We start from the raw sequence: 144,179 nt of genomic DNA, 5'->3' as shown, positions 1-144,179 counted from the left end.
AATATAAAAGCATGGAACCTTAAATCAATCTTTCTAAACCACCAATTTAATCTCATCCAAAGGATTGACTCCGATTCTGGTCAGTGTCCTTTCAGAATGATATGAAGGCTTTAGAGGGGGTGCAGAAAAGGTTTCTAGGGATGAGAGATGTCAGTTATGTATATAGATTGGTGAAGCTGAGGTTGTCTGGTCTATAATTCCTTGGACATGTTTGTCATTTTCTCTTGATACGTCGACGATGGATCACAATTCGGTCGTCTTACGAAGAACATTAGACTTGGATTTAAACAAAAACTATTTACTGCTAACTACCACTACTAAAGGGTTATTACAATGTTTTAGATAGAAACAGTGGGAACTAACAGTCTAACACTAACACTAATTAACACTAAGAAACTACAGAGCTATTCTCATATGCGACTCCATACACTTCACACGTGCACCTTCTGCCTGACCACATAGTGCGTCCAGGTCTCGTGCCTGCACATTCGCACCATCTGCTGGTCGGATGCTAAAACTACAACAGTAAAACATATAACTTGTAATATACATACAGATGATGAAGATCTATTCATATTACATACAGATGAATCATATATACAGATGATAGTCGACCTATCATCACAATGTTCTGTCCCCTTAGTTATAGGAATTACATTATCCACCAGTCCTTTGCCACTCCACCCTTTTTCTACTGAATATAGTAAGGCCATTACGATTTCTTCCCTAGATTATTTTAAAATACTGAGTTCAATCCATCCAGACCAGGGAACGTATCTTCATTTTGTTTATTTAATTCCTGCCTGAAGGATTTGACATAATTGTTTCTTTCATATGTGCTCAATGCTCTCAATTACAATTTGACATCAATAGTTCTAATTTGGAATTAATTTGATATCAAATTTTGTAGCATGCTGACCGTTATCCCCACACGCACAAAGCTATTAAATACACTGAGCAAACTAGGAAAAGGACAAGGAAATTACTTGAATAATATCTGATTTATTCAGTTGTTCACTTAGTCCAAAAAATGTATTCTGTTAATACAATACATGCTTCAGAGCACTATCTGGTCCTCATAAGTCCTTAGTTAACTTTAGTCTCAGGGTCGATACTTTGCACCCACCCACTGCCCAAGATTCCAGGTTATGATGAATGTAGGACACTGTTATATATTATATAGTTCATATTTGCAGGAGTAATATTAGTACAAGCCCTGGCTATGATTACAGTATTTCTGCTAAAGCTCTGATTGAGGGGTCATAAAAGTGAGGTAATCATTGATTTTAGCCTTTTACTTGTTTACAGATAGATGGCTAATGGGATATTGTTTTGATTTTGGAGGTTTCCTGTGGTGCGGATAATTTATAAGGGATGGTGTTTAGACCTGGATAAACAGGTCACGGGACATCTTAGTGGGAGGCGACCAAAGAATACCTTTTGATGTAATTAATGGACGGAACCACATTGAACTGTGGTTTTGCAGTTTGCCACAGGATTTTACTCTGACAGAGTAAAGCTGTTACCTTGTTGCTAATGTGATTGGTTCTCTGTTTAAATTAAAGCTTGTTTTAACATAACACTAACCAATAGATATCTTTTATCACTCATGGGCAACGTATTCTTTCCTCTTAGTTCTACAAATTGTTGGGTTTCTCATCCGGGATTCTAACAGATTCTATGCATGCACCCTCTCTCCAGCCTCCACACACTCCTTGTTCACTCCCTCCAGCCTTTACATTCACCACCTTGCTCCCTCCAGTCTCAACACAAACATCCCTTGCTCCCTCTAGTCTCCACAGAATCACGCTCATTTCTCCAGCCTCCACATCCTCTCCCTTGCATTCCTCAGTCTCCACATTCTCCCGTCTCATTCTGACCATTCTCCAAACACTCCCCTCTCTCCCCTCCAATGTCCGTGCTCTTGCCTCTCCAAACCTTCCATCCTCCTCCTTCCAAACTCCCCACCCCCTCCCTCCTTCCAAATATCCCTTCCCCCTCCCTCCTTCCAAACACCAAATACTCCACCCCCTCCTCTTTAAATGTCTACCCTCTCCCTCTAAACACTCCCCCACCTCTTTCCACTCTCCAAACACCCCTATCCCTCCAGCCTCTCACTCCCTCTAAACACTCCACCCTCCCGCCAGGCCCTGGGTCCACACCAATCTCACCTTGCTCCCGGGCTAGACCGCAGCCTCGCTGACTTAAAATCTTGACAGGGCTCCCCTGGAACATGTCACTTTCAGTTTTCAGCCAGCTCTGTGAATGGAGACCTTCAGTTGGTGGGGGTAGGGTGGGGAGATGGAGAAGGGGGGCAGGGAGGGTGGGGAAGGGAGTGGAATGGTGAAAAAGGTGAAGAGTGCAAGAGGGATTTGGAGAGTGGAATAAGCGGTGTGGTGGAAGGGAGGGGAGTGGGAGTTTGGATGGCGGTGGTGGGGAGTTGTGATCCAATTCACTATATATAATCAGCTGGCACATGGGAAAGTTTTGCATAGTCACATTATGTCACTACAGGACAGCAGGATAGCCATTGATGACACTGATGTCAGTTGATAACGAGCATTTCACATTGCAAGTATGGTTCTGAGTGAAAATAATAGTTAAATGGTCAGTTCTTCACAAAAATGAAATGGAGGACGCGATTCTCCAGAAACATTTCTAAATTAATTTGTGGCGGGTTTTTCAGGGAGTTTCATGCTGGCTGTGCTGACGAGTTCCCCATCGATATCCAATGATATTTAGTCACTTTTTTGGGCCCTAAGGAGTTTCTCACCGGTTTAGCCCACACTCAGAATTTCTTTTAGCATTGGGGAGCTGAACTCTGAGATCGGACCGCCATTTTGAAAAGGTGCCCCAATCTCTAAGTGAGCTTGTGGGTCCCCCACACCCCCACCCATGGGAAAAGTCACCCTCCACACACATGGGCACTACCTCACACCGCCCAAGTGAGGACACCCTGCTAAGGAATCCCTAGAGGTACTCCCTCTTCAGGCTCCCCCAAGCTCCCTTACAGCACTCCCTCCTTTCCAGGACCTAATCTGTCACCCCCACCCAGTCTCTCTATTTACCTGCCCTGCACTCCCCCACCCTTCAAACACTCCCTCCACGCTTATTTCATGGCCATGGCCCCCTCGGCCCCTGACCCTTGGCAGTGTCACCCTGGCACCCAGGCACCCTTGCACTTCCACCCATCCACCCTTGCACTTCCACCCAGGCAATGCTCTTACTGGCTTGGTACGGCCATCTGGGCACCTTGGCAGTGCCAGGATGCCTGGGTACCAGCTTGGCAGTGCCAAAGTGCCTGCATTCCAGGGGGAGGGCCAGGGAGCCATCCTGCACTTACCCTGGCCACCCAGGGTATCTTCGATGGCCTGGGAATCCCCCCGGGTGCCGTTCCTTCTGGTCCACATTTGTGTGGACCAGCACTAAATGGCGCCCGGCTGCAGCCTCCCTGGGGAGGCCGGTGGATCCCAGCAGGGTCCACGAGCATCATTTGTTTCTGCCCTATTGGGCGGAGTTCTGACTCTGACATTGTGGGACTTAGGTGAATCCCACGAGAAGCGTAGGCTGTCGGGGTCTGCTGGAGGGCTTTCCCTGGATTCTTCGGCCATGTTCTGCTCTCGCTTGAGCGCAATATGGCAAGAGAATTGTGCCCGGAGTGGTAGCCAGATGATTGCTTGTGAATGCAAGTGATAGAAAATTATTTTAAAATGATAGCACTTGAGAACAATTTACATGAAATGATGGCAAAGCAATTGAAATTGAGTGCAGTTGATGAAAGCTGTTGAAAGCAAATTATCTCAATTGATATGGAAGAATTTGAGAAGGGATATATTCCCTCTATTTATTTTCAATGCAGTTATTCCATGCTCCTCTTATCATTGAATGTCATGTCTACCAGTTCTACCTCCCTGGTAAGTACCAAAGCAAAGTCACTATTTGATATTTCCGTTATCACTCTTTATCGTTTCCTGTGCTACTATTTTGTCTGACTGTTAATGGTCCTATTGCCAATGCAGTTTTTCTACCATTTAAAAAAATTAATGTGCCGTAACATGTTTTATTATTTGGTGTTCCTTGAAGATTTGATTTTGATGTTCCTCTGCCTTCCGATTTTTTGACTTTTTGATTCTTCTGCTGTCTGCGTACTTAATGTTTGCTTTGCTAATCCTTAATCATCCCCTTATGTCTTTATTCATCCATGATGTTTCGCTAATGCTTAGCTTGTTATTTCCTTTCACCGGAATATATCGTACAGTACAGCAGGAATTTTCAAATTCAGGGTCGCACACGCGTGGGTGTCGGGAGGATCGCTGAATGATCGGTCATGGCGTTCCTGATATTGGGAATAAGTGCCCAACAGCAGGGGGGCCATGCGGTGCAGTGGTTAGCACTGGGACTGCGGCGCTGAGGACCCAGGTCCAAATTCCAGCCCTGGGGTCACTGTCCGAGTGGAGTTTGCACGTTCTCCCCATGTCTGTGTGGGTTTCACCCCACAACCCAAAGCTGGTTAGGTGGATTGGCCAAGCTAAATTTCCCTTAATTGGAAAAGAAAAATAATTGGCTACCCTAAACTTAGTTTAAAAAATGTGCCCAGCAACTGCGACTGGTGGGTCGGCGCGAGGCTGGGCTGTGTGCCTGTCACCGCACATGGGCCGTGAAGGTCGACCAGCATGGGTCCCGAAGGTAGGTGATTAGTAAAAGTAGGTGCAGGGGAAATATTTTGAAAAACACTGCAGTACAGGTGTGCGTGTGAATTATTGTTGCTAATGGACATATCATGTCCTCAGCCAACCAGTGTTTGAATTGATGGAAAATTCCAAAAATTGGAGTGGCAGCCTTAACTGTTCTCTATGAGCTCTAAAGTTTAATAATATGGAATTCTTGTAATTTGATCAATTTGGGTGAAGCCGTTGCTTAAAAAAGTGAAAGTCAAGACTTGATTTTATTTTAAACACTCTCATCTCATCTATTAACCATTCATGTTCCTCTGTAAATTAAGGTTTCTCAGCAAAACGATCATCTTTCTCTGCCAAGAAAAATAAAGACTAATATATTGATTATTAATAATATGTGACTGATCATTGAAATTTTATTTTTAATAAAGACCTTGGGTATTATGATGCTTCTCTGTAATTTATTGTGGTTTTCAGTGTCCCTGACCTGCAGTAAAACATGACATTGAAACCTTTCACTCCTGCAGCATTATGAAGCTGCTCAACTCTCTTCCATTGCAATTGACATTGCGACTAAAGTAAATCTGCTCTCTCTCTTTATCATGGGAATGGGTGACCACCAAACAGAGCAAGAGAGCTAGGCAGGTAGTGCAGGAATCTCCTGTGGCCATTCCCCTACAGAACAGATATACCGTTTTGGATACTGTTGAGGGGGATGGCCCCTCAGGGGAAAAGAGCAACAGCCAAACCCGTGGCACCACGGTTGGTTCTGCTGCAGAGGGGAGGAGCAATAAGTGTAACAATGCAATAGTTATAGGGGATTCAATTGTAAGGGGAATAGACAGGCGTTTCTGTGGCCGCAAACGAGACTCCAGGATGGTATGTTGCCTCCCTGGTGCGAGGGTCAAGGATGTCTCGGAGTGGGTACAGGACATTCTGGAGGGGGAGGGTGAACAGCCAGTGGTCGTGGTACACATCGGTACAAACGACATAGGTAAAAAAAGGGATGAGGTCTTAAAAGCAGAAAATAGGGAGTTAGGAAGGAAGTGAAGAAATCAGACATCAAAGGTAATGATCTCAGGATTACTACCGGTGCCACGTGCTAGTCAGAGTAGAAATGTCAGGATATATAGGATGAATAGGGGGCTGAAGAGATGGTGTCGGGGGGGGGGGTTCAGATTACTGGGGCATTGGGACCGGTTCTGGGGGAGGTGAGACCTGTACAAACTGGACAGATTACACCTGGGCAGGCCTAGAGCAGTTGGGGAGGGTTTAAACTAAAATGCCAGGGGGATGTGAACCTACGCAAGGAGTCAGAGAAAGAGGGAGCAAAGACAAAAGCAAAAGGTAGAAAAGTGAATAAGAAAAGTGATAGGTGGAGAAAGCAAGGACAAAATTCAAACAGGGCAGTAGAGAAAAATATTGGGAGCAAGCCAAGCATTGTGAAAAAGACAAACTTAAAGGTTCTGTGTCTTAATGCACGGAGCATTTGCAATAAAGTGGACGAACTAATCGCGCAGATAGATATAAATGGGTATGATATAATTGGGATTACGGAGACATGGCTGCAGAGTGAACAGGGTTCTCAGTATTTAGGAAGGACAGACATAAAAGAAAAGGTGGTGGCGTAGCACTGCTGGTTAAAGAGGAAATTAACACAATAGTGAGAAAGGATATTAGCTCTGACAATGTGGTAGAGTTGAGAAATACAATGGGACAAAAAACATTAGTGGGTATCATATATAGACCCCCAAACTGCACTGGTGAGGTGGGAATGGCATTAAACAAGAAATTAGGGATGTAATAAGGGAATATCGGTGATCATGGATGATTTTAATCTTCACATAAATTGGGCAAATCAAATTAGCCACAATGTCGTAGAGGAGGAATTCCTGGAGTGTATACAGGATGGTTTTCTTGACCAATATGTGGAGGAACCAACTAGAGAGCAGGCCATCTCAGACTGGGTACTGTGTAACGAGAAGGGAATTATTGCCAATCTGGCTGTACGAGACCCCTTGGGGATGAGCGACCATAACATGATAGAATTTTTTATCAAGATGGAGAGTGAAGTAGTTGATTCGGAGACTAGGGTGCTGAATCTTAACAAAAGGAACAATGAGGATATGAGCCGTGAGTTGGCCTTGATGGATTGGGGAGAGTTACTTCAAGGGATGACAGTGGATAGACAATGGCAAACATTCAAGGAACGCATGGAGGAACTACAGCAACTGTTCATTCCTGTCTGGCACAAAAGCAAAGGGGATAAGAGGGCCGATCCATGGCTTACAAAGGAAATTAGAAATAGTATCCGATCCAAGGAAGAAGCATACAGATTGACCAAGTAAAATAATAGGTCTGAGGATTGGGAGCAGTTTAGAATTCAGCAAAGAAGGACAAGGGATTGATTAAGAAGGAAAAAGTACAGTACGAAAGGAAGCTTGCAGGGAACATAAAGACTGACACTAAGAGTTTCTACAGATATGTGAAGCGGAAGAGATTTGTAAAGAGAAATGTAGGCCCACTGCAGACAAACAGGGGAATGCATAATAAGGGACAAAGAAATGGCTGAGCAATTCAATACATACTTTGGTTCTGTCTTCACAAATGAGGACACAAATCAGATCCCAGAAATGTTGGAGAATGAAAGGTTTAGTGAGAGGGAAGAACTGAGGGATATCAACATTAGTAGAGAAATGGTGCTGGGAAAACTGATGGGATTGAAGGCGGATAAATCCCCAGGCCTGAGAATCTGCATCCCAGTGTGTTTAAGGAGGTAGCTCTGGAAATAGTGGATGCATTGGTGGTCATCTTCCGGGAATCTATAGTCTCTGGAACTGTCCCTGCAGATTGGAGGGTAGCTCACGTCACTCCGATATTCAAAAAGGGAGGTAGAGACAAAGCAGGGAACTGGCAGTTATTCAGCAGGATCAGTAAGCCTAACATCGGTAGTCGGAAATTGCTTGAATCCATTCTCAAGGACTTTATAGCGGAACATTTAGAAAGCAGTGGCAGGATCAGTCAGAGTCAGTATGGATTTATGAAGGGAAAATCATGCTTGAAAAATCTGTTGGAATTCTTTGAAGAGGTAACCAGTACAGTCGACAAGGCGGAGCCAGTCGATGTGGTATATTTGGACTTTCAGAAGGCATTTGACAAAGTCCCACATAAGAGATTGTTGTGCAAAATGAAAGTGCATGGGTATTTGGGGGAAATGTATTGAGGTGGATAGAAAACTGGTTGGCAGAGAGGAAACAAAGAGTAGGGATTAATGGGTCCTTTTCAAATTAGCAGGCAGTAACCAGTGGGACACCACAGGGATCGATGCTGGGACCCCAGCTATTCACAATATACATTAATGATTTGGATGAGGGAACAAAATGTAATGTCTCAAAGTCTGCAGATGATACCAAATTAGGTGGGAGGGTGAATTGTGATGAGGATGCAGGGATCCTACAGCAAGATCTGGACAGGTTGGGCGAGTGGGCAAACCAATGGGAGATGCAGTATAATTTGGATAAGTGTGAAGTTATTCATTTTGGAAGCGAAGACAGGAAGGCAGATTACTACCTGAATGGTTGTAAATTGGGAGAGGGGAGTGTGCAGCGGGACCTGGGTGTCCTTGTGCACCAGTCGCTGAAGGTAAGCATGCAGGTGCAGCAGGCTGTAAAGAAGGCTAATGGTATGTTGGCCTTCACTGCAAGAGGTTTTGAATATAGAAGCAGGGATGTGTTGCTGCAATTGTACAGTGCCTAGGTGAGGTCACACTTGGAGTATTGTGTGCAGTTTTGGTCTCCTACTCTGAGGAAGGATGTTCTTGCTCTCGAGGGAGTGTAGCGAAGGTTTACCAGACTGACTGCAGGGGTGGCGGGACTGTCATATGAGGAGAGATTGACTAGGTTGGGATTGTTCTCGCTGGAGTTCAGAAGAATGAGGGGGGATCTCATTGAGACTTATAAAATTCTAACAGGACTAGACAGGGTAGATGCAGGGATGATGTTACCAGTGATAGGTGTGTCCAGAACCAGGGGTCACAGCCTGTGGATTCAGGGTAAACCATTTCGGACAGAGATAAGGAGACACTTCTTCACACAAAGAGTGGTGAGCCTGTGGAATTCATTACCACAGGAAGCAGTTGATGCTAAAACTTTGAATATATTCAAGAGGCGGCTGGATATAGCACTTGGGGAGAATGGGATCAAAGACTCTGGGGAGAAAGCAGGATTAGGCTATTGAGTTGGATGATCAGCCATGATCGTGATGAATGGCAGAGCAGGCTCGAAGGGCCAAAAGGCCTCCTCCTGCTCCTATCTTCTATGTATCTATGTATCAGCAACTACTCTGACAAGGATAGTAATGAATAGAGCCGGTGCCAGATGCCAATGTAAATTTGTACCCACCACAGATCAACAAATACTTTTAACAATTATATATCTGAAGTTATAGTCGTCAAATATCAATGTTTGATACATTAACATTCTTTAGTGTTCTTCTATCCACATTCTGTGGGTTACCATTGACCAGAAATTGAAATGGACAAGTCGGAGACTCGGACTTTTGCAGCAAGTAACTCACCTGCTGACTTCCCAAAGTCTGTCCACCATCTACAAGGTACAAGTCAGTTTTGTGGCGGAATGGTGTCTCCTTGCCTGGGTGAGTGAGGCTCCAACATTTAAAGTCGACACCATCCAAGCAAAGCAGCCCGCTTGATTGGCACCCCATCTATCATCTTTAACATTCCCTCCCTCCACCATTGATGCAGTGACAACACTGTGTACTATGTAAAATATGCACTGCAGCAACTCACCAAGACTCCTTTGACAGCATCTTCCAAGCCCACAATCTGTATCACCTCGAAGGATGAGGGCAGCAGATGCATGCACCACCACCTGGAAGTTCCCCTCCCAGTCACACACCATTCTGACTTTGAATTCCACTGGGTCAATATCTTGGAACTCCCTCAACAAGCTAGTAACTACTCCATGTGCAGTGTAACTGTTCAAGAATGGATTTCACAATCACCTTCTCAAGGGCAATTAGGGACAAGCAATAAATGCTGGCCTAGCCAGTGATGTCCACATCCAGTGAAAGAATCAAAACAATCAATTAATTGAAGATTGACAATTTATATTAATCAAAATGCTGATCAAATACTCGTCCTTCATATGACATACTGATCTGGAGTTCCACTCCAATGTATTTTAACCCTAGTACCGTATTACCTGCTATTGTGACGATTATACCGGCAGGTATAGCCATGGAAGGGTTATCATTGAGTCTTGGCCTGTTGATCAATCTGTGAATCATTCTATTATTTCGATATTTCACATTATTCTCCAAGGCAACGTGTGAAGATACAGAAAACAAAAATACAAGAGTTCTTGAACTGATAGCTTTGGCTCCATCTAGTGGAATTCAAGGTGATGTTTTCTAGAAATTCCGCAAGAATAAAAGTTTGAAAAATCACAATTTTAACCACTCCACCGTTTGTCTGACTATTGGGTTCATCCTTGCGGGATCCTAACAGCAACCTGCGACCTCACAAATGTTTACTCCCGTTTGCTGATGAGGCAATGATTCTCGGTGAGTTTGGGTGGGAGTTGGTGCCTGCATAAGGAAATGTGGATTGGGAATTAAATTCCATCCAGACATTGATAATCAAGGTTGCTGTTTGTCTAGGTGTTTTTCACAGGATGATTCAACAGTAAATATTCTGGGACAATGAGTATGTGTAAGGTATTGCAATCTTTATGTTGCATTGCATTTAAACGATGTTCATACAAGATATAACTGACAATATCAATTTTGAACTTCCAGGCTGATAGCCATTGTCAAATTTACCTAACTGTAATCTTGTCACGGAATCATAAACTTTTAAGCCTAGTAGGAAGCCATCAGATCATCATCCAGTGCTCAAACTAGCTATTCTCCTCAGAAGATCATAAGAAATAGGGGCCATTAAAGAAGAACATATTGCAGCACTCCACTAGTTACAGCTTGCCAACCCAAAACCGATCCATTTATCCAACTGGCCAAATGGCCTGGATTTTCAATCCTCGAGGTGGGTAGGGGGAGGTGGAAAATGTAAGGTTCAGCCCACACACCTCGAGAGAAAATGCCTGCAAAGGCATTGCTCGAGGCAGGATGCGAGCTGGAGTCGAGTCAGCCATTCTGGGAAGAAGTGCAGAGGCAGCCACGATACTGCGAGGTGCAGAGATGGGCTATTTAAAATGTTGCCTCACTGGCATGTGAAACAGTCCTTGTGAAAGAAAAACAAAGACCCTCACCCCTCACACCCTTTTTACCGTTCAATTTTTCCTGTGCCCCATCCACCTCGAGACACCACATCATCCCTATGTCCATCATGTCCCCCTGGGATGACACAATGGTTAGAACTGCTGCCTCACAGGGACCCAGGTTTGATTTTGACCTTGGGTGACTGTGTAGTTTGCACGTTCTCCCCGTGTCTGCTTGGGTTTCCTTTGGATGCACTGATTTCCTTCTACAGTCAAAAAATGTGTAGGTTCGGTTGGTCGGCCATGCTAAATTGCCCCTTAGTGTTCAAAGATGTGTAAGTTAGATTATGGGTTTGTAGGGTTGGGATGGGGGAGTAAGCCTAGGTAGAGTGCTATTTTGGAAAGTTGGTGCAGTCTCGATTGACCGAATGGCCTCCTGCACTGTCGGGATTCTATGATTCTCTACCAAACTCTGCCCTTCCATCCCCCATGTCCCCTCATGTCTCCTATGCCAAGCTTTGGCACTTCCATGCTGATTGGTTTCATTGGTGTATAATAAGATCACAGTGTATAGTAGGATGTGTAGAAAGAAAAGCTTTGAAAACATGTAATCCGTTCATCGCTTTATCCAATGCTTGAAACAAAATCTGAACCAAGCAAATAAAAGTGCCAATCATCCATGCCCTCTCAGAAACCCCAAACCCTTGAAACTACTTCACTTGTGTCAACTAGCATTATGAAATTGACTGCGGAAATCAGCAAGCCTGAGTTGTCAATCAAATACCAGCTGGTGTACTTGTATTTAAATAGATGTCTGACCTCTCAACCAATGTTTTCCAAGAACCCAGACAGCTATTATAACACCTAAAAATAAAAGAATAAAATCAGCCACAATCATTGCAATCTGCCTAATCTAATCTGTTTTGCTGTTAATTCCCTACACCTTGTACATAACATAAGAAATCGGAGCAAGGCTAAAAAGACCAGCCCTTTGAGCCTGCTCCATCATCCAATGAGATCATGACTGAACTTTTGCACAGGTCCACTTTCTCGCCCTGTCTCTATCTCCCTTAATTTCCTTCATGTCCAAAGATTCACAACCTTTTGAACTTAGGAATTTCTTCTCATTTCCGTCCTAAATGACCAAACTATTGTCCTGAGGCTATGACTCCTGGTTCTAAACTCTCCAGTTTGGGGATGCAGCCTCTCAGCATTTACCCTGTCAAGCTTTCTAAGAACGTTGTATTGCAGAGGGAATATTTCTCATTCTTCTAAGGTCCAGGGAATATAGATGATGTTCAATCTCTTCTCATAGGACAGTCCTCTCATCCCGAAACATTCTTCTTGTCCAACAGCTTTGGCTGAGTTGTTACCACTCTTATCGTTGAGGCAGAAGGATGTAGTGCACATAATCTGTTGGAACGCTTCAGAAATGTCTTACAAATACACCATTAAATCAGGGTGTCATCTGTATGCTGAAACACAGAAGGGATTTCTCCGAATGTCCTGATTAATGTTCTTCTTTCAGCCAATTTTCTGATGGGATTCTCCTGTAACTTCATCCCAACTGTTTCAAATAATAGGTATGCTAAAATAAATTTGTTTCCTTGAATTCAAATAAGGTTTGTGAAATTCATTGTATCTGTGTTTCCATATCGTAACAAAAGAACCTGAAGTGGTTTTATCGTGATACTCCTGGGGGAAGAAAACCATAGAGCCAAACAGCATTGGGCACCAAACTATTGGATGTGTTGCCCTGAAGAGCCAGTATCTGGTTATTATTGAACCCATCTCTTCATTCACCTGAGGAAGGAGCTACGCTCCGAAAGCTAGTGATTCGAAACAAACCTGTTGGGCTTTAACCCGGTTGTAAGACTTCTTACTGTGCCCACCCCAGTCCAACGGCGGTATCTTCACATCCTGGTTATTATTGACTTTGATAATTGTGGTTAGTGTTCCTAAAGTTAAAGAGAGACTCTCTTCCAGGTTTCTGTGGCTCTCTCATTTATGTTACATTCAAGAGTAGAAGTATCTCCAGAGGAACCCATCTGTAATAATTTGTTTAGCAAGTGATGGCTAAAAAAATGTAATAAACAGAAAAAGCTATAAATACTCATGCTGCTACGGAACTCAGTTCTCTGTTTTATTTCAGAATTCCAGCATCCAGTATTTGCTTAACAAAACCGGTAATTCTGTTTTAGTTCATTTACGTATATGCGAGCCTGTAATTTATTGAAATGGCGCAATTGGCAGTTTATGCCAAAATCTACACCAATCTTAAAAAAAGCAAAATGTGATGTATTAAAATTTATGATTTGAAAAAAATATATACACTTTCATGGGATGTGGGTGTCACTGGCTTGGCCAACATTTATTGCCCGTCTCTAATTGCCTTTGAGAAGGTGATAGTGAACCGCCGCATTAAACAGCTGCAGTCCATGTGGTGTAGGTACACCCACAGTGCATGAATATATTTAGAATCCGTAGAATCACTACAGTACCGAAGGAAGCGATTTAGCCCATTGAGTCTGCATCAACCCTCTGAAAGAACACCTTACCTAGGCTCACTCCCCTGACCAATCCCTGTAACCCCACCTAACCATCCTATCTGACACCAAGAGGCAATTTAGCATGGCCAATTCACCAAACTGCATATCTTTGGAATAAACTACAAATTCAGTAATTAACTTTATACATTTCAGCTTTTTTTTCTCAGTGTAAACATCAAACAAATCAACAATATTCTTTAAACCATTTATAATGGATTTTAGTCATTTGATTCTTAAAGGTACTTGTGCTGTATAAATGCAAGTGTTTTTAATAGCTAATGCCAAAAAACTTTGTATCAAACAGAGTAACATTTATATATTTAACCTTTCTATTATTTCATCACAAACCTCGTTTGTACTTTGCTACAACAACCTTTGATGCTTTTCCTTTTAATAGTCAATGTTTCCATTCAAATTTCATAATTAATTGTTCAATTACAAAACTAAGGCAATGGCCACAGGTCTATCAGCAACTAAAGAGAAAAACATTTTCAGATGATATTAAGCTTTGGGAGGGTGACAGTCAAGCTCGATGAAGCAATGAAAAATCAATAAAATGAGCTCGATATAATCTTTATGTGGTTCGAAAATGGCACATGAAATTTAATATCGGTAAGTATATGTTACTGCACATTGGAAGAGTTGTTATTAGGCTTGGCACTTAACATGCCCAGTCATTGTGAAGCAGTATTAAGTAAGATAAATAGAATGCTGAACTGTTCTGCTACATTAGCAGGGTTCAAGTCAAAAGATATCAGGTTGGCTCGTGGATTTTCGTTTTGGTCCTTTCATTAGGTATTTAAATTTGAACAAATGGTTATAATGTTATCCATTAATCTCATACAAAGGGGAAATCATTATATCTTAACAGCAGGGGTGAACACAAATAAATCTGTTTGATAGGCCTTATTTCATGCTGAAATGAATATAATGCAGTAACTTTGTAGCATTTTGCTGCCCACACGAATATTCACCTGCCTGGAACTTGAAGCCACAAAATTGATCATTTAGAGGCTCAAAAACAAGATAAATGCCTGATTATGGAATTTGAATTTTGGTTCTCCTGCAGGATAATGGTGGAATGCCTGGAGAAATGGTACAAATGGCTAAAAATCATTGAGTGCCATTTCACCAGGCAATCTGCAACACTTCCAGCAAGCGATCAGAAGAACTTTGAGGAAATTTAGCATGTCATCCCACCCTGAGTTAGACTTATTGTGTGAACTTTTGAGGACGGGAACTGAGGCAGGTAGCAGTTAATTTCCTGACATCATCTGTCATGCGAGTTTTCCAATACCATTCCCATGATCAGCGATTTTGCGGAGGTGACGGGAAGGTGGGAACCAGCAAATCGTCTAATTCTAAGGAATGCTGAATTAAGCCTGTTAATGAGCTTGTCCACTTGTCTGCATTTTTGTCAGAAGGCATGGGATCCACAACGGATCTGAAACAAATCAAGTAGAAGGCATCATGAGAGTCAGTCTTGGCTTTGCCATTCAATGATATGGTATCATAAATGGTGTATATTTGAGAGGGGCACTCATCCATTAGTAAAATGTTGCCATTGTGTAAGCAGAATTGGTGAAGCAAGTGGTCTGTGTGCTCAGTCTGTTGAGATCATCGTCCTTCAGGAATCATGAGGCCATAAGAGTAAGGAACAGTTAGCATTGTGAGTGCACATGATCACAAGCAAGGCAACAGCTGGGCATGGATTAAGGTACATGGAGATGGGAGACAAATAATAATGGGGTTCAGTATCAGATGCAGAGCACAGGATTTAAAAGGACAGAGGATAGCAAAAGGAGTAGGAAAGAAACAAAGCATCGAGTGTACCACTAAAGAAGGAGCTATGACACTCGAGAGGGGCTTGGAACGAGCATGGGAAAAAAGCTAGTCATCTGTTAGTGTACCAGCTGAGGTGGTAGGCTGTTTCCTGGGAGATAGTGCAGGTGAAAGATTCGAGTGGCAGGTTGGTCTCCACCCTAGATAAGATCAGTGAGGTTGTTGAGGCTTTTATAAGTCAGAGCCCACTGCGGATGGGTTGTCTATGTCGGAATTTTTGGATAGCTTGTCTATCCCAGTTGTATAACAAGAGAGAAGGGAGGGGCTTCCGGTGGCGGCCATTGAGGAGTAGGTCGCACATTCGATAGCTCCCACCTGTAACGGACTTTCGGACCTTTTTCCCCCGACTTTTCTCGGATTTTATGGGATAAATCGGTGAACTGTGCTACAGTAAGGAGGATTCCCTCTCTGGTGTATGGAGAATTGGACCAGAAGTGGCCGTGTGAAACGACTCAGTCCTGGTAGTGAGAAGCAAGCGGAGCTGGTACCGCGGGCCAGCATGGCGGAGGGCAAGGGCCGAGGAGAGATGGCACAGTGGTCGACGGAGCAGCTGGTGAAGTTGTTTGAGGATTGTTTCGCCAAACTAAAAAAGGATACGCTGGATCCGATCAAGGCCCCTTGAATCAGGAGACCCAGGGGAAAGCGATACAGGAGATCGAACAAAAGTTATCCGACCAGAATGACTATGTAGTCGTGCTGAAGAACAAGGACGTGTTGGATGACCGCCAGAAAAGGATGCAGGAGAAGCTGGAGGACCTGGAGAATAGGTCCAGGAGGCAGAACCTCAGAATTGTTGGCCTCCCTGAAGGCAATGAGGGATCGGATGCGAGGGCATATGTGACGGACATGCTGGAGAAGTTGATGGGGGCTGGGGCATCCCCTCAGCCCTTGGAGGTGGATAGAGCGCACAGAGCCCAGGCGAGGAAGCCCAGGGCGAATGACCCGCCGAGGGTCATGGTGGTATGTTTTCACCGTTTTACGGATAAGGAACACGTCTTGCGGTGGGCCAAGAAAGAACAGAGCAGCAAGTGGGCAAACTGTGAGTTGGGTATTTATCAGGACCTGGGAGCGGAGTTGGCCAAGAGACGGGCTGGGTTCAACCGGGGACAGGCGACCCTCTTCAAGAAGGGGGTGAAGTTCGGGATGCTGTACCCAGCGCGGCTGTGGGTTACGCACGAGGATCGGGACTTTTATTTTGAGACGCCGGATGATGTATGGACATTCATTCAAGAAAAGGAGCTGGAGATGATTTAAAGGACACTTAAGCTGCGGAGAAGTTTTGCAGCAGTGGTTCGTAATACTGTACTGGTTCTTTAAAAGAAGAGACTTTATGTCATTCTGGGTGAAATTATGGGCTGCGGTGATGGTTGTAGGGTGCTTTGTCTTGCAGGGAATTGATGTGGGGGGGAGGGGGTCTAGAAGTTAGAGCTATTCTTCGGGAGACTGGGTTTTGTTTTAAGTGACTGTCTCTTCACTGGTTTATGTTAATTTTGTCTTTTTTTTGCTGCTGTTTACTTACTGGGGAATGTGATGCTGTTAAAAGGTTTATTTTTTTGGGGGGAGAGGTTCGAACAATAGGGAGACAGACTTTTTGGCGCCAGGGGTGGGGGTTATCCGGGTCAGCATGGTTCAGCTGACTCTCGGAAGCGCAGTGGGGGGTGAGCAAGTGTTAAACTGGTACTTCACCTGGGGGTGATGTTTCTGGTGCTGTTGCGGGGGGGGGGGGGGGGGAGGGTGGTGAGGCTGCTTTGTTGATGGGAGGAACTATTGTCAGGGAATAAATGGGAGGTTGGGAACGGCTGCTGCTCATGGGGGCACTCGGGGAAGTGGGGGGCGCGGGCCCTGGGCTGGCCTAAAAAGGGTGATGGCTAGTCGGCAAGGGGGGGTGGGGGGAGCCCCCCCGTCCAGGATGATTACGTGGAACGTGAGAGGACTGAATGGGCCGATCAAGAGGGCTCGCATGTTCGCGCATCTAAGGGAACTGAAGGCAGACGTGGCAATGCTACAAGAGACACATCTTAAGGTCACAGACCAGACGAGATTGAGGAAGGGATGGGTTAGCCAGGTGTTCCACTCAGGGCTGGACTCAAAGACCCAGGGGGGTAGCAATTATGATTAGTAAGCGAGTGGCATTTGAGGCTGGGAGAATCATGTCAAATCAGGGGGGTAGGTACATAATGGTGAGGAGAAGGTTGGACGGTGTACGAGTGGTGCTCTTGAACATATATGCTCCGAACTGGGACGACGTGGAATTTATGAGGCGTGTGCTAGGTAAGATCCCAGATTTAGAGTCACATAACCTGATCATGGGGGGGGGGGACTTTAACACGGTCATTGATCCTGAATTGGACCGGTCAATATCCAGGTCAGGGAGGAGGCCGGCTGTGGCAAAAATAGGGGGTATAGACCCATGGAGGTTTACACGGCCGCGGGCGAAGGAGTTTTATTTTTTTCCTCACGTCCATAAGGTTTACTCTCGTATTGACTTCACGCTAATACCAAAGGTGATGGGGATAGAATACTTGGCAATTGCAGTGTCGGATCATGCCCCGCATTGGGTGGATTTGCGGGTTAGCGTGGAGAGAGGGCAACGTCCGTTATGGAGACTGGATGTGGGGTTGCTAGCAGATGAAGCGGTCTGCGGGCAGATGAATAGGTCCATCCAGAACTACTTGGAAACAAATGACACGGGAGAGGTATCTGCAGCGACGGTGTGGGAAGCTCTGAAGGTGGTTGTTAGAGGGGAGCTAAATTTGATTCAGTCCCATAAGGAAAAGGGGTAACGGGCGGAGAGGGAGAGATTAGTGGAGGAGATACTCCAGGTGAACAGGAGATACGCTGAGGCCCCAGACGCGGGGCTCCTGAGGGAGCGGTGGAAGTTGCAGGTGGAGTTGTTGACCATAGGGAAAGCAGTGGAACAGTTGAGGAAGGTAAAGGGGGCAATTTATGAGTACGGGGAAAAGGCGAGTAGGATGTTGGGGCAACAGCTTAGGAAGAGAGAGGCGGCCAGGGAGATTGGTAGAGTGAAGAATAGGGATGGTTACATGGTCTTGGACCCGGGGGGGTTAATGAAGTTTATAAAGAATTTTACAGGAAATTATATGAGTTGGAACCCCCGGCTGGAGTGGAGGGAATGAGGCAATTTCTGGATCAGTTAGAGTTTCCGAGGGTGGAGGAAGACCTGGTGGAGGGGCTGGGAGCCCCAATTGAGATTGAGGACATTTTCAAGGGGCTGGAGGGCATGCATTCGGGCAAAGCTCCGGGGCCGGACGGCAACCCGGTGGAATTTTATAAGAAGTTCTCAGAGATATTGAGCCCACTGCTGGTGAGGACATTTAACAAGGCTAGAGAGAAGGGAATCCTCCCCCCGACAATGTCACAGGTCTCGATTTCACTTATTCTTAAACGGAAGAAGGATCCTGAGCAGTGTGGGTCATATAGGCCGATCTCGCTTTTGAATGTGAATGCCAAGTTGTTGGCTAAGATATTGGCCACAAGGATAGAAGACTGCATTCCGGGGGTGATAGGGGAAGACCAGATGGGATTCGTTAGGGGCAGGCAACTCAAGGCCAATGTTCAGAGGCTTTTAAGTGTTATTATGGTGCCCTCTGAAAGAGGAGAGGCGGAGGTGGTGGTAGCGATGAATGCGGAGAAGGCTTTTGATCGGGTGGAGTGGGGATACATGTGGGAGGCGCTGGGAAGATTTGTGTTTGGTGAGGGCTTTATTGGCTGGGTGCGGTTGCTCTACCAGGCGCCTGTAGAGAGAATGCGCACGAACTGGCTGGGGTCGGGTATTTTAAAGTACATCGAGGGATGAGGCAAGGGTGCCCCCTATCCCCGTTATTGTTTGCTCTAGCTATAGAGCCACTGGCCATGGCGCTAAGAGCTTCGAGGAACTGGCAGGGGCTGGTTCGGGATGGGTGGAGCACCGGTTCTCGCTCTACGCGGACAATTTGCTTTTGTACATTTCGGACCTGTTGGAGGGTATGGGGGAGGTTATGCGGATATTGGGGGAATTTGGCAGTTTTTCAGGGTATAAATTGAATATGGGGAAGAGCGAGATGTTCGTGATTCAGGCTAGAGGGCAGGTGGAGAGACTGGGAGAGCTGCCGCTTAGAATGATAGGGAAGAGCTTTCACTATCTGGGAATCCAGGTGGCTCAGAAATGGGAGGCACTGCGTAAGCTTAATCTATCCCGGTTGGAAGAGCAAATGGAAGGGGACTTTAAGAGATGGGACATGCTCCCGTTGTCACTGGCGGGGAGGGTACAGACCGTGAAAATGATGGTCCTCCCCGGATTTCTGTTTGTCTTTCAGTGCCTCCCCATCTTCATCCCTAAGGCCTTTTTCAAGCAGGTGAACAAGATCATCTCAGGCTTTGTATGGGCGAATAAAACCCCGCGGGTGAAGAAAATGTGGTTGGAACGTAGTCGGGGGGAGGGTGGGTTGGCGCTGCCGAACTTCTGCAACTACTACTGGGCGGCTAACATTGCCATGATTAGGAAGTGGGTAATGGGGGAGGGGTCGGCATGGGTGCAGTTGGAGGCGGTGTCATGTAAAGGCACCAGTCTGGGAGCATTGGTAACAGCACTCTGCCGTTCTCGCCGGCCCGATACTCCACAAGTCCGGTAGTAGTGGCGGCACTGAGGATCTGGGGGCAATAATTAGAAGGTGGAGGGTGCATCGGTCTGGACCCCGATTTTTAACAACCACAGGTTTGCACCAGGCAGGCTAGGTGGCGGGTTCCAGAGCTGGCAGAGGGCAGGAATTAGAAGGATCTATTCATAGACTGGAGCTTTCCCAGCTTGAAGGCGCTGGAAGATAAATTTAAACTGCCACCAGGGAATGGTTTTAGGTATTTGCAAGTGCAAGACTTCCTGAGAAAGCAGGTACCAGCCTTTTCTGCTGCTGCCGCCACGGGGATACAGGATAGAGTAGTGTCCGGTACCTGGGTGGGTGAGGGGAAAGTCTTGGATATCTACCAGGATCTGTTGGAGGCGGAGGAAACCCCGGTGGAGGAGCTTAAGGGCAAGTGGTACGATGAGCTAGGTGGAGAGTTAAAGGCAGGTCTATGGGTGGATGCCCTAAGCAGGGTCAATTCCTCCTCTTCAGGTGCCAGGCTTAGCCTAATATAATTTAAGGTGGTCCACCGGGCACACATGATGGCGGTGAGGATGAGCAAGTTTTTCGGGGTAGGGGATAGATGTGTGAGATGCGCGGGAACCCCAGCAAACCATGTCCACATGTTCTGGGCATGCCTGAAGCTCAGAGGGTTTTGGCAGGGGTTGCGAAGGCAATGTCCACGGTGCTAGGTACGCGGGTGGTGTCGAGTCCAGAGGTAGCGATCTTTGGCGTGTCAGACAATCAGGGAGTTCAGGGAGTGAAAGAGGCTGACGTCCTGGCCTTAGCCTTCTTAGTAGCCCAGAGACGCATCCTTTTAATGGATGAGGGACTCGAAGCCCCCGAGTGTAGAGACCTTGGTTAGTGACGTGGCTGGGTTTCTCAGTCTTGAGAAAATAAAGCTTGCCTTAAGAGGGTCAATGTTGGGGTTCTCTCGGAGGTGGCAGCCGTTCGTCGACTTTCTCTGGTAAAATTAAAATGTCGGCAGGAGCAGCACTCTAAAGGGGGAGCGGATAGGTGTTAGATGATTGAGGCTTGTGAAGATTGGGTCGGGTGGGGAAATTTTTATTTTACCATGTCAATGTTATTGTTTTTGTTATTATAACATTTTTACAAATACCTTAATAAAATATTTCTTTTTAAAAGAGAGAAGGGAGGAATTGGAGTCGCTGTTGAACCCATGGATGCATGGACCCATGTTGAATGCATGGATTTGATGCAGTCGGGTAAGGCTCCAGGCCCAGACCCATTCCAGATCAAATTTTATAAGAAATCTGCGGGTCAGATGGTCCCATTGTTGTTAGAAATGTTTATCGATTCCATATCCTGGGGATAACGTCCCTCGGGTGAGTATCAGGGATTCCACTGAAGCTGAAAGAAACGGACTTGATTGGCTGGTAGGGAAACTGCACTAAATTTGAAAAAAAGATGGAAAAACTAATTAAAACTAATTAATTAACTAAGTAGATGGGTAACTAAACCGGAGGATGGAGATTAGTGGCTACATTGGTGCAGGCATCAATTTCCTTGATTTTAAAGAAGGATAAGGATCCGACAGAGTATGGGTCGTACCGTCCTACTTCGTTATTGTTGGCAAAGGTTTTGGCAATGTACTTGGGAGTCCTGCCTTCCAGCGGTCAGATCGGAGAAACAGACTGGGTTTTTTAAGGGCAGGCAGCTGTCGGCCAACATACAGCAATTGGCTAATGTTATTCTGTCCCTCTCTCTAGTCGCTGAGTCAGAGGTAATTATTTGAATGAATGCTGAAAAGGCATATGATTGGGTCAAGTGGAGTATCTGATCAAGATCCTTGGAAGGTTTGGTTTTGGGCCTAGATTTGTATCTTGGATTCAGCTTATATACAAATCCCCCACTGCAAGCAAATAAGAGTTCATTAGAAGCGGGACTTCAGTAAAGAGTGTGGAGAAGTCTCCAGGGAGCAGTCTCAGAGGGCGGAGCAGTGAGTATAAAATAACTTCCCTCGGGTTGAGTATCGGGGATTCCACTGAAGCGGAAAGAAACGGAAAAAATTAATCACAGTAAAACTGTGACCTGATTGGCTGGTGTGGAAACTGTACTAAATTTGAAAAAAAGATGGAAAAACTAATTAAAACTAATTAATTAACTAAGTAGATGGGTAACTAAACCGGAGGGTGGAGATTAGTGTATTTATCATTTAATATTTATAGTAGAAATCTAGCGATAGAGCCCATATAGTAATTGTAACTTAATTTAATAAGTATTTATTTTTAATTAATTAGTGCTATAAATGTCAATCGGCAGGGTAAAGTGCCACACTTTGTGATGTGGGAGATCTGGGACACTTTCAGGATGCCGGACAACTACATCTGCAGGAAGCGTGCACAATTGCAGCTCCTCACAGAGCGCATGGATCGGTTGGAGCAGCAATTGGATGCACACAGGATCATGCAGGTGATTGAAAATGCCCGAGACAGGAGTGTTAGAGACGTGATCACACCCAAAGTGCAGGCAGGTAGATTGGTGACCGCTAGAAGGGGCAGGCAGTCAGTGTAGCAATTCCCTGTTGCTGTCCCCATCTCTAACAGATATACTGTTTTGGATACTGCTGGGGGAGATGGCCTCTCAGGGGAAAGCAACAACAGCAGTCAGAGCAGTGGCACCACTGGCTCTGTGGTTCAGCAGGGAGGGGCAAAGTGCAGTAGAGCAATAGTTATAAGGGACTCTATAGTCAGGGGCATAAAAAAAGGCTCCAGGATGGTATATTGACTTCCTGGTGCCAGAGTCAAGGATGTCTCTGAATGGGCACATGGCATTCTGAAGGGGAGGTTGATGAGGCAGAAGTGTTGGTACATGTTGGTACCAATGACATAGGTAGAAAGAGGGATGAAGTCTTGCATCAGGGAGTTAGGTAGTAGATGAAGAAACAGGACTCTGGTTGTAATTTCTGGATTACTCCCAGTGGCACGTGCTGGCAAGTACAGAAATAGGAGAATATCGCAGATGAATGTGTGGCTTAAGAGTTGGCGCAGGAGGGAGGCTTTTAGATTCCTGGACCACTGGGACCGTTTCTGGGAAGATGGGACCTGTACAAGCAGGGCGGTCTACATCTGAACCAGAGCAACTTGCTGGCTGGTTTTCTAGTGCTGTTGGGAGGATGATGTGGAGATGCCGGCGTTGGACTGGGTTGAGCAAGTAAGAAGTCTTACAACACCAGGTTAAAGTCCAACAGGTTTATTTCAAACACTAACTTTGAGAGCATTGCCCCTTCCCCAGGTGAATTACCTGAGGAAGGAGCAGTGCTCCGAAAGCTAGTGTTTGAAACAAACCTGTTGGACTTTAACCTGATGTTGTAAGACTTCTTACTGTTGGGAGGAGTTTAACCGAATTCAGCAGGGCAAGGGGATGCAGAGTGTTAGCTGAATAGGAACATAGCACAACACGACAAAGCAATCAAGTAAGAGGGAATAGAGCGGTCGTACGTTCCAAGGGAGTAAGAGAAGTTTGGATGGCCTCTACCTAATAACGGGAGTATTACAGGTAAAACGGATGAGTTAAGGGCAAGGATTGACACGTGGAAGTGTGATATAGTAGCCATCAAGGAGACATGGTTGAGAGAAGGACAGGATTGGCAGCTCAAAATCCCATGATATAGATTCTTCAGGCGAGACAGAGGATTGGGTAACAGAGGAGGAGGTAGCATTAGGGGAACAAAAATGGGAAATAAGAAAGCTCTGACTGATAAAGGGAAAACCACAAGATAGCCTATAACTATATCAATGGGAAAAGGATAACCCGGGTGTGGTAGTATGTATTAGGGGTCATGTGGGACTGGAAGCCCTAATGTCATTGGCTGACAGATCCCGGGTCCTGGTTGGCCGTTGACCTCTAGCTCCGCCCTGAAGGCGGAGTATAAGAAGCCGGAGTCCTCCCCCGCAGGCCAGTCTACTATCGAGCTGCGGGGGAACAGACACGCTTAATAAAGCCTCATCGACTTCACTCTATTCGTCTCTCGGAGTCTTTGTGCGCTACAATTTATTAAGCGTGCCTAAAAAGGACTATGGAGCTCAGGATCATCCCGGAATGCCTGAGGATCAGCCCCCACGCAGTGAACGCGGCAGCAGCATTCAAGCACTGGCAGACTTGTTTCGAGGCCTACCTCAGAACGGCCACCGGCCGGGTCACAGAAGACCAAAAACTACAGGTCCTGCACTCGAGGTTAAGCACGGAGATTTTCTCCCTCATCGAAGACGCGGAGGATTTCCAGACGGCGTCCGCAGCACTGAAAAGTCTCTATGTCCGCCCAGTTAACCAAATCTACGCTCACTACCAGCTCGTGACGAGACGGCAAAGTCCCGGAGAATCGATTGACGAATTCTACGCCGCGCTGCTGATTTTGGGACGAGCCTGCAGCTGCCCTTCGGTGAACGCAAATGAACACACGGACATGTTAATGCGCGATGCATTTGTGGCAGGTATGAATTCCTCCCAAATCCACCAAAGACTTCTAGAACAAGAGTCGCTAGGACTCTCAGAGGCACGGGCCCTAGCAGCCTCCCTAGACGTGGCCGCGCGGAATACCCGCGCCTACGGCCCCGACCGCGCGGCAGCCCATTGGGCTCAGTACGTACCCGTCGCGACAAACACCCCCCCCCCCCCAGACACCCCACAGGCTTGCGCGGTCCAAACGCCAAGTCGCACCGGGGGCGCCCTCTGCTATTTCTGCGGCCAGGCGAAACACCCCCGGCAGCGCTGCCCGGCCTGCGCAGCAATCTGCAAGAGCTGCGGGAAAAAGGGCCATTTCGCGGTGGTGTGCCGGTCCCGCGAGGTCGCCGCTGTCCCGGGAGAACAGGGAGCCCTGCACGCCGCTTACACTCCCCAACCCCCCCAGCGCCCCATGTACGACCCGCAGGCACAGCCACTCTGGGTCCCGACCACCGCGGTCCCGGGAGAACAGGGAGACCTGCACGCCGCTTACGCTCCCCAACCCCCCCCCCCCCCCCCCCCGTCCCCACGTATGACCCACCGGCGCTACCAATTTGGGTCTCGACCACCGCTGTCCCCAGAGATGAGGGAGCCCCGCGCGGTCCTAACGCTCCCCAACCCCCCCCAATGCCCCATGTGCGACCCGCAGACGCCGCCATTTTGGGTCCCGGCCACCAGGAGAGGAGGAAGGGCGCCGCCATCTTGGACCACCCCAGACCTGTACAACGCATGGGGGCGGCCATTTTGTCCACCCCCGCCGCCATCTTGTGACCCCCCAGCCATGTGCGATGTATGGGGGCAGCCATTTTGTTCATCCCCGACGCCATCTTGGACGGCAACAACGGACCCCAGTGTCGACGGCTCCACGGGGTTCGAGGAAGACGCTCCACTACTACAACCACGTCTCGCTTCAATAACGCTCGATCAAGCTCGGCCCCGGACACTCCAGACGAAGACGACAACGGTGCTAATAAACGGGCACGAGACACCATGCCTAGTCGACTCCGGGAGCATGGAGAGCTTTATCCACCCCGACACGGTAAGACGCTGTTCCTTGACCACCTATCCCAGCGCACAAAAGATTTCCCTAGCTGCAGAATCCCACTCCGTACAGATCAAAGGTTTCTGCATAGTTACCCTAACGGTGCAGGGGAGGGAGTTCAAAAACTACAAACTACACGTCCTTCCCCAACTCAACGCCCCCACATTACTGGGATTAGATTTCCAGTGCAATCTACAGAGCCTTAAGTTCAAATTCGGCGGCCCAATACCCCCACTCACTATCTGCGGCCTCGCAACCCTCAAGGTGCAACCCCCGTCCTTGTTTGCGAACCTCACCCCGGATTGCAAACCCGTCGCCACTAGGAGCAGACGGTACAGCGCCCAGGACCGGACCTTCATTCGGTCCGAAGTCCAGCGGCTACTAAAGCTCAGAGGCTTTTCCCCAGGGTAGAGGGGTCAATTACTAGGGGGCATAGGTTTAAGGTGAGAGGGGCAAGGTTTAGAGTAGATGTACGAGGCAAGTTTTTTACGCAGAGGGTAGTGGGTGCCTGGAACTCGCTACCGGAGGAGGTAGTGGAAGCAGGGACGATAGGGACATTTAAGGGGCATCTTGACAAATATATGAATAGGATGGGAATAGAAGGATACGGACCCAGGAAGTGTAGAAGATTGTAGTTTAGTCGGGCAGTATGGTCGGCGCGGGCTTGGAGGGCCGAAGGGCCTGTTCCTGTGCTGTACATTTCTTTGTTCTTTGTTCTTTGTTGTAAAGGAAGGCATAATCCAGGCCAGCAATAGTCCCTGGAGAGCACAGGTGGTAGTAGTGATGACAGGGGAGAAACAAAGGATGGTCATAGACTATAGCCAGACCATCAACAGGTACACACAACTAGACGCGTACCCTCTCCCCCACATATTGGACATGGTCAATCGGATTGCCCAATATAAAGTCTTCTCCACCGTGGACCTTAAGTTCGCCTTCCATCAGCTCCCCATCCGCCCAAGTGACCGCAAGTACACAGCCTTCGAGGCAGACGGGCGATTATACCATTTCCTACGGGTCCCTTTTGGCGTCACAAACGGGGTCTCGGTCTTCCAACGGGAGATGGACCGAATGGTTGATCAACATGGGTTGCGGGCCACGTTCCCGTATCTCGACAATGTAACCATCTGCGGCCACGACCAGCAGGACCACGACGCCAACCTCCAAAAATTCCTCCAGACCGCCAAAGCCTTGAACCTCACGTACAACGAGGACAAGTGCGTTTTTAGCACCAACCGGCTAGCCATCCTGGGCTACGTAGTGCGCAATGGGATAATAGGCCCCGACCCCGAACGTATGCGCGCCCTCATGGAATTTCCCCTCCCGCACTGCTCAAAAGCCCTGAAACGCTGCCTGGGGTTTTTTTCATACTACGCCCAGTGGGTCCCCCAGTACGCAGACAAGGCCGGCCCCCTAATACAGACCACGACCTTCCCTCTGTCGACAGAGGCTTGCCAGGCCTTCAGCCGCATCAAAGCGGATATCGCAAAGGCCACGATGCGCGCCATCGACGAGTCCCTCCCCTTCCAGGTCGAGAGCGATGCCTCCGACGTAGCTCTAGCAGCCACCCTTAACCAAGCGGGCAGACCCGTGGCCTTTTTCTCCCGAACCCTCCACGCTTCAGAAATCCGCCACTCCTCAGTGGAAAAGGAAGCCCAAGCCATAGTGGAAGCTGTGAGACATTGGAGGCATTACCTGGCCGGCAGGAGATTCACTCTCCTCACGGACCAACGGTCGGTAGCCTTCATGTTCGATAATGCACTGCGGGGCAAAATCAAAAACGACAAGATCTTAAGGTGGAGGATCGAGCTCTCCACCTTCAACTACGAGATCTTGTATCATCCCGGAAAGCTGAACGAGCCGTCCGATGCCCTATCCCGCGGCACATGTGCCAACGCACAAATTAACCGCCTCCAAACCCTCCACGAGGACCTCTGCCACCCGGGGGTCACTCGGTTTTTCCACTTTATCAAGTCCCGCAACCTCCCATACTCTTTAGAGGAGGTCCGTACAGTCACAAGGAACTGCCACATCTGCGCAGAATGCAAACCGCATTTTTTCAGGCCGGATGGTGCGCACCTGATTAAGGCTTCCCGCCCCTTTGAATGCCTTAGTCTGGATTTCAAAGGGCCCCTCCCCTCCACTGACCGCAACACATACTTCCTTAATGTGGTGGACGAGTACTCCCGTTTCCCCTTCGCGATCCCCTGCTCTGACATGACCGCGGCCACAGTCATTAAAGATCTGAACACCATCTTCATACTGTTCGGTTGCCCTGCATACGTCCACAGCGACAGGGGGTCCTCTTTCATGAGTGACGAGCTGCGCCAGTTCCTGCTCAGCAAGTGCATAGCCTCAAGCAGGACGACCAGCTACAACCGCTGGGGGAACGGGCAAGTAGAGAGGGAGAACGGCACGGTCTGGAAGACCGTCCTACTGGCCCTACGGTCCAGGGACCTCCCAGTTTCATGGTGGCAGGAGGTCCTCCCGGACGCTCTCCACTCCATCCGGTCGCTATTGTGTACGAGCACTAATCAAACGCCTCATGAGCGTCTCCTTGTCTTCCCTAGGAAGTCCTCCTGTGGAACGTCGCTGCCGACCTGGCTGGCGGCCCCAGGACCCATCTTGCTCCGAAAGCATGTGCGGGCACACAAGGCGGACCCGTTGGTCGAAAGGGTTCACCTCCTCCACGCGAACCCGCAGTACGCTTACGTGGAGTACCCGACGGCCGACAAGACACGGTCTCCCTGCGAGATCTGGCGCCCGCCGGCAACACACACACCCCCCCGACACCATTCACCCAACCCCCCCTTCCTGCCACCGCCGCACCCCGCGACCGCCCCCTTCCCAGGAGGATCAGTCCTCCTCCCAGGCCCGACCAGGAATAAAGCCCAAGCTGAAACCGTAAGGCTCCCGGAGACGACAACACCGGAACAAGCACCACCACCACCACCGGGGCAGAGGCGATCGACACGGACGACCAGACCGCCCGACCGACTCGTGGCATCGATCTAAATCAATACATGGACTTTTCACAAGAACATTTTGCTTTTCTCCCGATACCTTCTGTAAATAGTTGAAACAGGACAAAATTGTACATACTGTATTGCCATATGAATGTTTTCCTCCCAGGACCAGCCCTGTAAACCCTTACCACCATGCGAAGCATCACCCCGCCGGGTTCATTTTTGACAAGGGGTGAATGTGGTAGTATGTATTAGGGGTCATGTGGGACTGGAAGCCCTAATGTCATTGGCTGACAGATCCCGGGTCCTGGTTGGCCGTTGACCTCTAGCTCCGCCCTGAAGGCGGAGTATAAGAAGCCGGAGTCCTCCCCCGCAGGCCAGTCTACTATCGAGCTGCGGGGGAACAGACACGCTTAATAAAGCCTCATCGACTTCACTCTATTCGTCTCTCAGAGTCTTTGTGCGCTACACCGGGCAAGAGTTGGGCCCATTCGGGAGCAACAGGGAAATATGTGGGTGAAGCCAGATATTCAAGATAATGCTTTAATTTTGATCCACGAGTGTTTCAGTTGCCTGATAGCTGGACACAGAAGGCTATCTACTTTTAAGAAAGTCAAGCCCTCAACAACGGAAGAAAGATTGAAGTATTCAAAATACATTTCAAGCCTCCTACGTACTTCTGATTTCTTAGAGAAAAACCTTATGTTTATTTACCCTTAAAAACTGGATAGTTGCATCTTTAGCAGCTATGTGTGCTGCCTCTTTGGTTAAACCTCACTCTTTTTGATCAGTCCTTATAATTCATTTATTATTTAATTGTTAAACATATTGTTATTTATCCATGCTGTGAGTCGCTCGTCGGTCAATGTTGGTGAATAATGTGTTCTAATATTCTTGATTTCTTGTAATTGCCTTTATATTTTCATAAAGTGACTTTGAACCTTGAAAAGAGAAAGATTTTTTAAAATAAGTTCCTTTCTTCTCCAACTTGGATAAAGTTGCATTCCCGAAAGGGACAGGATTCTCCGGTCGTGCTGCAGCGAATGGGAGATTTGGCTGTGGGCCAAAATCTCGGTCCTCGCTAGCAGTGGCAGTGGGGCAGACTCGCAACAGAGAATCCTGTCCTAAGAGACTAATTCTGATTTGCTGAGCTAAGCTCTAGGGATGCCTTCTTAATAGATAATGGCTATAGTAACAAGTTGTGCCATCATTTATCTTTCCTAAATTTTCTTTGCCAGTGAACAACACAATTAAGCTAATCTTTCGTTCCAAAAAATGAAAGAGGCCCAGAGACACCTGATGTGTGCGACAAATGAGGTAATGTGCAGTTCTAAGGCTAGTGTTGCCCATTCCTTGTATGAAGGTTCTGGGTAAAAATAGCTGGTGGCCTCTATCAATTACAAAGTACAATATCTGAAATATATATGAATTCTATCTTTTTGGGTATTTCTGTCACAGAATTAGCCTGCTCACGTGTGCCTGCCTGCAGCCGAGGTGTCTATAGTGGTTATCCTCCTCATTGTGGTGTCAATGGCAGCACCTCCAGAGGCTGTTGCACTGGTATCAATGCAGAGGCAGCCTCCTTCACAGGGCCCTGTTGCATAATTGGTCCCTTAGTCAGAGGGGCAAGGAGGCTGATGTGGTACTTTGTGAGGGGGCAGCACATTTATACTCATTGGTGACTGCCTTAGCTCTTTGGTGCACTGGATTACAAGAGGGACCAGCAGTTTTGACGCCACTAGCATCCACTGCGTGCATCTTTACACCACCAGCATCAATGACTGATCAATGCTAGACAGCATAGCATGCATTCTACACATGTCAGTGCGTTGTTCCTGCATCTACTGAGTGTTGTCATATGTGGCTGTCCATGAGGTTATCCACTTGCTCAGTGAAGGAGCTCATACACTGTCATGTGATGCACGATCAATTACACTCAAGACAAAGTGATTTCATAACTGAAGGCTTTAATCTACTAGAACTTGTTCCCCAGCAGCTTTGGTACAGAAAGTGAAGGCTGCTGGGACGGCACCGTTTCTTATACTCCGCCTGTCAGGGCGGAGCTACGTATCAACAGCCAATGGTAAACTCCTGGGTTTAACCAATGGTCATCAGCCTCTTAGGTACCGCAATACCTGGTACTAGCACATTCACACCCTGTTAAAAAAGAGTCTGGCGAGGTTGGTGGCCAGTGGTAACAGTCGCCTGTAACGTGGTATGATCAGGTATGGAGGTACCGTGCTGTCGAGAATATTTACAAAGTGTTCGTTCACGGTTAAAGTCACAGCGAAGCAATCAGTCGATCGGGTGGCCTGGTCGTCCTTCTGGAGCGTCTGGGCTTCGGTGGTGATTCTGGTGGGGGTCCAGGTGGTTGCGACTCTGGTAGCATGGTTTCGGCCTCCCTGGCAGCTTCGTCAACACTAGGCGGCGCTGTTGGGGCAAACGGTTGACATGGGGTGGGGGGGGGGGCGCCTGTAGGGGGCGTCGGTGGGTGGCCTAGGCAGGAGCGGCGAGAGTACTGACCCTCCAGTGAGGTGCTGTGGGGGGGTGGGGATGGTGGTAATGGTTCGGGTGCGCGTGGGGTTCCGGCGGGCGCCAGGTCCCGAAGGGAGACTGTATCTTGCCGGCCATCAGGGAACGCCATGTAGGCGTACTGGGAGTTAGTGTGCAGCAGGTGGACCCTCTCGACCAACGGGTCCGACATGTGCGCCCGCACGTGCTTCCGAAGCAGGATGGGTCCGGGTGTCGCTAGCCAGGTTGGAAGTGAGGTCCCGGAGGAGGACTTCCTAGGGAAAACAAGGAGACGTTCATGAGGTGTCTGATTTGTGGTTGTACAGAGCAGCGACTGGATGGCGTGTAGGGCCACCGGGAGGACTTCTTGCCAGCGGGACACTGGGAGATTCCTGGACCGTAGGGCCAATAGAAATCTTTCAGACCGTTCCGTTCTACCTCTCCACCTGTCCGTTTCCCCGGGGATTGTAACTGGTCATCCTGCTCGAGGCGATGCCCTTGCTGAGCAGGAATTGACGCAGTTCATCGCTCATAAAGGAGGACCCCTTATCACTGTGTATGTACGCGGGGAAACCGAACAGTGTAAAGATACCCTGGAGGGCCTTGATGACGGTGGTTGTGGTCATGTCTGGGCAGGGGATGGCGAATGGGAACCGGGAGTACTCGTCGATCACGTTCAGGAAATACGTGTTGCGGTCGGTGGAGGGGAGGGCGCCTTTGAAATCCATGCTGAGGCGTTCAAAGGGTCGGGAAGCCTTTATCAGGTGCACTCTCTCTGGCCGGTAGAAGTGCGGTTTGCACTCTGCGCAGATTTGGCAGTCCCTAGTGACTGTCCTGACCTCCTCGATGGAGTAGGGCAGGTTGCGGGTCTTGATGAAGTGGAAGAAACGAGTGACCCCTGGGTGGCAGAGGTCCTCGTGGAGGGCTCGGACGCGGTCCACTTGTGCAGTGGCACAAGTGCTGCGGGACAGGGCATCAGGAGGCTCGTTTAGCTTCCCCGGACGATACAAGATCTCGTAGTTGAAGGTGGAGAGTTCTATCCTCCACCGCAAGATCTTGTCGTTTTTAATCTTGCCCCGCTGTGCATTACCGAACATGAAGGCAACCGACCGTTGGTCCGTGAGGAGAGTGAATCTCCTGCCGGCCAGGTAATGCCTCCAATGTCTCACAGCTTCTACTATGGCTTGTGCCTCTTTTTCGACCGCGGAATGGCGAATTTCGGAAGCATGGAGGGTATGGAAGAAGAAGGCCACGGGCCTGCCCGCTTGGTTGGGAGTGGCCGCCAGAGCTAAGTCGGACGCATTACTCTCGACCTGGAAGGGGAGGGACTTGTCGATGGTGCGAATCGTGGCCTTTGCAATGTCTGCTTTGTTGCGGCTAAAGGCCTGGCAGGCCTCCTTCGACAGGGGAAAGGTTGTGGACTGGATATGGGGTCGGGCTTTGTCTGCATAGTTGGGGACCCACTGTGCGAAATAGCTGAAAAACCCGAGGCAGCGCTTCAGGGCCTTGGGGCCGGGAGGGAGGGGGAACTCTATAAGGGGGCGCATGCGCTCAGGGTTGGGGCCGAAAACTCCATTTCGCACTACGTAGCCTAGAATGGCTAGACGGTCGGTGCTAAATACGCATTTATCCTTATTGTATGTCAGGTTAAGGATTTCCGCGGTCTGTAGAAATTTGCGGAGGTTGGTGTCGTGGTCCTGCTGGTCATGGCCGCAGATGGTGACGTTATCCAGATACGGGAACGTTGCGCGTAAGCCGTACCGGTCAACCATTCGGTCCATCTCTCGCTGGAAGACCGAGACCCCATTAGTGACACCAAAGGGAACTCTTAAAAATTGATAGAGCCGCCCATCTGCTTCGAAGGCAGTGTACTTGCGGTCACTATTACGGAAGGGTAGTTGGTGGTAGGCGGACTTGAGATCTACCATGGAGAAGACCTTTTATTGTGCGGTCCTGTTTACCAGGTCGGCTATACGGGGGAGAGGGTACACGTCCAGTTGCGTAAACCTGTTGATGGTCTGGCTGTAGTCAATGACCATCCTATGTTTCTCCCCGGTCTTTACCACCACTACTTGAGCTCTCCAGGGACTGTTGCTCGCTTCGATGACCCCTTCCCCCAGCAGCCTTTGGACCTCTGACCTGATGAAGGTCCGGTCCTGGGCACTGTACCGCCTGCTCCTGGTGGCGACAGGTTTGCAATCCGGGGTGAGGTTCGCAAACAGGAAAGGCGGGTCGACCTTAAGGGTCGCGAGGCCGCAGATAGTAAGGGGAGGTATAGGGCCGCTGAATTTAAAGGTCAGGCTTTGCAAATTGCATTGAAAGTCCAGCCCCAGGAGGGTAGCCGCGCAGATTGCGGCAGGACATACAGGCGGAAATTGTCAAATTTCCTGCCTTGGACAGTGAGGTTCGCTAGGCAGAACCCCTTTATCTCCACCGAGTGTGACCCGGAGGCCAGGGAGATCCTTTGGTTTACAGGGTGGGTAACAAGTGAACAGCGCCTTACCGTGTCGGGGTGAACAAAGCTTTCCGTACTCCCAGAGTCAATCAGGCAAGACGTCTCGTGGCCGTTGATGAAGACCATCTTTGTTGCTGTTGCGAGTGTCCGGTGTCGACTTTGGTCCAGTGTCACCGAGGCCAGATGAAGCAGTTGCGAGTTCTGATCGGGCAGCGTGTAGTCGGCCGTGCTGGGGGCCTGGGGCCCCATCCAAGATGGCGTCACCCATGGGTCACACATGGTGTCCGGGGATGTACAAGATGGCGGTGGGGATGGACAAAATGGCGGCGCCCACCCGTCCAGCGTAGTGTTCGGGGGGCAAAATGGCCACGCCCGTGGGTCGCACATGGCCCTAGGATAGGGGGGTGGCGGTGAGGGCTGGCCGGTCGGGGCCTGAAGGGGGATTGACGCAGCGGTCCGGAGTCGCTGGAGACCGCGGCCATGGCACGGGCCTGGCAGACACCCACAAAGTGGCCCTTCTTGCCGCACCCTTTGTAGGCGGCGGTGCGGGCCGGGCAGCACGGGCAGGGATGATTCGCCTGCCCGCAGAAGTAACAGCGGGCCCCGGCGGCGTTAACGGGCCGTTTCGTAGCGCAGGCCTGCGGGGTCAGGGGGAATCTGTGGGGCTGCCGCTGCGGGGTGCCATGAAGTCCAGGGGGCCGCCATGCGGTCGGGCACATAGGACTGCGCGTTTTGGTAGGCTACGTCCATCGACCCTGCCAGGGCCCGTGCCTCTCTGAGTCCCAGGGTGTCCTTTTCTAGGAATCTTCGGCGGATATCTGAGGAGCTCATACCTGCTACGATAGCATCCCTGATTAAAAGTTCGGTGTGCTCGCTCCCCGAAACTTGCGGGCAGCCACAGTTTCGGCCCAGCACCAGTAGCGCTCGGTAGAAATCCTCCAACGATTCCCCGGGGCTTTGCCGTCTAGTTGCAAGCAGGTGACGTGCATAGACCTGATTTACAGGGCGGATATAATGTCCTTTTAACAGTTCGATCGCGGCATCATAGTCCTCCACCTCCTCGATAACGGTGTAGATCCCAGGGCTGACCCGCGAGCGCAGGAGGTGCATTTTCTGTCCTTCTGAGAGGATGCCTCCAGCCGTCTCGAGGTAGCCCTTAAAGCATGCCAGCCAGTGTTTAAATATTGCAGCCGAGTTCTCCGCGTGGGGGCTGAGTTGAAGGCACTCCGGTTTGATTCGGAGATCCATCCTTCCAGCTTAAGTCTGGTAGATTAAATTGATGCACGATCAATTATACTCAAGACAAAGTGATTTCATAACTGAAGGCTTTAATCTACTAGAACTTGTTCCCCAGCAGCTTCGGTACAGAAAGTGAAGGCAGCTGGGATGGCACCGTTTCTTATACTCCGCCTGTCAGGGTGGAGCTACGTATCAACAGCCAATGGTAAATTCCTGGGTTTAACCAATGGTCATCAGCCTCTTGGGTACCACAATACCTGGTACTACCACACCATACTGGCATACTTGAACTGTGTGGACCCCTCCATTCGCAGCCCATAATTCTCTGGGAACCCTGTCAATGGGCACATATCCCACAACGCTAGTCAAAGTAGAACTGCAATGCTCGTGCCTCATGAGGCTGTGTATTAGCACCAGCTAGCATGACTTTGTGTCCTTCAAGTGGAATTGCTTACAACTGCCTCTACCTCTCTCACCTCCTCCTACTCACTCGTGTCATGCTCTTCAACCAGTGTCACTCTTTCTAACTGCAGACGAGGAGAGTGTATTTGAATTATGTGGGAATGAGGACTCAGTGATATTGCTGTGTCATTAGAACCACCTACCTTCACCCCCCAGTACCCCTCCCCACAGCTGGAGATATGAATGGAACATGAAAAATAGCTTCGCAGAGGCATCTGCTGTCAGATGCAATGCTTCCCAATGCAGCTGAAGTTTTGGTCTGCTGTTGCAAGGAGAGGATTGCAGTCCAACACCTGCATTTATAGAATTCAGTATATTTTCACTCTCTCTGACAGGTATTTTCATCTCTCCTTTGCCCACTTTCATTAGCCAAGCGATGTTCAGTGCTGCCTTCTCCACTGTAGTCAGGTTGATGAGTTGGGGCATTTCTTCTTCGGCACATGCCCCCCTGTCCCAAACAACCCTAATATTGCTCACCCTCTTGCAAGAACAGAAGAGAAAAGGTCTTGCTCACCAGTTCCAGCAGTTCATTTAAATGAGATGTTACATTTATCAGAGCTTCTAGCTCCTCAATAGTGCTAGGCTTTGAGCTTTGTTCACAGGTCAATGATCACCCTGGGCACAAATTTCCCAACATGCTGATCAGGAGCAGCATGTACCCTCAGGCTGCTCAGCTGCTGTGCTTGCTGGTGGCTGGAGGCCTGTAATCTAGGTGTTGCATGCATCTTGCCAAAATGAAGGACACCTCTTGCGTACCTGTACCCAGGTCCACCTCACAACGCTGCATCTATACTCACTTGCTCTGCCACCTCCAGCAAGTCAGATTATTTTGGCTGGATAGCCTTCTCCTGCTACTCTGAGAAGAACTCCCAACATTCTTGCATTACCTCTAACTTGAACTTGAGGACAGCATCACTAAACCTTGGCGCAGTCCTGCCATGGGTGCCTAGCCTCTTGTCACTTCTGCCTGCCACTACATTTCAAGACAGCTGCAACAATAATGGCTGAATCATCCCTTTTAAATAGTGCCAACACTTTTAGCTTCTCGCCTTCTCCTACTGAAACAGATCTTATCAACGGATAAGATGACATTCTATATGACTGTGACAAAAGTAAATTTTCCCTCCTCATCCTTCTCAATCTTTCTGCAGGTTTTGACACAGTTGACCACGTCATCCTTCTCCAATACCTGTCCAATGTCATTCAGTTGACTGGATTGTTCTCACTTAATTCTATTCTTATCTATCTAATTTTAATGATGTGGAGATGCCGGCGTTGGATGGGTGAGCACAGTAAGAAGTTTTACAACACCAGGTTAAAGTCCAACAGGTTTGTTTCGATGTCACTAGCTTTCGGAGCGCTGCTCCTTCCTCAGGTGAATGAAGAGGTCTGTTCCAGAAACATATATATAGACAGATTCAAAGATGCCAGACAATGCTTGGAATGTGAGCATTGGCAGGTGATTAAACCTTTACAGATCCAGAGATGGGGTAACCCCAGGTTAAAGAGATGTGAATGGTGTCAAGCCAGGACAGTTGGTAGGATTTCGCAGGCCAGATAGTGGGGGATGAATGTAATGCGACATGAATCCCAGGTCCCGGTTGAGGCCGCACTCATGTGTGCGGAACTTGGCTATAAGCTTCTGCTCGGCGATGCTGCGTTGTCGCGCGTGTATCTAATTGTAGACTGTGAATTGCTTCTTTCTCCTGCACCTCTGGTGTCCCCAAGGATCTCTCCTTGGTTTCCTCCTATTACTCATCTGCATGCTGTCACTTGGCAGCATTATCTGAAAGCAACAGCAGTAGTCTTCACATTAATGCTGACAACACCATCTGGACTTTTCCATTCTTTCTAAATTATCGGATTGATTATCCAACACCCAGTACTGAATAAACAAAGATTTAATCCAATTTAATATTGGAAATACTGAAGCTATTGTTATCAGTCCTCCAAAATTCAATCCTTGGCAACAGTCTGAGGTTAAGCCAGTCTGTTCACAATCTTAGTGTCATATTTGAGCCCAAGATGAGCTTCTGTCCACATTTTCAAGCCATCACCAAGACCACCAATTTCCAACTATGTAACATGACTGAACTTTAGCCCTATCTCAGCATATTTTCTGCAATAACCTCATTCACACCTCTGTGTCTTCTCAACATCACTATTTTACCACATTCATTGCTGGTCCTCCACATTTCTACTCTCTCAACTTGAAGTCATCCAAAACTCATTTGTCCATGCCCTTGTTCGCCCCAATTTTCCTATCACACCAGCTCTCCAACCTAGGGTGGCACGGTAGCACAGTGGTTAGCATTGTTGCTTCATAGCATCAGAGGCCCAGGTTCGATTCCCAGCTTGGGTCACTGTCTGTGCCTGCACGTTCTCCCCGTGTCTGCGTGGGTTTCCTCCGGATGCTCCAGTTTCCTCCCACAAGTCCCGAAAGAGTGATTTGGACATTCTGAATTCTCCCTCAGTGTACCTGAACAGGCACCGTAGTATGGCGACTAGGGATTTTCACAGTAATTTCATTGCAATGTTAATGTATGATGTGTAGATGCCGGTGTTGGACTGGGGTGAGCACAGTAAGAAGTCTTGCAACACCAGTTTGAAGTCCAACAGGTTTGTTTCGAATCACTAGCTTTCAGAGCACTGAGCCAGATGATGCAGGGGAAGTCGGGGCTCGAACGAGCTGTCCCTCCATCCCGAGATGAACCCCTTGGCCCTGTTGGCACTGACCGGGAGGAGGGGGCGCTGGTTGCCAACCTGAACCCGTCCCATGTGGTAGGGATGGTGGCCACCAGCTTCCCCGAGTTCCACCTGTCTGATGAGGCTGCATCTCGAGGTGCCACGTGCGGTTGCCCACCCCTCTGGAGGGTGCCCCCATTCCCCCCCAGCCCCCCCCCCCCCACCCCCCCCCCACTCTTCACCAAGCACTGGGTCAGCAAACCCAGCACCCCCGGCTCTTTGCCTGTGAGAAAAGATGGCTAATCGGCTCCCCGCTGAAGCCCTTCCGCCAGTTTCACGTTTTTCAAAAGGAGTACTAATCGGTGCCAGTGTCAGCTGGGGAAGCCAATGAATCATGGGAGGCTGTTGGATATGGGGTTGCTCCCGTTAATTGTATGGAAATAGGGCTTAATGACGATAATTGGTTTCACACCGTGCTTCGGCGAGATCCCGATTTTGCCTACAGGAGCAGGCTGGTTGCATCGCAAAATGTTTGCCACCTGGTGTTCTCGTTTTCGGCCTCTCTCGCTATTCACTGGCCTTATTTCGCTCGAGAATCGCGCCCTGGGCGTTTTGTTTTGTTCTTTTTTTGTAACTTTGAACTTTATCTGCTGGTTAACTTAGATTTGTATTTTTTTTTTAATATAAATTTAGAGTACCCAATTTATTTTTTCCAATTAAGGGCAAGTTAGCATGGTCAATCCGCCTACCCTGCACCTCTTTGAATTGTGGGGATGAAACCAACGCAAACTTCACACGGACAGTGACCCAGGGCCGGGATCGAACCTGGGACCTCAGCGCCGTGAGGGAGCAATGCTAACCACTGCCAAACCGTGCTGCCTTAGATTTGTATTCTTGATCCCTTCCTGTTTCAGTCTGTTTATCATTTCCCATGTTGCAATCTTTTTCTGCTTGCCTTGTATCTACTCTTTGATTTACCACATCCTCCCAAGTCTGATCCCTTGCCCCAGTTAGTTTAAAATCCTCTCTACTTCCCTAGTTATGCGCTCTCTAGAACACTGCTCTCAGCATAATTCAGGTGGAGACCATTTCGACGGTACAGCCTCCACTTTCCCCAGGACTGGCGGCAGAGCCTCTCAAGCTAGAGCCGACTTCTCCCACACGTACCAAAACGGAAAGAACCAAAGGAATGTTCCGTGATTGGGTGGAAGGTAGAGGAACTTAACTGACATAAAAGATGCAAGGCAAAAGAAGGTGATAATAGGACATGTAAAGAGCAAAACATAGTTCTAGAAGACACATAAATGGAAGTAACAAGGAGTCACTCAATCTACATTTGGTTTTTTCTGTGTTAACGAGACTGCATCTTCGGCAAGTGAGGGGGAAAAAAAATATGTTAAGACCATTATCTGTGACTCGCTCTCCCTTATGAGAGAGAAGGTTCAAGTTCCAATACAGGTCTTGAGCACAAAAATCAAGGCGTGCCATCCTTTGCAGTACTTAAAGTACTGCACTTTGGAGTTGCCTGTCAGATCATTTTTTATTTTATTTTTTTAAATTTCGTGTACCCAATTCATTTTTTTTCCAATTAAGGGACAATTTAGGGTGTTCAATCCACCTGTCTTGCACATCTTTGGGTTGTGGGGGTGAAATCCACGCAAACACGGGGGGAATGTGCAAACTCCACACGGACAGTGACCCAGAGCCGAGATCGAACCTGGGACCTCGGCACCGTGAGGCAACACTGCTAACCACTGCGCCACCGTGCTGCCTCATTTTGTATATTTATACATATATACTCAGGGTGCATATAAGATCCTGTGGTACTATTCTGAAAAAGGGCAGGGTTGTTATCCATAATGTTTGTGACCATATTTATCCCCCCGTCAACATCACAAAACAGATGAACTGGTCATTATCACATTGCTGTATGTGGAATTTAAATTTGCTGCTGCGTCTGCCACCAAGTTTCTGCCCCAGTATTCCACTAGGAAGCTCTGGGCAGCTAAACACCCCCCCCCCCCCTCCTTCCCTTCCCATTCCCACCTCCATTCCTGGCTTCAATGGGTCGCAACATCTGATTAGATGCTGATTTCAGGGAGCAAGGTTCCTCTCAAATCCGTATTTCCAGTTTCAGGCTATGACCCATTCAAAACATCATAAAGATTACCCAGTTAACGATGCACGGATGAATTAAGCAAGTCAGTGATGCCTTGTTCATTGGAGCAAGGAATTGCAACCATTTTAACAGCTGGCATCAATGAGAACAGGACAATGTAATTTCATGGAATGGCAGTATCCCCAAACCTCTAAACAGCTATAAGAATTAAAAGTTAGTATGACTTGAGCCTGTTTCCAGGTTTTAAAAACAAACCATTTCAATTTTTCCATGTGTGCAGGCATTAATCCAATTGCCAAATTCATTTTTTAACCACTGCAGACTGGCAGGGGCTGGTGGATATGCCAGTTGAAGGAAACATGTACAGACTCTAATAAGGGGATGTAGATTTAAGACTGAGTTTAGGAGGAACTTCTTCACCCAAAGGGTTGTGAATCTATGGAATTCCTTGCCCAGTGAAGTAGTTGAGGCTCCTTCATTAAATGTTTTTAAGATTATGATAGTTTTTTGAAGAATAAAGGGATTAAGGGTTATGGTGTTCGGGCCGGAATGTGGAGCTGAGTCTACAAAAGATCAGCCATGATCTCACTGAATGGCGGAGCAGGCTCGAGGGGCCAGATGGCCTACTCCTGCTTCTAGTTCTTATGTTCTTATGTTGTTCTTATGATTCACCATAAATTTACATTTGGGCATTGGTGCATTTGTCTCTGTCACTCATTCCAGGCGAGGGAAATTAGTTGAGTTAGGCTTAGGCTCCCCTGAGCTGTGATTTTTTTCTTTCCTTAAAAAAAATAGTAATTAGTCAGCAGGGCAGGTGTCATTCAATACTCTTCAACAGGCCCTTGCAGCTGCTGATAAAGGAAGGTGCTCAATTAAGCGCAAGTCGTTAAATGGAACATGGAGGAGTGGGTGGGAATACTCCATTCCCCAGTACTACAGTCCTGACCACAACCTTTCCCTTTCTCCCCTTCAACCTTACCCTCCTAGAATTTACCTTAGGGCCCAAAATTGGTTTTTTTCATTACAGTAGGTGAAGCTGGAGGATTAATTATAAGTTGGCATTGGGCCTCATGGCCTGGATGAGTCAACAGCTTAGCTGGCAAGTGTTGTCTTGAAACCATTTGAGAAAACATTATGGAAATTGTTAGGGCACCCTGGAACTTATCAGATACAGCTCTTTGATGAAGGTTCACTCAGGCCCTAACCCATCCTCAATCCCTAACTAGAAGCAGGAGTAGGCTGTATGGTCCCTCAAGCTTGCTGCGCCATTCAGCGATTAGAGTTGATCTCACCTTGATCTAAACTCCACTTTTCTGCTTGTTCCCCATAACTCTTGATTCCCTTATGGATCAAAAATCTGTTTCTCAACCTTGAATATATTCAGTAAGTTAGTCGCCATAGCTTTCTGAAGTAGAAAATTCCAAAGCTTCACAAACCTCAGAGAAGAAATTCTTCCTCATCTCCATCATAAACAGATGACCATTTATTCTAAAACTGTGCCCCAGTTCTGGATTCCCCATAAGAGGTGCATTCTCTCAGCATTTACCCTGTCAAGACTCCTTAGAACCTTAAATATTTCAATAAGATTATCTTTCAGTCTTGTAAACTCCAATAAGTACAGGCACAACCTTTCCTCATAAGACACCCCTTTTTTCCTGGGAATCAACTTCGTGGTTGCCTCCTCAGAACTGCACTGCAATTATATTCCTCCTTAAATAAGGAGAGTAAAACTGTACACAGTACTCTCGGTGTGGCCTCACCAATGCTCTATACAGGGTGACAAGAATTCGCTATACTCCATCCCCTTGCAATCAAGCCCAACTTGGCATTTGTCTTCTGAATTACCATGAGCTATTATTTTGTGCAGTAACCTTTTAGTGTGGCATCGTATAGAATGTTTTTTGGAAAGCTAAATACACTCCATCCACTTGTTCCCCTTTATCCTGCATGTTACATTGTCAAAGAACTCCATAAATGTGTCAAATTCAAATTTTCCTTTCATAAATCTACGACCTTGTTTGATTGCATTACACATCTCGTATTATGAATTTCTAAAAGTAATGCTATTATGTCTTAACTAGATTTTCCAGAGACAGATGTTAGCCTAACTGGTCTATATAGTTTCCTGCTATCTGTCTCCTTCCTTTCTTGAATAAGGATGTTCCATTTGCATTTTTCCAATCTGTTGGGGACTTTCATGGGCGAAATTCTCCGGTATCGGTGCGATGTCCGCCGACTGGCGCCCAAAACGGCCCAAATCAGTCGGGCATCGCGCCGCCCCAAAGGTGCGGAATGCTCCGCATCTTGGGGGGCCGAGCCCCAACCTTAAGGGGCTAGGCCCGCGCCGGACGAATTTCCGCCCCGCCAGCTGGTGGAAAAGGCCTTTGGTGCCCCGCCAGTGGCGCGGAAATGACATCTCCGGGCGGCGCATGTGCGGGAGCGTTAGCGGTCGCTGACGGCATTCCCGCGCATGCGCAGTGGAGGGAGTCTCTTCCGCCTCTGCCATGGTGGAGACCATGGCGAAGGTGGAAGGGAAAGAGTGCCCCCATGGCACAGGCCCACCCGCGGATCGGTGGGCCCCGATCGCGGGCCAGGCCACCGTGGGGGCACCCCCCGGGGCCAGATGGCCCCGCGCCCCCCCCCCCCCAGGACCCCGGAGCCCGCCCGCGCCGCCTTGTCCCGCCGGTAAGGTAGGTGGTTTAATCTACGCCGGCGGGACAGGCATTTTAGCGGCGGGACTTCGGCCCATCCGGGCTGGAGAATCGCGGGGGGGCCCGCCAACCGGCGCGGCGCGATTCACGCCCCCGCCGAATATCCGGTGCCGGAGAATTCGGCAACCGGTGGGGGCGGGATTCACGCCAGCCCCCGGCGATTCTCCGACCCGGCGGGGGGTCGGAGAATCTCGCCCCAGAATCTGGGAAAGTTTAGTAGATTACAACTAATAAATCCACTATCGCTGCATCCACTTTTTTAAAACCGAAAGTTGAGGCAATCCAGTCCAGGGGTCTTAACAGCCTTTAGTAGAATAGTTTTTGCTGATTACTTATTTCTCCTCTGATTGTTTAAGTTCCTACCTCCATTTTGCCTCTTGATTATCCACTATTATTTCCCTTCCGCCTTCGCCACGGTCTCCACTTCTGTGAAGGCCAATACAAAATAAAAGTGCAATTTCCTTGCTTCCCCTTATTGTTTCCCTCTGGTAAAGTGATGTGGGGGTGAGGTGGGTAGTGGTGGGCAGAGCTTCACGCAGGCTTTGAGGCCCATTCTCCTTGCTCCAATTGTAACCATAGCTGGCCACCCTATGGAGGCATTTTCCCTCCACCATTGTCGCTCAACTACCGAAGCCATTCTTAATTTGGTAGTTTTAAAATGCAAAGAGAGTTTCTCAAAATGGAAGTGCCCTTCTCTTTATTTTTTTCACCTCAACTATAGGCTATGAATTACCCACTAATTGTCTTATGCAAGAAAATCACTTCCAGGTGACTGTCTCGCACACAATGGGCTGATTTATACTGGGCGCTCTATTCCCTCCATCTTGCAGTTTAGGCAGGCAAGCAGGAAGGGCTGCAAAGCGTACTTGGACAGTTCCATGGCCGCCCCCCCCCCCTTACTTGTGAGTTTGCCCCATGCAGTTGGATTAGCCCCCAGTGGGGTGGGTGTATATGTGGAGGTGGTGGGTTTGGAGGGATGAAACAGGGCATAAACTGAGTGAAAAATGTCAGTCATGGCAATAGACCTGAATTGGCCTTTTTAATTTCCTTAATCGGGCTCAGGGAAAATGGCCAGGACTGTAGCATGTGTTTTTGAGACTCCCCACCAGAAGGAATAACAGCTGCCCTGAAACTTTCACTTTATTAAGCTTGAAGTGGGATTTCTGCCCCTTAGGAACAGGAGGTCCTGCCTCAGAGAACTGATTCAACAAAGGTTGAATCGGGATGTGGGTAAGTATAGGGGTCTCGCTGAGATTCAAGCTGGCAGCGGGGGTGTTTGGGCTGGCGTTTGGGAGTTCATGGAGTGAGAGAAATCTGGAGGGACATACAACCCTGGAAGTGCCATTCCAATGGCCCCAGGCAATCTTTTAAGGAGAGATTCCACCCACCCACCACTTCCCGCAGGGAAACCTGATGGGCTGGGCATTTGGCATGGACCACTAATGCTGCTGATTCAATCCTGATGGTGGTGGGATTCGGCCCTTGAGTGGGAATTAATTGCACACTTAAGGGGCTCAATTTAGCCCACTGGCGGGTTACTGATGCCAGCCCCACCGCTGGTATGACTGTGGGGCAGAGGCAGGTGGGTAGTCCACTGGGTTTATTGAGCCCCGTTCCCGCCTTCACACCCACCAGCGGGGAAGCTTAAAGTCCAGCCCAGCATAGGGCCTCCAAGTCCGTTTGACCTTGAGTTCTGGGTTCTGACGCAAAGGCAAAATCCTGCCCTCAGTAATGCTCAGCAAAGTATGCTTGCAGAGCCACTGAGTGGCTAGGTAGGGAAGTACAGCCTGGAGACTTAATTTGAAAATTTTACTGAGATATGGCAGCGAAGGCATCAGAAGATATGGACACAATTAACATTGGAAATCTTATAAGCTTCGTTGTGATAGGACTTTTCAATGGACAAATGCAAAGACATACAACTTTTTAAAAATTGTAGATGTAGAAATAAAGATGTCCTAATAAAACAAAAAAACTGCATTGGGATTCAGACAGATTGGACTGAAAGGTGGGAGGAGATCAAAGGGTCAGTTAAACACTGAATATAAAACATGAATGCAAACTGACCATGTGTCTCTCGCATTTTAATGACAGTGGGTTATGTAGCATGTTAATATTCCATCTTGGAAATGTTGAACAATTCAGAAAAACATATTTAAATCTGATTGCCATAACGCAGTTGGGAACTTGATGTAAATTGAAATATTTTAGCACAGATTTCCGAGGACTTGGGAAATGCAATTGAAAAACTGAGTGAGAAGTTACTGGCTATAGACGATAAGTGCCTCTAAAAGCAATCTTTGTGGGCTTGGAGGAACAGGAGTACTCCTCTTGACGCTTTCTCGAGGACGCTTTCAGTCTGTCTCTTGCTGATCGCAGTGACTACATGGCCACTGCCATGACTGGCTAGCTCCCCTGCCCAAGCCCCATTCTGCAATCTGGACATTTCCCAATAATGTCGATCCCAAATCCACTCCCAACCACAATGCGCAGTCTTTCTATCTCCTGATTGGTATGGACCGTTCCTCAGGATCACTGGCTGTAACCAGTTTCTAATGGTTTTCCTGCCTGGCTGGTGGGAAAGGATAGGGGGAGAAAATTATATTGTCATTAAATTTGACAGGATCTCTGCATGCCGTATACTCACCAGGTTCACGGGCTGTTTTGATTTCTTTCTTCACTGCACTTGTCAGGGTCAATTTATTCTTGAAATCACTAAAGTCTTATGTGATGAAAAAGCCTTGAAAAATATCCACAAGAGTTTATAATCATGGATAGTTAAAGATAGTTTTTATTAATGATGACTTCCTTATGGATTATGGGTAGACCATATCCGCTCAGCACAATAAAAATGTCTGATATGGTAGAAGGAGGGTAATTGTTTTGAGCTAGAAATTACCGTCAATATTTGCATGGCAAGTTTGATAAAAAAAAGTTAAAATTCTATGTTTCATTATCACTAGTCAATGTCCAGTTGATAGAATCTACCTTTTTAGTATAGAATCTACTTTTTAGTATATAACAAATTAAAGGAACAAATGGCCTAACATTTAAAATGGCTTCTTGAAATGGAGTGTTAAAATCAAACAAGACAGTAAAATAATTCTGTTTCCCATGGGAATCATTGAGATAAGAAAGCCAGACATACCAAGGACACATTTGACCAGGTCACCGTTTTTGGGCAACGCTCCCAGAAACTGTTTTCATGACAACGGATAGGATTCATAAGAAAGACGCATTTCATCACCTCATGTTAAAATTTGACGGACAGACGTTGATTGAATTGAATGAACTGTGTAATAACTTTAACCCAATCACAGCCAGAAAGGGGGGTACCATTAGTGACAGCAATAATCTTTTAAAAAATACGTGCCGGTTTGAACAACTCATTCCGGAATCATCCATCTTAAACTTCTGAAGCTACCTTTCTGTGCAATCGCTTTGAACAGTCATTTGTTTTTATTTTCAACTTTTCTATATCGTGTATTCATTAGAAGAAATATCAAGAGCTGTAATTTGTATTGAATTCAACTCAGTACTCTGCATTTTCTTGGACAAAACAAACTTTAAAATACTCTGTATTTGCTTGAAAACTGACCTGTGATGAGAGACATCTGCAAAGCTAAATGAATAAAAATAATTTACTTCATGCATAAAGCTCGGTTTCATAATCTGACGAGTAGTGTATATAGTGCGGCGACACATAAGATACATTAACCAAAGTTCAGATCTAATACCAGTCTTCCTTTGAGTGTGTAATTTACAAAAGCGTTGGATCACCTGTTGTGTTCATCACAGTTGGTAAAATCTTCCGGTCCCGCCAGCCGCGGGATGCTTGGCAGTTGGGATAACAATTTGGCATGAGGCCAAACGGCTGTTTCCTGATGTCAGTATAAATTTTAGCAATCACGGCCCAGGGACTTCAAAGGCAGGTCAAGATTCTGCATCCACTCGAAAGTCATGCATACTCATTAAAAGGCCACCCGAGCAGAACAAAGCCGATTTAGTGCCAAATTAAGTTCCCCACCAGCAAGAAATTAAAATGTTCACCTTTACGGCTGCACACAAGTTGCGTTCTTAATGGCACCGTTAACAGCTCCATTGTCTCATGTCCACGGCACCTTTGTCAATCTCTCCTTAGCTCTGACCGATCACTGACTTTCTATTCTGCCCCACCCCCCATTCCAAATGTATAATTTATTCCTTTCAGTTCTGTAGAATTGTCATACAGACTTGAAACGTTAACTTTTTCTCTCTCCACAGATACCAGACTTTCTGATTTATTCAGCATTTTCTGTTTTATTTCAAATTTCCAGCAAAGTATGATTTTGCTTTTATTATAGGGAGTCAGAGGTGATTGTGGGGCTGGTGGAAGGCAGGCAAGAAAGTTGAATTAAGGCCATCATCAAAGGGCGGCATGTGGCACTGTGGTTAGCACTGGGACTATGACGCTAAGGACCCGGGTTCAAATCCCAGCCCTGGGTCACTGTCCATGTGGAGTTTGCATATTCTCCCCATGTCTGCGTGGGTTTCACCCCCACAACCCAAAGATTTGCAGGCTAGGTGAATTGGACACGCTAAATTGCCCCTTAGTTGGAAAAAATATAATTGGGTACTCTAAATTTAAAAAAAAGGCCATCATCGGATCCGCCATTACCTTACTGAATAGTGGGGCAGGCTTGAGGGACTAAATAGCCCATCCCTTTTCCTATTTATTATAATCTTAAAATGAGATCTTTTCTCAAGGCATATACGTGAGCATTGATGTTTTCTGTACATACAATTATTTTCACAAGTTTTTGAAGCCCTTTTGAATGTCCAGTTAACAATCCAGTGCTATGCTCTGAGTATTATAATTAAGCTTTTTGATTGTTTTTATTATTTCCTTGCCTTTTGGTGTTCTTGGTTCTGACATGAATTTAGGGAAGGACAGTCTGCCTTCATGAAAAATGTATTTTTCGGTTTGGTAAAATGCTATTTAGGTTGTTTCAGGGATTATCCAGTGGCTGGAACAAGTGCATGCACTCTAATGTTCCATTACAGTAAAATCTGTCACCATCCCTGTCACAACATATTAGCTTCACATTGCCACTAAATGACATGAAGACTGGAATGAGGGTCAAATTGATATTTTTTGATTGATTACTGTATAGATGTTGCACCTTTGGATAAATCAGTTAATACGCAAATAACTTTAGTTTGTCAAACTATCCAGACATTGAATTTTGACACTACGTGGAATTTACAACACAGAAGCAAAGCATTTGGTCCTTCCCTGTGTTTATGCTCCACACAGATCACTTACCTTCTTTAAATAGCTCCATCAGTATAAGCGTTGTATCACATCAATGTAAAATATAAACTATATCCAACTTAATTAATTTAGAGAGGATTTATTTATCAACTTTTAAAGTCAAGTTTTTCCTTTGCTCGTGTGTGCATCAAACTGCCGCCCCCCCCCCCCCCCCCCCAATGGCTTGAAGTTGTGGGCAAGGAGCCATAACCAAGCTATCCACATATTTTCCCTCAATTAGCAGCCCTCTCACAAGTGTACTGGAATCAATGCAATTATAAACGTAACTGTTTCAGCAGCAGAGTTCCAGAGACCAGAAACTGAACAGTGGAAGGACATTGCTGGAGAACTTGTAAAGTTTTACAGCTGTAACGAGGACGGCAGATTTTCCTCTCTGCTGCATCACTGAAGTGAGCTCCTACCATTTGAAGTTGATGCCCATTAATTTGAAATCATTGACCAAGAAGAGGGATTTCCTTTTAGGAGTTCATCTCTTTCATTGTTAACAAATAGAGAAGGAGGGGAAGGATCTGGATGAGGTTAAAACAGAAGAAATATAAGAGAAGCATCACTGAAGACACCGGAGTATTTTTTTCCAAACATGTAGACACTACTTCATGCCTTAAGGTTCTTGTACTTTGACTTCTCAGACCCTTAAATTTATGAGAAACCAATACTTTCTCTCAGAGACTATCCAGAGGCTGCTGGCTAAAGAGCTACAGCCCACTTCTGTAAAGAATACTGCATTGACTGTAGAGTGAAAATGATCACTGCATTGAATTCTTTTTGCCAAAGGATTTTTCCAGGCACCCTTGGTTTTTATTTATTTATTTATTCATTTACGGGATGTGGGCGTCACTGGCCCATCCCTAGTTGCCCTTCAGAAGCTGGTGGTGAGTTGCCTTCTTGAACCGCTGCAGTCCTTTGGATGTAGGTGCACCCACTATGCTGTTAGGGAGGGAGTTCCAGGATTTTGTCCCAGCGACAGAACGGCGATATATTTCCAAGTCAGGGTGGTGAGTGACTTGGAGGTAATCTTTATCAGATTAGTCTCTTAGTAGTTCATCACAATGTAAAGAATGCAACTGATGTTCTATTCAAGCTGGCCTCTGTAGCCATCTGGGATGGCCACTTCCCGATTGGAAAATGGACAATACGGAGAAAACAAGCAGGTTCAGGGTTTGTCTGTTTATTGGAGCCGCAGCTCCCAGATAAGACCAAAACTGTAGGCCCATTCGCATACTAATGGCCCATCTCCGGGAACAAAAGAGTAACATTTGAGTAACCGGTACTAAGGCAGACACGGGGCAAAAGAGGAGACCGGAATAAAGCAGGCCAACGGCCACCTAGGACACGCCCAGCCATCAGGAAACCCACCCCTTTATTGGATGAGATCAATATGAATGATCAAGAAATGGCCCAATTGATTGGGGCCAAGTTCAAGGCCCGCCCAAAAGAGCGCGAAGCCCCTTTGGGTATAAGAAGGAGCCCCCGAGAGAGAATCGTTCTCTTGGACCCGGCTCTCACCGAGGAGAGACCTGTCCACCAGCTGCACCAGAAACAAGTAAGTCCAAGGTCAACGCATGCTACCAGGCAGACGACCTTAGCTGTTATCCCATACCAGTTCCACCCCAGCAGCCTCAGAACCGAACAATGGCCATTGTTCCTCTGACTGAGTGGGCGCCCGAAGCTAAGTATAGGCTTTAGCAGTCGTGATAGTTTAGTAGGTAGTATTTGTGCATGAGTATATTTAACTGTGTGTGTAAATAAATAAGCATTTGACGTTGAACTAATTAACTGGTGTATCGAGTCTTTGATCAGTATTCGGTTTGAATCTTATGGCGGTATCGAAAGATACCTGGCGACTCGAGAGCAAACGTAATTAGAATTAAGGAAGGCAACCATATTGACCCCCATATTCAGAGCCAAATAAAGAGAAACACAATTAGCAACACCTCAATTTATTAACTCCTTAATGTAAACTGTACAGAGCAAACAAATTAGCAAGTTCAGAGAAAATATAAAAGCACATTACTGCGGATGCTGGAACCTGAAACAAAAACAGAAAATACTGGACAATCTCTGCTTTGACAAAGAGTCATCCAGGCTTGAAATGTTAGCCCCCTTCTTTCTCCACAGATGCTGTCAGACCTGCAGAGAAAATATAATGTAACTTTGAACATGTTTATGACAATCTCCTCAAATTCACAAAGTAAGAGATTTAATTCTATTACTATACACCTGGTGAGTGATGCAAATTATATATTACACGTTTATGTCTGTGACTTACAATTTTGATTCTGTGCCGATCCACCAATCCAGCAGTAATGAGTCAAAGGCAAGTATTGTTGGCTTTAATGCTTTAATTTAATGTTTAAAATCCCCAAACTGTTACTGGAATTTGTGGCATCTGAATTCAGTAAACCTTCTCATTGCCAGAGTACAAAAAAATGAGTTGTGATACAGGGACTAAGTTTCTTTTGGGGATTTGGTTTTCATGACAATTGCCACCTGCCAGATCAGTGTTTTTCAAGCTTTCTTTTCCCTGGACCCACTTTTACTAACAGGCTGACCTTTGGGATCCATGCTGACCTTCGCGACCCATGTCAGCTGACTTTCACGACAAACTAAAATTGCTTATCTTTAATGCGACAGGTGGGCCTTCTTGGTTCTCAAGATCTCACTTGCTTTGATATTTAGCATTACATTTAAGGACTTAAGCTGAAGAATTAAGTTCTCACTGAATCCTTTGAAAAATATCAAGAGGCTTGTCATCGATCTCACCATGCTTAGTCTTCAAATGAGAAGATTTAAACTATCATTTGCCAGTTCTTCTCTGCATATAAAACACATGGGCTTTAGATCCTGCTTTGCATTGGCAAAATTAACAATGCCATACCTCAAGGAATCATCTTTATACTGCTTTGTGTTCCCAATTTCAGTTTCTTCTTAATGGGTTGTTCACCAGAGGCCCTGGAGCTTTGGATACAGTTCACACCAGCACTGCTTTGTCCTGCCGTGGACTCTCCTGAGAAGCTCTGTCCAGCAGATACAATTGTGAGATCCTGGCCTGTTTGTGCCTCTGGCCCTCTCTTCCGGCCTACAAAATGATCCATCTTCAGTTCTTTCCACAGTCCTGTTACTTGCTTGCTGGCGGCTACAAAATGGAGGAATCTCTCCTCCGTGATTTTGCGCCCAAAGCACAAACCTACAGAGCGCCTGACATCAGTGTACATGCTCTCTGCCACAGCTTCTGGTGGGAAGACTCCAGCATTTGCATTCAAAGGCTGGTCGCGACTGGCATTCGCAAGTTAAAAGCCGGTCTCGGATGGCATTCTGAAAATTCCGGTCACATCCATTGGGCGTATCGCCCATGATCGGGAATGTCGCAACTGATCACCCTACCACCCTCCCGACACCCTCCTCAGACCCGCCAGCAACCCACCCGCAGGTCGCGACCCTAAGTTTGAAAAACCCTGTGCCAGATCATAACAAAAGCTTATATTCGCAGTACCCTCCTTTACAGTGCAGAAGCATGCACAGCATATGCAAGCCAAGAAATGTGGCTGAACAGCTCCTACCTCAGATAAATATTGGGCATCTCCCAGCAAGACAGACTGCCACATATGGAAAGACACCAGAAAACAGGGATCCCTGGCACATTTGTCCTCTTTAGTCAGCGGCAATTCCATTGGCTGTGTGATGTGCATCGAATGGATGATAGTCGCATCCTCAATGATATGCTCTGCTGAGCTTGCTATTGGCATGAGGCCAACCAATCACTCATGCCTATCTATGATACAAGGACATTTGCGAGTGAAACTTCCAGTTGATCAGATTGGAGTCAATGCATGGGAATTCTTTGATGCTAACCAGAGTGCCTGAAGTTGAGCAGTCAGAAAGTGCAAGAAAAAACAGAGGACAAAAGAAGTGACCAGATAGTAGTAAAGAGAGCCTGCCGGAAAGAGAAAATACAAGGCAACCTTGGGCCAATGCTACTCAACTGTGAGCTGCGGAAGGGATGATTCCCCCCCTCCCCCGTGAATTGGCCTCTACTGCCACAACTGATGATATTCAATACAGAAATTGTGATTTAGGGGAAGGTCATTATCTCCTAAGACAGGATGCAGCAGTTCTGATTCTGAATGTTTCTTTCTGAATCTTATGGTTTCTTCCCAGGATCTTAACAATGGAAGGCATATGTCAGTCTGCCAATTTGAGGAAAATGCAACATTTTATGTTTGAAAAAAGAAAAATAATGGTGCATTAAGTGACAGGTTTGTATTTTGGACATGTTTTTCTAGATATGCAAATGCACAGCAGAGTGGTTGAATCTTTATTGAATAATGCGGGGGCAGAATTATTCACTGAATATTTTCTTTACAAACAATATTTGCTCGGTGATTTCTGTACCAATTTCAAAAATGCAAATACCAAGTTTTCAAAACGTAAATCTTTTATTTAAGAATAACAGACAGCAGGTGGCACCACTACAACACAAGTGCATTTAGCTTTTACACACAGATTAAGCCCTTGGCACAGATCTTCTGGTCAGCAGTGTTGTTGGGTACATTGCCATTGTCGACCAAGATTTCTGCGCCTAACCATTTTGCATGTCTTCAGCCAGGACTTCTGATCCAGATGCAGCAATAGATCAGTGGCAACTTACGTGTGGTACACCAGCAACCATAGGAGAAGACTGTTAAAGAAAGGACATAGCCCATTTTTACAACACTAGCTACTGTAGTCAGATAGGTTTTTAAAGGTCTCCAGTCTTTCAGTAGATGAGTGGGTGAGTGAGTAAGTTGGTTTATTGATGAGTCTGTTCATGAGCAGCTGGGTGAGTGAGCGAGTGGGTATGTTAGTGCAATGTGATCAGACATTCTGGTCAGGGAGGGTCCAGTTGAGGAATAGTCAGAACTGGTGGCAGGGTGTGGGGGTGGTAGTCAGGTCAGGGAGTGGTGATGGAGACAGAGTTTGGTTAGGTCAGAGGTGTTGATTGGTGGGTGGGGGGGGGGGGGGGTGCGGGGGTGCACGAGATGTCAGGTGTGGTGCTCAATTCAGTCATGCTGGCTGATCACTGATTTATGCCATAGATTAACTTGCATAATATTTCCAGGATAACTGTCCAGGTAAATCCCATGTACCTGGCTCATGTCTTTGAGACTGAAATCAGTGTAAGAGACGTTTGCATAGTGTTTGGGGCAACGCAAATCAGCGCATTGTAAGTTTAAACTTCCTGGGAAATTGCAGCACACATGTGTGCACCAGGACTTCTGCAGAGTCTTGATGTGCATCACAGTCCTGCATCCAGATTCTGCCACTCTGGACCTCACAAGATTCGGGCCAATATTTGTGACTGAAACTAAACTGTTGTTATTTTATATTTGTATGGCAGCATTATATTAACATTTTGTCCTGATGTGAAGATCCCTAACATGATGATTATACTCTGTTGGTTCACTGTGTTGAATTCTTCCGTAATGTAGCCTTGGCTTTCCAACTTTCTTATTGGTCAATGTTCTCGGGCAGCACTGAGTTCTGCCCAACTTGGATCTTTTCAGACTCCAGTACAATTTGTGGTGTCACTGGGATATCCCTGATCTGTTAAGTAAATGTGGTTGAAGGCATTCCTGGAGGTTCATTGATCTTCTGACTATGTGAAAGCTGATCACCTAACAGCTGCAAATGTTATTATATTGCAATACCATCCTGGGCTAGTGTGCGGTTAATTCCAGCCCCACTTGACCCGGAGTCGCAACACAGATAAAATTAGATTTTATTTAAATATCCAAGGTCCTTGGTTGAGCCCAATAAACTGCAGTCACCAGGTTTATAACTTTAACACAAGTAACCTTTTATTATGTACAGTATTATATTATAATTAAATGGACAGAAAATGTAACTATCTAATATCCTTTTCCAACCCCAACTTCCTAACTACCCTTATTCTCAACACACAAAACGCACATCACGCACAGACAAACAACACAGAGGGGAGAAGGTGGTGGAAAGGAAAATAAAATATTAATAAAAAGTAAAGGATAAGGATCTTTTCACTGGGATGACTTCCGGTTAGTGTCTTTCTGAAGTTCAGCCTTCGTTTTGATACTTCTTCCTTCTAGGTTTGAGATGGTTTTCTCTGGCAAGCCTGTCTACTTTCTCTCCAGACACAGCGTCATTCCAAGTGCACAGCAAAGGATGTGTGAAGCACCCCCGGCTTTCAGAAACTAATGGATGCCTCTTTTTGAGTTGCTGGTTCTGTTCTGATCCTATCCCATTTAGTAAGGTGTTAGTGCCACATAATACAATGGAGGTCATCTTCAGTGTAAAGATGTCTGCACAAGGATTACAGAGATTCACTCCTGCCAATGATAAGTAGATTGGCAAAGATGTGCTCAAGTATGTTTTTCGCTTTTGTTCAATTCTCGCACATAATCACAGAGAATCACAGAATCTCACCGTGCCGAAGAGGCCCTTTGGTCCATCAGGTCTGCAGTGACGCATGAAAAACATTTTTAAAATATTTTATTACAAACATGTATCAAAATCAAGTTACAGCAAATAAACACCCCAGGAAACATGCTTCCCAACAATCAACTGTACAGCTTGTACAACGTTTGCCCCTTTTTCACCTTCCCCCCCCCCCCCTCCCTCCGGGCCTCGCGATGAACAGCTCCTTAAACACGGTCAGGAACATCACCCACCTTTTCTCAAACCCCATTGTTATGGGCCAGGGCTTAGAAACTCCAAAGTGTATTATGAAGTTCACCTGACCTACAACCATTATGTTGAATTTGATTTGGCTCCGATGAGCACAAAAGCCTTTGCTGCAGATGTGATTCATCAGAATTCCTAGACACTTTAATCCAAACAAAGTTTTTTCTAAGAATTTAGTTAACATATATAAACACAGCAAGATTTTTTTATCAATTACAAACATAAAGACACCACATAGCTACAGTAATCTATGTATAACACTTAATGAATTCCCCTTAACTGTTCCAATTCAATTATAAAATCGAATAAACCCAAACTCCCTTTTTAAGGGTGTGGCCCAGCACACTGTATTCTCACTTGAATGGGACTGGTCCTTTTCCTGAAATTCTGATCTAGTCTCAAACAGCAGATTCAAGCTCCTTCCGGAAAACAACTATATTTTTAAAGTTAGCCACAACTAAATGTGCTTTTTTACTGGAACAGCTCTTTAAAATGAAAACCTAGAAAGACTGAGAAAATACTTATTTTCTCTTTCTGTAGTCCACAGCAGTAGAATTGAAACTGAAACCCCCTCTCACCTCACAGCCACAGCCCAGCTCCACCCACAAAATGACATCACTGAAGCCCTGTGATAAGACAAAATCCTTTCTTAAAGGGACACTCACATGACACCTGTCATAATATACACCAGTATATCATGGTGCAGATACAGACTGATGGACATGCAGTGGGACCAATCAGCATACACAACACCGCAGCCAATCACCAGTGAGAGCACACGCACTATAAAGACAGGGGACAGGAGAGTTCCCGCTCAATCTAGTAGCAGCCAGCTCGGAACACAGAGCTCTCAGCCTGCAACACAGACATTCACCATGTGCTGAGTGCATCACCTGGTTAGGACTAGGCAAGGGTCAACAGTTAAAGCTGGTATTGTATTTACCCACAGTTCAAGTATGTTAATATAGTTAACCTTATAATAAAATATAGTGGCACCACTTCCAGTGTTGGTGACCTGTTTGTGATCCAGAACACCCAACACATCAACACCCTGAACTCATACTTTATCTTCTCCAACCGCAGGAAGTCAGATGGTCACCCACACAGGCCACTACCCCCGGTGGTGATATTGACCACCACTCTAGTAAAATTCGCCACCAGACCATCGGCGAGGCGAAGATCACGACATTGGCCTTCCTTCTCTCTATCAGCTTCTCTGAAACCTCAAATATCGCCACCAAAGGGTCCGGGTCCACCTCCTCCCCCACTATCCTGGCGAGGACCTCGAGCACTACTACCCAGAATTCTCCAATTTTTCACAACCCCACAACATGTGCATGTGATTCGCTGGCACACGCCCACACCTCTCACACTCATCTGCCACCCCCTGGAAAAACCCACTCATTCTCGCCCGAGTCATATGTACCCTGTGTACACCTTAAACTGTATCAGGCTCATCCTTGCACAAGAGGAGGTCCCAGTTAACCTACACAGTGCCTTACTCCATACTCCCCTTCCCATTTCTCCTTGATCCTCGCCACCCGCTCACCTCCCTGCTCCTCCAGCCAGTTGTATATATCCCTAATTCTTCCCTCCCTTCCACATCCGGAAGCAGGAGTCGCTCCAGCAGGGTGTATCCCGGCAACTTAGGGAACTCCTTCCAGACTTTTCATGCAAAGTCCCTAACCTGCAGATACCTAAACTCACTTCCCCTCAGCAGCTCTATCCTCGCCCTTTAGCGCCTCCAAACTGGCAAACCCTTCCTCCAAATACAGATCCCTCACCATGACTAACCCCACTTTCCTCCACCTGTATACACTATCCATCACCCCCCCCCCCCCCCAGCTCAAACCCATGATTCTCGCACAGTGGCATTAACACTGACATCCCCTCTACCCTAAAACGCCTCCTCAACTGATTCCAAATCTTCACCGTGGATTGCACCTCCGGGCTCCCCGAATAACTAATTGGCACCATTGGCAACACTGCCATCACCATGGTCCTTAAGCTGGATCCCCTACAAGATTCCCCCTCCATCCTAACCCATTCTACCCCTTCTCCTTCCCACCATTGCTGCACCTTTTCTACATTTGCCGCCCAGTAATAATGAAGCAGGTGCGGCAACGCCAACCCCCCTGCTGCCTCTGCCTATGTAGCAGGGTCCTCCCCACCCTCGGCACCATCCCCGCCTGTACAAAGTCTGAAATAATCATGTCCAATTTCCAAAAAAAGGAATATTCATTTTTACCACTGGAACCATCCCCGCCAAAGGCAACTGCAGTGTATCCCACCTCCTAAGATTCCCCCTGGCCTCATCCACCAGCTTTGTTAAGTTCCACTTATGGAACCCCGTCCATTCCCTCACTACCTGAATCCCTGAACCTATCCCTTGCCACCTTGAATGGCATCCTCCCTAAATTAGCCCGCTGTCCCAACTCATTCGCCAGGAAAACATCACATTTCCTTCCATTCAGTTTATACCCCAAGAAGCCTCCAAAACTTTCGCAACACGCCCATAATACTTTCCATACTCTCCAGCGGGTCCAAAACATACAGCAATAGGTCTTCGGAATAAAGCGACACCCGATGCTCCCTCTGTCCTCTCATAATCTTCCGCCACTCCGCCGACCCCCTAAGAACCATCGCCAACGGCTCTATGGCCAGCACGAACAACAACTGTGACAGCGGGAAGCCATGTCTCGTTCCCCTGTGTAAATCAAAGCTTCGCGAGCTCATATTATTTGTCCTCACACTCGCCCTGGATGCCACATATAGCAAACGCACCCATGCCACAAATCTCAGCCCAAACCTTCTCTGAACACCGAACAAGAGCTGCCACTCCACCAGATCAAATGTGTTCTCCTCGTCCATGGACATCACCACCTCCGGTACCAGAGCTCCCGATGGATTCACAACTCCATTCAACAACCTTTTTATATTACTCATGAGCTACCTGACCTTCACAAAGCCTATTTGCTCTTCTGCAACCACCCCCGAGACACAATCTGCCATCATCCCGCCAACAACTTAGCCAATACTTTGACATCCGTGCTCAATAATGATATGGGCCTATACAAGCCACATTCCGACGGGTCCTTTCCCATTTTTGGGATTAACATAATTACTGCCTGCGTCATCGTCTCTGGAAGCTCCCGCTTCTCCAGTGCTTAATTAAACGCCCCTAACAGATGTGGTGCCTGGTCCGTCGCGAACTCCCTATAAAATTCCGGCGGGTACACATCTGGCCCACCTGAGGAAATTCCGGCTCGCCCAGAAACTGCCCTTTGTCTCCCTCCTCCCCCCCCCCGCCCCGGGTCCGCCTCGTACAGTCCCTGGTAATACTCTCTGAAAGCCTCATTTATCTTCCCCGGCTCCGACACCACCTCCCCAACCCCAGTCCATATCTTCAATATTTCCCTCAACACTGCCTGCCTCTGCAGCTCGTGCGCCAGCCTGCGGGTCGCCTTCTCCCCATACTCATATTGCACCATGCTTGCCCATGTAATTGACTTACCGCCCTCCCTGTTGTCAGCCCGTCAAATTGCCTCTGCAAATTTTTCCTCTTTGCCAATCCATCTCTGGTGGGCAGCCTCGTATATTCCCTGTGCATTTCCACTATCTCGCTCATCAGGCGGTCATATTCCTCCGTTCTTTCCTTATACACGTGATCCTTAAACAAGATAATTTCCCCCGGACCACTGCTTTCAGTGCTTCCCAAAAAATGGTCTCCGAAACAGCCCCATTCTGATTCAACTCCACATACCCCTTAATCGCCGCTCGCACGTTATCACAAAAACCTCCACCCGCCAGCATCCCGAATCAAACCTCCACCCCGGCATTTGCTCGCGCCACAGTCTAAGCCGAATCTCCAGCCAGTGGGGCGTATGGTCAGAAATAACTATCCCCGCATACTCTGCCTCTCAACCCCAACCAAAATCTCCCAGCTCACCACAAAATAATCAATCCTCGAATACACATTATAGACGTGCGAAAAAAGAAATACTCCCTCCTGCGTTCTGAAAGCGCCATGGACCCACCATACCCATCCTCTCCATAAACCCAACCAACTCCCTTGCCGTTTGTACCCTACCAATCGAGTGGGGCTCGACCTATCCACCCTCGGCTCTCAGGCACAATTAAAATCTCCTCCCATGCTCAACTGGTGCGTGGCCAAATCCGGGATCGCTACCAGCAACCCCCTCATAAAACCCACATCGTCCCAATTTGGTGCATACACGTTTACCAACACACTGGCATCCCATCCAATACCCCACTCACAATCACATATCTCCCACCCGGATCCCTCACCTCCTTCACACTCACAAATCCCATATTCTTGCTCATTAAAATTGCCACTCTCCTCGATTTCAAATCAAACACCGAGTGGGAAACCTGCCCAACCCACCCTTCCTTAACCTAACCTGGTCCTCACACAGAGGTGCGTCACCTGCAGAAAGACCACCCCCACTTCATTTCAAGAAAATCCCGAATTCCTACCCTCACTTCAAACATGTTCCCAACCATTACGAAATATCAGCACCCCGGTTGCCAAACATTGTCCACTCAGTCCTCTCCCAGTTTATGATCCTTAATGAAGTCCTCGGCTGCTTCTGGGGTCTTGAAGTAATACTCCTGGCATTCAAACGTCACCCACAATTTCGCCGGGTAGAGCACCCCAAACCTGCTCCACCACTGGTACAGCATTGTCTTGGCCTTGTTGAGCACTACCTGCTGTTTCGCCACCTTGGTCCCAATGTCCTGATATAATCAGAGCTTGTTCCCCTCCTATTCACAGGTACGCTTCTTCCTGGCCCAATGCAAAATCTTCACATTTGTGGAGTCTCACAATCACTGCCGACCTCTACCTCAGGGACCTGTGCGCTCGGCCCACTTCAGGGGCCTTATCTTGCACCCCTTCCACCACCAACCTCGCCAACATCTTTGAGACGAACCTCCTAGCACTCACACCTTCCACTCCTTCAGACAGGCCCACTATTCGCAGGTTCTGCCTTCTCGGGGTATTCTTATGCTCTTCCACCTTTGCACTCAACGTTTTACAACAGTCTCCTCGGAGCCCCACCTCTGCACCACACATTGCTGTGGTCCGAGATCACTCCTTCGATCTTTCGAATCTGCAAACCCAGCACCTCCAAGCACTGCTCCACCCGCTCCATCGAACTCTTCAGGGGTGCCACATCTCCTTTGATGGCCTTCTAGCGCTCCTCCTGCATTTCCTTCCTCTGTTGGTGGAGTTCCTCAAAGGTTCCCTAAAAGCCATCAATTGCACCATATGGGGCGTTCCACCTTTAACCAGCCCTTCCCCTCCACCATCCTTACACCGGTTGCAGCGCGACAGGTTTCCTCAAACTCTTTGGCCAGGTCTCTCACTATCTTCCGCCCAGTTTAATAACCAATGGACATACCACTCCTGGGGGAAACTACTCCTCTGACCTTCAACTATCCCTTTTCATCAAAGTTCCGCCCAATATCGGGTAAAAAGAGTCCTTTCCTATCCCTTCGAACAGGAGCTGCCCTGTGTGCGACCACTCACACCATGGCCGCCACCGGAAATCGCATGAAAAACATCTGATCTACTGACCTAATCTCATTTACCAGCACTTGATCCATAGCCCTGAATGTTATGGCGTGCCAAGTGCTCATCTGGGTACATTTAAACAGGTGTGAGGCAACCCGCAGTTATCACCCTCCCAGGCAATCCATTCCAGATTGTGACCACCCTCTGGGTAAAAATATTTTTCCTCATATTTCCCCCCCCGTCATCCTGAACTTGTGTCCCCCTCGTGACTCATTCATAAATCAGGCTTCTTGGTCAGTAGTGGTGTTACAGAGCTACTCTTGGTGATCTATATTGAAGTACTGTGCCGAGTACACTCTGCGCTCTTGCTATTCTCATACTTCTTTCAAGTGAAGTTCAACATGGAGTGGTACTGACTCTTCAACTGAGGAAGGGTGGTTATCAGCAGGAAGTTCCTTGTCCATATTTGACCTGATGCCATGAGACCTCATCGGGTCCAGAGTCAATGTTTAGAACTCCAAGGTTTGAATTTACAACCTTGAATTTACACCACTGTGCCACCACCACCTCTGGTGAGTTTCTCCTGACATAGAACATAGACAAATACAGCACAGAACAGGCCCTTCGGCCCACGATGTTGTGCCGAACCTTAGTCCTAGATTAATCATAGATTATCATTGAATTTACAGTGCAGAAGGAGGCCATTCGGCTCATTGAGTCTGCACCGGCTCTTGGAAAGAGCACCCTACCCAAAGTCAACACCTCCACAGAAACACTAAGGTCAATTTATCATGGCCAATCCACCTAACCTGCACATCTTTGGACTGTGGGAAGAAACCGGAGCACCCGGAGGAAACTCACGCAGACATGGGGAGGATGTGCAGACTCTGCACAGACAGTGACCCAAGCCGGAATCGAACCTGCGACTCTGGAACTGTGAAGCAATTGTGCTATCCACAATGCTACCGTGCTGCCCTTAAGAACAAATAAATCTACACTATATCATTTTACCGTAATCCATGTACCTATCCAATAGCTGCTTGAAGGTCCCTAATGTTTCCGACACAACTACTTCCACAGGCAGTGCATTCCATGCCCCACTATTCTCTGGGTAAAGAATCTACCTCTGACATCCCCCCTATATCTTCCATTCGCCTTAAATTTATGTCCCCTTGTAATGGATTGATCCACCCGGGGAAAAAGTCTCTGACTGTCTATCTATTCCCCTGATCATCTTATAAACCTCCATCAAGTCGCCCCTCATCCTTCTCCGTTCTAATGAGAAAAGGCCTAGAACCCTGAACCTTTCCTCATAAGACCTACTCTCCATTCCAGGCAACATCCTGGTAAATCCCCTTTGCACCTTTTCCAAAGCTTCCACATCCTTCCTAAAATGAGGCGACCAGAACTGTACACAGTAATCCAAATGTGGCCTTACCAAAGTTTTGTACAGCTGCATCATCACCTCACGGCTCTTAAATTCAATCCCTCTGTTAATGAACGCTAGCACACCATAGGCCTTCTTCACAGCTCTATCCACTTGAGTGGCAACTTTCAAAGATGTTTGAACATAGACCCCAAGATCTCTCTGCTCCTCCACATTGCCAAGAACTCTACCGTTAACCCTGTATTCCGCATTCATATTTGTCCTTCCAAAATGGACAACCTCACACTTTTCAGGGTTAAACTCCATCTGCCACTTCTTAGCCCAGATCTGCATCCTATCTATGTCTCTTTGCAGCCGACAACAGCTCTCCTCAGTATCCACAACTCCACCAATCTTCGTATCATCTGCAAATTTATTGACCCACCCTTCAACTCCCTCATCCAAGTCATTAATGAAAATCACAAACAGCAGAGGATCCAGAACTGATCCCTGTGGTATGCCACTGGTAACTGGGATCCAGGCTGAATATTTGCCATCCACCACCACTCTCTCACTTCTATCGGTTAGCCAGTTCGTTATGCAACTGGCCAAATTTCCCACTATTCCATACTTCCTTACTTTCTGCAGAAGCCTACCATGGGAGACCTTATCAAATGCCTTACTAAAATCCATGTACACTACATCCACTGCTTTACCTTCATCCACATGCTTGGTCACCTCCTCAAAGAATTCAATAAGACTTGTAAGGCAAGACCTACCCCTCAAAAATCCGTGCTGACTCTGCCTAATCAAGCAGTGTCTTTCCAGATGCTCAGAAATCCTATATCTCAGTACCCTTTCCATTACTTTGCCTACCACTGAAGTAAGACTAACTGGCCTCTAATTCCCAGGGTTATCCCTTTTCCTTTTTGGAACAGGGGCACGACATTCGCCACTCTCCAATCCCCTGGTACCACCCCTGTTGACAGTGAGGACGAAAAGATCATTGCCAACGGCTCTGCAATTTCATCTCTTGCTTCCCATAGAATCCTTGGATATATCCCGTCAGGCCTGGGGGACTTGTCTATCCTCAAGTTTTTCAAAATGCCCAACACATCTTCCTTCTAACAAGTATTTCCTCGAGCTTACCAGTCTGTTTCACACTGTCCTCTCCAACAATATGGCCCCTCTCATTTGTAAATACTGAAGAAAAGTACTCGTTCAAGACCTCTCCTGTCTCTTCAGACTCAATACACAATCTCCCGCTACTGTCCTTGATCGGACCTACCCACGCTCTAGTCATTCTCATATTTCTCACATATGTGTAAAAGGCTTTGGGGTTTTCCTTGATCCTACCCGCCAAAGATTGTTCATGCCCTCTCTTAGCTCTCCTAATCCCTTTCTTCAGTTCCCTCCTGGCTGTCTTGTATCCCTCCAGTGCCCTGTCTGGACCTTGTTTCCTCAGCCTTACATAAGTCTCCTTCTTCCTCTTAACAAGACGTTCAACCTCTCTTGTCAACCATGGTTCCCTCACTCGACCATCTCTTCCCTGCCTGACGGGGAATACATATCAAGGACACGTAGTACCTGTTCCTTGAACAAGTTCCACATTTTACTTGTGTCCTTCCCTGACAGCCTATGTTCCGAACTTATGCACTTCAATTCTTGTCTGTCAACATCATATTTACCCTTCCCCCAATTGTAAACCTTGCCCTGTTGCACGCACCTATCCGTCTCCATTATTAAAGTGAAAGTCACAGAATTGTGGTCACTATCTCCAAAATGCTCACCCACTAACAAATCTATCACTTGCCCTGGTTCATTACCAAGTACCAAATCCAATATGGCCTCCCCTCTGGTCGGACAATCTACAAACTGTGTTAGGAAAGCTTCCTGGACACACTGCACACCATCCAAACTATTTGATCTAAAGAGTTTCCACTCAATGTTTGGGAAGTTGAAGTCACCCATGACTACTACCCTGTGACTTCTGCACCTTTCCAAAATCTGTTTCCCAATCTGTTCCTCCACACCTCTGCTACTATTGGGGGGCCTATACAAAACTTCCAACAAGGTGACTGCTCCTTTCCTATTTCTGACTTCAACCCATACTACCTCAGTAGGCAGATACTCCTCGAACTGCCTTTCTGCAGCTGATATACTATCTCTAATTAACAATGCCACCCCCCCCCCCCCACCTCTTTTACCACCATCCCTAATCTTATTGAAACATTTTTAACCAGGGACCTCCAACAACCATTTCTGCCCCTCTTCTATCCAAGTTTCCGTGATGGCCACCACATTGTAGTCCCAAGTACCAATCCATGCCTTAAGTTCGCCCACCTTATTCCTGATGCTTCTTGCGTTGAAGCACTTCAACCCATCTCCATGCCTGCAAGTATTCTCCTTTGTCAGTGTTCCCTTCCCCACTGCCTCACTACATGCTTTGGCGTCCTGAATATCAGCTACCTTAGTTGCTGGACTACAAATCCAGTTCCCATTCCCCTGCCAAATTAGTTTAAACCCTCCCGAAGAGTACTAGAAAACCTCCCTCCCAGGATATTGGTGCCCCTCTGGTTCAGATGCAACCCGTCCTGCTTGTACAGGTCTCAACTTCCCCAGAATGCGCTCCAATTATCCAAATACCTGAAGACCTCCATCCTACACCATTCCTGCAGCCACGTGTTCAGCTGCACTCTCTTCCTATTCCTAGCCTCGCTATCACGTGGCACCGGCAACAAACCAGAGATGACAACTCTGTCTGTCCTGGTTTTAACTTCCAGCCTAACTCCCTAAACTCATTTATTACCTCCACACCCCTTTTCCTACCTACGTCGTTCGTACCAATGTGCACCATGACTTCTGGCTGCTCCCCGTCCCCCTTAAGGATCCTGAAGACATGATCTGAGACATCCCTGGCCCTGGCACCCAGGAGGCAACATACCTTCCGGGAGTCTCGCTCGCGACCACAGAATCTCCTATCTATTCCCCTAACCATTGAATCTCCTACAACTATTGCTGTTCTATTCTCCCCCTTCCCTTCTGAGCCCCAGAGCCAGACTCATGCCAGAGACCTGGCCGCTAGGGCCTTCCCCCGGTAGGTCATCCCCCCCCAACAGCATCCAAAATGGTATACTTGTTTTGAAGGGGAACGGCCACGAGAGATCCCTGCACTGTCTGCCTGTTTTTTTTTTTTCCCCCTGACTGTAACCCAGCTATTCTTGTCCTGTACCTTGGGTGTGGTTACCTCCCTGTAACTCTTCTCTATCACCCCCTCTGCCTCCCGGATGATCCGAAGTTCATCCAGCTTCAGCTCCAGTTCCCTAACACGGTCTTTGAGGAGCTGGAGTTGGGTGCACTTCCCGCAGGTATAGTCAGCGGGGACACCGGTGGTATCCCTCACCACCCACATCCTACAGGAGGAGCATGCAACTGGCCTAGCCTCCATCCCCTCTTACCTTACAGAATATAACTGCCCTGTGGACCCACTGGATCTCCGCCCTCCGACTCTGCTCCCAGTCAGCTGCACTCTCTGTAAACTCCTGGCTCTCTTCTCACTCTTTGTGGAAATGTAGGAAATGAAAGGAGCTCCCTCCTCACCTAACTCCCTCAGTCACCAAACTCTCACTATAGCACTCAAATGCACCAAATTCAGCACTCCCTCTGTCACCAAACTCTCACTATAGCACTCAAATGCACCAAATTCAGCACTCCCTCAGTCACCAAACTCTCACTATAGCATTGAAATGCACCAAATTCAGCACTCCCTCAGTTACCAAACTCTCACTATAGCACTCAAATGCACCAAATTCAGCACTCAGTGCAAACAAAGTCTGCACTGTAGGGGATCACTTTTATACTGTGAATCTAGCCTCTGAAAACTGGCCTAATCCAATTAACTAATTAACAAGCTCCAGCTGCAAGTGCCTACAAGTAGAAGCTTTGTTTAAAGCTGATTGAAAATTCACCTTCTTCTAAACCAAACAGCAACTTTTAAGTTAATTAACTAAATAAAAGAAAGACTAGACTTTTGATAAAAATGAAGCCTTATACTCCCTCAGTCACCAAACTCTCACTATAGCACTCAAATGCACCAAATTCAGGACTCAGTGCAAACAAAACAGGAACATGGAACAGGATATATCCAAGGATGTTGATGGAGGGGGCTGGGACATTAGCTGTAAAGTGTGATTTGGTGAGTATGCCTATATTAGGCTATTGCTAAGGTTGGATTTAAATTCATGAGCTGAATGTTCCTGGGATAGGAGGTGCGAAGGCAGCCAATATATAGGGGAAGATGTTGAGAGGGAATATTTATTTATTTCCACTGCCATAGCATGTTGACAGCATGACTGCCACCTGCCCTGGATTCCCTACCAAAATCAATTTGCTCTTCAAAGACATCTCTCCATTAAGATGCCATCACCCTAGAGCTGCAGTCGCAGCAGTGACCACCACGAGCAATGGTTCTGCCAATACTGCTGATTTGATGACTGTTGGATGGAGCCTGCAGATCTAGATGGCCTGCCATTCTGAATTAGATGGCGGCTACATGGAGGCTGGTTCATTTGCCACCTCCAGAAACCTGTCATCACAAGGTCCAGCACCCATTGAAATGAGTGCGGCTCCCACTTTGAGCCCCTGCAGCAGGACTTCGATCTTGCATTAAAAAAATCAGCCTTGTCATTGTAATATTTGATCAGACCTCTGGATTGCTATTCCAGTGACATTACCATTATGCAATGATTCACTTTATTCTAATTGCTTGAAAAAGAAGTCCAACGTTATAATTTATTATGCAAGAAATATTTTAAAAGTGTACTTCACTAAAATGGATATATATAGCGGATTCTCCAAATTGTGAAGATAAACAAAATCCCCATGAGCCTGACATTGTCACTAAGAAACCATCAAAGTGATGGAATATGTCAACAATGCGAACAAGCAATGCCATCAGTAATAACCTGCTCACTGACACTAAATTTAGGTTCTGCCAGGGCCTTTTGTTCAAACTTGGATAAAACAGCTGAACCCAAGAGGTGAGATGGGAGTGACTGCCCTTGACTCATGGCAGCATTTAGAGTAGAATCATGCAATCATTGAATCACTACAGTGTAGAAGGAGGTCATTTGGCCCATTGAGTCTGCAGCGACCCTCTGAAAGTGCACCTACCTATCCCCATAAACCAGCAACTCCGTCTAACATTTTGGATACTAAGGGTAAATTTATCATGGCCTGTCCACCAAATCAGCACATCATTTCACTTTGGGAGGAAACCAGAGCACCCGGAGGAACCCCTTGCAGACATGAAGAGAACACGCAAACATCGCACACGCAGTTACCCAAGGCCGGAATTGAATCTGGGTCCCTGGTGCTGAGAGGCAGCATATGGCATCAAGGAGCACTAGAAGTCAATGAGAATCAAGTTAAAAAACTCCCCACTACTTGTTGGATTCATATCTCACACAAAGGAAGATGGTTGTTGTTGGAGATAAGTCATCTCAGTTCCGGATACTGTTGCAGGAGTTCCCAGGGTAGTGTCCTAGATAAAACCATCTTCAGCTACTTCATCAATGACCTTCCCTCCACCATAAAGTCAGAAGTGGGATGTTTGCTGTTGATTGCATAATTTTCAGCACCATTTGTAACTCCAATATTGAACCACAGTCCATGTGTATGTGCAGCAAGACCAGGACAATATCCAGGCTTCAGCTGATAAATAGCATGCAAGTGGGAAATGAGGGACACTTCCAGCATCAAATGACCATCTGCGTGGAAGATGTGTCCAAATGCAGCTTCAAGGTAGCCGGATTTCAGAGTTAGATATGCGATTGGACTAACTGTGGAGCAATTGCGATGCTGAGGAAATCGCAGATAGCACGTTTTAGCGAGGTGGTCACACCGCAGGTGAGGATTTCATAGGCAGCAATGGAATGGGTAACCATCAGGAACAGTAAAAGACTCAGGGCAGTAGTACAGGGGTCCCCTGTGGTCCTCCTCCTCTCAAACAGATGTACCTCACTGGATACTGTTGTCAGGGGGAATGGCCTCTCAGAGGAAAGCAGCAGCAGCCTAGTTCATGGCACCATGGATGGCTCTGCTGCTCAGATGGGTGGGAGAAAAACTAGTGGCAGGGCTAGAGTGATAGGGGATTCAATAGTTGGGGTAAATCAGATGCTTCTGTGGCCGCAGACATGAATCAAGGATAGTACGTTGCCTCCCTGATGCAAGGGGTTGGAATGTTTCAGAGCGGCTGCAGGGCATTCTGGGGAGGAAGGTGAACAGCCAGTGGCCGTGGCCCATACTGCAACCCCAGTGTCTGGGGCATGTTTCTCATCAACAGGGACCTGACGATGGGTGACACATGTTATATGTTTTAGTTGCTGTGAAACGAAGAGTCTAAAGTTCTTGTTCCTTTTCACCAAACACCATTTATTTCACTTCCACCGCCTCTGCACAAAACTCTTAACAACACACCACCTGGCAGACGCCATCTGAAGCCCCTTTACAAATCAGTGTCAATTAATGGATACTTAACAGTTCAGTTGCCCAATTAAACTTCTCAGTTGCTCTTTGTCTATCTTTGAAACCATTGCGTCTTTTTGTGAAACTCGGCTACGACTAATTGCTATTGTTGTGATGCTTTCCAAATAAGATTGCTGACGTAAAGTTGCCCCTAACTTAGTCTGTCTAATTTCCAGTCCAATATATTTAAATGCACTGGAAGCCTGACTTCCAACCCTGGATTCTTTCCTCAAACCAGAGATTACAATAGCTTCAAAAACACCAGTCCCACCCCACAAAAAATCATCGACAAGCATCATAAAAATGCCAGAAAGATTTCCTTTATAGTGCCAGTAAAACATTGCAGGATCTGCTTTCAACTGGCAACAGCCTAACTTTAACAAAACTGACCTTACCGAAAAATATCAGACTCTAGATGCATCATTTAATCCATAGACACATTTGTTCAACTTCCAGAGTCTCCCTTCTGTGTTAGCTGCTTCTTTAGGAGGACGGAGAAAAATGTCTCGCTGGAGCTGATGCCCCTGCAAAAAGGCGTTTGTGGCTAATAGAGCCAAGAAGATCTTTAAAATAACCTATCCTGCTGTCGGTGAACCTACCCTTAAATCCTGATCTTCTAAGTTTTCTTCCAATCCCCTTGCCACGAGCCTGGCCTTTGCCTTATAAGTTCCATCCGGAAGAACCTTTTCCGTGCAAATCTATCTGTGGGATAGAGCTCTTTGTCCCCTATCCGGTACTTCGTGTAAACCCCAAATTCACTCCAACTATGCAATTCTTGCTGTTTAGCTTCTTTAATAACTTTTTCATCTAATTTATTTGAAGCCACCAAAATCTCACGTGCATGTGGGCTTCTACTCCTATTAGTATTTGTAGTCTTACTCATGTTCCGAGATCTTGACAAACTACGTCCCCTTTCCCACCTGGTATCTCGTTCTGTACTGCTACTGCTTGATCTTTCCCTTCTGCTGTGGGATGACCTTTCAATAGTTCTCGACCTTGAGGAAGTAACAGCAAGGTGGATATCAAATGGCATTTGATAAGCTGCCACATCAAAGATTATGATTCAAATAAACAATGGAAATGAGTTAAGGGCACAGATAGACACATGGCAGCAAGATGTCATTGCTATAATGGAAACCTGGCTAAAGGAGGGGCAAAAGTGGGCTAAACAGCTGGCTTGTAATGCAGAACAATGCCAGCAGCGCGGGTTCAATTCCCATACCGGCCTCTGCCGAAACAAGCGACATGGGGCTTTTCACAGTAACTTCATTGAACCCTACTTGTGACAATTATTGTTACAATTATTATTATTATTGGATCGTTATCACAACTCGTTAGATTCAGGATTACCATGGAAAAGGACAGGGGTAAAGCAGGGGTAAAAATTTTGAGCTGGAGGAAAGCAAATTTTGCAGAGATGAGAAAGATGAGGTGGAATAGCCAGCACTGCTATAAGATAAATCAGTGGAAAACAGTGGGAAGCACTAAAAAGTGAGAACCTAAATGTACAAAGCAGATATGTCCGCTCCAAAAATAAGAGTGGTGCTACCACATCTAGATTCCCCTGGTTGTCTAACGGAACAGAGGAAGATCAAACAGAAAAATAAAGCGTACAATGGGCACAAACTCAGCACTGTAGATAGTCCAGACGAGTATAGGAAGTGCAGGGGCAAAGTCAAAAAGGGAATAAGGAAATCAAAGAGAGGGCATGAAAAAACATGAGCAAGTAAAGTTAAAGAAAACCTAATGATGTTTTTACAGTATATTAATGGAAATAAGTTAGTTAAGGAAACAGTTAAGGAAAAAGTGGGACCTATCAGAGATGAAGAAGAGAACCTGTGTAGGTGTAGAGGCTGTGGGAAGGGTTTTAAATTAATATTTTGTCTCCGTATTTACAAAGGAAATGGGTGATGCCATTGGCACAGTGGTTAGCACTGCTGCATCACAGTGCCAGGGATCCAGGTTCAATACCGGCCTCAGGTGACTGTGGGGATGTTTGCACATTCTCCCCGTGTCTGCATGGGTTTCCACCAAATGCTCCGGTTTCCTCCCAGTCACAAAGATGTGTAGGTTAGGTGGATTGGCCATGCTAAATTGCCCCTTAGTATCCAACGTTAGATGGGTTACTGAGTTACGGGGATAGCATGGAAGTGTGGACCACGTTGGAGGGTCGGTGCAGACTCGATGGACCAAATAGCCTCCTCCTGCAGAGTAGAGTTTCTATGATTCTATATAGTAGTCCAGGAGAAACACAGAAATTGCACGGGGTTATCATAATGAGGGAGGAAGTACTTGAAGGATTGAAATCCTTGAAAGTTGATAAGTCGCCAGGGCCAGACAGATTGTTTCCTAAGCTACTGAAGGAAGTCAGGGAAGAGATAGCAAATGTTCTGATAATTTTCCAATCCTCACTAGATATAAGGGAGGTACCGAAGGACTTGAGAAATGCAAATGCAGTTCATTGTTTAAAAAGGGATTAAAGGTCATGCCAAACAATTATAGACCAGTTATCCAGTTATTCACTGCAGGTACCAACATTTCTTCAACAGCGCCTTCCAAACCCACAATCTTGAACACCTAGAAGGAGACCTCTGGTAAGTTTCCCTTCAATCCGCACACCATCCTGACTTGGAACTTATTACTGTTTCTTTACGGCTGCTGGGTCAAATTCCTGGAACTCCTTTCCTAAGAGCACTGTGAGTGTACTTACACCACATGGACTGCACCATCTTCTCGATGAAAGTTCGGGATGGTCAACAAAAGCTGACCTAGCCAACAACACCCACACCCTCTAAAAGAGTTAGAAAGAAATAGAGCTCTGGCAAGCTCTTTTTAATAAATTTAGCTGCATGACTTTTTGCCTATTCACTTGCCTGGCTAGAAAACCATGCAGTAGTGCACATCAAAATGCCTGCTGTGACCTTAACCTGAGGTAATTGGAAAATTACCCAGAAATTTAATATAAACTATAGCCCAGAAATGTATTTTGATAAGTGGTAGATGAATACATTTTATATGCTATCTGGTATTTATTGTGGTGTCAGATTAATTAAAATAAATTGGGTATCTCTTATTGTTGAAATTAACAGAGTAATGTTAATTACTGAGTGAGCCAAGCACTTGTCTACAATATTAATGTACAGTCATTTCTGGTATGGTATCACTTTGGTTTCCTCATTGTAAATATGGAAAGGTTTGCAGTTGTGGAATTGGAAGGCCCAACAGGCCCGGGGGACTTGTCTATCCTCAAGTCTTTCAAAATGCCCAACACATCTTCCTTCCGAACAAGTATTTCCTCGAGCTTACCAGTCCGTTTCACACTGTCCTCTCCAACAATATTGCCCCTCTCATTTGTAAATACTGAAGAAAAGTGTGCAGTTGTGGAATTGGAAGACTGATTGTTAAGTGCAGCATTATAATAAGGGTGGAAGATTTGCTTTGAAAATTTCACATCCAATAACTTAATTTTGGATTGGATTTGTTTTATTGTCACGTGTACCGAGCTACAGTGAAAAGAATTGTTCTGCGTAGAGTCCAGACAGATAATTTCATTCATGAAAACAAAACATAGGGCATACATAATACGCATTGTGAATACACAGACACAGGCATCTTTCTCTCTCTCTCTTTATTATTGTCACAAGTAGGCTTACATTAACACTGTAATGAAGTTACTGTGAAAGCCCACTAGTTGCCACACTCCGGCCCCTGTTCGGGTACACAGAGGGAGAATTCAGAATGTCCAATTCACCATACAGCACATCTTTTGGGACTTGTGGGAGGAAACCGGAGCACCCAGAGGGAACCCACGCACACATGGGGAGGACGTGCAGACTCCGCATAGACAGTGACCCAAGCGGGAATCGAGCCTGGAGCTGTGAAGCAATTGTGCTATCCACAATGCTACCGTGCTGCCCTTAAGAACAAATTAATCTACACTATATCATTCTACCGTAATCCATGTACCTATCCAATAGCTGCTTGAAGGTCCCTAATGTTTCCGACTCAACTATTTCCACAGGCAGTGCATTCCATGCCCCCACTACTCTCTGGGTAAAGAACCTACCTCTGACATCCCCCCTATATCTTCCACCATTCACCTTAAATTTATGTCCCCTTGTAATGGTTTGTTCCACCCGGGGAAAAAGTCTCTGACTGTCTACTCTATCTATTCCCCTGATCATCTTATAAACCTTTATCAAGTCGCCCCTCATCCTTCTCCGTTCTAATGAGAAAAGGCCTAGCACCCTCAACCTTTCCTCGTAAGACCTACTCTCCATTCCAGGCAACATCCTGGTAAAACTCCTTTGCACCTTTTCCAAAGCTTCCACATCCTTCCTAAAATGAGGCGGCCAGAACTGTACACAGTACTCCAAATGTGGCCTTACCAAAGTTTTGTACAGCTGCATCATCACCTCACAGCTCTTAAATTCAATCCCTCTGTTAATGAACGCTAGCACACCATAGGCCTTCTTCACAGCTCTATCCACTTGAGTGGCAACTTTCAAAGATGTATGAACATAGACCCCAAGTACTCTCTGCTCCTCCACATTGCCAAGAACTCTACCGTTAACCCTGTATTCCGCATTCATATTTGTCCTTCCAAAATGGACAACCTCACACTTTTCAGGGTTAAACTCCATCTGCCACTTCTTAGTCCAGCTCTGCATCCTATCTATGTCTCTTTGCAGCCGACAACAGCCCTCCTCACTATCCACAACTCCACCAATCTTCGTATTGTCTGCAAATATACTGACCCATCCTTCAACTCCCTCATCCAAGTCATTAATGAAAATCACAAACAGCAGAGGATCTAGAACTGATTCCTGCGGCATGCCACTGGTAACTGGGATCCAGGCTGAATATTTGCCATCCACCACCACTCTCCCACTTCTATCGGTTAGCCAGTTCGTTATCCAACTGGCCAAATTTCCCACTGTCCCATGCCTCCTTACTTTCTGCATAAGCCTACCATGGGGAACCTTATCAAATGCCTTACTAAAATCCATGTACACTACATCCACTGCTTTACCTGCACCCACATGCTTGGTCACCTCTTCAAAGAATTCAATAAGACTTGTAAGGCAAGACCTACCCCTCCCAAATCCGTGCTGACTATCCCTAATCAAGCAGTGTCTTTCCAGATGCTCAGAAATCCTATCCCTCAGTACCCTTTCCATTACTTTGTCTACCACCGAAGTAAGACTAACTGGCCTGTAATTTTCCCTTTTTGGAACAGGGGCACGACATTTGCCACTCTCCAATCCCCTGGTACCGCCCCTGTTGACAGTGAGGACGAAAAGATCATTGCCAACGGCTCTGCAATTTCATCTCTTGCTTCCCATAGAATCCTTGGATATATCCCTGTGGTAGTATGCATTAGGGGTCATGTGGGACTGTGAAGCCGTGATGCTATTGGCTGACAGATCCCGGGTCCTGGTTGGCTGTTGATCCCTAGCTCCGCCCTGAAGGCGGAGTATAAGAACCTGGGCTTCTCCCCGCAGCTCCAGTCTGTTGCTGAACTGCGGGGAACAAGTCACGCTTAATAAAGCCTCATCGACTTCATCTCTATTCGTCTCTCTCGTAAGTCATTGTGCGCTACAATTTATTAAGCGTGCTTAAAGGACTATGGCGCTCAGGATCGCCCCGGAATGCCTGCGGATCAGCCCCCACGCAGTGAACGCGGCAGCAGTTTTTAAACACTGGCAGACTTGTTTCGAAGGCTACCTCCGAACGGCCCCCGGCCGGATCACAGAAGACCAGAAACTACAGGTCCTGCACTCAAGGGTAAGCCCGGAAATTTACCCTCTCATAGAAGACGCAGAGGATTTCCCGACGGCGCTCGCAGCACTAAAGAGCGTCTACGTTCGTCCAGTGAACCAGGTCTACGCACGCTACCAACTCGCAACGAGATGGCAAAGTCCCGGAGAATCGCTAGAGGAGTTCTACGCCGCGCTGCTAATTTTGGGACGGGGCTGTGGCTGCCCGCCGGTAAACGCGACTGAACACACGGACATGTTAATTCGCGATGCGTTTGTGGCAGGTATGAATTCTCCCCAAATCCGCCAAAGACTTTTAGAAAAAGAGTCGCTAGGACTCTCAGAGGCACGGGCCATCGCAGCTTCCCTAGATGTGGCCTCGCAAAACGCCCGCTCCTACGGCCCCGACCGCACGGCAGCCCCTTGGGCTCCGTGGGCCCCCGTCACGACAAAACCCCCCCCTCCCTAACAGGCTTGCACGGTTAAGATGCCAGATCATCCCAGGGGGGCCCGCTGCTATTTCTGTGGGCAGGTGAAACACCCCCGGCAGCGCTGCCCGGCCCGCGCAGCGACTTGCAAGAGCTGCGGAAAAAAGGGCCATTTCGCGGCTGTGTGCCGGTCCCGGGGGGTCGCCGCTGTCCCCGGAGAAGAAAGAGTCCAGCGCATCCCAAACGCTCCCCAACCCCCCCAGCACCCCATGTGCGGTGACGCTGGATCAAGCACGGCCCCGGACGCTCCAGACGACGACAACAACGGTGCTGATTAACGGACATGAGACACCATGCCTGATCGGCTCCGGGAGCACCGAAAGCTTCATCCACCCCGACACGGTAAGACGCTGTTTTTTGACCATCCGTCCCAGTACGCAAAAGATTTCCCTAGCTGCAGGATCTCACTCCGTAGAGATCAAAGGGTTCTGCATAGTGACCCTAACGGTGCAAGGAAGGGAGTTTAAAAACTACAGGCTCTACGTCCTTCCCCAACTCTGCGTGCCCACATTACTGGGATTAGATTTCCAGTGCAACCTGCAGAGCCTAACGTTTCAATTCGGCGGCCCTATACCCCCACTCACTATCTGCGGCCTCACAACCCTCAAAGTTGAACCGCCATCCTTGTTTGCAAACCTCACCCCGGATTGCAAACCCGTCGCCACTAGGAGCAGACGGTACAGCGCCCAGGACCGGACATTTATCCGGTCCGAAGTCCAGCGGTTGCTGAAGGAAGGCATAATCCAGGGCAGCAATAGTCCCTGGAGAGCACAGGTGGTAGTAGTAAAGACCGGGGAGAAGCAAAGCATGGTCATAGACTATAGCCAGACCATCAACAGGTACACACAGCTAGATGCGTACCCTCTCCCCCGCATATCCGACATGGTAAATCGGATTGCCCAATATAAGGTCTTCTCCACCGTGGACCTCAAGTCCGCCTATCACCAGCTCCCCATCCGCCCAAGTGACCGCAAGTACACAGCCTTCGAGGCAGATGGGCGACTATACCACTTCCTAAGGGTCCCATTTGGCGTCACAAACGGGGTCTCGGTCTTCCAACGGGAGATGGACCGAATGGTTGATCAACACGGGTTACAGGCCACGTTCCCGTACCTCGACAACGTAACCATCTGCGGCCACGATCAGCAGGACCACGATGCCAACCTCCAAAAATTCCTCCAGACCGCAAACGCCTTGAACCTCACATACAACGAGGATAAGTGCGTGTTTAGCACAAACCGGCTGGCCATCCTGGGATACGTAGTGCGCAATGGGGTAATAGGCCCCGACCCCGAACGCATGCGCCCCCTTATGGAATTTCCCCTTCCCCACTGCTCCAAAGCCCTGAAACGATGCCTGGGTTTTTTTTCATATTACGCCCAGTGGGTCCCCCAGTATGCAGACAAGGCCCGCCCACTAATACAGACTACTGCCTTCCCCCTGTCGACAGAGGCTCGCCAGGCCTTCAGCCGCATCAAAGCGGATATCGCAAAGGCCACGATGCGCGCCATCGATGAGTCCCTCCCCTTCCAGGTCGAGAGCGACGCCTCCGATGTAGCTCTAGCGGCCACCCTTAACCAAGCGGGCAGACCCGTGGCCTTCTTCTCCCGAACCCTCCACGCCTCAGAAATCTGCCACTCCTCAGTGGAAAAGGAAGCCCAAGCCATAGTGGAAGCTGTGCGACACTGGAGGCATTACCTGGCCGGCAGGAGATTCACTCTCCTCACTGACCAATGGTCGGTAGTTTTCATGTTCGATAATGCCCAGCGGGCAAAATTAAAAATGACAAGATCTTAAGGTGGAGGATCGAGCTCTCCACCTTCAACTACGAGATCCTGTACCGTCCCGGAAAGCTGAACGAGCCGTCCGATGCCCTATCCCACGGCACATGTGCCAACGCACAAATAGACCATCTCCAAACCCTCCACGAGGACCTCTGCCACCCGGGGGGTCACTCGGTTCTACCATTTTATAAAGTCCCGCAACCTCCCCTACTCCGTGGAGGAGGTCCGTACTGTCACCAGGAACTGCCACATCTGCGCAGAGTGCAAACCGCACTTTTTCAGGCCAGATAGAGCGCACCTGATCAAGGCTTCCCGCCCCTTTGAACGCCTCAGTCTGGATTTCAAAGGGCCCCTCCCCTCCACCGACCGAAACACATACTTCCTGAACATGGTGGACGAGTACTCCCGTTTCCCTTTCGCCATCCCCTGCCCCGACATGACAGCGGCCACAGTTATTAAAGCCCTTAGCACCATATTCACACTGTTCGGTTTCCCCGCACATATCCACAGCGATAGGGGGTCCTCCTTCATGAGTGACGAGCTGCGCCAGTTCCTGCTCAACAAGGGCATAGCCTCGAGCAGGACGACCAGCTACAACCCCCGGGGGAACGGGCAAGTAGAGAGGGAGAACGGCACGGTCTGGAAGACCGTCCTACTGGCCCTAAGGTCCAGGGATCTCCCAGTTTCACGGTGGCAGGAGGTCCTCCCGGACGCTCTCCACTCCATCCGGTCGCTGCTGTGTACCACCACTAACCAAACGCCTCATGAGCGCCTCCTTGTCTTCCCCAGGAAGTCCTCCTCCGGAACGTCGCTGCCGACCTGGCTGGCGGCCCCAGGACCCATCTTGCTCCGGAAACATGTGCGGGCGCACCCGTTGGTCGAGAGGGTTCATCTCCTCCACGCGAACCCGCAGTACGCCTACGTGGCGTACCCCGACGGCCGACAGGACATGGTCTCCCTGCGAGACCTGGCGCCCGCCGGCAACACGCACACCCCCCCGACACCGATCACCCCCTCCCTGCCACCGGCGCACCCCGCGACCGCCCCCTTCCCGGGAGGATCGGTCCTCCTCCCATGTCCGACCAGGAGTGAAACAGAAGCAGACACCGAAAAGCTCCCGGAGACGACAACGCGGGAACAAGCACCTGCACCACCACCGGGGCCGAGGCGATCGACAAGGAAGACCAGACCGCCCGCTCGACTCTTGGCATCGGTGTAACACAAGAATGTTGTGGACTTTAACGAGAATGTTCTTTTTCCTCTTACGAGTATTGTAAATAGTTCACAAACCCTGTACATAGCCCAATGTAGGGCAAAGTGTAGAGCATTGAAAGGACATGCCAAAAATTTTCTCCTCCCAGGACCAGACTTGTAAACCCCTACCACCATGCGAAGCACCACCCCGCCAGGTTCATTTTTAACAAGGGGTGAATGTGGTAGTATGCATTAGGGGTCATGTGGGACTGTGAAGCCGTGATGCTATTGGCTGACAGATCCCGGGTCCTGGTTGGCTGTTGATCCCTAGCTCCGCCCTGAAGGCGGAGTATAAGAACCTGGGCTTCTCCCCGCAGCTCAAGTCTGTTGCTGAACTGCGGGGAACAAGTCACGCTTAATAAAGCCTCATCGACTTCATCTCTATTCGTCTCTCTCGTAAGCAATTGTGCGCTACAATCCCGTCAGGCCCGGGGGACTTGTCTATCCTCAAGTTTTTCAAAATGCCCAACACATCTTCCTTCTAACAAGTATTTCCTCGAGCTTACCAGTCTGTTTCACACTGTCCTCTCCAACAATATGGCCCCTCTCATTTGTAAATACAGAAGAAAAGTACTCGTTCAAGACCTCTCCTATCTCTTCAGACTCAATACACAATCTCCCGCTACTGTCCTTGATCGGACCTACCCACGCTCTAGTCATTCTCATATTTCTCACATATGTGTAAAAGGCCTTGGGGTTTTCCTTGATCCTACCCGCCAAAGATTGTTCATGCCCTCTCTTAGCTCTCCTAATCCCTTTCTTCAGTTCCCTCCTGGCTATCTTGTATCCCTCCAGTTCCCTGTCTGGACCTTGTTTCCTCAGCCTTACATAAGTCTCCTTCTTCCTCTTAACAAGACGTTCAACCTCTCTTGTCAACCATGGTTCCCTCACTCGACCATCTCTTCCCTGCCTGACAGGGACATGAATATCAAGGACACGTAGTACTTGTTCCTTGAACAAGTTCCACATTTCACTTCTGTCCTTCCCTGACAGCCTATGTTCCCAACTTATGCACTTCAATTCTTGTCTGTCAACATCATATTTACCCTTCCCCCAATTGTAAACCTTGCCCTGTTGCACGCACCTATCCGTCTCCATTACTAAAGTGAAAGTCACAGAATTGTGGTCACTGTCTCCAAAATGCTCCCCCACTAACAAATCTATCACTTGCCCTGGTTCATTACCCAGTACCAAATCCAATATTGCCTCCCCTCTAGTTGGACAATCTACAAACTGTGTTAGGAATGCTTCTTGGACACACTGCACAAACACCACCCTATCCAAACTATTTGATCTAAACAGTTTCCACTCCATGTTTGGGAAGTTGAAGTCGCCCATGACTACTACCCTGTGACTTCTGCACCTTTCCAAAATCTGTTTCCCAATCTGTTCCTCCACATCTCTGCTACTATTGGGGGGCCTATAGAAAACTTCCAACAAGGTGACTGTTCCTTTCCTATTTCTGACTTCAACCCATACTACCTCAGTAGGCAGATACTCCTCGAACTGCCTTTCTGCAGCTGATATACTATCTCTAATTAACAATGCCACCCCCCCCACCTCTTTTACCACCATCCCTAATCTTATTGAAACATCTATAACCAGGGACCTCCAACAACCATTTCTGCCCCTCTTCTATCCAAGTTTCCGTGATGGCCACCACATTGTAGTTCCAAGTACCGATCCATGCCTTAAGTTCGCCCACCTTATTCCTGATGCTTCTTGCGTTGAAGTATACACACATCAACCCATCTCCATGCCTGCAAGTACTCTCCTTTGTCAGTGTTCCCTTCCCCACTGCCTCACTACATGCTTTGACGTCCTGAATATCAAATTCCTTAGTTGCTGGACTACAAATCCAGTTCCCATTCCCCTGCCAAATTAGTTTAAACCCTCCCGAAGAGTACTAGAAAGCCTCCCTCCCAGGATATTGATGCCTCTCTGGTTCAGATGCAACCCGTCCTGCTTGTACAGGTCCCAGCTACCCCAGAATGTGCTCCAATTATCCAAATACCTGAAGACCTCCATCCTACACCATTCCTGCAGCCAGGTGTTCAACTGCACCATATTCCTAGCCTCGCTATCACGTGGCACCGGCAACAAACCAGAGATGACAAATCTGTCTGTCCTGGCTTTTAACTTCCAGCCTAACTCCCTAAACTGGTTTATTACCTCCACACCCCTTTTCCTACCTATGTTGTTGGTAGCAATGTGCACCACGACTTCTGGCTGCTCCCCCTCCCCCTTTCAGATCCTGAAGACACGATCTGAGACATCCCTGGCCCTGGCATCCGGGAGGCAACATACCTTCCGGGAGTCTCGCTCGCAACCACAGAATCTCCTATCTATTCCCCTAACCATTGAATCTCCTATTTCTATTGATTTTCTATTCTCCCCCATTCCCTATTGAGCCCCAGAGCCTGACTCAGTGCCAGAGACCTGGCCGCTAGGGCCTTCCCCTGGTAGGTCATCTCCCGCAACAGCATCCAAAACGGTATACTTGTTTTGAAGGGGAACGGCCACGAGGGATCCCTGCACTGTCTGCCTGTTTGTTTTCTTTCCCCTGACTGTAACCCAGCTACTCTCGTCCTGTACCTTGGGTGTGGTTACCTCCCTGTAACTCTTCTCTGTAGCCCCCTCTGCCTCCCGGATGATCCGAAGTTCATACAGCTCCAGTTCCAGTTCCCTAACACAGTCTCTGAGAAGCTGGAGTTGGATGCACTTCCCGCAGGTATAGTCAGCCGGGACACCGATGGTATCCCTCACCACCCACATCCTACAGGAGGAGCATGCAACTGGCCTAGCCTCCATTCCCTCTTATCTTACAGAATATAGCTGCCCTGTGGACCAACTGGACCTCCGTCCTCCGACTCTGCTCCCAGTCAGTTGCACTCTCTGTAAACTCCTGGCTCCCTTCTCGCTCTTTGCGGAAATGTAGGAAATGAAATTAAAGGAGCACCTTACTCCCTCCTCATCTAACTCCCTCAGTCATCAAACTCTCACTATAGCACTCAAACGCACCCAAATTCAGCACTCTCTCAGTCACCAAACTCTCACTATAGCACTCAAATGCACCCAAATTCAGCACTCCCTCAGTCACCAAACTCTCACTGTAGCACTCAAATGCACCAAATTCAGCACTCCCTCAGTCACCAAACTCTCACTATAGCACTCAAATGCACCAAATTCAGCACTCAGTGCAAAAAAAAAACCCATCCAATCTTGTCAAACTTCCTTGTTACTTAACTGACCTATAACCTCTATTCCTTCCTGACTCACTCGCTGTCTCTTCTAATTTTGGCTATACGTCTTCTCTCCTGCTTAACCTTCTCTCGAGCATCCACCCCCCTTCAAAGTTTGTTTAAACCCTCCTCAAAATCACTAGCAAACCTCCCTGCAAGGACGCAGGTCCCATTTCGGTTCAGGTGCAACTCGTCCCACGGTCCCCAAGAACGGTCCCAATGTCCCAGAAAGCTAAATCCCTCCCTCCTGCACCATTTCTCCAGCCAAGCATTCACCTGGATTAACCTCTTGGATGGGATTTTCCGGTCTCCAACGCCGAAATCGCGTTAGCCCATTGGCCGGAGAATCCATGTTGGCGCCAAAATCGGGGGTTGGCGCCGAAATCTTTTGTGATGCTTTGCCCCCCTCCAAAATGACCGCACACCATCAGGGTGGCCTCAGGATGTTACCTGAGGCTCCCCCCCCGATGCTCCGCCGCCAATGGACCAAGTTCCCAACGGCGTAGGTCACTCATGGTATTTATTTTCAAGAACTCGGTGTGGCGGCTGCGGACTAAGTCCAGCGCAGCTACAGTTGGGAGGGAGCCGATCCGCAGGCAGGGGGTCTTTGGCTGGGGTTGGGGGTACTAGTGCGGGATGGTCTGGGGTGACGAGCCTGGCCAAAGGGGGTCACTATTTGGCAGGCCGGGTCCGCGCGCGGCCGGCGCCATGTTGCACGACGCTGCCGCTGCAGGTCGTGGACCCGGCAATTCTCCAGCCGTATTCACAGCTACAGCCGGGTGCTTGAAGCTGCATGCCTGCTAACCCTCCACCAGACAGGGGATCGGTCGCCGTTCTGCGCCATTTGTTTGGTTCAAAACACGACCGTTCCCATGCCGGCATCAGCGCTTAGTCTCAGAATCAGAGAATACAGCCCCTTATCTCTATATTCACTGGCCCGTGGCATCAGAAGTAACCCAGAGATAACTGCATTCTGGGTCCTATTTTTTAATTTACTTCCTAGCCCCCTAAATTCTGCTTGCAGGACCTCATTCCTTTTTCTGCATTTTTAGTTGGTACCAATATTACCATGATATCTGTCTGTTTGTCTCCCCTTCAGAATTCCCTGAAGCCATTCAGATTCTTCCCTGCAGCTGGAAACATACTATCTTGGAGTCTCTTTTGCAATGGCAGAAATGCCTGTCTGTTCCCCATACAATTGAATCCCCTACCACTATAGCTCTTCCATTATTCTTCCTGCCCTCTTGTGTAGCTGACCTACCCATGATATCATGAAGTTGGCTGCTACTGCTTTCCCCTGCTCAGTCATCTCACCCAACAATATCTAAATTTGTATATCTGTTAGAAAGGGGGATGGTCTCAGGGGTGTCCTGCACTACATGCCTTCCTCTATTCTGCCTGGTGGTTACTCATGCCCTTTCTGCCTGTTCAATCTTCACCTGCACATGACCACCTCACAAATATGCCATCCATGACTTGCTCAGCATCGCACTGTTCCACAGTGAATCTACCCTCAGTTCCAGTGCCGAAATGCAGTTAGCCAGTAGCTGCAGTTGGACACACTTCCTGCATGTGTCCACCAGGGACAACTGAAGCATCCATGTGTTGCCACATAGCATGAGTGCGAGCTCTCCTGCCATGACTACCGTTAAGCCCTTTATTTACTCCCTTTTTTAAACCAAAAAATACTTATATACGTATACTGTAACTTACCTCCCTTGCACGAATTTTACTTCCCTTACTCTACTTTTCTTACTTATATTACTTTATTATGACCATGACTTTCACTTATTAGTTGTTTCTTGTTAATCCCTTCTTCCCCAAAAAAATGCTTTTTAAAATCATGACTGCTTCTTTATGATGCTGACTGCAAGGACACTGTTCCCATCCACGAATCATCAATTTATCTGTGTTCCATTATTGACTAAGTTTTCTTGTTAGAAATGAATAAAAGATTTATTAAAAGTGTGATAAATAAGACTAATTTAGTTCTTCCTTAACGCTCCATGTTTGTTCATGGAGATTTGCTGGATACACTATTCTTATATGACTCAGAATTTATTTTTTTTGCATTGGTTTTCAGCTTTAAAATGGTTGCCAAATCATTTCACACCTTAACATTGAAGGGCATTAAGCAGAATATTTTATACCTCATCAATTTATATATTCAATAGAGTTCCACGACTGATCAACTTCACCAAACCAGTTTTAAAAAGTTAATAGGCACTACAATTGATAATGATTGTACTGATCGAGGTTAAATGAAGCATTTCTCATCTTATAAAATCTGCTATTATGTGGTGTGCTGCAACAAATTAATTTTGCAGCATTTCACTAAAGTTTGCTATTTTCTGAAGACCTTAGCAATTCAACTGACTGTGGTTTATAGGCGTAACACTAGTGAAAATATCCATTTCTCAACAGGCTTGACATTTAACATTTCACTCCATGTACCTTCAATATAGTGCTATTTCCCTTAGTTGCTGAGAATAATGTTGTTTTAAAAGAACAGCTCACCTAATCCAGTACACAAAATGAAGTTGACTTTTCAGAAAAATGTATCGCTCACTTGTGGAGATTTCTGCTCAGAATATTCGTCAGTTGAGACTGTTTTTAAAGAAAAAACAATTTTGATTTCTGTTCAGATGTTCAAACCTTTGTTAGAATGCATTGAATTTGTAATTAGAAAGGTACATGCAACATATTTTACCAGTGTGTTATGAAACTACTTAAGGGACCAGCAGCTGATTGTATCTTATAGCCATGTTCCACCTTTCAGGGTGCATCAATATCTAATGTACAAAGTATGTTAAATAATGTTACACATTATTGTGAAGAAATATTCCATACTTTTTGGCTGGATTTTCCTCAGCCCCGCGCCGAAATCGCATTAGGCGCGGGGGCAGAGAATCCAATTTCACGTTGATATCGGGCCCGGCGCCGGCCCAGTTATTCTCCGGGACCTGAGAATTGGCATGATCGCTGATACGCTGCGCGGCTGGGGGCATTGACAGAGGCCAGCCCAGCGATCCTCAGCTGTTGACCGGCCTAGTTCCCAATGGCGTGGAAGTAACCACCTATTGTCGGTCGGGTTGCTGGCGTGGCGGCTGTGGACTCAGACCGTGGCCACCTTGGTGGGGGGGCTGGGGGGATCGGACACCGGGGGAGGTATCTTGTAGGTGGCCGTGGTTGAGATCCGCGCGGTCAGATCCTCGGGCACGCAGCCAATCGGGTGGAGGGGGGGGGGGGGGCGGGGGGGGGGAATGGGACATCACCCATATTTGATGTATGCAGTCACATGGTAAGAAATTCTTAGAGAATAATCTGGAGAGCATTCTGCAAGCAGTTAGTTTGCATGGTGGAACACCGCCATGCACGACCATACCGTGGAATTGTAAATATTTAAAGTCTCCCTATAGACCTTCAGATTGTATGTTTAAACATACACGCTGAAGATTTCATCAATGAGCCACCACCACTGCAAAAGAACAAACCCATATCATGACATTCCCATGCACCTGTTGTCCTTGTTCTTCTGGGTGGTAGAGGTTATGGGTTTGGAACGTGCTGTCAAAGAAGCCTTGACAGTTTGTTGCAGTGCATCTTGTAGATGATATACACTGCAGCCATGACTATATTTCTCAGTATAAATCCAGTATCTAACTTATGAGTGCCATTTGCCAGCCACATTCCACCATACAGGCACATTGAAAGTAATAACTTGAGACAATTTTAAATGTTGATGTTTATGCATGATCCATGGAGTACGCCATTGTAAAAATCACCCAATTTTCATTCCCTTGAATTCAAATAATCCCGCTACATAAAATAACATGTTCTAAATTCACGTTGACTAGCGTACTGGTGGAGTAGATGAGAGTTGAACATGCATATCGTCCTGATAGGACAACAAGAACTGGATTTAATCAGCCCTCCAGAGACGGGGAGGGGAGGTGGGAGGACTTGTAAAATGGTGGCAGAAGGCGTTGGGAGGGGAGCCTGACATAATCTCATCACCATGGGATATTCTCAACAGTGGGAAAGTCAACGGCACCCCTCATTTTTTAAAGTTTTGTCACCTGGTTCTGGGCTCCCTTATAAGGGAAAACATGCTCTCAGCATTCAACCTACCAAGACCCCTCAGGACCTTATATTCAATAAGATTACCTCTCATTCATCTAAACTCCAAGGTGTATAGGCCCAACCTGCTCAAAGTTTTCTCACAAGGTAATCCCTTCATCCCAGGAATAAGTCAAGTGAACCTTCTCTGAACTGCCTCTATTATAATTATATCCCTTCTTAAGTAAGGACACCAACAATGTACTCAGTACTCTAGATGTGATCTAACTAATGCTGTGTGCAGTTGTATCAATAATTTCCTCATTTTATACTCAACTCCCCTTGCTAACATTCCATTTGACTTCCTAATTAGTTACTGAATCTGCATGCTTTTTCTGTGATTCATGTTCCAGGATACCCAGATCTTCTATATCATAGAGTCCTGCAGTTTTTCTCCATTCAAGTAATATGCTGCTTTTCTATTCCTTCTACCAAATTGGATAGGTTCAGATACTCCATCTGTCAAATATCTACCTGCACATAACTTATCAAAATCACCTTTTATGTCTTCATGACAGCTTATGTTCCTACCTTTCCTTGTGTCATCAGCAAATTTAGTTACCATGCAATTAGCCTCTTCATCCAAACCTTTATACTGATTGTATATAGTTGAGACTCCAGCACGGATTCCTGTGGCACTCCACTAGTAACGGCCTGCCAACCTGAAAATATCCCATTTATCTTGGCTCTCTGCTTCCTGTTAGCTATTTATTCATGTTATATGTATCCCCCTGCACCACAAGCTCTTATTTTGAATCATAATCTTTGATGTGGCAGCTTATCAAATGCCTTTTGAAATCCACCTTGCTGTTACTTCCTCAAGGAATACTAATAAATTAGTCAAACATGATTCCCTTTCACAAAACCACCTACGATTCCTGTGCTGTACTTTTCTTTGTTCTCTTTGTTTTTTAGTTAGGACATCATGATCGGCATAGGCTTGGAGGGCCGAAGGGCCTGTTCCTGTGCTGTACTTTTCTTTGTTCTTTGTCTGAATGTATTATGGCTTTCTTAATATCCTGCTATTATCTCCTTAATAATGGATTCTACATTTTCCATAGTGCAGATGTTAGGCTAATTCACCTATTTTTTCTGGTTTCTGTTTCCACCCTTTTTTTGAATAAAGGCCTTATAGTAGTGATTTTCCAATCCACTGGGGCCTTTCCAGAATCTAAATAATTTTGGAAGATCACAACCATTGCATCTCCTTTCTCTGCAGGCATTTGTTTCAGGATGCAAGCCATCGGGTCCAAAGAAAATTGTCAGCCGATAGTTATAATAGTTTTCCCAGTATCTTTTCCTTTATTATTGTGCTGGTTTTGAGTTTTCCCCCTCTCTTTTACTTCTTGATTTTCAAATATTCTTGGGATCGATTTTTGAGTCTTCTGCAGTAAAATGGACACAAAATAGCTTCTCAACTTTTCCTTGTTTTCCATTATTAATTCTCCAATCTCACCCTCTCAGGGACCAACACTCACTCACTTGAGTTACTCTTTTCTTTTTTAAATATTGTAAAAACTCTTACTGTCTGTTTTTATATTTTTAGTTCGCTTTCTCTCATATTCTAAATGACCTTGCCGTTTGTTTATTCATTCTTTGCTAGTTTCTAAAATCTGCCCAATTATTTGACCTACCACTAATCATCGCATATTGTACACTCTTTTTAATTTAACTATCCTTAACTTTGTTAGTTGGCCACAGATTGTGCGTCCTTTTCATTGAGTCTTCCTTTCTCAGCAGAATGTTGCTTTGCTGGACTCTCAGTCATAGAACATAGAACATAGAAAAATACAGCACAAGAACAGGCCCTTCGGCCCACGATGTTGTGCCGAACCTTTGTCCTAGATTAATCATAGATTATCATTGAATTTACAGTGCAGAAGGAGGCCATTCGGCCCTTCGAGTCTGCACCGGCTCTGGGAAAGAGCACCCTACCCAAACTCAACACTTCCACCCAACACCAAGGGCAATTTGGACATTAAGGGCAATTTATCATTGGCCAATTCACCTAACCCGCACATCTTTGGGCTGTGGGAGGAAACTGGAGCACCCGGAGGAAACCCACGCAGACACGGGGAGGACGTGCAGACTCCGCACAGACAGTGACCCAAGCCGGAATCGAACCTGGGACCCTGGAGCTGTGAAGCAATTGTGCGATCCACAATGCTACCGTGCTGCCCTTGAGAACAAATAAATCTACACTATCATTTTACTGTAATCCATGTACCTATCCAATAGCTGCTTGAAGGTCCCTAATGTTTCCGACTCAACTACTTCCACAGGCAGTGCATTCCATGCCCCACTACTCTCTGGGTAAAGAACCTACCTCTGATATCCCTCCTATATCTTCCACCTGTCACCTTGAAATTATGTCCCCTTGTAATGGTTTGTTCCACCCGGGGAAAAAGTCTCTGACTGTCTACTCTATCTATTCCCCTGATCATCTTAAAAACCTCTACCAAGTCGCCCCTCATCCTTCTCCGTTCTAATGAGAAAAGGCCTAGCACCCTCAACCTTTCCTCGTAAGACCTACTCTCCATTCCAGGCAACATCCTGGTAAATCTTCTTGGCACCTTTTCCAAAGCTTCCACATCCTTCCTAAAATGAGGCGACCAGAACTGTACACAGTACTCCAAATGTGGCCTTACCAAAGTTTTGTACAGCTGCATCATCACCTCACGGCTCTTAAATTCAATCCCTCTGTTAATGAACGCGAGCACACCAGAGGCCTTCTTCACAGCTCTATCCACTTGAGTGGCAACTTTCAAAGATGTATGAACATAGACCCCAAGAACTCTCTGCTCCTCCACATTGCCAAGAACTCTACCGTTAACCCTGTATTCCGCATTCATATTTGTCCTTCCAAAATGGACAACCTCACACTTTTCAGGGTTAAACTCCATCTGCCACTTCTCAGCCCAGCTCTGCATCCTATCTATGTCTCTTTGCAGCCGACAACAGCCCTCCTTACTATCCACAACTCCACCAATCTTCGTATCGTCTGCAAATTTACTGACCCACCCTTCAACTCCCTCATCCAAGTCATTAATGAAAATCACAAACAGCAGAGGACCCAGAACTGATCCCTGCGGTACGCCACTGGTAACTGGGATCCAGGCTGAATATTTGCCATCCACCACCACTCTCTGACTTCTATCGGTTAGCCAGTTCGTTATCCAACTGGCCAAATTTCCCACTATCCCATGCCTCCTTACTTTCTACAGAAGCCTACCATGGGGATCTTTATCAAATGCCTTACTAAAATCCATGTACACTACATCCACTGCTTTACCTTCATCCACATGCTTGGTCACCTCCTCAAAGAATTCAATAAGATTTGTAAGGCAAGACCTACCCCTCACAAATCCGTGCTGACTATCCCTAATCAAGCAGTGTCTTTCCAGATGCTCAGAAATCCTATCCTTCAGCACCCTTTCCATTACTTTGCCTACCACCGAAGTAAGACTAACTGGCCTGTAATTCCCAGGGTTATCTCTAGTCCCTTTTTTGAACAGGGGCATGACATTCGCCACTCTCCAATCCCCTGGTACCACCCCTGTTGACAGTGAGGACGAAAAGATCATTGCCAATGGCTCTGCAATTTCATCTCTTGCTTCCCATAGAATCCTTGGATATATCCCGTCAGGCCCGGGGGACCTGTCTATCCTCAAGTTTTTCAAAATGTCCAACACATCTTCCTTCCTAACAAGTATTTCCTCGAGCTTACCAATCTGTTTCACACTGTCCTCTCCAACAGTATCGCCCCTCTCATTTGTAAATACAGAAGAAACGTACTCGTTCAAGACCTCTCCTATCTCTTCAGACTCAATACACAATCTCCCGCTACTGTCCTTGATCAGACCTACCCTCGCTCTAGTCATTCTCATATTTCTCACATATGTGTAAAAGGCCTTGGGGTTTTCCTTGATCCTACCCGCCAAAGATTGTTCATGCCCTCTCTTAGCTCTCCTAATCCCTTTCTTCAGTTCCCTCCTGGCTATCTTGTATCCCTCCAATGCCCTGTCTGAACCTTGTTTCCTCAGCCTTACATAAGTCACCTTTTTCCTCTTAACAAGACATTCAACCTCTCTTGTCAACCATGGTTCCCTCACTCGACCATCTCTTCCCTGCCTGACAGGGACATACATATCAAGGACACGTAGCACCTGTTCCTTGAACAAGTTCCACATTTCACTTGTGTCCTTCCCTGCCAGCCTATGTTCCCAACTTATGCACTTCAATTCTTGTCTGACAACATCGTATTTACCCTTCCCCTAATTGTAAACCTTGCCCTGTTTCACGTACCTATCCCTCTCCATTACTAAAGTGAAAGTCACAGAATTGTGGTCACTATCTCCAAAATGCTCCCCCACTAACAAATCTATCACTTGCCCTGGCTCATTACCCAATACTAAATCCAATATTGCCCCTCCTCTGGTCGCACAATCTACATACTGTGTTAGAAAAGCTTCCTGGACACACTGCACAAACACCACCCCATCCAAACTATTTGATCTAAAGAGTTTCCACTCAATATTTGGGAAGTTAAAGTCGCCCATGACTACTACCCTATGACTTCTGCACCTTTCCAAAATCTGTTTCCCAATCTGTTCCTCCACATCTCTGCTACTATTGGGGGGGCCTATAGAAAACTCCTAACAAGGTGACTGCTCCTTTCCTATTTCTGACTTCAACCCATACTCCCTCAATAGGGTGATACTCCTCGAACTGCCTTTCTGCAGCTGTTATACTATCTCTAATTAATAATGCCACCCCCAGTCACTGGTATTTCACCTCTTTAATCTATTTTCCCAGTTTGCTTTCACTAACTTTGTCCTTTATACCCTGTTTTATTTAAATTTAAGACACTAGTCTTCAACCCACGTGTCTCACCCTCAAACTGAAAGTGAAATTTTACCCCGAGGCTCCTTTACAATTAGGTTATTCATTAATTCTGTCTCATTGCACAATCCTAGTGCTAAAATAACCTGCTTCTTGATTGGCACCAGAACATACTGCTCTAAGAAATGGTCCTGAATGCACTCTATGAACTCATGTTCCAGGCTACCTTTGCCAACCTGAATTTGTTCAGTCTATATGAGAATTTAAATCATGCATGAGGGCTTTCAGTGGTGACATGTTGCTGGAGGTCCACGGTGGGTGGCTTCTGCTAGAGCTTTTGTTTTTTTTGCCTTTCGCACCCAGTTTTGGGAGAAGTCTGTATGATTAATTGTTGGAAAGTCAAATGCAATCAAAGAATGTCAAAAACCCAGTAAAAGGATCTGGAGAAATAGGGGGGCGAGCGAGCGAACGTCTGTCGGCGAGTGTGGAAGGGAGTTCAGCAGGAGGAAAGATGGCAATGGAGGCTTGCCGATTGGGGCCGCACCTATTACGGTGGATAAACTGATCAAAATTATGGCAGAGGAGTTTGAGCAGCTGTTTTCTAAGCACTTTGACAAGCATCGCAAGGGTATGATGACCTCGCTCAAGGAGTAGGTGGATGAGACTCTTGCCCCAATGAAGGAGGCTTTGGCAAAGGTGTTGACGGAGGTGCGGGAGTAAGGAGAGGTGTTGAAACGGCTGGAAGAGGCATTGTCGACACACAGTGACCAGTTCACCTCAAAGGATGAAGAACTGCGGAGAGTGGTGGAGAGTAACAAAGAGCTGAGAGCCAAAGTGGAGGACCTGGAGAACAGGTCACAAAGGCAGATTCTAAGGATTGTGGGGCTGCCTGAGGGGCTGGAGGGCCGGAGGCTAACGGAGGTGTTCGACAAGTTGATGGGGGAGGAGGAGGACCCATCCCTCTGAGTTGGACAGGGCTCACCAGTTGGTCTGACCGAAACCAAGGCAAATGAGCTTCGACTCCGACACGAGGGAGATTTTGGGGCGGTTGGAGTGTCCTGAATAGGAGAGAGGAGACGGCAGGGTTGGAGGAGCCAGTGGGGGTGCAAGAAGTGTGGGTGGTGATAGGGAAGATGCAAATTGGTAAGGCACCAGGACTGGCTGGTTGCCCAGTAGCGTTTTATAAAAGGTTTATGGATAAGTTGGCCCGCTGTTGGTGACTATGTTTGAGGACGCGGTGGTTAAACGGGCACTGCCAGGGACAATGGGACAAGCATCCATTTCATTACTGCTTACAAAGGACCCAGTGGAGTATGGATCGTATAAGCCAATATCTCTGTTCAATGTGGATGCCAAGATTTTGCCGAAGGTGCTGGTCCTCAGGTTGGAGGAGTGCCTCCCGAAGGTGATTGGAGAGGATCAGACGAAGTTCAGAAAGGAGATAGTTGTCGTCAAATGTGCGGCTTCTGTTGAATGTGGTGTCATCTCTGGCAGAAAGGAGGGAATTGAAGTGGTGGTCGCGCTGGATGCGGAACAGGCATTTGATTGTATGGAATGGAGCTATTTGTTTTCGATGTTGGCTTTGGTTTGGGATTTGGCCTAGGTTTGTGGCATGGGTGAAATTGTTGCATTAAGATCCGATGTGTGCGTACAAATTAGATGAATTCAGGGTAGTTTCTGTTGCATAGGGCAAGGAGACAGGGGTGCCCAAATCCCCCCTTCTGTTTGCGCTGGAAATAGAGCCTTGGCCTTAGCTCTGAAGTGCTCAGATAAATGGAGGGGGATAGTGAGGTGGAGGGAGGCTGGAGCATAAGGTGTTTCTGTATGCTGATGATCTGTTGCTGCATATCTCCAACCTGAGCACTTCATTGAGGGATATAATACATAGAATTCCTACAGTACAGAGGGAAACCATTCGGCCCTTCAAGTCTACTGACCATCTGAAAGAGCACCCTACTTCGGCCCAATCCCCCACCTTATTCCTGTGTAATAAGTCCATGGAGGCATAGAACATAGAACATAGAAAATACAGCACAGAACAGGCCCTTCGGCCCACGATGTTGTGCCGAACCTTTGTCCTAGATTAATCATAGATTATCATTGAATCCACAGTGCAGAAGGAGGCCACCCGGCCCCCCGAGTCTGCACCAGCCCCCGGAAAGAGCACCCCACCCAAACCCAACACCTCCACCCAACACCAAGGGCAATTTGGACATTAAGGGCAATTTATCATTGGCCAATTCACCTAACCCGCACATCTTTGGACTGTGGGAGGAAACCGGAGCACCCGGAGGAAACCCACGCAGACACGGGGAGGACGTGCAGACTCCACACAGACAATGACCCAAGCCGAAATCGAACCTTAACCAGAAATCCCTTAACCAGAAACCCTTTTATTAACAAAACCAACAGCAGTACGACCATGTCCATTCAGCTTGCTGTCTACACTGGAAGTGCAGAGGATCTGACACTCCCTGTTATATACAAAGAAGAGGTTTCCTACACATATTTAAATTGGCTAATCTCAAAGGCCTGGTCTAAGTCATTACACCTTGTAACCCCATAACCCCACCTAAGGGACAATTTAACATGGCCAGTCCACTTGACCCACACATCTTTGGACTATGGGAGGAAACCGGAGCACCCGGAGGGAACCCACGCAGGCATGGGGAGAAAGTGCAAACTCTACACAGTCACCCGGGGCTGGAATTGAATCCGGGTCCCTGGAGCTGTGAGGCAGCAGTGCTAACCACTGTGCCACTGGAACTGCTTAGGAGAAATGGGCGTTTTCAGGCTTCACGTTAAATTCGGGAATAAGTAAGTGTTTTGTGGTGTCTTCTCCAGGGGTGGGAGTCATGGTGGGGTTTGCCATTTGAGGTGCAACAACCCACTTTAGGTATCTGGGAGTACAGATGGTTTGGGACATGGGGTATGGCTCTGTAAATTGAACTTTACAAGTCTGGAGGGCAGGGTCAAGGCAAATTTACTGAGGTAGGATAGCCTTCACCTATTGTTGGCAGGTTGGGTGTAGGCGGTTAGGATGAACGTTTTGCTGTGTTTTTAATTTTTATTTCAGTGCCTACTTTTTGCCCAAATCGTTTTTGTATGGAGGTGGATAGGTTGGCTTTGTTGTTTCTGTGGGCAGGTAAGGTAGCAAGGATTAGGAGGACGATACTTCAGAGAGGGGTGACAGTCAGGGGTCTGGCTTGTCCGAACCTGTTGCACTATTATTAAGCGGTGAACAGGGAGAAGGTGCGGGCTTGGAGCATGGAGATGGTGGCTTTATAGGTGAGGATGGAGGAAGGCAATTGTAAGGGTCGGGCTGCGGGTGCTGGCAGTGGCGCTGCTTCCGTTTGCCCCAGAGAAATATTCGGGGAGCTCGGTGGTGGTGGCCACGCTGAAAATATGGAGGCAGTTTCTTCTTTTTTTGAAAAATATTTTTATGAAGGCATTTGTATTATAATTTTAACAAAATGAGCAACCATACACCAAACCAACAACAAAACCCAACCAACATGGCTTACATAAACAACCTACCAATCCAATTCCCCACCAACCTTTCACCACCCTACCCAACTCCCCATTCCTCCCCTTTTTACCCCCCCCCCCCCCCCCCCCCCCCCCACTGACAGCTTAATTTTCCCGAAAGAAGTCGATAAACAGCTGCCACCTCCGAGTGAACCCTAGCATCGATCCCTTCAGGGCGAACCTGATCTTCCCCAGCCTCAGAAACCCAGCCATGGGGCAGCACGGTGGCGCAGTGGGTTAGCCCTGCTGCCTCACGGCGCCGGGGTTCCAGGTTCGATCCCGCTCTGGGTTACTGTCCGTGTGGAGTTTGCACATGCTCCCCGTGTTTGCATGGGTTTCGACCCCACAACCCAAAGATCTGCAGGCTATAGGTGAATTGGCCACGCTAAATTGTCCCTTAATTGGTGCGGTAGGTGCAGGAAATTCAATACCTGCCTCCGCACAAAGTCCCTCACCTGAAAGTAGCGAAACCCATTACTTCTGGGCAGCTCATACTCCTCCTCCCGCTCTTCCAAACATGGAAAGCCCCCATCTATAAATAGATCCCCAAACTGCTCGATCCCCATTTGCTGCCACCCCCGAAACCCCTCATCTAGCCGCCCCCCACCCGGGCAAACTGGTGATTGCCACATATCGGTGCCCACACCGGTGCCCTCTCCAGCCCCATGTGCTGTCGCCACTGCCCCCCACACCCTCGGCACTGCCACCACTACCAGGCATGTGGAGTACCTGGCTGGCGAGAACGGCAGAGGTGCCGTTAACAGTGCCCCCAAACTCGTGCCCTTACATGAGGCGGCCTCCATCTGTTCCCACACCGACCTCTCCTGCACCACCCATTACATGGAGGCAATTTCGACAGCACTTTAGGTTGTGGGTGAGGTCGAAGTTGATGCCGATCCAAGGGAACCATGAGTTTGAGCCAGGGAGGCTGGTTTCGGGATGGGAGGAGCAATGGGATGGAAATTAAGGACTTAATTTTAAGGGGCGATTTGTGAGTTCGGAGGGGCTGCGGGAGAAGTTTGGGTTCCCACAGGCTAGGTTTTCAGGTACATAAAGGTGCGGGATATAGCAAAAAAGGTTCCCCCGACTTTTCCGGTGGCACGGCCCTCATCTTTGGTGGAGATGGTGTTGCCGGTGATGGGGTTGGAGGGGGGGGTATTGTCACCTCGGCGATCTATGGGAGAATTTTGTAAAAGGATAAGACATCATGGAGGGACTGAAGGCTAAGTGGGAGGAAGAACTGGGGATGGCGCTGGAGGAGAGGTTGTGGTGTGAAGCGCTGAGGAGGGTGAACACCTCAACCTCGTGCACGAGGCTTGGGCTGATACAGCTAAAGTAGTACACAGAGCACACCTGATGAAGTGGAGGAGGGAGGGATCGGAGTGGAGTGAGGAGTCAGGGTGGATTGAGGGGTTGGTTGAGGTGGCTCTATGCAACCACAGGTCACGGTGGGCAGTCACTGGTGTGCACAGCAGGATGGCTACCTTGCAGGTCGCGGCAATGCCAGCCTATGCATGGACACCACGGCCTATCCCCTGGTCACTCCCCCCGGCCCCGGCAGATGACCCCTCACAGTCAGGCAGCCCTAGTAGACGACCCGTCCCCATCAGGCAGCCCTGGCAGATGACCCCCCCCTTCAGGCAGCCATGCCAGCGGCAGAACTAGTAGCCCACAGTCGTGCCTCTGCTCTCTCCCTCAACAGCCACTGCACCCGTTTCCCAATTTTTAAAACAACAAGTGAACCTCGCAGTCGGTAATTCCGCCTGGCGGAAGGGGAGCATAGCAAAGCCCCGGAGAATACCGGGATGGGCCTGTTAATGATATGCCAATGGCGTTTACTGTACATAAGGTGTAGAATGCATTCACGCTGCTGTCGAGGCACCCGAGCATGGCATTCCATCGGGCGCCTGGTGCCAACCTCGATTATTGCCTCATGCTGATTTCTCCGCCCAATCATATTTCCCGATTCTGGCGTCGGCTGATGGAGAACTCAGCCCAATATTGCAGGAGGCTGTTCAAGCAGAAGACTGGAAAGGAATAAGGTAGTGATTTGAAAGAAGCACTCTGATCAAAATGACACAGAATGTACTCTGGACCACCAAGATTAGCTCAGTAGCACCACTACTGACCAACTTGTTTGAGTCCTAAAGGATGTATGTAGCTGTTAAACTGGGTCTGCGGTAGGTGGAAACAAAACCCAATTTCATATTGAGGATTCCCGCTGTCATATTGTATCTGCACCATGCTAAATAAGATAGATTTTGAATAGATCTAGAAACTCAAGACTGGACATCCATGTGTCGCTATGGGCTATCAGCAGCAACAGAATTATACTCAACCGCAATCTGTAACTGTGATGAATGTAAGAAATTGGTAAACACAATGTATTATATGTATCTCAGTCCCAGGACATTATTACAGAGTTTCTCAGGGTGATGTCCGAGGCCCAACCATCTTTGCCTGCTTCATGAATGAACTTCTGACCATCATAAGATCAGAAATGACGAGGTTTGGTGATGATTGCAAAATGTTCAGTACAATTTGCAACTCCTCAGATACTGAAGCAATCCATGCCAATTTGCAAGAAGACCTGGACAGCATCTAGGCTTGGGCTGACAAGTTATAACTTACACTTGTGTCACAGAAGTGCCAGGCAATGATCATCTCCAACAAGAGAAAATCCAACCTCTCCCCTTGACATACAGTGAATTCCCCACTATGTACATTGAGGGACTGTTTCCTAAAACAATATATTGCGGAACCAACTAGGAGCTAAAATATTTTTGATGTACGATACTGCAATGAGGCAGGGTCCATTAGTGATCTGATGGTAAACCTGATCATTATACATCTGAATTCCATATTATGTTTAAGAGTGATATACTTGAGTCTAAAATAAGACACTTAAACTTAATGAAAGCCAATTACTTGGGAATGGCTGAGGCTTATTGGGTAAAGACAAAATGTTATGGCAGTAATTAAACAGTAAGAAACTTTTAAAGAAATTATTTAAAATGCTCAACAAAAATAATCCTTTAAAACATTTGTTTTTTAAATGAGAAAGATACACCTGTGCCTTACTCAGGAAGATAAACATGGCGTTAGATTAAAAGAACTTCTAATGTTGCAAAGAATAGTGATAAATCTGAGGATTGAAATATTTTTAGAAACCAGAAAAGAATGACCAAAAATTTGATAAAGGGGGAAAAAATAGTATGTGTCACCTTACCAGGAAATTAAAAATACATTGTAAGAGCTGTTACAAGAAAAAAAGGAAGAGAATAGTGAAAGTAAACATTGAGCCCTTATGGAGGCAGGAGAAATTATCTTGGGGGATGAGGAACTGACAGAGACATTGAACAACTGTTTTGCAGATATCTTCACAGTAAAAGTCACACATTCCCTTCTATAAAAAGAGGATATCAAAGGCGTGAGGAATTTAAGGTAATTGATATAAGCAAAGATAAAGAATTAGAGAAACTTCAGAGGACTAAAAAATCAGCATGGCCTGAACTTTCGGCAAATCAAGGAATATGGGGATCAAATGGGAAATTGGAATTGAGGCAGAAAATAATCCATAATTGCACTGAATAGTGGATTACTAGGGTCAGATTGGGTGCTGCTCACCTTTAGAAATGCCCTGTTCGTCTTCAATTATCACCTGTTCTTCTTTGAAATTAAGGGTTTAGGGTTGACGGAGAGACATGAAAGGCTGCCTGCTGAAAACAGCTTTGGTTTGTTCTGCAGTTTGGATGGAATGAGATTGAGGTGATAAAGGAAACAGGAGTTAGGATGTGAAAAAACCATCAAAGCATTCCAGGGTCATGACCCATTGGCTGAATATCAGGTCAGGGACTGTTTCTCCAATCAGAAAAGGTTGCAAAGGACAGTTCAGGCTCCTTCCTGCACGCTCTCTAAAGTTGTGTGCAATTTTCTCATGCAAGAGAGTATTTTAGGAGCAATGAGCTGTTTTGAGAATGTGCTTGTCAGGGTCGAATGACATGAGGGGACTCAATTGTACAGAAAATTTGAAATGTATTGTCTGTGAGAAGGGGGAAATGGACGTTCAATGAACTGTGATGCAGTGATTGTAGAAAATTGATGAGAAGGTGGGGAGGGGAGTACTGCAAGATGGGGCTGTAGTTGGTTCAGGTGAGAGAAAAGGCAAATGATTTGAGTGCTAGGAATTTTACCTTAACAACCCTAATGAGGTCTTTTTGGCATTACAACCAGGTCCTGTAAGCGAAGTTCCTCGAGTTAATGTTTTCTGTGATTTCTTCCAAATTTTTAGGAAAGGGTTGGCTGGCTTCCCAACAATCCCCATCACCAACACCTCAACAAAGGTTATGGGATCTGGAAACTCCCTATTTCTGCTGATCATCCTCACAGATGCTACCAAAGCTACATCTTTCTTTCTGCATTGTTTTAACAAAATGAGCAACAGTGAGCGGTTTGGGGATCTATTTATAGATGGGGGGTTTCCATGTTTGGAAGAGCAGGTATAGAGGCTTCCTCTGAAGGGAATCAGTGACATTCCACCTTCCTCCTCCAAAGATATGTGCTGCTGAAACGCAGCAGAGGTAATGCCAACTAAATGCCAGTTTTAACTGCTTGCTAGTGAGAATTTCCCATGGTTCCAGCGATCATGTCACCAGTGGTCCCCTGTATGTCTATTTTTAAGGACAATAAAATATCAAGGAAACTGCCTCCAGTTGTCTAATTCGAAATCTAGAGAAATTGGTTAGTTTTTATTTTTACTTCGCCCATTTTAAAGCAATGTATGAAATAGCAAAAGTCCCTATTGTCGAAATCCATTTAACTATTCAACCTTCTGATTGAAAAGTCTTTGCTTTACGCTGAGAAATAGAAATTAGTCACACTTCAAATACAGTAATACCAGAAGAGCCCTAAAGTAATTTAACTAATTACTTGAAGAATATGCCCAACTCATTCAGGTCATTTTACACTGGCTCAAATTAATAATTTTGTTAAAATTAGCATGGTATGCTCCTTAGTGTTTTTCCCGATTGTGTTCTTAATTGCAATCTTGTCAATTTTAAGATTAACCTCTATCTCTCCATTTAATTTGGTTTCATTGCTGTTTATGGACACCAGCCAAAATTATTTTCCCAGAGCACATGGGATTTCATTTGATTTCATTTTTGTATACCACATTGAATTGAAGTTAATTACATCTGTTAGGATTGTTAATAGCTTCATAACCTTCTTGAAGTTGGGGGCGGGATTTTCCATTGGCCGACCCTGGAATCGGGAAACGCGCAGAGAATAGGTTCCAACTCCAAAATCGTGGCAACGCCGATTTGACGGCAAATTGCAATTCTCCGTCGCTTTGACAGCGCCGTCAATGTAGTCCGGAACGCATGAGCAGTAAACACAGTTTGTGTATCATTGGCGGGCCTGACCCCGGTATTCTCCGGGGCCTGTGCGATTCTTCGCCTCCGATGGACCGAGTTCCCAACGGTGCGGTTCACGTGTGCTTTTTAAATCATGAAACCGGTGTTGTGGCTGTTGAGGGAAAGAGAGAGGAGGTAGGACACAGAGGAGTGACTGCAGGCTGCCGGGCCGGACACTGGCTGGGCTAGCTGGGGTGGAGGGGCCTTGCCAGGGCTGGGGAATGGGAGGGTGATGGGGAACAGGCCGAGTGGCTGGGGTGATCCCCCCATGAGACTGGGGCAATGTCCATCCAAAGACTGCCATTACCTCGGCCTGCAAGGCAGTCATCTGGCTGCACACCCACCTTGACTCCTGGTTCTGCAGAGTGATACCGGCTGTATGCGAGTCCCCACCCTCCACCACCCCCCGGTGGCCTACCCAGGGTAACGCCCACAGTAGCCCCTACGGGGGTGCCAGGCAGGGGCCATGGAGCATACCCCGGCCAAGGGCAGTGCCACCTGATGGTCCCTCTGGCATCAAGGATATGTGCCAGGGCCAGAGGCCCACAGGGAGCTGGCCACTGACAGGACCAGGGTGTGTGGGGATGGGGGTGGTTTATGCAGGGACTGAGCCTGCAGTGCCAACCGGGGCCACCATGTAGCCCGTTGCACCTATTTGGGCACAGGGATATGCACGAGACGAGCATGTTGGCTTTTCATCCCTGCAGACAATAGGGATTCAACCACAATGGTGGCTTTTCTGCAAGTCGCCGCAGCCCTCAGGGATGAAATGAAAATGAAAATATGAAATGAAAATCGCTTATTGTCACAAGTAGACTTCAAATAAAGTTACTGTGAAAAGCCCTTAGTCGCCACATTCCGGCGCCTGTTCGGGGAGGCTGGTATGGGAATTGAACTGTGCTGGCCTCCCTTGGTCTGCTTTAAAAGCCAGTGATTTAGCCCTGTGCTAAGCCAGACCCTTGAGCAGTGTGATTGTACGAGCTGGCGCTGCTTGAGGAGGAAGAGGAAGCTGCAGAGCATGCAGCAGCAGAGCGTACCCCAGTGCAGCCATCCGGGATGGAGAGCCAGCCACCCAACAGGCCGAGGAGGAGGAGATGCCAAGGAAGTGCCGCATGAAGCCTCATGTGTACGGCACCATCTGTCATCGAGGACTTGCCGGAACCGGCAAGCCGTTGAAGACTCCGGCTGCGCAGGGGAACGGTGCAACATATCTGCCATTTGAATGCACACGTAGCACCGTGAGAGTATGGGGGAGGAGACCTGCCCCCCTGGTGGCCGTCAGGTGATGGTCACCCTGAACATTTACACCACGGGGTCCTTCCAGGCACCGAGTGGGGACCAGTCCAGGGTCTCACAGACCTCGGTGCACAGGTGCATCCTTGCCATCAAGGAGGCCCTATATGCCCAGGGAGCTCAATATATCCATTTCAATGTGGGCCGAGCCCACCAGGATGCCTGGGCAGCAGGTTTCGCCGCCATCGAAGAGATGCCCCGGGTCCAGGGGGTGATAGATGATTTTTCCGTCACCCTACAAGCACCTGCAGGTGATGGGTTGCACTATACCAACCGAAAGGGGTACCACTCAATGAACATGCGCTGATGTGTGACAATCAGCTGCGCATCATTTACCTCTGCGCCTGATACCCGGGCAGTATGCACGACGCCTTCATCCTGGCACATTCAGCAATTCCTGACATGTTTGAGACGCCTCCTCAGCTGGGGGGTTGGCTTCTGAGCAACAGGGGTTATCCACTGCGGTCGTGGCTAATCCGGTGGCCACGGACCGACGCGGAGACCCGCTACAACGGCCCAAGAGCATGATCAAAGTGCTCTGGCCTCCGGAAGATGCGGTTCAGGTGCCAGGACCGCTCTGGAGGGGCCCTTCAGTATGATGCTGAGAGGGTCGCACTCATTGTGGCGGCCAATGCGCCCTCCACAAAATCGCACAGCAGAGGGGCGATTTGGTGGTGGAGGAGGAACACCAGGTTTTGTCCGACAAGGAGGATGCAGCCTCACCCCCCAGCCACCCTCCTCCGTGATACATACCTGCCGCACTACGGGGTGTGGGCCCTGGGTTGGCAGTAACACTGGGTCTGATCCATGGGATGGAAGATAATGATCGCCCGCCTGCGATCAGCTCTGGTGCCCCACATCATCTGACAATGTCTCATCCTGCCCACGGTATACACACCTGGGATGTTCCTGCATGCGAGCTGGCCATTCCATCACACGGTCCCATCGATTCCCATGGGTGACGGTGGTACAGACGGCCAGGGGAGGGGCTGGGGAGCCCGAGCCACCCATATCATCTACCCATTTCACCCCCGGCCCCCCTACCCTGCTCTGGCCAGCCCAGCCCAGCCCATCTCTCACACCCTTCTGACAGGGCACTGAGACAGGTTGTAACAGTGGTAACAGGTGTTTAACATGAACAAATATTTACAGGTTTGTGCCCTAGCCCCTATAATTAAACTGTGCTTTGCACCTGTGCCAACTTAACTAGTGTCTAAATTTCTGGCATTATGAGCCCTAAAGCTACGACTAGGTGGTTCCCAAGATGGTTGAGCCTGCTGTGGCCTGCAGAGTGGCCCAAGGAGTGGCCTGCTGTGATTCCCACCCTGCGACCTGCGTCCCCATAGACGGCCATTTTCTGGGGCGACCAGGCCTGGATGGGCCCGGCTGGTGCTCGGGTGTCCCAGGTGGCATGGTGCCGCACTGTTCTGCCTGCTGCCCACCAGATGCACTAGGGACAGGGGAGGGGGGGGGGGGGGGGGAGGCGAGTCCGCGGTGCTGCGGTGTACTGTCACCTCCACTGCGGAGGTCACCGGTACGCGCCCCATCACCTTCCCCGCCCTCAGAGTGTCCGATGGCCCCCTGGCTATTCCATGGGACGGGGGTGCGAGCAGAGCTATGCCCTCAGGCACCCCTGCCACCTGGCGATGCCAGCCATGGAGGCCGGCTCTGATCGCGACCTGGGTCCACACTCTCGCGGCCATGGAACACGGAGTGGGCCATCGCAGTCTGGGACTGCATCACATCACCCATTGACTGTGCCCACCACCTTCTGGGTCTGTGTCACATCAGTCGGTGACTGTGTCATCTCCTTCTGGGACTGGGCCACCTTCCTCTGTGTCTGCACCACGTCGGCCAGTGCCTGTGCAAATCTGTCGACGTTCCCAGCAATGGCCTGCTGTGACTGGGCCACACTCAGGAGTGCCGCTGCGATGTCGAGGTGGCTCTGTCATATAGTTATCTGTGAGACGACAACCCTGTCCTGGGCCTCAACCAGTGCCTGCACAGAATGGACATTGCTGATCCATAGCTGAAACCGTCGCCCCCAATGCCTCAGGAGGTGATGCCGACCATGTGAGCCACCCGTGCAGTGCAAGCCTGGGTGGCTCACATGGTCGGCATCACCTCCTGTTGCTGCACACGGTTGGACTCCTCCAACTGCACCTGCAGGTGCTGGATGATCCCCGACAATCCCTCATGTAGTCCCTGGCTCTGTGAGTGCATCTCCACGATTGATAGGACTGTTCGTTCCAGAAGCCTGAAACCCATCTGGACGGCAGCTAGTTCCTGGGGTTGGCCTGGCCTCCGACCGTCCGCCCCCTCGGGTGTTTCTATCTCCACCCGCTGTACCATATCAGCTGTGTGATGCGCACCTGATAGTGTCTCAGGGGCCACTTCACTAAAGTGCCCAACCGAGGTGACTGTCTCTGGGATGTTTGAGGGTGTTGGAGACAGCTGTGATGGAAAATCACTGTCATCCTCAGACTCGAGTCTCGGATGGAGAGCTGTCATCCGAGCTACTCTTATCGCTGCTGTGATCATGGGGTCACTCTGGCTGTGGCACTGGCTGGGGGCAGGGAACGCCAGATGGTCCTGCCCCATCACCAGCAGGTCCCACAGGACAAGACACATCATTAGACCATGGGGTGGGGGATGATGAAATTTGGGGTGGTGTGGGGTGAGGGTGGTGTGTGGAGGGGTGGGGGTGAGGGTGGTGTGTGGGGGTGGGGGGGGGGGATGTTGAGGAACCACAACTCAGCAGGCTCTCACACCCTCGCCACGCCAAATTCCATCTCGGCGACCTCCCTTTCCTTTGGGCTGTTGACCACGTCCAGGATCCTCTGTTCAAAGAACAAAGATGTGGAGATGCCGGCGTTGGACTGGGGTGAGCACAGTAAGAAGTCTTACAACACCAGGTTAAAGTCCAATAGGTTTGTTTCGAATCACTAGCTTTTGGAGCGCTGCTCCTTCCTCAGGTGAATGAAGAGGTATGTCCCAGAAACATATATATATAGACAAATTCAAAGATGCCAGACAATGCTTGGAATGCGAGCATTAGCAGGTGATTAAATCTTTACAGATCCAGAGATGAGGTAACCCCAGGTTAAAGAGGTGTGAATTGTGTCAAGCCAGGACAGTTGGTAGGATTTTGCAGGCCAGATGGTGGTGGATGAATGTAATGCGACATGAATCCAAGGTCCCGGTTGAGGACGCACTCATGTGTGCGGAACGTGGCTATAAGTTTCTACTCGGCGATTCTACGTTGTCGCGCGTCCTGAAGGCCGCCTTGGAGAACGCTTACCCGGAGATCAGGGGCTGAATGCCCTTGACTGCTGAAGTGTTCCCCGGCTGGAAGGGAACATTCCTGCCTGGTGATTGTCACGCGATGTCCGTTCATTCGTTGTCGCAGCGTCTGCATGGTCTCGTCAATGTACCACGCTTCGGGACATCCTTTCCTGCAGCGTATGAGGTAGATAACGTTGTGCCGCGTACCTGGTGGGTGGTGTTCTCACGTGTAATGGTGGGATCCATGTCGATGATCTGGCACGTCTTGCAGAGATTGCCATGGCAGGGTTGTGTGGTGTCGTGGTCACTGTTCTGAAGGCTGGGTAGTTTGCTGCAAACAATGGTTTGTTTGAGGTTGCGCGGTTGTTTGAAGGCAAGTAGTGGGGGTGTGGGGATGACCTTGGCAAGATGTTCATCTTCATCAATGACGTATTGAAGGCTGTGAAGAAGATGTTGTATTTTCTCCGCTCCGGGAAAGTACTGGACGACGAAGGGTATTCTGTCGGTTGTGTCCCTTGTATGTCTTCTGAGGAGGTGATCAAACAGGTGGATGAGGGTAAAGCAGTTGATGTGGTGTATATGGATTTCAGTAAAGCGTTTGATAAGGTTCCCCATGGTAGGCTACTGCAGAAAATACGGAGGCATGGGATTCAGGGTGATTTAGCAGTTTGGATCAGAAATTGGCTAGCTGGAAGAAGACAAAGGGTGGTGGTTGATGGGAAATGTTCAGACTGGAGTCCAGTTACTAGTGGTGTACCACAAGGATCTGTTTTGGGGCCACTGCTGTTTGCCATTTTTATAAATGACCTGGAGGAGGGCGTAGAAGGATGGGTGAGTAAATTTGCAGATGACACTAAAGCCGGTGGAGTTGTGGACAGTGCGGACGGATGTTACAAGTTACAGAGGCGCATAGACAAGCTGCAGTGCTGGGCTGAGAGGAGGCAAATGGAGTTTAATGCAGAAAAGTGTGAGGTGATTCATTTTGGAAGGAATAACAGGAAGACAGAGTACTGGGCTAATGGTAAGATTCTTGGCAGTGTGGATGAGCAGAGAGATCTCGGTGTCCATGTACATAGATCCCTGAAAGTTGCCACCCAGGTTGAGAGGGTTATTAAGAAGGCGTACGGTGTGTTAGCTTTTATTGGTAGAGGATTGAGTTTCGGAGCCATGAGGTCATGTTGCAGCTGTACAAAACTCTGGTGCGGCCGCATTTGGAATATTGCGTGCAGTTCTGGTCGTCGCATTATAGAAAGGATGTGGAAGCATTGGAAAGGATGCAGAGGAGATTTACCAGAATCTTGCCTGGTATGGAGGGAATATGTTATGAGGAAAGGCTGAGGGACCTGAGGCTGTTTTCGTTAGAGAGAAGAAGGTTAAGAGGTGACTTAATTGAGGCATACAAGATGATCAGAGGATTGGATAGGGTGGACAGTCAGAGCCTTCTTCCTCAGATGGTGATGCCTAGCACGAGGGGACATAGCTTTAAATTGAGGGGAGATAGATATAAGACAGATGTCAGAGATAGGTTCTTTATTCAGAGAGTAGTAAGGGCATGGAGTGCCCTGCCTGCAACAGTAGTGGACTCGCCAACACTAAGGGCTTTCAAATGGTCATTGGATAGACATATGGACGATAAGGGAATAGTGCAGATGTGCTTTAGAGTGGTTTCACAGGTCGGCGCAACATCGAGGGCCCAAGGGCCTGTACTGCGCTGTAATGTTCTATGTTCTATGTCGGTGCGGTTTTTTGCTGTGACGCGTTGGAACTGTGATCGATGAGTCGAGCGCCATATCCCGTTCGTATGAGAGCATCTTTCAACGTCTGTAGATGTCTGTTATGCTCCTCCTCCTCTGAGCAGATCCTGTGAATACGAAGAGCTTGTCCATAGGGGATGGCTTCTTTAATGTGTTTAGGGTGGAAGCTAGAGAAGTGGAGCATTGTGAGATTATCCGTGGGCTTGCGGTAAAGCGAGGTGCTGAGGTGACCGTCCTTGATGGAGACGAGTGTGTCCAAGAATGCAACTGATTTTGGAAAGTAGTCCATGGTGAGTCTGATGGCGGGATGGAACTTATTGATGACGTTGTGTAGTCGTTTCAGTGATTCTTCGCTGTGGGTCCGATGGAAAAAAATGTCATTGATGTATCTGGTGTATAACGTCGGTTGAAGGTCCTGTGCGGTGAGTAGGTCTTGTTCAAACTTGTGCATGAAAATGTTGGCGTATTGGGGTGCGAATTTAGTCCCCATGGCTGTTCCGTGCGTCTGGATGAAGAACTTGTTGTCGAAGGTGAAGACGTTGTGATCCAGAATGAAGCGGATGAGTTGCAGAATTGCGTCTGGAGATTGGCAGTTGTCGGTGTTGAGTACTGAGGCTGTTGCAGCAATGCCGTCGTCATGGGGGATGCTGGTATAGAGTGCCGAGACGTCCATTGTGACGAGGAATGTTCCTGGTTCAACTGGTCCATGGGTGCTGAGTTTCTGTAGGAAGTCCGTTGTGTCACGACAGAAGCTGGGCTTCATGGGTACGAATGGTTTCAAGATGCCCTCGATGTAGCCAGAGAAGTTCTCACACAGGGTCCCATTGCCTGAAATGATAGGACGGCCTGGTGTGTTGGCATTGTGTATTTTCGGGAGGCAGTAGAGATCTCCAATGCGGGGAGTACGTGGGATGAGAGCACGTAGGGTGCTCTGATGATCTGGATCCAAGGTCTTGATCAGTCTGTTAAGTTGGCGGATGTGTTCCTTTGTCGGATCTGCGGGTAACTGTCTGTAGTGTTCTTGGTTTTGAGTTGTAGGTATACTTCTTTGCAGTAGTCTGTTCTGTTCAGTATGACAGTCTGCTGGTTTGATGACGATGCTGCGGTTGGTCTTGAGAGCGCGGATGGCATTGCGTTGTGCTTGGGTGACGTTCGGGGCTGTCTTGTGAATGCGACTGATGAATCAGATTTCCCTGTATTGTTTTCTACTGTGGTACCGAACAAAGAACAAAGAAAAGTACAGCACAGGAACAGGCCCTTCGGCCCTCCAAGCCTGCGCCGACCATGCTGCCCGTCTAAACTAAAATCTTCTACACTTCCGGGGTCCGTATCCCTCTCTTCCCATCCTATTCATGTATTTGTCAAGATGCCCCTTAAATGTCACTATCATCATCAAGTCCTCAATGTCTGTCCTCCGACCGTCCACCCCCTCGGGTGTTTCTATCTCCACCCGCTGTACCAGATCAGCTGTGTGATGCGCACCAGATAGTGTCTCAGGGGCCACTTCACTAAAGTGCCCAACACACGTGACTGTCTCTGGGATGGTTCATCCAAAGTGAGGGGCCGCAGGTCCGGTGCTCCTACTCCTGTCTTCTCCCACTCCCGGAAGTTGTGCGCGGCCTTCTCCTAGGGGGTTGCGGGGGTGACACAAACCGAAAACAACAGTGTTAGACGGTCTGACGCATGCAGCCCAGGGGATGGGTAGCTGGTTGCCCCAATGAGCAGGGTGTTACCTAGCCATGGCAACGTTATGGGTACTGGCATGTGGTGCAGGATGGGGGTTCGCCAGCCCTCCGGGTACGGGGGTGGGTGTGTGTGGGGTTACGGGTGTGTGTGTGTGGGACAGGGGTTGGTGCCAGGGGCACAGTGCTGTCTACTGACCGTGGCCGCCCTGAAGAAGTTGTGCAGTTTTTTGTGGCACTGCAGGCCGGTCCAGACGACGTTTCCCAATGCGCTGACCACTTCTGCCACTTGCACCCAGGCCCTGCGGCAGCTGTCAGCTTCCTTCCCGGGCCGGGGTACAGGGTCCATCCTCCCCTCCTCCATGACACCCAGGAGGGTGTCGAGCTCTGTTGCTTGAACCTTGGGGCTGCTCTCCTCCCTGTTATTTTGTTAGTTGGGATTCTGTATGTGGGGAGTAGTGTGTTTATGCGGTTGCAGCTTGTCAGCCTCCTGAGTGTCAATCGCGAAAGCGGCGAATCCGGCACCGTATCTCATTACAATCGAATGTGTTCCACCTGGCACTGGTGCTAGCCCCTTAACTGTAGTGGAATCGGTCCAGGTGTAGCGCTAGTTTTGCTGTCATGAAAGGTCACGAATTCTACATCGGTGTCAACACGGAAAATCCCACCCGGGTTCTTTAAAACATTTTCATCAGATACTCCCTGAGATTGTGAATAGAATTGTATATTTCTCTTTAGTGAATTCTAGAAATTCGCACCATTTAATTAGTTACATAATTTTTAATAAGATTTTTTCTGGGTGGATGCAGCCTGTTCATTCATCTATTGAATCAGAGTTTGAATCCTTACTCAAGAGATTAGGGTTGCAATTATTTTACTGCAGTTTTGGCAACAGAATTTGCTCACGTTTTCATTATGCCAGTGCCATCAATGCTGCAAGTACTTGGCCTAGCCTTCTAACTATTGATGTGAGATTTCCTCCGAGAGATCGTCTTGCATCAATTTTGCTTCTCATTAGCTGCATTATTAATCACATCAGCTCTTTTCAATCAGTTAGCAAATTCAGTGGCAGAGGGCACTGAACATTTCTGCGCATTTTTTTTTGCAATTCTTTTCCCTGCTCAATGGAGTTTGTGTAGAGCCAGGAAAACTGTCTCCTCCCCAATTATCACTGCTGCACAAATGGTGCTGCTGCCCTCCTGCTAGTTGCAGTATACTCACAGCTATAAGTTAACATAGTTTGGCATATCTAAATCCAGTTATTAACAGGCATGATCCATAGTACAAAGCTGCCCCTAGTTCAACACTGACTTGCTTTAAGTTGGAAGTGTGATGATGAATGCAATAGGAATTCTGTGCTGAGATTGGGGTGAGATATATTGTTTCATTATACAACCACCCCATGTTACACCTGCCACTGAATTCAACAATTGAAATGGAACAATATCCAATTCTTCACTAATTACAAGAGCAAAAAAAAGTGAGCCCAAACAACAGTTGATAGAATTAAAGCAATTATCTGATTTAGCGAGACAGAACTGGTTGATAACACTGAAACAAAAATATACAATATCACAGGAAAGGCACAAGTTCAGTGCCTAACTCCACTGAACTCAATTTCAATCTTGTGACACAAGAATGAGTAGATACTATGTGTGTCCCCATGGGATGAATGGAGTCAACAGATCAGTCACTGATTCCAAAAATAAAGAGAAGATGAACTTTTCCAAGTGAGTTACGGGAAATAAAAATACCAATCAAGTAGAAAATACAAAATAGGCAAAAAAAATAATTTTGTTGCATTTTCTATGACTGAGAAGGAAGGCCAGTGTTCCCCCTTGGCCTCCAGCAAAGCTTTGCTGAATGGATATCTGTGCACAGTAATGTAGAGCAATTTTAGCCAGTGTTCACCGCGGACAAAAATGCGATGCCGACGGAAAATTTGACGAAACCACAGGAATGAGAATCTCGACGGCAAGACCTTGTTTTGAGATTTCCCCCATCACTCACCGGTGGCGCATTAAGGTGGGTACTCATTTAAAGGGCGTTTCTGTTACATGTTAACTCCAGGTAGGGAATTTTCCCCTTGCCAATGTATTGTCACACCGGTGAGGTTTACAGCAACTTTAGCAAAACATGAAGCTTTCAAGGAGCACCCGCTGGGGTGACACTGCCAGGGGCTGTGATGGGGTGGTTCCCCTTATGCGTGTGGAGGTGGGGGTTGTCGCTCTGCAAGTGTGGGAAGCAGAGGATGTTTTGCCCTGGTGCTTGCATGCAGGGGTTGCCCCGATACTAACAGGTGGTCCCCCATGTCCTGCAGGGGAAGGGGGGGGGGTAGCCTCTCTGGGATCTTTTAGTCAGCCGGAATGTGTCACCTGGAGCCCAATCTCTATGGAGCCGGCATTGCCAGCACTATCAGGCCCTGTCGGAGTGATGGCAGAAGCGGCGCCCACAGATTCTTTGTGCACAGAGTGCAGAGAATCTAATGAGAGAACCCGGCTGTTCGTTTGGAGATCTACCAGTTTTCTCACCAAAACCGACACTCTGAAAATTTATTGGAAGATTTCACCCAGTATGTGTGCAAAAATGTTAAATTCTATGCACGGGTACCCACTTCATTTTTTTCCCAATCAAGGGACAATTTAGCGTGGCCAATCCACCTACCCTGCACATCTTTGGGTTGTGGGGGTGAAACCCACGCAAACACAGGAAGAATGTGCAAACTCCACACAGACAGTGACCCAGAGCCTGGATCGAACCTGGGACCTCAGCACTGTGAGGCAGCAGTGCTAACCACTGTGCCACCGTGCTGCCCGCTGTAAACCTCTTCTGAAGGAAAACCCTACAGTAAAATTGTTCGCACTTCTGTAGTCATTGTCTGTGATCCCTCTCGGTATTGGTCTACTGTTAGAGATTGCTATCAAAGTAGAGATTGCTACTATAAGGATGGGTACAGGGGATTTAGCTTTTGCAACAGGAATTCAATGTACAAACTGTCACGTGGCAGATTGAGTCTAACTTTTTTCTAACATTTCTGCTTCACTGTGATTGGATATTCAATGGGAGTGTAATTGAAGCACCCAGATTTTTTACTTCTGCACCTCTGCTGTACCCATGAGTGCACCACAACAACCACTTGAAAGTTTTGCTTCAAATAATTTAACCAGTGTAGTACCGGAGGAAATTAACTGTTCTTCTACTAATGAGTCTATACAACCATTCATTCTTACTCTCAGCCAAATCAGCCGAAACCAAAGAAAGACATTGGGTGAAATTGTCCGTTTGGGAGACTAAGTATTGACGCCAGTACTGAATTGTGTGCGGTTCGCGTTCCTGTTGGCGGCACTATTTATGGAGCAATTCATGACATGCTAATGGACCAGTACTCTGCTGGAGCGAATTCTGAGCAATTCCTGGCCCAGCGGGCATGCTAACCGTTGGGGATGGTATTAGTGCCAAAGAGCCTGTCAGCTGGAGCTGTTTTTAAGCACTCCACTTACCACTCACTCACTGCATCCACCAAGATGACTCAGAGAAGGCCAGCCCCCCAAGGTCGAGGGTTTGAGGTGGACTTATGCCAGTAAGGAGAGCAAAGGAGACCCTTTTCCCCAGCGTGGGTTGCAGACGCAAGCCTTCCCTCCTGAAAGTTGTGTGGGAGGTGGTGGCTGAGGCACTCAGCGCTGCCAGTCTCATCAGGAGGAGACCGCGAATGATCCGGAGGGATGGGGGTCACTGGTGAGGCCCCAGCTCTGAAGGAGAACCAAGGAGGGTTCCAAAGGTTACTCTGCAGGTTCCCTCTGGCTGGGGTGAGCTGTGCTGATCCCTTTCTTCCTCTGGAATGGGGCAGTACTTCTGAGGAGTACCAACACCTGATGGGCTCCTGATTGAGCTTGGCCCTTGATGATACAACTGGGGTATGAGGGTGTCCAAAGGGATGGTCTAGGTGGGCTTCCAGATGACCAGAGGCCTTCACAGCATTTAAAGGACACAGGCAGCACTCAGCAGTGTGAGCAGCCAGGAGCCGATAAGTAAAACCAAAGGGGTGCGTTTAAAAGACAGACGGCAGCAATGGTGGTCTAAATAGGCCACTCTGATCCTGAGGGGGACACACCCCAAGTCCACAGACCTGGCACCAAGTCGCTACTCGCTACTGCCTCCTATCCGGGAAGCCATCCCCCGCAAGCCCAACACTTTTCAATTGTTTTTCAGTATTTTTTTAGCCTCCTACTCCCCCTCCGCAGCCATGGCACCCACATTTGTAAATACCTGTACTAATTCACGCCCGCAAGACGTCCGCCTGAGGAGCCTCGCCTCGCAGAAGGTCAGAACATACTGTGTGAAACCGGCTAATCATATTTAAATGCATGCAAATGCTGGTTTAGCATGCCGCTGCCAGTATGGTGTGCAAACCTCGCTATCGCCACCAGTGAGAGACAAGAGCATGGCGCTCAAAGCGGCGCCGGGCACAAACATTGATTTTGGCTCCATCCGATCATGGTTTGTGTTTTTGACACCGTGAGTTGGAGAATTTCACCCACTGGCTCAGCTTTTCTTGTCAAAATAACCGCCAGATTAATGACACTCAATATTTATGCATAAGAGACTTCCGGGTGCGGCGATGACCAGCTGAGTCACACGTTTCGGCAGCTCCCGGTGAAACTGACTTTTGGGCTCTTGATAGGAGCCCCAACGGCAATTTTGATGGCTAAAAACACTGTGCGGTAAACCAGAAGGGAATCCCCCCTGGATACGGATGAAAAAAGGAGGAGAAAGTGGCCGGATTGCAGTGGATCCTTTAGAACAGCGGCAAGGAAGGCAAGCAAAAACCAAGATGGCGTCGGAAGGTGGCAGTTTAACATGGGGCCCTGAACAACAAGAGTTCTTGAAATGCTGTGTGGAAGAGCTCAAAAAGGAAATGAAGAAAGAGCTGTTGGCCCCGATACTACAGGCGATCGAAGGGCTAAAGGAGGAACAAAAGACCCAGGAGCGGGAGCTTCGGGCCGTGAAGGCAAAGGCAGCCGAGAATGAGGACGACATACAGGGCCTGGTGGTGAAGATGGAGACGCGTGAGGCACATCAGAAACAATGTGTGGAAAGGTTGGAGGCACTGGAGAACAACGCAAGGCGGAACAACCTGAGGATTCTTGGTCTTCCTGAAGGTGCGGAGGGAGCGGACGTCGGGGCATATGTGAGCACGATGCTGCACTCGTTAATGGGAGCGGAGGCCCCGGCGGGTCCGTTGGAGGTGGAGGGAGCATACCGAGTGATGGCGCGAGGACCGAGAGCAGGAGAAATTCCCAGAGCCATAGTGGTGAGATTCCTCCGTTTTAAGGATAGCGAAATGGTCCTTAGATGGGCAAAGAAAACTCGGAGCAGTAAATGGGAGAACGCAGTGATCCGCATTTATCAAGACTGGAGTGCGGAGGTGGCGAGAAGGAGGGCGAGCTTTAATCGGGCCAAGGCGGTGCTTCATAAAAAGAAGATAAAATTTGGAACGCTGCAACCGGCAAGACTGTGGGTCACATATCGAGGGAGGCACCACTACTTTGAGACGGCGGATGAAGCGTGGACTTTTATTGTGGAAGAAAAACTGGAATGAGCGGGTTATTAAAAAGAACGTTTGAACAAAGTGGTGGGGCGAATGTGGGGGGCGAAGAGGGGGGTTAAAAAGGGGGGAAAGAGGAGTTTTATGTACTAATCCTGCGATGTGGTAACTTTTCTCTCTTCCACAGGTGGTGATGGGGGGAGGAGGGGAGGTGGAGGAGATGGGGCGTTGGCCATTGGGGGCGGGGCCAAGGGAGAAGCGCGGGCTTGGTTCCCGCGCTATAATAATCATGGCGGGAATAGAGAAGCAGGAAGGAGGGGGAGTCGCACGGTGCGAGCCGAGGTCACGGGGGGAAGCCGAGGTCGGCCAGAGTTTGCTGACTTCTGGGAGCAACATGGGGGGAGTAATTACGCTAGCGGGGGATCTAGCGGGGGGGGTGGGAGGGGGGAATTACTGGGTTGCTGCTGCTGGGGAGAGGGGGGAGCTGGTATGGGAGGGGATGGGCGGGGGGGGCACCGCCTGGGGGAGATACAGCTGCGTGGGAACCGGGTGAGGAGCTGGAAAAAGGGGATGGCTAAACGACAAGGGGGGTGGGGTAGGAAGCCCCCCAACCCGGCTGATCACGTGGAACGTGAGAGGGCTGAACGGGCCGATAAAGAGGGCACGGGTACTCGCACACCTTAAGAAACTGAAGGCAGATGTGGTTATGTTACAGGAAACGCACCTGAAACTGATAGACCAGGTTAGGCTACGCAAAGGATGGGTAGGGCAGGTGTTCCATTCTGGGCTAGATGCGAAAAACAGGGGGGTGGCTATATTAGTGGGGAAGCGGGTAATGTTCGAGGCAAAGACTATAGTGGCGGAGAACGGGGGCAGATACGTGATGGTGAGTGGCAAACTACAGGGGGAGACGGTGGTTTTGGTAAACGTATATGCCCCGAACTGGGATGATGCCAATTTTATGAGGCGGATGCTAGGACGCATTCCAGACCTAGAGATGGGAAAGCTGATAATGGGGGGAGATTTTAATACGGTGTTGGAACCAGGGCTGGATAGGTTGAAGTCCAGGACTGGAAGGAGGCCGGCAGCAGCCAAGGTACTTAAAGATTTTATGGAGCAGATGGGAGGTGTAGACCCGTGGAGATTTAGCAGACCTAGGAGTAAGGAGTTCTTGTTTTTCTCCTATGTCCATAAAGTCTACTCGCGAATAGACTTTTTTGTGCTGGGAAGGGCGTTGATCCCGAAGGTGAGGGGAATGAAGTATACGGCTATAGCCATTTCGGATCACGCTCCACACTGGGTAGACTTGGAGATAGGGGAGGAAACAGGAGGGCGCCCACCCTGGAGAATGGACATGGGACTAATGGCAGATGAGGGGGTGTGTCTAAGGGTGAGGGGGTGCATTGAAAAGTACTTGGAACTCAATGATAATGGGGAGGTCCAGGTGGGAGTGGTCTGGGAGGCGCTGAAGGCGGTGGTTAGAGGGGAGCTGATATCAATAAGGGCACATAAAGGGAAGCAGGAGAGTAAGGAACGGGAGCGGTTGCTGCAAGAACTTTTGAGGGTGGACAGACAATATGCGGAAGCACCGGAGGAGGGACTGTACAGGGAAAGGCAAAGGCTACACGTAGAATTTGACTTTCTGACTACGGGCACTGCAGAGGCACAATGGAGGAAGGCACAGGGTGTACAGTACGAATATGGGGAGAAGGCGAGCAGGTTGCTGGCACACCAATTGAGGAAAAGGGGAGCAACGAGGGAAATAGTGGGAGTGAGGGATGAGGAAGGAGAGATGGAGCGGGGAGCGGAGAGAGTGAATGGAGTGTTCAAGACATTTTATAAAAAATTATATGAAGCTCAACCCCCGGATGGGAGGGAGAGAATGATGGGCTTCTTGGATCGGCTGCAATTTCCCAAGGTGGAAGAGCAGGAAAGGTTGGGACTGGGAGCACAGATCGAGGTAGAAGAAGTGGTGAAAGGAATTAGGAGCATGCAGGCGGGAAAGGCCCCGGGACCGGATGGATTCCCAGTCAAATTCTATAGAAAATATGTGGACTTGCTCGCCCCGGTATTGACGAGGACCTTTAATGAGGCAAAGGAAAGGGGACAACTGCCCCCGACTATGTCTGAAGCAACGATATCGCTTCTCTTAAAGAAGGAAAAGGACCCGCTACAATGCGGGTCCTATAGACCTATTTCCCTCCTAAATGTAGATGCCAAGATCCTGGCCAAGGTAATGGCAATGAGAATAGAGGAATGTGTCCCGGGGGTGGTCCACGAGGACCAAACTGGGTTTGTGAAGGGGAGACAGCTGAACACGAATATACGGAGGCTGTTAGGGGTAATGATGATGGCCCCACCAGAGGGGGAAACGGAGATAGTAGTGGCGATGGATGCCGAGAAAGCATTTGATAGAGTGGAGTGGGATTATTTGTGGGAGGTGTTGAGGAGATTTGGTTTTGGAGAGGGGTATGTTAGATGGGTGCAGCTGTTGTATAGGGCCCCGATGGCGAGCGTGGTCACGAATGGATGGGGATCTGCATATTTTCGGCTCCATAGAGGAACAAGGCAGGGATGCCCTCTGTCCCCATTATTGTTTGCACTGGCGATTGAGCCCCTGGCGATAGCGTTAAGGGGTTCCAAGAAGTGGAGGGGAGTACTTAGAGGAGGAGAAGAACACCGGGTATCTTTGTATGCGGACGATTTGCTACTATACGTGGCAGACCCGGCGGAGGGGATGCCAGAAATAATGCGGATACTTGGGGAGTTTGGGGATATTTCAGGGTATAAATTGAACATGGGGAAAAGTGAGTTGTTTGTGGTGCATCCAAGGGAGCAGAGTAGAGAAATAGAGGACCTACCGTTGAGGAAGGTAACAAGGGACTTTCGTTACCTGGGGATCCAGATAGCCAAGAATTGGGGCACATTGCATAGGTTAAATTTAACGCGGTTGGTGGAACAAATGGAGGAGGATTTCAAGAGATGGGATATGGTATCCCTGTCACTGGCAGGGAGGGTGCAGGCGGTTAAGATGGTGGTCCTCCCGAGATTCCTCTTTGTGTTTCAGTGCCTCCCGGTGGTGATCACGAAGGCTTTTTTTAAAAGGATTGAAAAGAGCATCATGGGTTTTGTGTGGGCCGGGAAGACCCCGAGAGTGAGGAAGGGATTCTTACAGCGTAGCAGGGATTGGGGGGGGCTGGCACTACCGAGCCTAAGTGAGTATTATTGGGCCGCTAATATTTCAATGGTGAGTAAGTGGATGGGAGAGGAGGAGGGAGCGGCGTGGAAGAGATTAGAGAGGGCGTCCTGTAGGGGGACTAGCCTACAGGCTATGGTGACAGCCCCATTGCCGTTCTCACCGAGGAACTACACCACAAGCCCGGTGGTGGTGGCTACACTGAAGATTTGGGGACAGTGGAGACGGCATAGGGGAAAGACTGGAGCCTTGGGGGGGGTCCCCGATAAGAAACAACCATAGGTTTGCCCCGGGGGGAATGGATGGGGTATATGGAATGTGGCAAAGAGCAGGAATAACGCAACTGAAAGATCTGTTTGTGGATGGGAAGTTCGCGAGTCTGGGAGCGCTGACCGAGAAATATGGGTTGCCCCAAGGGAATGCATTCAGGTATATGCAACTGAGGGCTTTTGCGAGGCAACAGGTGAGGGAATTCCCGCAGCTCCCGACACAAGAGGTGCAGGACAGAGTGATCTCAAAGACATGGGTGGGGGATGGTAAGGTGTCAGATATATATAGGGAAATGAGGGACGAAGGGGAGACTATGGTAGATGAACTAAAAGGGAAATGGGAAGAAGAGCTGGGGGAGGAGATCGAGGAGGGGCTGTGGGCAGATGCCCTAAGCAGGGTAAACTCGTCGTCCTCGTGTGCCAGGCTAAGCCTGATTCAGTTTAAGGTATTACACAGAGCGCATATGACTAGAGCACGGCTCAGTAAATTTTTTGGGGTGGATGATAGGTGTGCGAGGTGCTCGAGAAGCCCAGCGAATCATACCCATATGTTTTGGTCATGCCCGGCACTACAGCGGTTTTGGATGGGGGTAACAAAGGTGCTTTCAAAAGTAGTGGGGGTCCGGGTCGAACCAAGCTGGGGGTTGGCTATATTTGGGGTTGCACAAGAGCCGGGAGTGCAGGAGGCGAGAGAGGCCGATGTTTTGGCCTTTGCGTCCCTAGTAGCCCGGCGCAGGATATTGTTAATGTGGCAAGAAGCCAAGCCCCCGGGGGTGGAGACCTGGATAAATGACATGGCAGGGTTTATAAAGCTAGAGCGGATTAAGTTCGTACTAAGGGGGTCGGCTCAAGGGTTCACCAGGCGGTGGCAACCGTTCGTCGAATACCTCACTGAAAGATAGATGGAATGGAAAAAATAAGGCAGCAGCAGCAGCCCAGGATCGGGGGTGGCGGGGTGGGGGGGAGGGGGGGGTGGGGTGGGGTGGGGGTGGGGAGGGGGGGGGGGTGGGTGGGGGGGGGGTGGGTGGGGGGGGGGGGTGGGCGGGGGGGGGTGGGTGGGGGGGGGGGTGGGCGGGGGGGGGGGAGGCGGGGAGGAGGAACCAGAAGGACTCTCAGGGTTGTTAATATATACTGTATAATATGTATAGGTCGTTGCGACAGATAATTATATATTGGACTGTTAGATTATATTTTTGGAGAGTGTTACTTATGATAAGGCAGTTGCCAATTAGGGTTAGTTTTCATTTTTGTTATTTATTATTTATTCATTTTTTGTTTATGAAATAGGTCATTGTTATAATATTGTGTAAAGGATGCACAATGTACTGTGTTGGTTGACCAAAGATTTTCAATAAAATATTTATTAAAAAAAAAATATTTATGCATAAAATGTAAATCAATTTTAGACCAGGCGCAGATGCTTAGTTAAACTCAAATAACTAAAAGTAGCTATCTGAATTAACTCACTTCACCAGTAGCTTTTCACCCCCCGAGTGTGAAGATGCTGGGCTGGATTCTCCATTATTGGGACTATGACCCCACGCCGGTGTCAAAACGGTGGAGTTTCATGTCAGAAAAACTGGCATCAAAGGGACACAAATTCCTAGCCCTGCAGGGGGCTAGCAAGGACCCGGAGTAGATCTCGCAGCTTTGGCTGCAGATACAGGCCCCTGCACTTCCAGGTCAGCGACCGTGCCGTGCTCTGTAGCGGACTTGGACCGCAGAGCTGGACCCAAAAAAGAGACCCCCCGATCGACCGCGTACCCGGCCCTCAACTCCCACACAAACATTTACCGGCCGCCTATAAGGCCCCCCCCCGCCCTCCGATCGGCCCGCCCCCGACCATGGTGGCCACGGACTGAGTCCGCAGCCGCCACGCGAGTATCCCGACCGGCTGGAACACATTAGTTCCACGCCGTCGGGTCTTCGGCCGGTCGGGGGCGGAGCGGGCCTCCCCGAGTACGCCGCTTTTCGGGCTCTGCAGAATCAGGGAACCGGCGCCGATCCCGATTTTCTGCGGGAAAATGGATTCTCCGCCCCCTCGCCGGCCGTGTTTTCTTCAGTAGCTATGAACTAAAGTTGGCACAGAAAGTTCAATCTTGTTCATTCCAGTCTTAGCATTCTTTTAACAATTGGATAATTGCTAGTTACTCACTGGCACTGAAAATGAACGATTACATGTATCCAATACGATTCCTTCAGATTTTAATTGTGAAATTTTAAAATTGACTCACCTTAATTTTTTTCCTTTTTACTTGCCTCTTTTTTTCCCTCATCTCTCTCCTAATCCAATCATTTCGGGTGAAATTTAATCCAGGCGATGTCTTCTCACCCACTGGCTGGAGAGCAGGTGAGTGCCCTAAATCACCACTGTTGGTGAAGGTCCACTGTGTAAAGTTTAGAACCCTGGGACTGGAAATCCCACCACCTGAGAGCTGCCAGCCAATCAGAGGTTGACGGCTTTCATTACAGGCATCATCACCTGGAGTAGCTGCTGCCAGTAATGCACCTACCAGAAGCTCAGGATCAGTGATTGACCCAGACCAAGGGTAAATGAAGGTGAGATGGGGTTCATGGGATGAGGATGCCAGGAGGTCGGCGGCACGGGCAATGCCCTGCACTTTTCTGAGGCTAGTTACCTTGATCGGGCACTGAATGCCTTTGAAAGAGAGACCCCAGCAGCCCACGTTTTTGAGCTACCCACATGTCAAACCCCTCCACAAAATATTGTTGAATACGACCTGTGCTGGAAGGAGGCCCTTAAGTGAGCATTAATTCCCCATTTAAGGATCTCAATTATTATTCGGGTGGAAAGGCTGACCCTTTCCTTTATGATTCATTTTTGGTTTATGACAGTTTCCATTTGGGACTGACCCTTTAATTTGTCCCTTAGTTAATTTGATCCCGTTTACTTAGTTAATTATGTTACATAAAATAGTTGGAAAGGCTAATCCACGAGCCTTCCCATCCTGGATTTAATTGGGCAGAGGCAGGAAGGCAATGGGAACCAGGTGACACATTCCGGCTGACTAAAAGTCCCCAGCTTCCAAACTCTTCACCCAGGGCATTAAATTCCACCCTGTATTTCTCTCTCACGCCTAATTTGACATTGAATTAATTCACTCTAATTTACACTCGCTATTCTAGTGCGCTGTGGTCACAATGCTTCAATCTGATTGGTTAAGGTGATGCAGTTACTTTATGCCTTGTTCACTCAGGTCCCAGTTGCCTCTTTACCTTGTTGTAACCTTATTAGCTACCACTTTCAGTAGTTTATCATGCAAAAAAATGAAAACCTTGACATACAAGGGCAATTAAATCTAATTAATGGCAGGCACTTGCTACACTGTCTTGCTACAGTGACATTTCATCCATTGTTTGAGAACTAAATCCTGACAGAACAGCTCCAGATTGATAGATTATTAACTGTATTCCAATCTAAACCAGCTATTGCAGTTTTTCATCACTTTTCTCGATGTTTTGAAATTACTGTCAATTGATCTTGTATAAATTAGAGTATTATAAAGTATCAGAATGCAATGTTCCCAGATGTCTACTACATCCAAAAAAAACCCACACTTCAGTTATGATGAATATTTAACTACAGAGCTCAAGTTGGAATTTGACTTGGATAGTTTGAATGGATGATATCAGTCATCGGCAAGTAACTAATTATTAGATCATGGCTACTTAGTCCTTAAATTTTAATGAGTTCTACAATGATATTGCTAAGTGCATTCAATTCTCAGCAGCCTCTAGTGTGAGACCCTGAAATAAACCTAGATCTCCCGATGGTTGGAGAAGACTGGACATACCCCCAAATATATGCAATCCCTCAGAAGTCTCAATGAAAGAGTCCATGAGAATTGTCGGGTAAGTTTGAACTTCTGATGGGCAATTCGTCTGCAGCCTAGGACCCTCTGAAAATTTCTCCGACTCTGTGTTAGAGTTGGAGACTTCAGATAGTGCTGATTTACCTTTGCCGGATAGTAACCCAGTGACGTGCAATCAATTACACTCAAGACGAAGTGATTCCATAACTGAAGGCTTTAATCTGCTAGAACTCTTCTCCAGCAGCTTCGATACAGAAAGTGAAGGCTGCTGGGACGGCACCGGTTCTTATACTCCGCCTCTTGGGGCGGAGCTATGTACAACAGCCAATGGTAGACTCCTGGGTCTAACTAATGGTCATCCACCTCTTAGGTACCGCAATACCTGGTACTACCACACCCAGGAAAGTTAAAAAAAATATATTTGTATTCAAGGCTTTTCAACAAATTATATATATGCAAAATATCATAAGAATCATAGAATCATAGAATTCACAGTGCAGAAGGAGGCCATTCGGCCCATTGGGTCTGCACCGGCCCATGGAACGAGCACCCTACATAATCCCACAACTCTACCCTATCCCTATAACCCATTAACCCCACCCAACCTTTTTTTTTACACCAAGGGCAATTTAGCATTGGCCAGTCCACCTAACCTGCACATCTTTGAACCGTGGGAGGAAACCGGAGCACCCGGAGGAAACCCATGCAGGCGCGGGGAGAACATGCCAACTCCACACAGACAGTGACCCAAGCCAGGACTCTAACCTGGCACACTGGAGCTGTGAAGCAACTGTGCTAACCACTGTGCTACCATGCTGCCCCAAAGAGCATCAGACGAACATCACATAAAGCCAACAAAAAACCAAACCCTCTAGCCCCCCTGACACCAACCCTCAAACACATTCCGCCCTCCCCTTTTTAACCTCCCCAAAAGCTCCTTCCCTTAGTGACTCCTCAATCGACCTTGAAGAAATCGATGAACGATTTCCACCTCTGAGTGGACCCTTATACTGACCCCCACAGAACGAATATGGGGCAGGATTCTCCAGTCGGTGACGCCGAAATCTCATTCGGCGATCGTCTAGAGAATCCCCGTTCATGACCAAATCGGGAGCGGCACCACTTTCGTAATGCTCCACTTCCTCCGAAGCGCAGTGCCCACAGCCTGAGGACATTGCCTGAGGCACCCCTCCGATGCTCCGCCCCCAACCGGCCGAGTTCGCGACGGCGTGGGTCTTCCATTGTCTCACCCATTGGGATTTTAGCGTGGCGGCTGCGGACTCAGTCTGCGCCGCCACAGTCGGGGGAGGGTCGATCCGCGAGCTAGGGGGGACTTTATCAGGGGCTGGGGGCATTATTGGGGGGTGGTCCGGGGCACGCAAGCCAGCCAAAGGGGGGGGCACTATTTTGCAGGCCACGTCCGCGAATGACCGGCACGGCCACAGACCCGGCTATTCTCCGGGCCATATCGAAAGCTAGAGCTGGGTGCTCCAGGCTGCCTTCCTGTTGCCTCCAGCCAAACGGAGGATCAGTGGCCGTTTTGCACCGAATATTTGGGCATAAAACGCCATTGTTCTCTCGCCGGTGTCACACTCTGAGAATCCAGCCCATGATCTTCTCTAACCGTAGGAATTCGCTTACCCACGCCCGTACCTTTGGTGGCTCCAAGTCCCTCCAACATAACAAAACCTGTCACCAGGCTCTCACGGAGGCAAAGGCCAGCACATCGGTCTCGCTCCCCCTCTGTACTCCTGGGTCTTCCGACACACAAACCATTGCCACCTCCGAATTCGGGGACACCCTCACCCCCAGAATCTCGGACGTAACATCCAAGAATCTCTGCTAGACCTCCCTCAATCTATGGCACGCCCAAAACATGAGGACGCAATTCGCGGGCCCCCCGCTTCCGTGCACTGCCCACAACAATCCTCCATCAACTCAAAAAACCTGCCCATCCTCACCACCGTCATGTCAGCCCTGTGCACCACTTTCAACTGGATGAGGTTTAATCTTGCACACGACAAGGACTCAGTCACCCTCCGCAAAGCCTCAGCCCACGTCCCGGCCCCCACATCCTCTCCCAACTCCTCCAATTTGCGCTTAACATCTTCCAACAGGGCAGTTCCCACTCATCAGTTCCTTGTTAATATCTGACAGGGCAGCACGGTAGCATTGTGGATAGCACAATTGCTTCACAGCTCCAGGTTCCCAGGTTCGATTCCGACTTGGGTCACTGTCTGTGCGGAGTCTGCACATCCTCCCCGTGTGTGCGTGGGTTTCCTCCGGGTGCTCCGCCCACAGTCCAAAGATTTGCGGGTTAGGTGGATTGGTCATGATAAATTGCCCTTATTGTCCAAAATTGCCCTTAGTGTTGGGTGGGGTTACTGGGTTATGGGGATAGGGTGGAGGTGCTGAACTTGGGTAGGGTGCTCTTTCCATGAGCCGGTGCAGACTCGATGGGCCAAATGGACTCCTTCTGCACTGTAAATTCTATGATCTATGACCTTCCCCCACCTCTATTTCATCCTCCGACATAAGCTAATCTTGTAGCATGGGAGGCGGCAACCCCGGGAAAGACGGCACCTCTCCTCTCACAAAATTACAAACTTGCACGTATCTAAACCCATTCCCCTTCGACAACTCAGACAATTCCTCCAACTCCTCTAGCCCTGCACATTTGCACCCTATAAACAAGTCCCTGAAGTACTCAATCCCCAACTGCCGCCACCCCTGGAACCTCATATCCAATCTGGCCAGCACAACCTATGGTTATCACAAGTATGCGCCCTCTAACATCACGTGCTGAATACACTGCCCACACACGTAATAGAATACCTGGCTTGTAAGAATGGCAGTGGGGCAACAACAAACCCTCGAGCTGTTCCCCTACACGATGATGCCTCCACCCGTCCCCAAACCGTCGTCTCCTCCATGGCCCAATTCCTCACTATCGCAATGTTTGGAGCCCAATAATTTTGGCAATGCCAGCACCCCCGACCCTCCCCACGCCCGCTCCAGAAAAGCCCACACGCCCCTGAGATTGATCCATTAACTTTCCTGAAAAACGATTTTGGGACAAAGATTGGGAGGTTCTGAAACACAAACAGAAACCTGGGCAGCACTGTCATTTTTACTGTCTGCACCCACCCAGCCAGAGACAACGGCAAAACATCCCACCTCGTAAACTCCACCTTCATCCTCTCTACCAATCGGGCCAAGTTCAACCTGTGCAGCTGGGCCCAGCTCCATGCCACATGGATATTGAGGTATTTATAGCTCATCTCCACCACCCTAAACGGCAACTGCCCTAACCTCCTTTCTTGCCCCCTAGCATTGATCGGGAACACCTCACTCTTTCCCATTTTCAATTTATCTCGAAAAACTGCCAGATTTTCCCAGGAACCCCATAATCCCCCCAAATGCAGCCCAGCGCGTCTGAAATATAGAATAACAGATTATCTGCTTACAGTGAAAACCTATGCTCGACCAAAACCACCACTCCACTCCCACTCCGCTGGCTCAATTCCTCTACACTCTTTCAACGCCCTAAGTGCCATTGCCAGTTGCTGTATCGCCAAGGCGAAAAGCAACGAGGAGAGCGGGCACCTCGTTTCATCCCACAGTGTAACCCAAAGTACCTTGAGCTCACTTGGTTCATCCGCACACTTGCTATCGGCACCTTATACAGCAACCAGACTAAACCACATACCCCTGCCCGTTTAGGGTGGTGGAGATGAGCTATAAATACCTCAATATCCATGTGGACAGTAAAAATGACAGTGCTACCCGAACATGAACCTCCCCAACACCTCAAACAAATATGCCCACTCCACCCGATCAAAAGCCTTTTCCTTCATGGACAAGGTGGGCTGAATTGTCACCAGCTGTGCTGTAACTTTTCTATGATTATAACCTGTCCAGACCCGGAGTCTTCCCCGCCTGCATCGCACCCATGCCCTCTACCAGCTCCCGCAGCGCAATGGGGGCCGTCAGGCCCTGCACCCGCCCCTCTTCCACCTTGGGAAACTGAAACCAATCCAGGAAGCACCCCCCACCCCCTTGGGAGCTCATACTCATAGAGCCTATATTGAAGGCCTCAAATACTCCAATCACCCCCTCCAGATTCAGCACCACCTTATCACCTTCATCCCTCACTCTATCAATTGTCATGTGAGAGTACCTTTAAGAAATGGGGGTTTATAAAATAGCTGTAGTGGATGTACCTTTAAGAAATGGATGGTTATCAGTGATGTCAGAGTGTGGGTAGAGCTGGGCTCTCTGTCTGCTTTTACTTTCGCTTTGGGCTCACAGCTACAGGGTGTGTTTAGTTTTGTTTTAGATTTGGAGAAGCTGCAGTCACAGCAAGATGTGTATGAATCTCTGCAAGCTTATGAATGTTCATTTGGTGATTTCAAAGCGGTAACTGTTCTCAGTAGTGAAGTTAAACCTGATGTATTTCTGTAAAAAGAGTTCTTTTTGTCTTATGGATGTTGCAAGGAAACATTAAGAGTTACTTAGAGAGTACTGCATTTTGGGGGGGATTTATTGGTGTTGATAGTTGTTAAGATGTTTACTGTGGGTTTATAAAGTGTTAACTGGTTTCAAAAATAAACATTGTTTTACTTTAAAAGTACTGTAGATTTCTGTTGCATCACACCTGCGGAGTGAGCCCATGTGCTCCCTATAACCTCAATCTATTCAAAGTTGTGTGTCAGATGACCTCCATGATACACTTTTGGGTTCTCTAAACACTGGCCCATAACACAATCTCCCTTGCCGCTGTTTGCTTCTTCAACTGATGGGCCAGAATCTTACTTGCCTTCTCCCATACTCATACACTGCCTCTCCGCCACCATCCCACCGCCTTCCCCATTGACAGTAACCCAAACTCCATCTGGAGCGCTGTCTACTTCGGCAACCCCTCCTCCGGTGCCACCGAGTACCTCCTATCCACCCTCCACATCTCATCAACCATTCTTGCCCTCTTCTCCCGCTCCACCCTCTCTATGTGTGCCCGAATCGAAATAAACTTCCCTGTAACTACAACCTTGAATACCTCGCACAACGTGGCGGCTAAGACCTGCCCCGTATCATTCACCTCCACATAGTCCTGAATGGCAGCCCTCACCCACTTACACATCCACTCCTCCGCCAAGAGCCCCACATCTAACCTCCACTGCGGCGTTGGGCCACCCCCCACAAATCCACCCCGAACCACCCACAAATCCACCCAGTGTGACACGTGGTCAGAGACTATGGCCGCCAAATACCCCAAGTCGGACACCCGCGCCAACAGCGCCTTGTCCATTACAAAAAAATCGATCCAGGAATACACCTGGCGCACCCTTGAGAAGTTTGAAAATTCCTTTGCCCTCAGCTTCCCAAATCTCCACGGGTCTGCCCCCCCTATGCACTCTATGAACCCCCTCAGCTCCCTAGCCACTGTCAACCTCAACAACTTTGGATTTGACCCGTCCAAGCTCAGGTTCAGGACACTATTAAAATCCCCCCCCCCCCCCATTATCAACCGGTGTAGATCTGAATCCGGAATCCTCCCCAACACCCTCACCATAAATCCACATCATCCCAATTTGGGGAGTAAACATTAATCAGGACCACTGCCATCCCCTACAGCTTCCCACAACCCACCATATATCTACCCCCCGGATGACCCACAATTCTCCCCACCTCTAATGTCACCCTTTTATTGCCCAACACCACCACTCCCCTCATCTTCATATCCAGCCACGAGTGAAATACCTACCCCATCCATCCCTTCTTCAGCCTTGCCTAATTCCCCCAACTTCAGGTGCGTCTCCTGCAGAAACAACACGTCTGCCTTCAGACTCGGGTGCGTGAAAACGCGGCAGTTCAACTGGTCCAATCAACCCTCACATGTTTCACGCCATCTTTCCTTCCGAACTTCAATGCACCTAACCACACCCATGTCAGCAGCCTCCCTCAGTCCCCAAACAAAGAACCACCCCACCCCGTGCCTTCCTTCTGGTAAACCCCCACTTCATTTCCATTAACTAGCCTGCCCAGCTAGCATTGCGACTCCTGCCCAAAGCCTCTAACCACCCCAGCCCCCTACAATCCACCCCCTCCTCCCAACCACCTACAAAGAAGATCAGAGTAAACACACCATTGCTGTTCTCAAGTCAAAACCCACCCAAAATACCCATCCCATACACTTTACCATACATACAAAACTCCTCTCCATAGTTCAGTGTCCTCACACTCCTCCCTGTTGATGGTCTCTCATAAAGTTCATCACCTCCTCCGGCGAGTCAAAATAAAACTCGTGCTTCTGCTAAGTGACCCATAAGGGGGCAGGATACAGAATCCCAAACCTCACTCTCTTCTTGAACAGGGCAACCTTTACCCAGTTGAACCCAGCTCTCCTCTTCGCCAGCTCCGCACCCAGGTCCTGGTAGACCCGTAACTCACTCCCTTCCCAGGTACACCTGCTGGTCAGCCTCGTCCACTGCAAAATCGTTTCCTTGTCCAAGAAACGGTGCAACTGCACCACCATCTCCCTCAGCGGCTCCCCCATCTGTGGCGGCATCCGCAGTGCCCTGTGTGCCCCTTCCATCTCGAGGCACCGATCAAAGGCCCCTCTTCCCCCATCAACTGCTCCAACATCCTTGCGGCGTCTGCTCCCTCGATACCCACGGATATCCCGACTATCCTCAGATTCTGTAACCTGGAGCGATTCTACAGGTCCTCCAAATTCTTTCGCAGCCTCTTCTGGCTGTCCACTACCATCCCCAACTCTGCCGCCAGCGAGGCCATCCGCTCCTCATGCTCCCCCACCCCCTCCTCCACCTTCTGAAATCCCAGACCATGAGCCATCAGCCTCTGCCCACTTTCTCAATCGCCACCCTAAGTGGCTCCACCACCATCGCCAAGTCCTCCAAAGCCTTCCTCTGCTGCTGGAACTTATTATTTAAAAACTCTACCAGCTGCTCCGTCGACCATTGGGTGGGCAGTGCTGCCCCCTTGCCCTCCATTTTGACCTGTGGCGCACCACAAAAATGCCCTGATCCAGCTGCTCTCTCTTTCTCGTAGCATTTCTCGTCCTCTGATCCATGCACCAGATTCACCAGAGGAGTATTACCTTCCTTGGGCACTCTCACACCTTTTGCCCTCAAAATTACCCCCATACGGGTGGGAAAGGACCAACAAAATCCACCTTGAGGGAAAGCCACCTAATGTGTGACCACTCACTCCATGGCCTCCACCAGAAGTCCATTGCCCAGGAAATGTCAGAAAAACTTTGTCTATCACCTAGGTTACTATCCAGTTCTCCCCCAATCATTCACACTGAGCACCCAGACAAGCTCCCTTGAACCCCAACCACCCCTTGATACTTCAACTACCTGTTGACCAGATCTCCTTAATCCCTTGACTCATCAGAACGTACTTGACTACCCCTGAACTGACAACCCCTTCACAACACTTACTCATCTGCCACTCTGACCAACTCATCCCTCACCTAGCCACTGCACTATCCACTTACCCACTTAACACTGTGTACCTTATCCCCTTATCACCCCATTCATTACCAACTTACCCAACCTACCCCTTACTCTCTTATCTTCTCCACCCTACCCTCTCATTTACTAACCATGTGTAGCGCACAAAGACTCCGAGAGACGAATAGAGTGAAGTCAAACAAACAAAGAACAAAGAAATGTACAGCACAGGAACAGGCCCTTCGGCCCTCCAAGCCCGTGCCGACCATACTGCCCGACTAAACTACAATCTTCTACACTTCCTGGGTCCGTATCCTTCTATTCCCATCCTATTCATATATTTGTCCCTGCTTCCACTACCTCCTCCGGCAGCGAGTTCCAGGCACCCACTACCCTCTGCGTAAAAAAAAAAAATGATTGGGGGAGAACTTTATAGTAACCTAGGTGATAGACAAAGTTACATACTACCACATTCACCCCTTGTTAAAAATGAACCCGGCGGGGTGATGCTTCGCATGGTGGTAAGGGTTTACAAGGCTGGTCCTGGGAGGAAAACTTTCGCATGTTATTACAGTATGTACAAGGTTTTTTTTGTTTCGAACTATTTACAGTAATCGTCAGGAAAAGACAAAATGTTCTCGTTAAAAGTCCACATATTGTACTGTTAGATCGACGGCACGAGTCGGTCGGGCGGTCTGGTCGTCCGTGTCGATCGCCTCGGCCCCAGTGGTGGTGGTGGTGCTTGTTCCGGTGTTGCCGTCTCCGGGAGCCTTACGGTTTCAGCTTGGGCTTCATTCCTGGTCGGGCCTGGGAGGAGGACCGATCTTCCTGGGAAGGGGGCGGTCGCGGGGTGTGGCGGTGGCAGGAAGGGGGGGGGGTTGGGTGATTGGTGTCAGGGGGGTGTGTGTGTTACCGACGGGCGGCAGATCTCGCAGGGAGACCGTGTCCTGTCGGCCGTCGGGGTACTCCACGTAAGCGGGTTCGCGTGAAGGAGGTGAACCCTTTCGACCAACGGGTCCGACTTGTGCGCCCACACATGTTTTCGGACCAAGATGGGTCCTGGGGCCGCCAGCCAGGTCGGCAGCGACGTTCCAGAGGAGGACTTCCTGGGGAAGACAAGGAGGCGCTCATGAGGCGTTTGGTTAGTGCTAGTACACAGTAGTGACCGTATGGAGTGGAGGGCGCCCGGGAGGACCTCCTGCCACCGTGAAACTGGGAGGTCCCTGGACCGTAGGGCCAGTAGGACGGTCTTCCAGACCGTGCCGTTCTCCCTCTCTACTTGCCCGTTCCCCCGGGGGTTGTAGCTGGTCGTCCTGCTCGAGGCTATACCGTTGCTGAGCAGGAACTGGCGCAGCTCGTCACTCATGAAGGAGGACCCCCTGTCGCTGTGGACGTATGCGGGGCAACCGAACAGTGTGAATATGGTGTTCAGGGCTTTAATGACTGTGGCCGCGGTCATGTCAGAGCAGGGGATGGCGAATGGGAAGCGGGAGTACTCGTCCACCACATTAAGGAAGTATATGTTGCGGTCGGTGGAGGGGAGGGGTCCTTTGAAATCCAGACTAAGGCGTTCAAAGGGGCGGGAAGCCTTAATCAGGTGCGCACCATCCGGCCTGAAAAAATGCGGTTTGCACTCTGCGCAGACGTGGCAGTTCCTTGTGACTGTACGGACCTCCTCTAAAGAGTATGGGAGGTTGCGGGACTTAATAAAGTGGTAGAACCGAGTGACCCCCGGGTGGCAGAGGTCCTCGTGGAGGGTTTGGAGGCGGTTAATTTGTGCGTTGGCACATGTGCCGCGGGATAGGGCATCGGACGGCTCGTTCAGCTTTCCGGGACGATACAATATCTCGTAGTTGAAGGTGGAGAGCTCGATCCTCCACCTTAAGATCTTATCGTTTTTGATTTTGCCCCGCTGTGCATTATCGAACATGAAGGCTACCGACCGTTGGTCCGTGAGGAGAGTGAATCTCCTGCCGGCCAGGTAATGCCTCCAATGTCGCACAGCTTCCACTATGGCTTGGGCTTCCTTTCCACTGAGGAGTGGCGGATTTCTGAAGCGTGGAGGGTTCGGGAGAAAAAGGCCACGGGTCTGCCCGCTTGGTTAAGGGTGGCCGCTAGAGCTACGTCGGAGGCGTCGCTCTCGACCTGGAAGGGGAGGGACTCGTCGATGGCGCGCATTGTGGCCTTTGCGATATCCGCTTTGATGCGGCTGAAGGCCTGGCAAGCCTCTGTCGACAGAGGGAAGGTCGTGGTCTGTATTAGGGGGCGGGCCTTGTCTGCGTACTGGGGGACCCACTGGGCGTAGTATGAAAAGAACCCCAGGCAGCGTTTTAGGGCTTTTGAGCAGTGCGGGAGGGGAAATTCCATGAGGGCGCGCATACGTTCGGGGTCGGGGCCTATTATCCCATTGCGCACAATGTAGCCCAGGATGGCTAGCCGGTTTGTGCTAAAGACGCACTTGTCCTCGTTGTACGTGAGGTTCAAGGCTTTAGCGGTCTGGAGGAATTTTTGGAGGTTGGCGTCGTGGTCCTGCTGATCGTGGCCGCAGATGGTCACATTGTCGAGATACGGGAACGTGGCTCGTAACCCGTGTTGATCAACCATTCAGTCCATCTCTCGTTGGAAGACCGAGACCCCGTTTCTGACGCCAAATGGGACCCTTAGGAAATGGTATAATCGTCCGTCTGCCTCGAAGGCTGTGTACCTGCGGTCACTTGGGCGGATGGGGAGCTGATGGTAGGCGGACTTGAGGTCCACGGTGGAGAAGACCTTATATTGGGCAATCCGATTGACCATGTCGGATATGCGGGGGAGAGGGTACGCGTCTAGTTGTGTGTACCTGTTGATGGTCTGGCTATAGTCTATGACCACCCTTTGCTTCTCCCCTGTCTTTACTACTACCACCTGTGCTCTCCATGGACTATTGCTGGCCTGGATTATGCCTTCCTTTAGTAGCCACTGGACTTCGGACCGAATGAAGGTCCGGTCCTGGGCGCTGTACCATCTGCTCCTAGTGGCGACGGGTTTGCAATCCGGGGTGAAGTTTGCAAACAAGGATGGGGGTTGCACCTTGAGGGTTGCGAGGCCGCAGATAGTGAGTGGGGGTATTGGGCCGCCGAATTTGAAGGTTCGGCTCTGTAGATTGCACTGGAAGTCTAATCCCAGTAATGTGGGGGCGCAGAGTTGGGGAAGGACGTAGAGCCTGTAGTTTTTGAACTCCCTCCCTTGCACCGTTAGGGTAACTATGCAGAAGCCTTTGATCTGTACGGAGTGGGATCCTGCAGCTAGGGAAATCTTTTGTGCGCTGGGACGGATGGTCAAAGAACAGCGTCTTACCGTGTCGGGGTGGATAAAGCTCTCCGTGCTCCCGGAGTCGACTAGGCATGGTGTCTCGTGCCCGTTTATCAGCACCGTTGTCGTCGTCGTCTGGAGCGTCCGGGGCCGAGCTTGGTCCAGCGTCATTGAAGCCAGACGTGGTTGTAATGGTTGAGCGTCTTCTTCGAACCCCGTGGAGCCGTCGACACTGGGGTCCGTTGTTGCCGTCCAAGATGGCGGCGGGGGTGGACAAAATGGCCGCCCCCATGCGTCGCACAGGTCTGGGGTGGTCCAAGATGGCGGCGCCCTTCCTCCCCTCGTGGTGGCCAGAACCCAAAATGGCGGCGCCTGCGGGTCGCACATGGGGCGCTGGGGGGGTTGGGGAGCGTTGGGAACACGCAGGACTCCCTCTTCTCTGGGGACAGCGGTGGCCGGGACCCAAAGTGGTAGCGCCGGCGGGTCATACATGGGGCGCGGGGGGGGGTGGTTGGGGAGCGTAAACGGCGTGCAGGGCTCCCTGTTCTCCGGGGAGAGCGGTGGTCGGGACCCAGAGTGGCTGTGCCTGCAGGTTGTACATGGGGCGCTGGGGGGGTTGGGGAGCGTAAACGGCGTGTAGGGCTCCCTGTTCTCACGGGACAGCGGCGACCTCGCGGGACCGGCACACAGCCGCGAAATGGCCCATTTTCCCGCAGCTCTTACAGATCGCTGCGCGAGCCGGGCAGCGCTGCCGGGGGTGTTTCGCCTGGCCGCAGCAATAGCAGCGGGCTCCCCCGGTGCGACTTGGCGTTTGGACCGCGCAAGCCTGTGGGGTGTCCGGGGGGGGGGGGGGTGGGTTTGTCGCGACGGGTGCGTATGGAGCCCAATGGGCTGCCGCGCGGTCGGGGCCGTAGGCGCGGGTAATTCGCGCGGCCTCGTCTAGGGAGGCTGCTAGGGCCCGTGCCTCTGAGAGTCCTAGCGACTCTTTTTCTAGAAGTCTTTGGCGGATTTGGGAGGAGTTCATACCTGCCACAAAAGCATCGCGCATTAACATGTCCGTGTGTTCATTTGCGTTCACCGGCGGGCAGCTGCAGGCTCGTCTCAAAATTAGTCGCGCGGCATGGAATTCATCTATCGATTCTCCGGGACTTTGCAGTCTCGTTGCGAGTTGATAGCGAGCGTAGATCTGGTTTACTGGGCGAACATAGAGACTTTTTAGTGCTGCGAACGCCGTCTGGAAATCCTCTGCGTCTTCGATGAGAGAGAAAATCTCCGTGCTTAACCTCGAGTGCAGGACCTGTAGTTTTTGGTCTTCTGTGACCCGGCCGGTGGCCGTTCTGAGGTAGGCCTCGAAACAAGTCTGCCAGTGCTTGAAAGCTGCTGCTGCGTTCACTGCGTGGGGGCTGATCCTCAGGCATTCCGGGATGATCCTGAGCACCATAGTCCTTTAGGCACGCTTAATAAATTGTAGCGCACAAAGACTCCGAGAGACGAATAGAGTGAGGTCGATGAGGCTTTATTAAGCGTGACTGTTCCCCCGCAGTTCAGTAGTAGACTGCCTGCGGGGGAGGACTCCTGGTACTTATACTCCGCCTTCAGGGCGGAGCTAGAGGTCAACGTCCAACCAGGACCCGGGATCGGTCAGCCAATGACATCACGGCTTCACAGTCCCACATGACCCCTAATGCATACTACCACACCATGTAACTATTTTCAAAGATGCTTTGGAACATTTAATCTCTTTACTTATTGGAATGCAGCAGCTAGCCCCAGCTTGTCGGATGTGAAAGATATTCCTTTGGAAGATCGATTAGAAGAATGAGAGGAAGGTAAGTTTTGACTGGTCAGGGTTGGAAATAAGGATTTCCGATCCTCATCGGAAGACTTGGGGCCATAGTGCTTAGCACTGTTACTTTACAGCGCCAGGGTCCCAGGTTCGATTCCTGGCTTGGGTCACTGTCTGTGCAGAGTCTGCACGTTCTCCTCGTGTCTGCGTGGGTTTGCTCCGAGTGCTCCAGTTTCCTCCCACAAGTCCCGAAAGACGTGCATCCTTCTCATAAGTAGCTTCTCCAGGGAATTCCATACCTTTGCAAAAATAATTTTTTTATCATTTTTAGCTGTTATGTGTTGGCTGCTTTATTTGTAAACTTAACCACTTGTGTCTATCCATCACTATAAAGCTGGGATCCATGTCATGAAAAATCTAGCCCTTGCGGATGAACCTAATATATGAAGATTGTTTTCTTGGCTACTTTAGAATCCAAATATTGGATATCGTCCTAGTTTTGTCACTGGAGTGTCACCTGGGGATTGCTTTTCTCCCAGACACAAAGTGAAGTAGAAAGGGACAGAAACGTACAATTTATTTTGGTAGATTTTCAACCTGGTACCAGTGGAATTGCAAATTGGATGGCTAAACCATTTAATTAACCCATGTTATAACACTGGGAAGATATTCTCCCTAATTGCCAGTATTATACCTGGGTGGCAAGTTTAAAATCAATTCCTCAGTCACCAATGCATTACTGAAGATTTCCTAGTCATTCCCAAAGGGAATTGCTAAGTGCTTGCCCTTGCAGCTTCCAACTCATTTTTCTATTTCAATTGTAGCCTGGGCCCCTTGAGAAATCTGCAAACAAGTGTAAGAGTCTGAAGGAAGCAGACAACAAGAGCAGTGTTTATCTAAAAAAGTATATCTGAGAAGACACGAGCATCAAGCATTTTTGAGCCATATCCAAATATCCCTGAAGCTAGCACCCATTGCCACTGGTACCAGCCTGCAACAGTTGACTTTGCTCCTTCACTTCCATACACTAAACCAGCTGCCAGAGGCCAAGACTCTTCCAGGAAAATCCCAGGTCAATTAAGTTGAACCAGGAAATAGAAATTGATTCTGAGAATGTTTGAAACAGTTTTGAGAGCTCTGCCTGATTTTCTCTCAGCTCTTTTTGGGAGTGGGGAACAAGCACAGTGTAAGGGTAAATGGTGGGGGGTTTCTTGAATCAAGGTAGAGACTACAAAGTGCGTGACAAAAGTTGAATATGTGGAAACAATAAAATAAATAAATAAGGTTGGACATAAATGGCAGGCTGGCGGTGTGCCGTGACTACAGCATGTGGGAATTTGTGGAATGTGCTGTAGAAAGTATCTACAGCACAGGCAATTTCACTTCAGAGTTGCTGAGCTGGAGTCTGAAATGTGGACATTGCGAAATATCTGTAAGAGGGCAGTTACCTGGACACTTTGTTCCAGAGGACAGTCACTCCCTTTAAGTGAGGCAGAAGTTTAGATTTGGTCAGTGGTTAGAGACGGGAGGGTATCTCTGCAAACCAGATATGTAAGGGAAACTAGCATACAGCCTCAGCCAATGACTTTGTCCAACCAGTACAAGGTGTTTACTAACTGTGTGGCTGAGGAGAAGGACTCTTAAGATGACTGAGCAGACTGACTATAGTACCATGATGTAGGATTCCATTCAGGTGAGTGTTAGTGATAGGACATAGTATAGTGATGCTGTTCTTTGCAGTCGCAAGCATGTGTCCAAATGGCTGTGTTGCCTGTCCAGTGTCAGGGTTAAAGAGATCTGCTCTCGGCTGGAGAGGAAATTGCAGTAGTAGGAGGAGGATCCACTGGTTGTAGTCCATGTAGGTAACAATGATATAGGTAGGATGAGGAAAGCGGTTCTGCAAGGGAGCATGAGCAGCTTAAGGGCTAAACTTAAAAAAGTAGAACCTCAAGCATAATTGTGCCTGGATTATTACCTGAGCCACAAACAAATTGATATAGGGTAAATAAAATTAGAGCGATAAACGATTAGTGTGGGAGAAATGGATTTTGATCGATGGTACACTTACACCAGTACTGGGAAAAGTGGGAGTTGTACTGTTGCGATGGTCTATACCTGAACTGTGCTGGAACCAATGTAAGAATCGTATAATTGGGGAAATGGAGAGAGATTTAAATTAGTGAGAGGGTGGAGGAGAGAATCATGTGCGAGGAGATTTAGTGAAGTGAAGGGAAACTATAATGTAATGGGTATTTGGGGTAATAGGATTCCAGGTAATAAGATTCCCGAGTGTGATGGGAAGGGACGTAACATTCAATCGTAGGAGTGCACCAGCAGATGAAGCTGCAAATTATATTTTTTAAGAGTTTAGAGCCCTGTATCTGTACGCATATGGCATTTGCAACAAAAGGAATGTATTATAAGCTCTGATAGAGGTAAATATGTATGACCTGATAAACATTACAGCGACATTGCAGCCTCCCCTGGTGCTCCAGCCTCCGCTTTCCTTACAGTTCCTGCGCTGACTTTTCCACTCACTGGCGGACTTTCCTTAACCCCCATTTTCAAGGCCGTTTTTCTCCCAAACTTGGACATTTCTCCTCCCTGTGCCTTCTTACAGCCTGTTCAGCCTCTGTTGCCCGTGGGACAGGGGGCGCGATTCTCCACTCCCGCGCCGGTTGGGAGAATCGCCTGGGCCGCCAAAATTTCCCGGGACGCCGGTCCAACGCCCTCCCGCGATTCTCCTAAGCGGCGGGAACGGCCCGGTCGAGTTTCGCGGGCCGCAGGCCGGAGAATCGCCAGAGACACCCAAAATGGTGATTCTCCGGCACCCCCGCTATTCTCAGGCCCGGATGGGCCAAGCGGCCAGGCCAAAACGACGGGTTCTCCCGGCGCCGTCCACACCTGGTCGCTGCAGTCGTGAACGGTGCGTGAACGCTGGGGGGGGCGGCCTGCGGGGGGGGGGGGGGGGGGGCGAGGGGGGATCCTGCACCGAGGGGTACTTCAAATGTGGGGTGGCCCGCGATTGGTGTCCACCGATCGTCGGGCCATCCTCTCTGAAGGAGGACCTCCTTCCTTCCGCGGCCCCGCAAGATCCGTCAGACATCTTCTTGCAGGGCGGACTTAGAGAGGATGGCAACCACGCATGTGCGGATGACTCCCGTTATGCGGCGCCGGCCGCGTCATCTATGCGGCGCCACCTTCACGTGGGCGACAAGGCCTGGCGCGTGAATGTACCTGAACGCATTTCCCGGGGGTAGCCCAAACTTCAATTAGTCAATTACTAGGAGGCATAGGTTTAAGGTGAGAGGGGCAAGGTTTAGAGTAGATGTACGAGGCAAGTTTTTTACGCAGAGGGTAGTGGGTGCCTGGAACTCGCTACCGGAGGAGGTCGTGGAAGCAGGGACGATAGGGACATTTAAGGGGCATCTTGACAAATATATGAATAGGATGGGAATAGAAGGATACGGACCCAGGAAGTGTAGAAGATTGTAGTTTAGTCGGGCAGCATGGTCGGCACGGGCTTGGAGGGCCGAAGGGCCTGTTCTTGTGCTGTACATTTCTTTGTTCTTTGTTCTTCTTTGTCAGGGCCTGAATCGGTCGTGATCGGGGCCGTTTCGCGCCGTTGTGAACCTCGACGGCATTCACGACGGCGCGGCCACTTTGGCGCGGGAGTGGAGAATCCCGCCCATGGTGTTAAAACTCCAAAATTTCTATTCCCAAGCGGGAGCCCTCCAGTGTGCGGCTGCCGGAAGTCACCGGAAGTCATGCAGGGTAACACATTAACATGGGTAAAGTTTTGGTTGGCAAAAGTGAAGAAAGGATAAATTAACCTCTTTCAAATTGGCCAGCTATAACCCGTGGAGTGCTCTTTCTCACAAGGGGCCACCCATATCACATCCTAGGTAGGATCAATATGCTTGTTGAGACAAGTTGATGGAAGTGGAGCCCACCTAAGTGCCCAGTCTAATGAAAATTTATTTTTGACTTGAAAATTTACAAAACTGAGAGCATAAGGTTGTTTCTCTTCTGGGGATTGGAGTGAGGCAGGGAATTGGAACCCAGTACCTGTCATTAGAATGCAAATTTCGAAGGTAGAGTATCAGCAATGAACGCTTAAGTTCGGTAGCATGTGGAAAACTCAGATGCAGATGAAAAAGGTAGCAGAATATTAAAAATACATTTGCCTGGAATTTTCAGTGCCTTTGACAGTGAATTCTTGGTATGAACCGTCATTATCCCATCAAATCTGACTGTACATTTGGGGTTTAATGGAGGTTTACACAGAAATCATGATGCTCTTGCTCTGCCACTGGCTGTGCTGTACCCTCTCATCACCTCCAGCAAGCAGTGAAATCAATTGATATGGTGAGAACATCTCAATTTCCGTTCTCATATCACTGTTATTAGAAATCTCATAAACATTTAAGCCTTGTTCAGTCAGGTGGACCTGCATATTCAGTGGGGATCTGTGTAAAAAGATACTGCAATACAACAAGAACAACAATCTGGCCCTGGAAAAAATAATTATCCATTTGTGGAGGTTGGTAAATGTTTCCATTATGGTTAAGTGCTAGATTTTTAAATAATTAATTTGTTTTAAAATTTGTTGATGGTATAATAATAATCTTTATTAGTGTCACAAGTAGGCTTACATTAACACTGCAAAGAAGTTACTGTTAAAAGTCCCTAGTTGCCACATTCCGACGCTTGTTCGTGTACACTGAGGGAGAATTCAGAACGTCCAAATTACCTAACAGCGTGTATTTTGGGACTTGTGGGAGGAAACTGGAGCACCCGAAGGAAACCCATGCAGGGATGGAGAACGTGCAGACTGCGCACAGCGATCCAAAACGGTAATCGAACCTGGGACCCTGGCGCTGTGAAGCAACAGTGCTAACCACTGTGCTATCGTGCCACCCATATTTCAGCTTTTCCTTCAAACCATTGAATGTCAGAATCTTCGGGTGGAATTTCCACTGTGGGTCTTGTGGTGATATGCATCACTGTAAATACACAAGGGGTTAATGTAGATATACTAGGGCACTGTAAATATACAAGGAGTTAATGTAAATACACTAGAACTAAATAAACACGAGAGGGAGCCCCAGAGACATCATGGCACACAGACATTCAACAAATAGGTCATTAAGATAGGACACGACCAATGGGCAGTCAAGACACATCCAGAGGTGACAGTACCACAAGGGGGCTACCCATATAAAAGGACAGGGCACACATGCTCTTGCTCTTTCCATAGACGACACTCAGAGACACAGGGGCAGATCAGGAAAGCATCACACCCACTGCATGTATTAGAGCAGACTGGTTACTTAGATAGAGTTACTATAGTTAGATTAGCAAGAGAGTCGAACTCTAGTAGGAGAATTGCTAACTGTTCAATAAATGTGTTAAAGCTATCTCCAAGTCTGAACCTTCCTTTTCAGAGTGTACATCAAGGAAGCAGCTTATGCTACGTCAAGAAGCATAACACGACAGGTCTAAGTGTGGTGGTGGATGAGTTAAGTGGCACGTTTCCTCACTGGGCAGCAGGGCAGTTTGATTGCTTGGAACCTCATTTATTGTGCACTGGCAAGCCTGAATCACATGGGTGGGGCGGCTGGTACTGATTGACCATTGTCACCTTATGGGGCCAAAGGTCCTGGTACCATACTTAAATGCCACCCAGACACCCACATTGACTTTCTGTAGCCCAGCTGTGAGGTCTGCATTCCCTGAGATGGCCCCCAGGAGAAAGAAGACATGTACCCCAAGATTCATCAGCGACTCCTTCGTGGCTTTCCTTAAAGCTAGCCGCAAATGCTGTGATGCCCTCTTCCAAAGGGTTAGAACCAGGAGGACTACCAACCTCACCTAGCTGAGATAGCATAGCAGTGGAGGTCATTGCCATTGGTGCTCAATAGGAAATTCGCTGAAATGCAGGAAGAGGATGAATGATCCAATCTGCTCTGTCAGGGTAAGTCAGTCTTCTCACTCCAAACGGCATCAGGCACACAAAGGGTTATGCTCCTCCGTGATCTCACACAATAAAAGCGAAAGAGACATCAGCACTGAATGGTTCATGCACACTTTAACATCACCACCAGCTCATCTATCATCTTGCACAAATGGCATTTTCAGCCCTTGCTGTAACCCAAGACTAAGCCAGACACGCCCGGGACAACTGTGTGTAAGGCACTGACTACGCGATGCAAACCATGCTGTGCCCTACCCCAATTGGGCAGACAGGCCTTGCGCAACCTTGAAGTGGGACAGTGATCTGCAAGCCATGCATAATCCTATAGCATGGCCCCAAATAGAGCCCCAAAAGACTGCCTGCTATCCCCCACACTGAGAATGCGGTCCACAGAGTTCCAGGACTCTGTCACCCTGACCATTTCTCCTCCGTCCCACTCGTGTCTGACGCTCAACCCTCCCACTTCCTCACCCACTTCCTTCAGGAATCACAGTCCTCCAGTCATGAGTCATTGTCTATCCCTTTTTTCTTGAGCAGGACTAACCCACACATCCAGTGATGAGCCTGCATGCATTCCATCACTCTTGTGCCATATTAAACCCCTTCTCAAATCTGCATGCACCTCTTCTGCGGTGGGCTGCAGCTGCCCGATCTCTGTATTGCCAACCACTCCTTCCTGTGTTCCTAATTCGGGCAGCACAGTGGTTAACACTGTGGCTTCACAGCTCCAGGGTTCCGGGCTCGATTCCCGCCTTGGGTCATTGTCTGTTCTCCCCGTGTCTGTGTGGCTTTCCTCCAGGTGCTCCAGTTTCCTCCCACAGTTCAAAGATGTGCAGGTTAGGTGGATTGGCCATGATAAAATTGCCCTTAGTGTCCAAAAAGGTTAGGAGGGGTTACTGGGTTACCGGGATGGGTGGAGGTGTGGGCTTAGGTGGGGTTGTCTTTCCAAGCGTCGGTGCAGATTCGATGAGCCGAGTGGCCTCCTTCTGCACTGTAAATTCTATGTTCTAATACACTCACCCCCAGTCATCAATCTGCTTGCCATTCCACCCACCCCTGTTCCCTTCACCTTCATGTCTTTGCCTACTTATCCTCCCCAATTTCTCCATGCAGCTGCCTGCTGGTAGATTACAGTCTTGCCTGCACCCCATAGCACCTATTACGAGCTTGTTTACATGTTCCCCGCAGCACCCAGTTTGAGCAGCCCTGCCTGCTTCCTGCAGCACCCAGTGTGAGCAGCCCTGCCTGCTTCCTGCAGCACCCAGTGTGAGCAGCCCTGCCTGCTTCCTGCAGCACCCAGTGCAAGCAGCCCTACTGATCCTTGCAGCACTCAGCACGAACAGCGCTGCCTATGCCCTGCATCACCCATTGTGAGCAGCCCTACCTGATCCCTGCAGCAGTCAGTTTGGGCAGCCCTGCTTGCATCCCATAGCACCAAGTGTGAACAGCCCTGCTGTGCCCTGCAGCATCCGGTGCAAGCTGTATTACTTGCGTTCCACAGCACCCAGTGCAAATTGCCCTTCGTGTGCCCCATAGCACCTAATTCCAGCAGCCCTGCCTGTGCCCCATAGCGCCTAATTTATAAAAAAAAAAAAATTTATTCAAAAAAATATACTTTATTCATAAAATTTATCATAAGCATTACAGAGCATTTCGAATTGTCTTGACTGTACATTTCCGTCAGAGCTACATATTGCCTTGACTTTCTTCCATTCAATTTTGATATTATTATACACATATCACTCTTTAATTACAATTCCTTCTTAAATATTTACATTGTCATGTTTGTTTTATACATTGGCGTGTTGGTGGCCCAGACCGAGGGGGGTTTACACTGTTACCCGCCCCTCGGTGTACATTTGCTGAAAAGACCTTACACAGTGGTCTTTCCCCATTGCGCCTTGGCGGCAGCTGCCCCAAGCTTGAGTGCGTCCCTCAGCACGTAGTCCTGGACCTTGGAATGTGCCAGTCTGCAACACTCGGTCGAGGACAATTCTTTGCACTGGAAGATCAGCAAGTTTCGGGCAGACCAAAGAGCGTCTTTCACCGAGTTGATGACCTTCCAGCAGCAGTTGATATTTGTCTCGGTGTGTGTCCCTGGAAACAGTCCGTAGAGCACAGAGTCCTGTGTCACAGATCTGTTCGGGATAAACCTTGACAAATACCACTGCATCTCTCTCCAGACCTTCTTTGCAAAGGCACGTTCCACAAGGAAGTGTGTGACCGTCTCATTTCCCCCACAGCCACTCCGAGGGCAGCGTGCATTGGCGCAGAGCCTTCGGGTGTGCATGAAGAATCTGACAGGGAGGGCCCTTCTCACCACCAGCCAAGCTAGGTCTTGGTGCTTGTTTGAAAGTTCTGGTGATGAGGCGTTCTGCCAGATGACTCTGGCAGTCTGCTCAGGGAATCATCCAACGTCCTCCACGGTCTCCTTTTAACCCCACTAGTCTCACCTGTGTGAAAGCAGCTTCAGCAGCGGTGATGGGTTAGAGTAACGCTTTTTCAGGTGGCCTTACAATGTGTGCACATCTCGGAATTATGAGTGAAGTGAAGGTAGGCAGGTAAAAGCCACTTATATCTGGTTGTGTATCAGACCGGTATAATTTCTTGTTTGGGTACCACGTAATGAACAGGGGGAACATGATTCGGCCAGTTGGATTTTTAATGAGCATTCATTCTATGTTAATGTATGTGAATACAGTTCTCAACATGGAACAGCGGGAACGTCAACCTGCCATTAGGCCACAATGAAAATGCTGTGGGGGAAATTCTGACTTGTTTTCCCGCCAGTGGAAATCCAACTTTCTGCCTCACTTGAAATTTTCCACTCCCATCCGCCATGCTTCCCACCACTGACATGACTAGAAATCTCCATCTATTATTTTGCTCCAATTTTTAAAAAGTGAATTAATTTAGTGCTTTTCATTTCCTGGTTGGCTGTCTGTGGGAATTTTTTGATGTGATTGGCTGTTTGGACAACTTGATGACATCATTACAGCTCAGTGTTATGAATTTTAATGCTACAATCAATTGTATATTGAGAAAGCTGAGTTTTCAAAATTCAGTAAGGCTCCCTTCAGGTCAGTGGTGAGGGCCCTTGCTTTGCCACCAACTGCAATAGTCACTCATTAATTTGATAATCACATTGTTGAAGAACGTGCAATTATAAGGCAAATATACGTATTTTATAATGCGAGGAATGTATTCTCTCGTTACAAAAATATATTTGCATCACTAATATCTACATTAACAGGATACACAGGACATGATTCTCTGGCCATTCGCTGGTGGTGGGATTCTCTGCTCCTGCCGGCAGCACACCCCTGCTTGCGGGTTTCCCAGTGGCGTTGGGTGGCTTCAATGGTTAATCCCATTGACAAACAGCGGACGTAGAGAACCCCGCCGCCAGCGAATGGCACACCAAATTTTCCATCCTCACCAGCAGCAGTAGCAAAGTGGCCTCGCAATGGAGAATCCCGGCCAGGATCCTACTGGGATTTCCTCAACTGCTGTACAATCATAATTTAAAAGAAAGCTTCAGACTCCACAGCTGTTTTATTTGTGTTGGTGTTCAGTAGTTCATTAACTGCTGGCATGGCATGAAAGGATTGTTCTGATTAGCTGTAAATTACATAGGCACTGACAAAATCATATTATTAAGAATCACACATTTCAAAGCTACATGATATTTAGCTGGTAATTAATTATGCAGAAAATGAGCTTTTTCCCCCCCAATTTTCATGTCAGGCTGCAAGTTCGTAACTTGCAAAAAATAGCCTGCATTCTGGCACAAATTGGCACTAAATTTACTAATTCCTTTAGGAAAATGCTGAATAAAAGAAGTAGACATTGTTTGGCTAGTACAATACATGGTACCCATCTTAAGTACATGCTACCCATCTTAAGTTAAGAATTGAAGCTCACTATTGGAGCGGAGCAAAGATGGTTTGAATCAAATATTTTCATCTGCTATACCTAATCTAGACATGTTTGATGCTGATGGAGCTTTTTTCCATTCTGCTGGCATAAGTCGTCCTCAGTCATACAGGCATCACCCCAAAATAATGAGCCACATCTTTTTTGCAGCAAGCCACCTCACGGAAAAAGGTTGATTGACATTGCTTTAACAAATACCGTATTGTTAAAATGGGAATTACACTGTAATTACCAGACTTCACTTTCTGTTGCAAGTTGATTGGGGGATTCATGTGCAAGTCCAAAAAGCTCTCAAAAATAATGGCGAGGCTTAGGGCAAGATACCATTTACCCCCTGAACTTGCTGGGTGATTTGCACCTCAATAACAGCATGCTTCAGTAACACGTTGTTACAGTTTCCAGCAATAACTGCTCCATTGTCTGGAACCTAATGGTAACATTTTTTGTGTAGGTTCATGCAGTTTGCCACCAGAGAGCCTTGCACAATTTCAGGGTCAAGCTACTAGAAATGGAATAAGAGTACCATTTGCCAACATTTACATAAGCACAAAATGTAATGCAAAAAACATAATTCAGTATTTATTCTTTATTTCTGCAATGTTTAGATTAATTAATTAGGGAGGCATTGGCATAGTGGGGTCGTCATTGGACTAATAATCCAGAGACTCATGGTAATGCTCTGGGGGACCTGGGTTCGAATCCCACCATGGCAGGTGGTAAAACTTGAATTAAATAAAAATCTGGAATTAAAAGTCTAATGTTGACCATGAGACCATTGTTGATTGTCATAAAAAAAACATCTGGTTCACTAATGTCCTTTGCGAAAAGAAATCTGTTGTCCTTACGTGGTCTGGTCTACATGTGACTCCAGATCCACAACAATGCGATTAACACTTAATTCCCGTCAGGGATGAGCAATAAATGCTGGTACAGCCAGCGACGCCCATATCCCTTGAGGAAATTAAAAAGTAATTCTTGGGCTTGGGGTTTTACAAACAAAAATTCAGTCCAAGGCCGCTTTTGGAGTGAATTTTTATTGCAAAACTTAGAAGTTTGAGTGGTGCATCGTTATAATCTTTATATTATAAAACACTGTTTTATTGATTGATTCAGTATGTTGGTCCTGGAGGCAGCCGCACCCCTTAGAATAACTAACTTAAATTTGGCCAGAATTCAATGTGTGGTTGTGAGTGAGGCAGGTAGAGGGATCAGGAGGTAGGATTGCAGGAGCCTCAGCCCTTGTCCCTGTCCAATAGGTTTAAGATTATTGCTTCCTGTGTGGCCGGTAACGGGGACTGCAGGGAGGATGAGCAAACTGACCGCAGCACCGTGGTACAGGGAGCCATTGAAGTGGGGGGAGAGAAAAGAAATGTAGTCATAATTGGGGATAGTATAATTAGGGACATTGGCACTGTTCTCTGTGACCAGGATCGAGAGTCCCGAAGGTTGTGCTGCCTGCCTGGTGCTCTGGTTTGGGATATCTCATCTGGGCTGCAGAGGAACTTACGGTTCGAGGGTAAAAATCCAGTTGTCCTGGTCCGCGTAGGTACCAACAACATAGGTAGAACAAGGACAGAGGTTCTGTTTGAAGTGTTGGGTGCTCTGAGGTACAGACGAACCAACACGGTTGCGATTGGTACAACGCAGTTTTATTCCATTTAACTATTTATACATCAGACTTGGTACTCAGCACGTTGTGACAATGTGAGTGTCTTGCTAGAGGTCCTGGCCCTGTGCTGTCTCCAGATGGACTGCCCAGGAAGTGTTGTGTTTCTTGTCTTATACTGTGTCTGCTCTTGTCTGTGATTGGCTGTCGTGTTATGTGTGCTAATTGGTCCGTTGGTCTGTCTATCATTATGTATGTGTTATGATGTATGTTTGAATATCATGACATCCCCCCTTTTTTACAAGATTATGTGCCTACGTGTTTATAAATATCAATGTGTCCTGAGTGCAGCTAAAGGTGTGTGTGTGTGCGTAATATTTACATCATGTACATGGGGCTTAACTATATACAAGGGGCGATGTCAGGTGTGACATACTAATGAGGTTGTACCATAACAAAAGAAGAACAACGTTGAAATTTGGAAAGATCAAACGAGGCCTGTAACGATAAAACAGTGACATGTTATAAAACAGTGGTTGCAAAAGTTTGACGTGTGAACAGTCTCATAAGTCCAGTCTAGTAGGTGGGCGACAAATTTGGGTTGACCGCCTCAAGGGTGGGTCGAGAACCACCGGCTGAGGTGCGAGCCTGGCCATGGGCAGCGACAGAAGGGGCATGGTATATGGCAGCTCCACGAAGTCGCTATCAGGAACCAGTGGAGGACACGGCGTCTGTGTAGGGTCCCGTTGCGAGCGTGGAAGTAAGCGAAGGGCTCGGCGATTGCGCCTACGCACGGATCCAT

General features: G+C 48.2%; 1 long non-coding RNA gene across 1 annotated transcript; it reads right to left on the bottom strand.

The window, feature by feature from the left end:
• Positions 1-53,743: 53,743 nt before the first annotated feature.
• LOC140409551 (uncharacterized) lies at positions 53,744-117,803 on the bottom strand. The gene is made up of 3 exons (XR_011940391.1): positions 117,705-117,803; positions 83,061-83,150; positions 53,744-54,362 (listed from the first exon to the last, which is right to left on the bottom strand). It is a non-coding gene; the product is annotated as an uncharacterized lncRNA (long non-coding RNA).
• Between the last annotated feature and the right edge of the window lie 26,376 nt (positions 117,804-144,179).

Source organism: Scyliorhinus torazame, chromosome 3 (genome assembly GCF_047496885.1).
Source record: "Scyliorhinus torazame isolate Kashiwa2021f chromosome 3, sScyTor2.1, whole genome shotgun sequence".
In the NCBI taxonomy this organism is placed as follows: Eukaryota; Metazoa; Chordata; class Chondrichthyes; order Carcharhiniformes; family Scyliorhinidae; genus Scyliorhinus; species Scyliorhinus torazame.
This window is presented reverse-complemented; position numbering and strand designations above follow the sequence as displayed.